The sequence below is a fragment of the Mustela lutreola genome, chromosome 2 (genome assembly GCF_030435805.1).
Source record: "Mustela lutreola isolate mMusLut2 chromosome 2, mMusLut2.pri, whole genome shotgun sequence".
Lineage (NCBI taxonomy): Eukaryota > Metazoa > Chordata > Mammalia > Carnivora > Mustelidae > Mustela > Mustela lutreola.
The window spans coordinates 144282723-144426901 of record NC_081291.1 but is presented as its reverse complement, the minus strand read 5'-3'; the positions used below and the strand labels follow the sequence as shown (position 1 = coordinate 144426901).

The following is a 144179-nucleotide window of genomic DNA, read 5'->3' as shown; positions in this document are numbered from 1 at the left end:
ATGAATGGGCAGGCGGTATTGAATATAGAGGCAGTGAAGTCTTTAAACTTGATTCCAGAGTAAAGGTCTTACAAAGCCAAACACCTGGCAAAGGTCGGTGTCTTTGGTTTCTTGACTACTTCTCTTGCAGAGAATTTCCAGAAGGGATTACATGGAAGGGTAGCAGAAGGCTATGTTGCACTTACAACACAAAACTGTTTTATATATTAAAAAAGAGCCATTAATTTAGTTTTCAGAGAAAAGAAGGATTTTGCCATGAGAGAAATAAAACTAATAAGGGAAAGTAATCAAGACCAGCAACCATGACTTTTCCTTTGAAATGGTGGCGCAGATCATCTTGTAGAGTATGTAAGGCATATGAACCTACCCCGAGCCCTTTTGGAAGTTGTCTTCAAAGTACAGGGTCTCTATTTAAATAGAAGTGTCTAGTGTGGTATCTTAGAGAAATGAATGAAAACAATGAAGAGGGAGTTCAATTTTAATAGAAGACAAAGAGCTAAAGAAAATGAAAAAAATTAAATTCTCAAGTACCACATCTTAAATGCCAAAGACCCAAAGGCCAAGTATCAAGTTACTAAAAGGTACAGTCATTCAAAATCAGAGAGAAAAAAAGATGGTCAGTAGCATCGTACTGTCTCAATCTGGGATAAGGAAAGAGATAAACACTCTAAATGTTTCTAAACTTTTATTGAACCACTTCTTTTAATCTTCTTGAAATTGAATTTTGTCATTTTACAAGAACTCTATTTAGCTCAAAAAGATTATTTTAACAAAAGAGTATTTCAATTCAGGAGTTTAGAGAAATTAGTCAGATGGAGTTGGCTGTCTTAATGACCAGGCTGGCTTTCATCTTCACTGAGATAATGTGCGCACTCAGGAACGGAGAGTTTTTCCCAACTGCTCTTTCAAATGCTTCTGTTAGAGAAGCTCAGAGAAAAGGATGCAGTCTGGCTGCTGAGAATTTCTGTAATGGAATTCCTTCCATCAGACCGGTCATCTTTTGTGAGGGTGTGAAGGGTAGGGGCCTGGTTAATTTCCTTTTATTTTAAGATATAGACAAACTGAGGGCTGCTAGAGGGGAGGTGGGGAGGGAGGGATTACTGGGTGAAGGACATCAAGGAGAGCAATGATATGATGAGCACTGGGTGTTATATGCAACTGATGAATCACTAAAGTCCACCTCTGAAACTAATAATATACTATATGTTAAGTTGAATTTAAATTTAAAAAAAATTAAGATTTTGTTTATTCATTTGACAGACAGAGAATACAAGGCAGAGAAAAAAAAATAACAAAAACAAGTGGGCAGAGAGGCAGGTGGTGGGGGGGAGAAGGCTCCCTGCTGAGCAGAAAGCCCGATGTGGGGCTCAACCCCAGGACCCTGAGATCATGACCTGAGCTGAAGGCAGAGGCTTAACCTACTGAGCCACCCAGGTGCCCAATAAAAAATTTTTTAAAAGATATAGAGCTATGGTCTAAAAAGAAAAAGAAAAATCTGTAAACAAATCTGTGTATGATATAAAGAGTATGTCTCTCTTCCCATTTCATGCACAGTCCTTCTCTCCAAAGGTAACTTGATGAGAACAGTTTCTTACAGATCCTTCAGGGAGAAGGAGAAAGATACACACACACCCAAATTTATACACATATATGTGTTTAATGTTTTACACAAATTACATTATATACCAAAAAGAGTTTGAAACTTCACATTTTTTAACTGTTGCCAAATTACCTTTCAAAGAGGTGGTATATTTTGTTTTCCCACTAGTAGTGTATGAATGCGTCTATTTCTTCATACCCTCCCCAACATTGGATAGCAAACCTTTTTAATTTTGTCGATCTGAAAGGTGAAAAAGATCACCATTTTTGGCTTTTGTTGACTTTAATTAGGAATGAAAGTGAGTATGTTTTCATGTTTTTGGCTATTTACATTTCTTTTACCATTAAGTATTTATCACCTTCACATGTTTTTCTACATATATTTGTATGTTTTTCTGCATTCATTTCATGTAGCCATTTGCATAAACCATTTGGAAAATCACCATCATTTGTAAATTTATCTGTTATAAATACTTTCCCAAATTAGTCTTTTTAAATTTTTTTTTTTTTTTACAAAATTATGCTTAGAATTTTCTTGTAAGTATAATTTTTTTTAACTTTTATAGCTTTGGTGTTTGGTGTCCTGCTGGAAAGCTTCCCCATAACAAGATGGTATATAAATTTATTCAACTTTTCTTTTAGTAATTTTATTATGTTTTAAAATCTTTGATGTACTTAGAAAAAATTTTGTATTTTTTATTCCAAATTTATTCATATTATTTTTTCCAAACTGTTAGCAAATTTTTCTAGTGTTATTTATGAATCTTTCCCCCTCCACTGATATGATATGGCACCTTCATAATATGCTAATTTCCCATAAATAGTTGCACCAATCACTGGGTCCTTTATTATGTTTCCTAGGTGTATTTCTTTGCTGGTACTAAACTCTTTTAGGTTTTTTTTTTTTTTAAGATTTTATTTATTTATTTGGCAGACAGAGATCACAAGTAAGCAGAGAGGCAGGCAGAGAGGGAGAGGGAAGCAGGCTCCCTGCTGAGCAGAGAACCTGATGCAGGCCTCAATCCCAGGACCCTGGGATCATGACCTGAGCCGAAGGCAGAGGCTTTAACCCACTGAGCCACCCAGGTGCCCCATTCTTTTAGGTATTTTAACTTAATTACACATTTTATTATCTGGTAGACCAGTTTTCTTTTATTACTTTCCTTTTCCAGGATTGTCCTTTTTCTACTTATATGTTTACTTTCACAAGTTTACTCTGGTAACATTTTGTCTAATCCTGCCACCAACCTTTCTGTGTTTTAATGAGACTGAATGGCTTAAACTAGTAAATTGAATTAACATTAATTAATCATTTTTCTTATCTACCCATAAATGAGGTATCATTTTCTTTATCAATGTCAATAGTTTCAAAAATGTACTCATAAAAGTCTTAAAAATTCTATACATTTCTCATTTTGTATTGGTCTTTTTGTAACCATTGTGATGGGATCTTTTCTTTCTTTTTATCTAACATGTTACTGTTTACTGTTAGAAAATGTCCTGATTTTTATATATTAATTTGAAATCAAACATCTTGCTAAAATTTATTAATTCTAAGAAGGTTCTTTTTATGTGGTTCTTTTTTTATTTTAAGATTTTTTATTTATTCATTTGAGAGAGAGAGAGAGACAGAGGGAGCACAAGCAGGGGCAGAGGCAGAGGGAGAGGGAGAGGCAGAGGCAGAGGGAGAAGCGGACTCCCCACTGAACTGGGAACCCGATGTGGGGCTCCGTTCCAGGACCTGGAGATCAGGACCTGAGCTGAAAGCAGATGCTTAAACATCTGAGCCACCCAGGCACCCCTTGTGTGTGGCTCTTTAAAATTTGCAAGGTAGACAATCATCTCACCTACAAATGATAGGTTTTTTTTCCCTGTTTTCTCTTTTCTTTTTTCCTTCCAGTGTTTATGCTTCTTATTTGTTTCTCTTGTTTAATTTGTATTCACTATTACTTCCTGAAAAATATTAATAATATTGTTAACCCTGGGAATCCTTGGGCTTCATCCTGATTTTATTTTGAATGTTTATAGGGTTTCTCCATTAAGTACTTTAGTTATGCTGGGTGTTTTTCAAGTATCTTTGTTTGAATAGGATAAAATTGATAATCAATTCTCCTCTTTTTAGGCCAATGAGTAATTATATTAATTAATTTTCTAATGTGTAAACATCTTTGCGTTCTTGGGATGAACCTCACCAGGTCAAGAAGTAAGTATTCCTTAATCGACTACTTAATGATATTTGCAAAATTTTAGAAGATATTTGTATCTTGTATTTTAGGGAAGGGGGTGCATTTTGATATCATTTTTCTCCTGAATTCATCCTGAAAATTTTTTCTTTCTTTCACTATTCACTGAATTTTTTTTTTTTTAATTTTACTTAAGTAAGCTCCACACCCAATGCAGGGTTTGAACTCACAACCCTGAGATCAAGAGTTACATGCTCTAACAACTGAACCAGCCAAGCACCTGCCACTGAAATACTTTTAAATCAGGTTGGAATTATCTATGACACTATTTGAACTGATTTTTCAGAGTGTACTGCTGTTATGTTTAGCACAAATTTAGTGTGACATTTTATTTACCAGAAGATCTCAGTAAAAGTGTAAATTTTCAGGAAGCTGTAGTTTGAGATTTTTAAAAAATCATCATTTTAATATCTGTGGGCTCTGTGTTAATCTCTTTGTCATTCTTTTTTTTTTTTTTTTTTTTAAGAGTTTATTTATTTGAGAGAGAGAGTGAGAAAGAGGGAGCATGAGCTGGGTGAGGGGCAGGAGAAGCAGACTCCCCACTGAGCAGAACTCAGGCAGCTTGCCATGGGGCTTGATCCTAGGACCCTGAGATCATGACCTGAGCCGAAGGCAGAAGTTTAACCAACTAAGCCACCAAAGTGCCCCTCTTTTTCATTCCCAGTCATGACAATTTAACTTCTTTTTCCTTTTTCTTGGTTACTTTACTTAAGAATGTGTTCATTTTTTGGTCTTTTCCATGAATCAACTTTTGATTTTGTTAATTTTCTTTATTTCCTCTCTTCTATGGGATCTATTTTGCTTTTCCTTTAGGTTCTTAATGCGGAATATTAGGCATTGATTCCAGATTTCTTCTTTTCTAATATCAAGCATTTGAAAGTGTAAGTTTTCTTCTTAGCACAGCTTTTTCTCATAAATTCTGCTTTGTTGTCTTTTAAATATAATTCATTCTATCGTTCCAATTTTTGTATCTGTGCTGCTGAAGCGAGCAAATATAATTCATTCTAAAGTGTTTTCTTATTTCCCTTATTTTCCCTAGTATTCTTTGAGTTTATCCTGTTTGGGATTTGCTGATCTTGAATCTATAAATTTATGACTTTCAACACATTGGAGAAGTTTCAGCCATTTTTTCCTCAGCCACTTTTTTCGTGCCTCTTTATCTCTTGTACTGACTCTCTGGGACTCTACTTAGGGGCTAGGTCTTTCGCTATTGTCTCACTCATTCATGAGAGCTGAAACGATTGGTTTGTTTTTCCTCCCCAGTCTTTTTTCTCTCTATTCTCCAGGTTGGATAATTGCTATTGATTTACGTCCAAGTTTATGGAATTGCTCCTCTGTCTTCTCAATTCAACTTGTGAGACTATCAGTAAGTTTCCTTTTTAATTAATTTATTATATTTATCATTTCAAATTTTCCTTTTATTTCCTTTTTATAGATTCTACTTATCTGATGAGACTTCCTCTCATTCTATTCTTTTTAGGAGTGTGTCTCTACATCACGTTGCATAGTTAGAATATATAATAGTTGCATGAAAGACCCTGAGTGTTTCACTACCTAGGAACATCTTGAAGATGACAGCGGTTCATTCTCTTTTCCCCTGAGAGTTAGACACATACTCTTGGTTCTGTGTATATGGAATAATTCTCTATTGCATCCTGGTCATTGCGAAAGTTATGTTGTATAGACTATAGGCCCTGTTGTAATTCTCCAGAGAAAGATATATATGACTTAAACAGTAAGTTCGGTCTCATTTCTGTGAGTGGGGAATTCCAATCTCAGTTTAGTATTTTGAGATTTTGCTAATCATTTTAAGGTCTGGCCCATGCATTCATGGGTTGGTATGAGAATTTTTCGAGTGGTCCAGTTTTCAGATCAGATCTTTTAAAGCCTTTGTTTGGGTCTTTCCTGTGTAGACATTGTTCCAGGGAGGCATTATTCCAGGGTGAAGGTGAGACTTGTGCATATGGCTCAAAGCTCAGCTCCATTCTTGAAGGCTTTGCTATGTGCAGGTTGATCAGCAGGGAGGCTGATACCTGCGTAGGATCGTGAACCCAGGCAGAAAAACTCTTCTCCTTGCCAGGACTTGCCTTCAGACGACACCCTTCAGCTTGTGGTGGCCTTTCCCCTGATTTCTGTGGGGCCTACTCTTAGAGCAGGGACACAAAGGAAAGATAAGTTCATAAATAAATGAGAAACTCATGCCCGGTGGCACATTTCACTCAGTTTTTGCTCTTTGACCACATATCTGCTTCTGTTTCTTTTGTTCTTCAGAGTTTTTTCATTGTGATAGGTGGGGGAGATGGGCTATAGTGAGATTATTTCTTGAGATTTTTGCATTTGTTTAAAGATAACCTTTGCCTCAGTGGCTCCTGGCTGGCTCAGTCGGTAGAGCCTAGGATTCTTGATCTCAGTGTTGTGAAGTAAGCCCCACATTGAGTATAAAGCTTAGTTAAAAAAAAAAAAAAAAAAGAAAGATACCTTTACCTTTGTGTTTACATAACAAGGCTTGCATAAAATTTTTTATTAACTCTTCCTTCAGAACTCAGTAAAGATTGTGTCACTGTAAAATCTGAGGAAATCTGAAATTTCCTGAATATAGCCTTAAAAAAAATTATTTTATTTATTTATTTGAGAGAGAGAGCACAAGCATAGGGAGCAGCAGGCAGAGGGAAAGGCAGGCTCTCCCAGGACTCTGGGATCATGACCTGAGCTGAAGGCAGATGCCTAATTGACTGACTCTATCATCTTAGAGAATACATCTATCACCATGAACAGAATATTGGAAAGAAACATGAACATCGAAGTTGCTTCTGGTGAGGTCCCAGGAGGAAATGAGGGATATGTAATTGTCAAATGGGAGAAAGATCATTCTTGTTATGGAACACCAGAAACTTTGGTTGAGTTATGTTCTAGAGTTTGCTGAAAATTAGAATTTATAAGTGATGAACTTAGATATTTAGCTGAGGATAATTCTAGGCAAAGTGTGTTAGGTTCACCCTAGTGTCTCCTTGCTCAAGCTGATAGTCAAATGTGAAAGGAAAGAGATAAATCGAGAAAGAAGCTATTCAGCAAAAAAAGGACCAGAATTTGAGGATTTGGAAAATTCTCAGGCTACCTAGAGAGTATACTCTAAAGGCAGGAGCAAGGATTCTGGAAAACCTGTTTTTGAATGGATTAGGTGTGTAACTCATGGGTCAAATCTCATCCCAATCATAATGAGAAAGATCGGTGGAGGACTTTCTGGTATGATGGCATAGACTGCTGTGAACTATGTGGGAGACTAACAAGGCTTCTGAGAATGTTATACCTGCAGAAACACTACCAGCCTTGACTAAAAAGGGACAGAGATGGGGCAAAAATGAAGGAAGGAAGGCTCTCATAACTGATAAGCAGCTTGGCTGCAAATATACGCTAACCTTCAAGAAAACAAACTGGTTCCAAGGGCAGAGCTACAGATACAAAGAAAGAGGCCAGAGAGGCTAAGGCCACTGCTCTAGGCCCAGAAGGCAGAGCATCAAGACTTAGATGATTATTCCCAGGCCTTGAATCTAATGGAATTTGCTCTCTTGGGTTTCAGACTTGCTTAGAACTACTGGCCTGTTTTTTTTTTTTCTTTTTTCCTTCCAATTTCTTCCTTGGGAATGGTAATGTCTATCCCATGCTTGACCTATCATTATATTTTGAAAGCAGGTAACTTGTCTGGTTTCCTAGGTTCACAGATAGAAAAGATGGCCCAGGATTGCCAGCAATCACCAGAAGTTCATTCTCACTGTGAGAGATTAAATTTCTGTTGTTTCAAATGTCCCAGTTTCTGGCAATTTGTTATGGCAGCCCTAGAATAGCCCTAATGCAGTGTGCAATTTACTGTTATATCCTTGGCCTTGGTGTTTTTTTTTTTTAAATGATGTTATTTCATTCATTAGAATTTTTTATACTAATTCCTTTTTAACTGATTATTATTTTGTGTTCCTGAACAATGTTGGTATGTTCTTCTAGTCTTCCTCCCATGTTACAAAGACCAAATTTTTATCCCATAACGTTTTGGTACAAATACCCTCAATTCCCTCATTATGCACAAATGGGAAGAATGAAGTCCAGCTATGAACAATCGCAGGTAGATGACCTTGCCTATGTGCTCTCTTATATCAGTTAGAAATCCACTACACATGAAAATGGGCTAAAGGCTTCAGTGAGTATTTTTTGGCTGATAAACAGATGGCTAAAATAAAAATGACTAAGTTGGCAAGGATCTAAAATAATCAGAAATCTCATAAATTGCTAATATAAACTAGTTCAACCATCTTGCAAAATTGTTTAGCAGTATCCACCCGCCAAACCTGAATCATGTATATACTCCATGACCGAGCAAGTCAACTTCTAGATATATACCCAACAAGGGTATTATATTTGTGTGCTCTCCAAATGTATTCAGGTGTTCATTAAAAGACATATATAGGGATGCCTGGGTGGCTCAGTTGGTTAAGCGGCTGCCTTCGGCTCAGGTCATGACCCCAGTATCCTGGGATCAAGTCCTACATCAGGCTCCTTGCTTGGCAGGGAGCCTGCTTCTCTGCTCAGCAAGGAGCCTGCTTCCTCCTCTCTCTCTCTGCCTCTCTGCCTACTTGTGATCTGTCAAATAAATAAATAAAATATTTAAAAATAAATAAATAAAAATAAAATGGGGGAAAATGTGATATGCTAGCATAATGAAATATAGTATAGTAAAAAGAATGAACAAACTGAAACTACAAACAATGTTGAGCAAAAAATAGATAATCTGTTATGGACTAAATGTGTTCACCCAAAATTCATACATTGAAGTCCTAACTCCCATTGTGACTGAATTTTGGTCTTCCGAGTCAATTAACTTTAGAAGAGGTTATAAGCCTGGAACCACAACCAGACAGGATCAGTGTCCTCTACGAGGACACACTAGAGAACTTGCTTTCTCTCTGCCATGTGAGAACACAGCAAGAAGACAGCCATCTGCAAGCCCAGAAGAGAGCTTCCCCCAGAAACTGAGTTGGCTGGAACCCTGGTCTAGGACTGCCAGCCTCCAGCACTGTAAGAAAGTACATTTCTCATTTCTGTTGTTTAAGCCAGCAAGTCTACTGTACTTTTTTTTTTTTCCTGGCAGCCCAAACAGATTAACAGAGAATCAACTGCTTGAATTCTCCATTTATATGAAGTTCAAAAACAGGCAAAACTAATCTACGGAATTTGAAGTTAGAATAATGATGCTTCTGGGATGAGTAGGACATGACTAGAAGGGGCTCCCTGGGAGACCTCAGAGGCACTAGCAACATTCCATTTCTTGACGCAATTGTGCAGATGTCTTAACTTTGCGAAAATTCGTTGAGATGAACACTTACAACTTACAAATTTTTCTAAATGTGTGTTACATAAAAAATACTAGAAAAAGTTGGTTTGCCTTTTTTTTTTTTTAAGCCTTCAAGGCCTTAGTTCACTCCCAGTCAGGACACAGAGTTGGGGGTTTTGTTTCTTGTTGCTTTTTTTCTTTTTTAACATGGAACTACTCTTAGATACAGTTTATTCTTCCCCACTCAGCAACTTCAAATAGAGATTCCGAGACCTTCAATTCCCTTACCCTATTTTACCAGCTGTAATTCGCAGTCTCCTCCCACTCAGGTTTTTTGTTTGTTTGTTTGTGTTTAACTGTAAGGCATTGGTTCATAGTGAAGAAAACTGATTGGTTTCACCTGCAGTTCTCCAAGTGTCTCTTCCCTCAGAAGATTTTATCTCATTTTCTCATTCAGCATCCTTGATACTAGGTCCCTAAACACTTTCAAGAGACCAATTAGTTTGGATGATTATTATAAATTTTTCGGACTTCACCCAGCTCACCTCCCGGGGTGAGCCCTGGGGAACTTGCCTGACTCTGGCATGCTGGGGCATAGCAGTTCAGATTTCAGATTCTCAAAGGATTCACGAGCTGCCATTTTTTTTCATTCATTTTTCTTCAAATTGTAATGACTATGTATGTAGGAAGGGAGGAGGGAGGGAAGAGTTGAAGATCAGTGATATTTTTTAGGGTAGAATTCATCTTCTCTTCCCCTGTGGCTCATGAGATGCATGGAGGAAGGAATCTTCACCACGCCTGTTACATTCTACCTCTATTTCTCTGGCTTGGTTATGTATCTATTTATTTGACTCCTGCTGCCATACTGAAATGTTCTTTCATTCCTGTTTGCAGTTGCTGTTTCAAACTTATTTTTAATTTTTTAATTAATTAAAAAATTAGATTCATTGTTTATGCACCACATCCAGTGCTCCATACAGTTCATGCCCTCCTTAATACCACAACCACTTTGTCAAAGTTGTCGAAATTTTTAATAAAGACTCCTGATCAGAATTGACCCCAAGTGCTAGGTAGCGGAATTCTACCAGTTCGGATCCAAGAAAGAGGAAGAGTGTCTCCCTTTCCTCAAAGCTCATTTAACCACTGCATTTTAAATTCTTGAAGACAATGCCCTTTTCATTTCGTCTTCATTGCCCTATACCCACTGCCAGCACCCTGGACAATGTCTAGTTCTAAATAAACATTTGTAAATGAATAAAGTAATTAATTAATGATAATGGAATCATAACAAATAACATGTAAATAGAGTGTGTTCCTGTTAGACAAAGAGAAAGAGAAGAAATATCTCTCAACCATTTCTTCACACTTTGAAATTGTACCAAAGAGCAAACTAAAGCATTTAATGCAAGTTAGAAAAACCCAAGAAGAGAAAACAATTTTAAAGGATGACACCAGAGGGGTGCCTGCGTGGCTCACTAGGTTAAGCCTCTGCCTTCAGCCCAGGTCATGGTCTCAGGGTCCTGGGATTGAGCCCCACATTGGGCTCTCTGCTCAGCAGGGAGCCTGCTTCCCTCTGCACCTCTGCCTGCCTCTCTGCCTACTTGTGATCTCTCTCTCTGTGTCAATTAAATAAATAAAATCTTAAAAAAAAAAAAAAAGGATGACACCAGAATTAAATGGAAAAGGACAAATAAAGAATAAGTTGATAAAAAAAAAAATAATAACCTGACTCTTTAAAAAGGCCACAAATGAAAAAATACATTTATGCCTCATTAGGAGAAGATTAAAAACAATAACCCTATATTAATACATTTTTAAAAATCTTAGTACTTTTCAAATATGAGGATACTTTTCCAGTAAATCACCCATGTCCACAACTACTCCAGGAAGATAAAGAAAACATGAACTTGTCACTCTATCCCCACCCCCTGCCGAAGGATGTAGATTTCAGGTGATTTCATAACTGAGTTATTTCAAATCCTCAAGGAATAAATAATTGTTCTGCCTTTTAAGTGTTTCCAAATCATAGAAAAAGAAGGATCATTTCCAAGTGTATTTTATGAGGTTAGCATATTGATACCAAAACTTGGCCAGAAAGACATTAAAATAGCTAATGCTTATAAAGAGCTTTTTGTATAATGAGAACAATTGCAAGTATTTTATGAATATACATTCATTGGATTGTCACAAAAATGCTTATGAAATAGATACTATTATTATCGCTTTTTACAGGTAAGAAAACTTACACACAGATAGGTTAAGTAACTTCCCCAAGATCCTGCAATTAGTAAATGGTGGAACTGCCATGGAACCCAAGCGAGTTGGTTCTAGAAGGCAAGTTATTGACTATACGCCTGCCTCTCATAGTGAACAGAAACTACAGGTCTTACCTCACTTATGAATGAAGATGCCACCATCTGAGATAAATTACCAGTATGTTAAATGATAAAATGTAGGATTTATTCAATAAAATCAAAGCTAGGGTGCCTGGGTGACTTAGTCAGTTAAGTGTCTGCCTTTGGTTCAGGTCAAGATCCCAGGGTTCTGGGATCGAGTCCTGCATCAGGCTCCCTGCTCAGCTGGGAGCCTTCTTCTCCCTCTCCCTCTGCCTGCTGCTCTGCCTACTTGTGATCTCTCTCTCTTTCTCTCTATCAAATAAATAAATAAAATACTTAAGAAAAAAAATCAAAACTAGATCAATAGTGTAAAAATTCTTCAATTCTTAAATTCTAGGTAAATGAAAATGTATAGGCAGTAAATTCAATTAAAAAAGGACAAAAAATCATGCATATACATATGTAGGAAAGAAGCAAAAATTCTCCTTACTCATAGTATAGTACACACAAGAAAATAAAATGAAAAAAAAGAGTAAGAATTTAGTAAAAAGGTCATTGAATAGATTTGGGTCCTGGGGACATGAGACCCAGGGTCTCAAAGCAGGAGTCCTTAATCTGTTGACTGCTCTCTTGAGTGATAAGGATAAGGGCAGAATGTGGCCACAGATACTTTCTGTGCCACCTAAAATTACACTGGGCCATGAGATCATAGGTTACTGACTCCAAGAATAGACCTTTATACCTGCCCTTTGGGAGGCTGGGGACAAAAATGATGTTCTGAGAAGTTGCAACAAAATTATATAATTTCATCTATGTGAGACAGCCTCTTTGATCTGCAAATGTCCCTTTGGCTGGCTAGAAGCTAAATCCCATTATTAAAGGTCCTTTCCTTTTGTTAGAAGCTTCCTTAAGGTGTTAAGTGAAATACTTACGGTTATGATAGTTTACTAATTCTCAACAGGCATTTCTACCTTAGTGCAAGTAATTTAGGGCAAGTATGTTGGCTTCTCTGGTCCTTAGTGTACTTTTTTATAAAAAAAAATATATATATAATGTACTTTTATATATATATTATATTTTTATATTTATATTTATATTTTATATACACATATGTATGTATATATATACATATATAAAATGTACTTTTTTATAAATGAGGAGGTCTGAATAAGAGAATCTAATATTTTCTTCCAGCTCTAATGTCTCATTATTCTAGATCCTCAGATCCTTCCCAGAGAGCCAGCACCAGTGGCTGCTCTGGAGGGGAGGTCCTAAGGAGCAAAATGGTGGTGGGTTGGGGAGGAGACCTGACGTAGGGAGAGCTTAAGACAATCTACAAATCTTTCACAACTTTGAGATATGCCTTATAAAAGTATCTTTGCATATAATATATGAAACATACGTGCCAAGGTGGAAAACAGCTATATAAATAAAAAGTATGGGATGCCTGAGTGGCTCAGTCAGTTGGGCATCTGCCTTTGGCCAGGTCATGATCCCAGGATACTGGGATCGAGTCCCACACTGGGTTCCTTGCTCAGCAGGGCATCTGCTTCTCCCACTACCTGCTGCTCCCCCTACTTGTGTACTCTCTCTCTCTCCCTGACAGATAAATAATACCTCAAAAAAAAAAAAAAAAACTATGCTAGAAGGCACTGATGGTCTTCAGTAAACCCTACTCCTTAAGGTATATCCTTTCGGTGTTCCAACCCAAAGCACTGAGGAATTTACTAGTTTCCTTCTTTTGGTAAACTCTAGCCACTTCTATTCTTTTCTTGCTGTAGTAATTGTGGAAACACTGCCCATCTCAGGCTTTCAGACCTCATCAAGAACTGATACGTGATCCTAGGGGGAAAGTGCCCCACACTGAGGGCTCCTTTCCTAAGTTACCTTTCTCCTGGATCTTGGCCCCATGGTTCTTCACCATTTTATCACATTCTCTTCCTTTGTTTTTCTGTTGTCACGGTGAAAATTTTGTTCCAAATTATACAGAATGCTTTTTGATGGCTACTTTTTAATTCAAACTCCTAAGGTCCCTCTGTCATTTAAAAAAAAAAAAAAATTTCTCACCAATGATATAGGTGGATAAAATCTGCTGAGTGATCACAGAAGTCCCTTATAAATTTTATCTTAAAAGAGGTAAAAGGATTTTAAAATTACATTTCTAGTTCTCCCAGGTATAAATCAGGCAGAAACATTTATTTTTCAGTCAGGATAACATGATTCTGTGTTCATTGTATGATTGATTTTGTTCTGCCAACTAAAATTGATCTCCATAAATTTTATACCACACCATTGTCTTATAAAGGATACAATAGTTATTGTCAGGCAAAGGCAACCAGCATAAAATAATCCTTAACAGAAAGTTATTTAGAATCCCATTTTATCATGTGATGACCTTCCTGTCAGTGAGATAGTTAGAATGTACTGTTAAAAGTAAACCCTTTAGCAACAAATACCTGTGTTTGAGTTTTAGCCTTGCCACTGTCTGAGGCAAATTAATCTCTCCCTTTTAGTTTCCTCATTGGTTAGATGAGAATTACTATGTACTCAATCAGGGATATTTCCAGGGTAAATAAAACACTGCTTAGGAATAATTATTTCTTAGCATAGTAGTAATCATATTCATTATTAGTCATTAGGCTTGATCACAATTTTCTAACCCTGGTTCTACTGACATTTTGGACTAGATAACTCTTTTTCCGAAGGGATGTCCTGCATATTGTAAGATGTTCAGATCTTAGCCTCTGTCCACCAGATGCCACCTGTACCCCTTCACATAAAATGTCTTCAGACATTGTCAAATGTTGCCTGGAAAGCAAAATTTTCCCTGAAGAGGAACTCTGTGCTGGCAAATCACATATATATAGGCAGTCATCATACTCAAGTTGGAAAAATGCTAAATTCGAAGTTAGAATATATGAATTCATATCCTGGTTTTCCCTTTATTAGTTCTATGACTTCAGAGAATTCCTTGATTTCTCCTTATCTCAGTTTCCCCACTGTAAGTATACAGACACACACACACACACAGGCACATGTTATATGATATGAGTGAATATATGTAGCTATTTAATATATGTGACAGTTCTTTTTATACTTAAAAGTACCATACATGAATAAACTGTTAAAGGGGAAAAAAAAAAAGCTCTGTTAAGCTGTATCAGAATTACACTGGCATGGTAAAAAAATAAAAATTGCTGGTCTGTTGATGACCTATACCCTCCCCTCCGTCTTTGAGGCCTTTTTTTTTTTAATTCCATACATCACCCAGTGTTCATCACAGCAAGAACCCTCCTTAATCCCCGTCACCTAATTCACCCATCCCTCTCCCACCTCCCCTCTACAGTTAAGGTTACAGTTGTTCTCTGCAGTGAAAAACCTGGTTTCTCTCTCCCTCTCTTTTTTCCTCTTTGCTCATTTGTTTTGTTTCTTAAATTCCACAATGAGTCGAATGATATGTTATTTGTCTTTCTCTGACTAATTCTTTTTCATTTAACATTATACTCTGTTCCATCCCTGTTGTTGCAAACGGCAAGATTTCATTAATTTTTATGGATAAATAATATCTTGTAGTATATACATACAATATGTATGTATGTATATACTACCTGTTCTTTACCATTCATTACCGATGGATACCTTGGCTGCTTTCATAATTTGGCTATTATAAATAATGTTGCAATAAATATAAATTAATTAACTATATATAATTATAATATATTAATTAATAAGTATATAAATTAATGATAATTTGGTTAATAAATTAAATAAATTAAAATATATGCAGTGTTTTGTCCATATTGGAATAGATTCGTTTCTTTTTTTTTTTAATATTTTATTTATTTATTTGACAGACAGAGATCACAAGTGGGCAGAGAAGCAGGCAGAGAGAGAGGAGGAAGCAGGCTCCCCACTGAGCAGAGAGACTGATGCAGGGCTCAATCCCAGGACCCTGAGATCATGACCTGAGCTGAAGGCAGAGGCTTTAACCCACTGAGCCACTCAGGTGCCCCTAGATTCCTGTTTCTTTAGTTGAGAACCAGATAAGGTGTTCAGTTCATGTATAGAGGCTATGTTGTTTTTTGTTGGGTTGTTTTTTTTTTTGAAAGTACTCTCCACAACTGTATTAACCGTTGACAAAACACTCAATGAAGAGAGGCTCAGGAAAAATAAGAAAGAGGCTAAGCTTTGTGTTTCATTTCTTTTGTTCATTCTCAGGCACATACTCATTGTGTGGAACAATAAGGAACAGCACACACATCGCTTCTCGGCCTTTTGGCTAAGATCAAGTGTAGGAACAGCACACACTGTTTGTTTGTGTATTTATTATTCATTGACCTACACAGATCCTGTAAGCAACTCAATTGCTTTGATAAGATGCCTCTGGGTACTTCTCCACTTCCCTATGCCTTTGAACATACTGCTACCTATATCTGGATGATTTTTCCCCCCAATGTACTTAATGAGCTCCTAGATATCAGTATTAGTTTCCTAGGACTGCTTTAACAAAATACCACCTCTGGTCCCTTAAAACAACAGAAATTTTTTGTCCCACAGCTCCAGGCCTGAAGTCCAAAAGCAAGGTGTCAGAAAGGCCATGCTTCTTCTTAAATTTGTAGGGGAGAATTCTTCCTTGCTTCATGGTGATCAACCAGGGACAATAGTAAACAATGAACTGATACAATAAAAAGACGAAATTGTGGGGGTTTTTTGGTAAGGATAATAGTTAAAATATTGATATAATAATCCTGGAAAAATAAGAGAAAAGAGTTCATGCTGGTTAATGTTGGCTTTGGGAATGAAATGTAGGGAAAGAATGCAAGAGATCCTATACAGAAAAAAACGTTACAACGTGAGAACTTACTATATGGACAGTAATAAAGAAGTCATTAAAGACCATTTGGATGTGGCAAGCCTAGATGAACTTGGGCAACGCGGATTCCATAAAATTTGTTGGGTCCCAGTAGCATGAGTATGTGAAGTGTCCCACAAATGGAGGGAAAAGTGGGTCTGCCACTGAAGATATGCACTGGACTAATTGATGAAGATTTGTTAGTTGTGTGCCATGAGACCAGAAGCCTCATGAAATTATAAAGTAGGATGGGGAAGCACAATCAAGGAAGAAATGGTAAGGGAGATGAAGAGGAGTAAAGATGCTTTGTTCGGTAGATACACGGAGGGAAGAAAGGATAGGAGAGATTAGTATTAGCACAGTGCTGTGGAACTGAGAAGGGAAAGTTCAGGAAATACACGTATTAGGGATTTTTTAAAAATCACAGGGCTAGAAATAATGGCTAAAATTCAAGAGGGTTTTCCGTAACAAGGGGAGAGGATTAGAGCAGGGCAGCTCAGAGGGGAGAGGCTTGTCCACGCCCAGGAGAAGGCTGAACAGGCAAGTGAGTGATCTGGATGGCCTGTGAGCATCCTTGTCATTGAGGAGTACTCATCTGACCCTTTTTCTTTGAGACTTTAGCGTAATATTAATCACTCCCTGCTAGATGTGAAATTGTGCCTTAGCAATTTATCCGAGCTGTTAAAGGGGGAGAAAAATTGTACTTTATGGAGAAACCTTTTTTAATTTTATTAACACCTACTTCAAAGAGTTACTGGAGAAATTAATCTGACCCTGAATTCCTTAGCAGAAAGAAATTCATTGAGTTTCAAATGAGTAAAAAGCTATACTGTCCGTTTAACAGACTAGGGATAGGCTCCATTACCTTTAGCTATTTTAATACCCTGATAGTGGCTCAGTTTACAAAGAATGTGACTAAACCTATCCCTTATCTTTGTGATGTCAGCCAGTCCCCACAGAAATACCTTATTGGGACCTGCCTCCCTCCCTAGCTCCAGAAGCAGCAGGAAATGGGCATAACCAGAGAGAACAGGAAGAGATAAGTTTCCCCCGGGAGTGTAATTGCCTCCTCCACCAATAACCATAGATATCACAGGTGGGCTAGGGGAACGGACAATAACCCTCCTGTAATAATACAACTAGTTTGATAGCAGCACAAACAAGACTGAGCACACTGTTCAATATTTTTGGAGCTTTCAATGACATAAATTTTGCTCTAGTCAAATGGATCCTATTAATACTTTCATTTCTTTCATTTTTCTGGCCTAATTTCGAAAGTTAAAACGTATCAATGCCCACTGAACAAACTTGTAAAATAGTATCCCCAAAGCACTTTACTGGAAAAGATTTTATAACAATTACTGACAGCAGTGAGTTTTGCGTAGGCTTTCGCATTCAGTTATTTTAAACATTATACTAAAAATGGACACTAAAAGCCACTCTGTGCATACATCTGCCTGTACAGATCAGGGTGAATTTAAAAAAAAACACTTTTCATTTGGACTTAAAGAATGTAGGTAAATGCGATAATCTGGGCTGGTAAGAATGGCTGACTGTCGGCCGGTAAGGATTAAGAATGACAGCGTTAAAGATAAACTTTATCTTTGCAAATGAATTGCTAGGGGGCATAAAGTAGAAACCGTCAAAGTCTAAAATCAAGATACTTCTATTTCATTTGGCCGTTTTCCTGGAAACTACGGATCTAAGAGCAGTTGGGAATTGATCACGTTTACCATGTAATTATATCAAGGTAAGATGCAAACCTTTCCACTCAGAGGTTGCTTGGAAGCCACATCTCTTTTCTTCATCTTGCTTGTCCTAGTTTCCACTATTTGTAATCAGCAACACCCCCCCCCACACACAACACACAGACACCCGTTCAAGGTCAGAGTCAGAAAGAACCAGAAATTTAAAGGTAGACCGTGCCAAGGATGAACAGCTGTCCCCAATCTGGGTTCTTCCTGTTGCCGCTGTTGTGTAGTACTCAACTCCTTGCTCTTGCCACAGATGTCCACAGGAAATGCATGAGAGAGGTCTAATGGGAGGGAATCAGACGCACATGTTCCTTAGTATGTGGAGATGGGCATCCTCAAAGTGCCCGCCACAGACAACCCTCCCTCCCAGCTAGAACTGGTTCCAGGTTTGAGAAATGCTGAGCCTGTCCACACAAGCCGTGCTGCCAAATCCGCACTCTTGCCCTTTCTCTATACCTTGTCAGTAAAGGAATTCCAGAGCTGCTTGGGAATGTGGGGGGATGAACGCGCTCTGCGGCTCTGGGCTCTGTCGTTGAGCTTAGTCACGTCCTCATGTGAGGGGAAAGTGCAACGTGTCCCCGGAGGGACTTTCCTGCCCTGCAGAATCCGAGCACATGGAACAGTTTAGGCAGGGAATAGGCTCAATTCCACGTTTTGAAATTTAATTTTCAGTCCATCAGTTATGACCAATCAGAAAACTGTTTGGTGACTGAGACTCGAAGTTACAATGTTTCTGGGTCCCATCGTCACAGTTAATTATTGCATTCGGCCCATAACAAATATTCAGACATTTTGCTGACCTGCCAGAAGCAATGAACATCCCGTTGTTATGTCCTAGCACTTGAGAGAAGTTCTACGATTTCAACAAGATGTCTGACATCCTGTCACTGCTCACTACTCACTGTTCCCTATCACAGGACATGGCAGGTTCACCTCACGGCCCCAAACTGCAGGACTCAATCCAGATTCCTGCTTCTTTACCTTCAATATTAAAAAAAAAAAAAAAAAAAACCACGAATCCTGTGGATTCCACCTCCTTGAAAATCTTTCATCGCCTTAGATCATTCAGTTATCATAAAAACATTTCTTTTTTTTTTAATTTTTATTTATTTATCTGAGAAAGACTGAGAGATCATGAGGGGGAGTGGTACAGGGAGAGGGAGGAGAGGCAGACTCCCTGCGGAGCAGGGAGGAGGGGCCCCTCTCCCCTCAAATGAGAGATTCCATTCCAGGACCCTGGGATCATGACCCTAGTCGAAGGCAGACACTTGACCATCTGAGCCACCCAGGTGCCTTCAAAAACATTTTATATAACAATCATTGCACTAGCTTTTTAATAGATGTCTCTGCCTACATTTTTGCTTCCTATGTCCATGTTTTCCATGCCCAGCAATGCAGCCTGGGCGTTCTCATGTACAATTTTGACCTTCCTGATCCCTCGCTCAAATTCCACTATGGTTTTCTATCATCTGCAACAAAGTGTACACAGTTTGCAGCACGTACAAATTTCTTCATTATCTGGTCCCTACCTCTTCAGCCTTCTCTCTAGATACACCCCCGCCCCCAATCTGTTCTCCCTCCCCATGCCTTTTGTGTTTCAGCAATACTAAACCATCTGAAATCATCAAAAAACTACAATGTATCTCACATAATATTCAAGACAAAGAGAATGTTCTCTATGTTCCCTCTGTCTTGAATGTGTTTATCCTCTCTTCTATCTAGCAAATTCCTCAAATCAAATAAAAAATATGTTAAGTGATGAAGTATTCTGATATGCCCAGTGGTAAAAGGTTGCCTATCACGTATCAGATGAACTTTGTATGTAACTCAATTATGAAAATTGCCATGTTCTGTTGTAAACGCTTGTTTGCATTTCTCTTGCTCACTAATCCGTGGCTTCCCTGATGACAAAATCTTCATATCTTTTGTTTTCTTTGTATCTATACAATCCTGCGCGAGATTCGCTTGCTTTTTCACTCAACATGATTTTTCTGAACCATCCGTACTGATTTGTTTGGCTGCCGTTGCTCATTTCGCATTCTGTGTAATATCCTAGTATTCCATTTTATGAATGTATTACAATATTTTACCCACTCTTCCATCAATGGACTTTTGTGTTGTTTCTAGGGGTTTTCATTATTATTATTATTATAGATGATGCTATGATGAAGTCTTGCTCATATCTCCAGGTGCACATGTGCAAGCTTTTTTCTGGAATATGTATCTGCAGGTAGAATTGCTGGATTGTAAATCATGTGCTTTTTTGACTTTCCAGATAATGCGAATGTTTTCCAAAATTCTTTGCTAAAGTGTGTTGGTTTTTTTTTTTCCCCCAAATCTATATTGGCCTGTCAAACATTTATTGGCCTAAGCCAATAAAATGATATGTTTGGGGTTATCTTTTCAATGGAAATCATTAGTGTCTTTGCCAGAAAATATTTATTGGCATTGTTTTAAACAAGAATCATTTCCATTGCTATCATTTTCCTACAAATTCCCAAACAAATGCATTTGTGTTACTATTGGTTTCCACTAAAGGCCACCTTTTTACAGTTGCAAAATAGCAAGGTCAGTAGAAAGCCACCCAAGGTATACACCCCAATAAATCAGATTTATCCTGGGGGATCTGTTAGCTAGGGATACCTAAACTGTAGCTGCCTGGCCAGATCCAATAATGGTCAGTAGCCTGTTTTTATGGAGTCCACAAACTATGATACTTTTTTTTTTTTTTTTTTTTTTACATTTTTAAGGAGTTCTAAAGGGGGAAAAAAAGGATATGCTACAGAAATGTATGTGGACAAAGTCTAAAACATTAACTATCTGGCCCTTTACAGAGTAAGTTTTCCTACTTCTGTGCTAGGCAATGCCCCAAATCCCATTGAAAAGACAGCCAATAATATCATTTGCTTTTTATAAGAACAAATTTTTTTTTTTTTTAAGATTTTATGTATTTATTTGAGCGAGAGAGAATGAGCAGGAGGGTTAGAGGGAAAGGGAGAGAGAGAGTCTTTAGCAGACTCCACATTCAGCATGGAGGCCCAATGTGGGGCAGGATCCCAGAATCCTGACATCACAGCCTGAGTTGAAACCAAGAGTCAGATGCTTAACCAACTGTGCCCCCCAGGTGCCTCAAGGACAACTTTACATTTTTTTTTTTCCTTCTGGCAGATTGTACAAAGTAATACTCTTCCCAGTGATGTGTAAGAAGTCAGGTTGAATAAAACTTGGGTTTATTTTGGAGTTTTAATTGATTTTTGCCCATTAATGAGATTGTGTACCTTCTTATAGGCTATGGTCATTTTTACTTAGCTTTTGTTTTCATGTCTGTGTTTTATCCATTTGGGGGGATTGTCTGGCTTTAATATTCCAATAATTTTCCACTTGAATATGTTGTAGATCTTTCCTGAGTGCACTGTTTTTTATTTTCTTTACAAAGTTTTTTGGCAAACAGAAAGAATTTAATTTGTAATTAAACATATCCAACTCTTTATGTTTTGAGCCTTTTGGGGTTTGAAATGATTCCTAATTGCAAGGTCATTCTCTTATACATACTGCTAAAAAAAAAGAAGAAATAGGTCCCCAAATCGAGTCACTTGTGCTAAGCCCCACTTCAGCAAACCAAGACTTAATATCTAATGTAACTACAACCTCCCCCAGGTATGTAATCTTAAACCAGTCAATCTGGTTTAAGCAGTCATGAAGTAATCCACCTGATAGATCCTTCCAGTCCCCAAAGGAAGATGTCATAACCCACTCTTCCATTGTCCCTGCCCCCTTTGCCTATAAAGATATTCCATTTTGTACTGCTCTTTGAAGCTCCTCTTCCTTTGCTAGCTGGGATGCTGCCTGATTCATGACTCATCTAATAAAGCCAGTTAGATCTTCAACTTTCCACAGTTGACTTTTTAAAAACAGATTTGGTGGCAGCAGTGGCAAACATCAGAGCAAACTCCTGATAGCTTCAGAGACAACAAGAAAAACAGGAGTGGTAACCTGAGAGCCCTTTGAGTTCAGTTTTTCTAACCATTTCTGTGGTTTCTGAGGCCTGTGGGTAAGTTCCTTTCAGTTCTGGGCTCCACTCTCTTTATGTGAAACTACCTATCTGATTAACTTTCCAGTTAGTTCCCTATTTGACTAGAAACCCCAACCCTTGATTCTGTCCCCAGATTCTACATTGGGAACTGCTGGTGGCTTAGTTGGCAGTTCTACATTTGTTTGGAATCCTGCCCCAGATGCCATATTGGGAACTGCTAGTGGCAGCTAGATTTCCCCATTTGTTTGCAATCAGTCTGAAATCCCCATTCTTTGGGGTCCATTGGTTCAGTCCCCTCCCCAACCCCTAGATTCCACATTGGGAAATCCTGGTAGTTGGACTGCGTTCAACTTAAACACTGGACTGGGTCCAACTTAAGAACTGGACTGGATCTGTGATCAGATTGGGTCCACTAAGTAAAGACTAGTGTTCATGGGACTCTTGGAAGATAAAAAGGCACAAATTTGATGGGCATGGGTTGAGCACTTAAAAGCTGTTAAAGTGGTTGCCCCTTAACGCTAAAGACTCCCAGGTTAGGATAAGCGGTCCCAGGACAGGTTAGAGTGACCCTAGGTCATCTGCCAACCTTAAGAAAATCTCTGAGCAATGAGGCTTATTCTGAAACACCACCCAATCTCCATCCCAGTGGCACATCCTTATTAACGTTAGTTTGGCTCCAAGAGATCCAAAGGCTTAGCCAAAGAAGAATGGAAGTCATATAGCCTAAGGAGGTTAAGCGTGCCACCTTCCAGCACACCTGCTTATTTGATGTTTAATTGCTGTGGTCCTGGAACTTAGAAATATCTACAATAATGACAGAATCTTGCCAAAAAACCTTTTGTCTCCTGAGAACATAGTAACTTGTCAGGTTGGGATTTCCAAAATATGGCTGGACAAAAGTAGGGGTTTAATTCCATTTGTGGTCAGGGTCCTACAAACTTGTGGCCAGCCCTCAGGGAGGGACATTACATTGGCCATTATGAGAAGTATTCCCATTAGATAAGATCATTTAAGAAGCGCACTTAAAAATAGTGTTCCCAAATTAAACAAACAGAATGAGATACCTATTTTAATTGGTATGCAGAAGGCTTCAAAAGGCTTCGAGATTCCAAAATAGCTGCGTTGAAAAAAAAAAAAATCACCCACACAAAAATGACACAAGAAGTACCTAAAACGAAAGACGGACTTCACTCCTTCTGCTCCCCTCCTTCCTCCTGTATAGCACTCTCTCTATCATTTATCCTCTAAGTCGTTCTTCCACTCTAAAGAGACTCTCAGTCTATAAACGGAAGTTCACCAAGTCAGAGGTCTCACGGATGCCCCTGCGCGTACTGTCAAAGGAGGACCTCCATACGGACCCCTCCCCGAGCTGATGACACTCTTTCGAATTATCCAGTAAACTGCTACGTTATCCCCTTAAACAGCTCAGGAAAACTAAAATTAAATTAAAGAAAACCTTGCCAAATTCTGGTAGATACCAGAGCTACACCCTCTGCTTTAAACCCCACATGTAGCCTGCAGATGAAATCCTAGGAAAACTGGCAGAAGCCCGCTAAGGGTGAGGATTCTCACCAGAGTTAGCTCTCCCCCATCACTATCACTACCTGAAAAAGAGAAAAATAAAATAGCTTTTGCACTCAATTTGTGGATGTTTCTGAAGTCCAAGGTGCTGTTTAGTACTGCCAGAAATACTTACTGTTTCCCAGCTGAAACTGAAGGATATTTAAAACGATTTTTTTGATGGCACACCTGGGTGGCTCAGTCGGTTAAGCCAATGCCTTCTGCTCAGGTTATGATCCCAGGGTCCTGGGAAGGAGTCCCTCATCAGGCTCCTTGCTCTGCAGGGAGTCTGCTTCTCTCTCTGCCCCTGCCTGCTTGTGTGCACTCTCTCTCTCTCTGACAAATAAGTAAATAAAATTTAAAAAAACAAACAAACAACGATTTTTTTGAATTGTTGATCAAACTAGAAGTTGTTATTCAGAACCTGATAGGATTTTTTTTTTTTTTGTCTTCTCCCCTAAGCTAAACTAACTCTAACCTTCTTATCTAGGCCATCTCCTTGAAACGCGAACTTTAGGGAGGTAATTCTCAACAGAAAAAAAAGGGAAAGAGGCCTTAAGATACAAACTGCTGTAGAAACTCCCTCGCCCAAAATCTAGCCCACAGCTTCCATAAGATTAATTATCAAGGACAAGTGGGTATTCTCCAATTCTTGGGTGAAATGATCAAAGCATTTCTATTAGACACGTTGTTAGTATTGTTATTCAGATCTTCTATGTCCTTTCTGATTTGTGCATGTGATTTATCAAATATTGAGAAACGAATATTAAAATCATCCTTATCCTGGTGAATAACTAGTTTTAATTTGTAGTTCTGTAATTTTTGTTTTTTTTTTTTTTAAATGCATGCTCCCCGATGTAATCAAGTTTAGAGTTGTACTACCCTACTCAACTGATTATTCTTTTTTTGGGGGGGTCAAATTTAAGTCTATTTTGTCTGATTACAATATTTCTACACTAGTTCTCATTTGGTTAATATTTGTTTGATGTATCTTTACCCATCATTTTGCTTTTAACCATTCTATAGTCTTAGGTTTCTTTTTTTTTTTTTTTTTTAAGATTTCATTTATTTGAGAGAGAAAGAGAGCATGAGAGGAGAGAGGTCAGTGGGAGAACCAGACTCCCTGCTGAGCTGGGAACCCGTTGTGGGACTCCATCCCAGGATTCCAGGATCATGACCTGAGCCGAAGGCAGATGCTTAACCAACTGAGCCACCCAGGCACCCCTTTAGGTATCTCTTTCTTTTTGATGGCTGAGTAATTTTCCATTATATACATATATCACATCTTCTTTATTCATTCATCATTCGATGGACATTTGGGTTCTTTTCATATTGGGATAATGCTGCTATAAACATTGGGGTGCATAAATCCCTTTGAATTAGTATTTTTTGTAGTCTTCAGGTAAATACCTAGTAGTGAAATGGCTGAATTAGAGGGTAGTTCTATTTTTAACTTTTTGAGGAAAAACTCCATACTTTTCCCCAGAGTATGGCTCTGCATCAGTTTTCAATCCCCCAACAGCGCACTATTGTTCCTTTTTCTCCTCATCCTCGCCAACACTTGTAGTTTCTTGTGTTGTTGATTTTAGCCATTCTGACAGGTCTGAGGTGATATCTCACCATAGAGTTTTTTTTCCTTTTTTTAAAATTTAAATTCAATTAATTAATATATAATGTATTATTTGTTTCAGGGGTACAGCTCTGTGATTCACCAGTCTTATATAATACTCAATGCTCATTACAACACATACCCTGCCCACTGTCCATCACCCAGTTCCCCTGTATGGCTCTCTGGTTTCATTTTGTTTCATTTTCTCTCTCTTCCCCTATGATCCTATGCTTTGTTTCTCAAATTCCACATATCAGTGAGGCCATATGATAATTGTCTTTCTCTGATTGACTTACTTCACATAGCATAACACCCTCTAGTTCCATCCATGTCATTGCAATTGCCAAGATTTCATTTTTGATGGCTGCATAGTATTCCTGTGTGTGTGTGTGTGTGTGTGTGTGTGTGTGTGTGTGTGTACTATACCTTCTTTATCCATTCATCTGTCAATGGACATCTGGGCTCTTTCCATAGTGTGGCTATTGTGGACATTGCTGCTACAAACACTGGGGTGCAGGTGCCCCTTCAGATCACTACCTTTGTATCTTTGGGAGCAAATACCCCAAGAGGGAGCTCTCCTACACTCTTGGTGGGAATGCAAGCTGGTGCAGCCACTCTGGAAAACAATTATGGAGGTTCCTCAAAAAGTTGAAAATAGAGTTCCCTTTGACCCAGCAATTGCATTACTGGGTATTTATTTCATTGTAGTTTTGATTTGTATTTCCCTGATCATCATCAGGGATGCTGAGCATCTTTTCATGTGTCTGTTGACCATCTGTGTGCCCAGATATTTTGTTAGTCAAATGTTTGCTTAGATTTATCTATGTTGCTACTATATTCTTTGCTTACCACTCCTTCTTTAATATCTGATCTATCTAGTATTAACTCAGGTAGGCTGAGTCAACAAACCCGGGGGAGGGTCCCACAGGACCTATCAAGAAGGTTCTCGACTTCACACAGAATAGAAATCAAATGTGCACCCGAGAAAGTGAAAACAGTTTACTGAATAGGGTGACTGCCAGAGAATAGCAGATGGAACACCCCGGAGACTCAGAAAGGAAAAGAGAATGAATCTCATCACTGCTTGGGACTAGGGGTTTATATTGGAAAAGAGTCTAGGGTACATAGGAATCTGTGGTTGGCTCCCATCAAAGGTGAGTGTCAGGTGAACAGTAGGTGTCATTCAATGAATTACCGAAGATAGGGGTATTGATGCCAGCGCGAGCTGAGATTTGTTTGGAAAATGTTTGGGATCTGGCTCCTCTTAGGTGTTATCAGGTGTTTGGGGCCTAGGACAAAATTCAGAGAACGGTTCACATTCTTGCTTCCCCCTTGAAGTGGGAATACAGCTTCTTTGCCTGATTCAGAGGCAAAATATGGAACATGAGTAAATGGGGCCTGGTAGACCAACAGCAGAGACGGATGGGGCCGTTCTAAAATGCAGACCCTTCAGCTTCCCTACTTCAGCATCATTTTGTTTTATAAACTCATTCTCAGTAAGTTCCTTTAGAGAAGTTAAGTAATAATAATTCTCTCAGTTTTTGTTTGGCATAGACTCACATAAAGCCACTTTATTATAGATTTTTAACTTGGGAATTTTCAAGCCACATACTTAGTTTAAATCCTAGCCCTACTGTCCGTCTGAAGTCTGGTTATGAATTTGCACCAGAAGTTTTGGGCCTAAATACACCTACCTAAGTCAAGCTGCAAAAAGCAAACATTTATATTTGGCGTGGGGAGGCAAGGGAGGAAGTGGGAGTGGAGTTTGAGTTCTGTTTTTTCTGTTTTCTAGTTCACCTTTGCACTACCGATGTTTCTTTTCAGTGGGCTCAGCTTTATGTAGGAGTTCTAACCTGACTTTTCACCCGCTCCCTACGAAGTCCCTGGCACTTCTAAGTCCTGTTAATACTGCAGCTCTAGGTTTGGTGAGGCCTACAGAGGTAGGTTGATGCCCCCGGGCAGGGCCATTTTTAGTGCTTATAAGCCGTGCTGAATTCCTGGCTGAATTCTATGATTTTGGCTTTTCCTTCACTTTCTTGCTGGCTCAGTGGTGCATTTAGAGGGCCTTTAAAAGAAAGACTTTTATCAAGCATTTGTAAGTGTTGCATATAAGATCAGCTTTTAAGGATCTATTCTGCAACTTGCCTGAACCAAAGCATTCCATGCTTAATAACTTAGGCATGGTAGCCGGGCTGACTTTTTTCTCCTCCATTTTTATAACCCCCCAAATTGCATGATCTTGAACAACCTCTGTAAATCTCAGTTTTCTGAGTTTCATCAAACCTGGGGGCTTTTCATTAGATTCCTTACAAGAGAAATCTTCTCAGACTTGTATAACCTCCTTCTGGGAAGGGATTTAGCATATTTGATAAAACCCTTAAATTTCTGGTAAACTTTAATGAGATTAGATTTCTTGTGGGAAACACAACTTGACTATCAGCTGAAAGACAGTCTAAAGATAACTAACCATGCCATCTTTCCTTTGCTGTGTACTCTGTAACCACTCTTTTTTTCTTGTAAAATATTCTTACCAAGAGTGGATCTTTGAATTGGCTTCCTATAGGGTTTTTCTTCGAGCCACAAGACAGGACTAAAACTATGATATATGATATATGCTATAACAGAACAGTCTGAAAAGTTCTCATTAACAAATCTTTAATTTTTAAAAGAATTTAAGTGAATCACCTTTATTTCCAACTTTCAGCTATAAGTTTAGAGGCACTATACACTAATCAGACTGCCTTATTTTCTACTGGTAATAAGATATTCATGAACTACAAGGATATTCTATTACTTTACAAAAGAACTTTTCCTGTTTAAAATTTTTGTGCAAATTGGAAAACAAAATGTGGCCTGAAAAGTTTAAATAGACATCTTAAGATCGGGCATGAGTTCGACTTGCATTTCCTGTTGATATGCAAATTTAGGGATTATTCTGGCCATGGCACCCCCCCAACATTCATTATTATGTTAATCAGAAGAAATGTATTACATTTTTAATACATGGGGATCCCTATGAAGGAACTGAGGACTGGCTACCTGGGAAAAAAAAAAGAGAGGACTTTTTTGAACTCCTTTTAGTTCACTGTTGATTATGTAAGGTTGAAATAACATTTTGGTAATTATACTGAAGAGTAATAAAAATTAAGCACTGGAGTGTTAGAAGATCTAGGTTTTCACACAGTGAATTTTAGTAGCTCACCTATCTATGCTTCAGGACTTTCTGTATAATGAGGATATCAGTAACTCAGCATTTGAATCAAAATAAACAAGGTTTAGGGGTACGTGGCTGGCTCAGTGGGTAGAACACGGAACTCTTGATCTTGGGATTTGTAAATTCAAGCCCCACATTGGGTATAGAGATTACTTAAAAATAAAATCTTAAAAAAAAAAAAATGAGGGGCATCTGGATGACTCAGTAGGTTAAGCCTCTGCCTTCAGCTCAGGTCATGATCTCAGGGTCCTCGGATTGAGCCCCGTATTGGGCTCTCTGCTCAGCAGGGAGCCTGCTTCCCCCTTTCTCTCCCTGCTTCTCTGTCTACTTGTGATCTCTGCCTGTCAAATAAATAACTAAAATCTTAAAAAAAAAAAAAAAAAGAATGAACTGGGTTCACATTTCCAGTTGAAACAGTTCTAGATGGTTTTTACTTAGCCAAGCTCCTTATGCTCATTTGTAGGTCAATTGTATCTGTATTTTAGGATTGCATGTGGATTAAGTGGCATCTAACACGTGCACCAAGAAAGAGTAAAGCATAGAGATACGCTTTCAAGAGTACTCTTGAAGCCTATATATTAGATTAACCTATATTAATCCAATTATTTAATGATTGTTTTAACTTTTTGAAAAAATGTCTCTCCATTGTATTCCATTTACTATTATCAAGTACCGCTTTTTCTCCCTGCCTTTCAGCTCTACCACGTAAAAAATGTAAAATCTGACAGTCGCTTGATGTTAAAAACAGATAATTGCAAGTTCACGAAAAGTCACCTGTATTTCAGTAGGACCTTCCCAGGGGTGTGTGTGTGTGTGTGTGTGTTTCTCTGTGTTTGCAATTAGACATGATTCGAAAAAGGAAAGAGATCACTGTTAAAGCTACTCATACGTGTTTGGCATTGAATAACTGAACTAAAAATCACGTAAGCACAACAACAAAACCAATAGGGGAGGTCTAGTTCTTCTGAGCTCTTGACACTTAAAACTGCTAAAGGCAGCTTTTATAAAGGAATCGCCTCTGTGCAAAAAGTATTCTCTTTTTCTTAAAACTTCCTTGAGAAGGAATTGCATGTCTTACATGAAAATGGTGTGCTGCTTGACTCCACTAAAATGACAAGGGTCCAGACACATAACTAATTTTAGTAGGTAGAGCAGACACATTGTAGCCCATTTTTCCTTACTCTCCCACTCCCCATCCCCAAGCCTTCAGATATACACATCACTGGATTCCCAAGAGTCAGGAGGTGGGAGTGGGGGGTTTCAGTACATAATATAGCTCTTGACATCATTTTGGGCTGACAAAGAAAGAAAGAAAGAAAGAAAGAAAGAAAGAAAGAAAGAAAGAGAAGGAAAAGGAGAGAAAGCAAATAGAGAAGGAGAAAGAAGAAGGAAAAGGGAGAGGGGGGTAACGAAAGAAAGGGAAGAAAGAAAAAAAAAAAACAAAAAAGAGGAAGGGAGAGAACCTAAAAAATGAGAAAGGAAGGAAGCTTGGATAAGAGGCAGGAGAAGGAGCGAGAAAGATGAGCGAAAGAAGACTGCGTGCGAGAACCGAATCATTTTTGTCTCAGGTTGACTAGGGAGAGCAACAGAACCTTCATCAGCACTACACAATCTCGTAGAGGCAATGTATTGTTTTCTTGAAAGCCCCGAAGCTGAGCAATTCCAAGAATATTTGGCAAAGCCCTTTTGGGAAGGGTGAGGTGTGTGTGTGGGGGGGTGCTTTCTCGCACACTCGCACGCCCGCCCCCCACACAAGATGTGAGAGGGTTCGGGAGACCTAGCGGAAACCTTCAGGTCACCCAGAGAACTGCTCCTCTCGCTCGTCCTGCGGCGGTGAGGCGGAGGGGGGGTGAGAGCGCCGAGACGCGCGGGGCGCGGAGATGTGCAAGTGGCGAAGCTGGACCGAGCGCAGGCGGGAGCAGCCGCCCAACTCCCGGCGCGGGATCTGCTGAGAGGCCACGGTGAGTCTCTCCGGGCGCGGGTCCGAGGGATGCCCGGTTCCCCCTCGCTCCCCCGGGCCCCGGCCGCCGCGGGGCCCGGAACCTCCCGGGAGTCCGGCCTTGGCTCGGCGCCGGCGCCGCCGCCCGCAGTCCGGAGCCCGCGCCGCTCGGGGCGCGCTGGGGCGGACCCACGGACCGACCCGCGCTCGGCGGGGCTCCCCACGCCCGGCCCCGCGCGCTCATTGGTCGGGATGTGTCTGCTCAGCCGCCTCCAACTTCTCCCGAATCCCACTGGTGAGTCCCGGGAGAGCGAGCCAGCACCTGGGAGCTGGGGAGAAGGGTCCGAAGGGCGCGAGAGCGCGCGGGTGGTGGGAGCCGGCGGGACGGGCACGGGGCGGGCCGGGCACGGGGCGGGTACAGCCGACCCAGGGGAGCGGCTGCCCGGGAGGCGCGCGGAGCAGGGTCGGAGGCTCGGGTCGGGTGCCACCGAGCGCCCGGGACCCTGCGGCGTGGGCGAGGGAGGCGTGCCCTGGGAAGGAGCCGCAACTAGGACCTGAAGAGTGAGGCAAAGGGGCAAAGAGGGTGACCTGGGAGGAGGGCTCTGCGAGTGATGTCGGGGCGACTCCTCAGGTTCCTTGCCGTAGCTCCCTGCAGCCTCTGCCTCCGGGGGTTGTGTTCGCTTGTCGAGATCAGCGCTGCCGAATTGCAGGGGGACGGATTTGGGGGCTAGGAATTTGCCATTCGGCTGCAGAGACACTGATTTCTTTTTCTTCTTCTTTTTCTTTTTTCTTTCTCCCCCCCCCCCCCGCCCCTTTGAGGGAAGGTTTGTTTTCATTTTGGTTTCTGTAGGATTCTCTTCTCATTTGTAACTCACTTTTCTATTTTTACTTTTCCTAACCTGAAGATCTCTCGTTATCCTACCTCTTCATCTTGCCTTACATAATTTATGCTGATAGCGTGCTTGTGTCCGCGAGGGTTGGTGGGCGGGAGCAGAGGGGAGTTCTTTTGTAGATGAAAGTTTCCTCACCTGATCGGTCTCTTGCTATTTGTATTTGAAAACGAGGATAATTGCAGCCAAACATTCCTCTTTAGCCACTTGATCGAGCCTGTTCCTCCCCTATAGGTGATGCAAATGGTAATTTTATTAAACTGAAAAGTAGTTAACCTGACTTGCGGTGTCAGCGTTTAGAACCTGCTAATCGGCAGATCGGCTTGGAAAGCTTGCAGCGTCTTCACTCTTGCGTTCTTTCTGGGTTCCAGCGCAGACAGAAATTTGTCCGAGACTTTCTTGAACTCCAAGCTGTGACTTCTTTTGAATAGCTACACTGCATATGGGAGTGATATGCTTGGTACTTGGTGTCCGGAACTCCGTACCCCGGGCCCTGGGAACATCTACAAATTAATGTCCTGGCAAAAAAAAAAAGGAAATGATTTCTCTTGAGCCTGCTCAGCTTCTGCAGCCACAGCCTAAATATGGAACCTGTTTCTACTGCTTCCTGTGCCTCAGTTTCCATCATACAAACTGTTTCAGTAGTGTACTCTCAGGGGCTTGCAGAAATGCTAGCGTGGTAAAGTGCTGTGAAGAGGAAAATCACTTTGGTTTATAGGCTTCCCTTTAACAAAACTATTATCCTGTAGGGTCTTTGATTGGACTCTGTCATGAAGTGATGCCTGTTCTCAATTGATAAAGGAATTGCTGTGTTATATTGCTTTGAAATGCAGTTTCTACTTAAGCAAAATAATCATTTATTCTTTGGGGGATGTTATTAAACTGAAGTTCACAGATTTCTTTTTGGGTTAGATCTCCTAGATCTCTATGCTTTCCTGGAGATGTGTCTACTTTTTGGTTTAAGTTTTTCTGACCATATCACTACATTGAGATGCAGTGTTTTAAACGTGTTAGGTATTTTTTGGCATATCCTACTTTATATGGAACTGTGTCAACTTTATAAATTGTTTTTTGTATTCTTTTGTGCAATTGACCCCAACCCTCCCTCCCCTAAAATGCAGTTGGGTGTGGTTGAGGTGGCTCTTCTGTGACTGGGAGTTGGTGATATCTTCCATCCTGTGTTTGAGATTCTGACCCCTGTTTTCTTACAAGAAAATAATGAATCCACCACAGATATCTGAACATGAGTGACAAGGTTAACTAGGCAGTTACACTGGCCTCATTTCTGTTTTTGCTCAGTGCTGTTCAGAAGTGTTACTTAGGAGCAAAAAACACGTCGCAGAGCGTTTACAAGGGTGGCAGATGGAGAGTTTGCAGGTGATTCAAAGATGATACCTTTTTGATGCCAATAAAAGGACTAGCAGTTTTGGTCACTGCCTCTATTTCCCTATAACAGTTTCTGTGGGCTTAGGTGTACAACCATTGGGAGCCCAGCTGCCTCTTACCCCAATCTCCATGGTAAGGAGGAGATGTGAAGAAAAAGTCACACAGCAGGGAGAAAGACAGACATGCCTACCTACTAGTTTTCTTGCTAGTTGGAAGCCTGGTGGTGCCAAAGAGCAGCTTTAATTTAACCCTGTGGCTGCCCTTGTTCGTAGCCCTAGAGAAACTGATTATTGTTTCTAAGAACCAAACGGAGAAGTGGATCGTATTATTTGAGAAATACTCTTCCGTAGATTGTCTCTGAAATACTAGAACAGGAAGATACATGCTCCAGAAAGGGAAATGTGATTAATATTCAGATGCTCTTTGGGTTGCTCTTGAATTCTTCTGGGGAAACTGGGAAAATTATTCTTTTTATTATGAATCTCTCTGTATGGTGTCCAAGTACTAAATTTGGTCCCATCTTTTCTTTCCCCAGTCACCATCCCTATTAAAACTCCAAGGACCACGATCAATGCAATTCCATATCATAACCCCAGGCGCTGTGAGACTAAGCCAACATGAGTTACATAACCATTAAGTAAGACATTTTAACATTCAGGTACATTACATTCCACTCTTATTGAGCAGACACAGTTTTCATGATCTAATAAAATATTTTTATTTGATAGTCTGTCCTTGGTTATAGCCTCGTGTAATCAAGAGAACAGCATGCTTAAGACTTTGTATCCAGAACTCTAAAGTCCATTTGTTGTTCACTTATTAATAACTCACTGGAGAGATTAAATTCCTAGTTATCAGCGAGATCTTCCAGGCCACACTTCAAATATAGACTCTATTTCAACTTTATCCTGTGCCTCAGTTTCCACAAAACACACTCACAGGAGATTATGGGTATTCAACAAAGCTCTTTAACTCTAGGGGTATTTCTGAGCAGTCACTTCATCTAGGAACTAAATTATATGCTTAATTTGTATCAAACTATAAACAGCTAGTCTGTCAGTTTATGATGCTCTTTTCTACAGTCATGCAGAAAAATTGAAGTCTGGGCTTTGGTGGATGGTCAGTAAAAAAATCACAAGGCCTCTAAGAGAAACATAATGAAATTTAGTATTTCGGCTTACATGCCTTTGATTTCCCTTCCCCCCCCTCTCAAAACTTCTGGCACTAAGATCTAAAATAGCTTTTATTGTTTGATGATATATTTCTATTTCAAGCAGTGACCAAATGTGTTGTATGTAAAGGACATTTACTAGTTGTGTAGTTGGACAAATTACCTGAATTTTCTGTGCTTCAGTTTCCTAAGTACAAAATTGGAATATTAGTGGCCACCTTACAAAGATGAAATCAGTTAGTATAAAGCACTAAGAACTGACACATGGGACGTACTCAATAAATGTCAGCTCTTAGTAGAAGTATTCATATTAATTTAAATACAAATTAAATAAGTATCTTAAATAAATACAATTAAATTAATTAATTTAAATACAAATTAAATAATAATTAAATAAGTAGAATTTTTTAAAATTATATATATATTTTTCTTCTTCCATCGCATAAAGAAACATTGATTAAGGGTAACATCTTTCATCCCTGAGTGTAAACCGCTGACTTTGGGCTTAACAAGTAACCATTTTTAGAATGTTGCCTAACCAGTTAATAGATACCCACATCAGCAGTAGCTATAATTTTGTACTGTAAAATAAAAGTTGTTTTTAAGACTAAAAATTAACTCTCACAAGTGTTTGTTCCTTTTTTGTTTTTATCTGTATTCATGTTTCAAATTATTGCTTAGTCAAAACCTCAAAGTATTAGTCATTGATTTCCATGCTTATAAAGAAGCCACTGGCGCAAGATACAAAATTCACCTTTGATGTTGTCCAAAGTTCAGAAGGGTGAGTTTAAAACTTTGCTTTATGATGGTGCAGCAGTTATTTGCTTATGAACTGCCAAAGGAGTCCTATGTGAGTATTTAGCTGAGACTTCTTGTCTAATTTTGCTTGGATCATCAGTGATACATATATATATATTTAAAAAAAAGAAAAAGAAAGAGAGAAAGATGGATTGATTATGACCTGTCATGTCTGATTCATTGGCTCTGTACTCTTTGTTTTCAGAATCAAAATTCTGACTTTCAACAACAATTTATTTCTATTTAAAATGAATTAACTCTTTACTTTTATTTAGCCACATTAAACCTATGGAAAATTGTATATACATTTCCTCTTCTTTTTCTCTATTTATTAATTTGTTATTAGTGGTATTCAAAGACCTTTTTCTTTTTTTTTATTTACAGATTTTAGGTGATGGGCAGATCAGAAAGTCAGATGGATATAACGGATATCAGTACTCCAAGGCCAAAGAAACAACGATGGACCTCCCTGGAGATCAGTCTCTCGGTCCTTGTCCTGCTCCTTACTGTCATTGCTGCAACGATGATCGCACTCTATGCAACCTATGATGGTGAGTTACTACCACACTTGTGTGCACATACCTGCACACAAGAGTGGGGTCTTCATCTGATGCTTTTTTCATCTGCCAAATGAATGTGTTAAAGAGAGGGACGCTGAAGGATGGTGGTCTAAAGATTCCTTTATAAAATGTCACATCGCTATGTCTAAACAATGAACTCGGACTAAAGTACAATGTCTGTCATGTTTGAGCTAAGTTATTAATTGCCGAGTATATTTAGTGTACTCATGCTTATGTTAGAAGGATTCTAATGTGTAATTTTATTTAATTAAGGTGTGCACAATTTTATGGCCAACTTCAATTAGTGCAATTTGTTGTGTCATTGAAAATGTAAAGGAGCTCACAGGGATCTAAGAGGTCTAATTTGAGTCTTAGAAGTTTTTCACAATAAGGGTTAGAAAAGATTGGTTCCTTAATAGGAAGAAAAAAAAGATTATCAGACTAAAAGGGCTGATTATTTCAATCTGATAGACCTAGGTCTTAGTGGGTAGAGATGATACAATTAATGCACTGTTTTCATCATTATCAAAATTTTAAATTTAGGATTTGCCAATTTTATTTCTGTATATTTATTTCTAGCTATTGACAATGATATAAATACTCGGGTTTCTTAGCTCTTGCTTGATGGAATTGATTATTTAGTTGGCAGTTTTTAAAAGAACAAAAGGTAGTGAGAAATTAGAAAACCATATTGGAAATATTTATGCATGTTTCCTTCTTTTTCTAGATGGTATTTGTAAGTCATCAGACTGCATAAAATCAGGTAAGAAGATGGCTTTTAAATTTAAAAGTTTTGCAAATAATGGATGGCATTTAAAAATCAAATGCTAATAGGCAAGCATCCCTACATTTTCTTTGTTTATACTTTTATTCCTTATACCTCATTTATTTATAGTCAAGGAGAATCTAAATATAAGTAGTAGATTAATTAGCTAGTTTATTCCAAAAAAGAACTTACTTTTTTCATACCTGGAGTGTTTGGTAGGATGATAGAGAACTATATCTCTAGCTTAATGGAGCTTGCCCCGTGGTTGGAGAAAGAAAATCAACCCATTGAACTGGTGAGCGTGGCCGTATCGTTAATGTTGATTTCTCGATGCAGGTCGTGAGCAGGTGAGAACCAAGAAGGGAGTGAAATGTAGTCTGTAAAGTCAGAGAAGGGAACAGAGAAAGCATGTGGAGTTCTGAGATAGCACATCGGTTAGACTGTGGTGCATAAAAGAAAAACATGTTGACAAGGAGAAGAAAGGTCGCAGCTGAGCACCACACCCTGGGATATGAACACGGCATTTACCTCTTGTCTCCTTTGGCAGGAGAGTCTAAACCTCCTTTCTAATGTTTACATTTCCTCCGAGAAATAACCTGTCCCAAATGATTTTGAACCATTTGCTGTTAGATGGTTTTATCTGGGTTTTTGATCTTCATTGTCCTTTGCAAAATAATGATGAGAAACTGTCTCGGGATTTTAGGTGGTAGTCTTGTGTTCTGAATATTTGCCCTTTGCTTTTCTGTATTGTTTTTTGAGATTTTCATTGCTGTAGTCGTTCTGGAACTCATGTGTGCTGGCAGGACACCTAAGATGTGGTTGCATGACTGGAGGGAGGCCTGATTGGGACATTAGCCACTGGCTGCTCAACATACTAATAGGGACTTGCCCATCCAAAGGCTTTCCCAGAAACCAAAGAAGTTTATTTATTCCCCAGGAAATGGCTGCACAGATACCCTGGCTGGGAGATGTCCAGGGTCACTGTTCCAGAGTTGGTGTGTGCTTAACTTGTCAATCTTACCTTTTGCTCCTCCTCCAAACCCTGCCCCACTTTTCTCTTTACCAGCTGCTTTTACTATAAGCTCATTACCTTCCTGTTTCGAGAACCTCCTGCTTACCTGTCACCCTCTGTCTCCTGTGAACCTCTGACTGTCTCCAAGTTTCTCTGTCCTTAATACACTTGACATGTCTTTTAAGTTTCTTAAGCTATAGATTCTCTCACACTTTCTCTCTTTCTTACTCCATTTTCTCTTTCTTTTTTATTTTGTTTTTGAAGAAATGGAGTCCTTTCACTAGGGAGGCATAGAGATCTGGGCAGATTCCCCTCGGGGTACCTACCACAATTAGCAATGTGATACCTGGAATCTGGACTCTTAGATGTGACTTACTGCTTAGGGGTGGGCCTTCAGCTTTTTAAAATAGTGTTTAACAAACCTCCATTCATTAAGACATATTTGACATGTATCCTTTAATGGGAGGTTAGAAATCATTCCAGATGTAAAACAGTTCCAAAACTGTTCCTTGGCAGAGAAACGTATACAGTAGACATAGCGTCAGTTGCTGAATAACTCTGTTTTTATTCAGCTCTGTTTACAAACTGTTAGAATACTTCCAGGTTTATAGTTACTATTATTCCTGAGAGATGAAATGAAGATGAAACACACACTCGTGGATACAGTATTCACACTCGTGCCTGCTCACACGCCCACAGTCCCCTGCTAGTTAGTAAACCTTTTCCGCCATAGAAGATACAACTGCTATTTTTAGAAGTTGCTGCAAATTAACAAAATTCTACAGGAATTCTTGGGCAGAAGAGAGTATTAAAGAAAGGCAAAGGGCAGAGTCCAGTGGACGGAAGGGAAGAGAAAGATGGGAGGAAAAAGATGTTGAAAAGAGTATAAAGTCTCCTCTTGACAGTTCTAGATGACTTTAAAAGACTGGGGGAATTCAGACACAAGCATGGAATTCTAGAGAAGTGGAAAAGTAGGTATTTCTAGGCAAAGTGCTCACTTTCAGTGAAAGTTGGTTCTAGCTTAAATCGTTCTCCGGATGGATGAGGGTGTCAGGGCAAGTGATGAGTGTGCTGCACAGGCTCCCAGAGCCCCCACTGCCCTCAAAGAGCTGATGCGGCCCTAATTGGAAACATTGGTTATGAGGCCCAGGCTCTGACTGAAATGTCGCATTTGAGAGAAACATGCATAGACTCAGATATGACCAGACATCTTTAAAGGAGCTAAGGTTGACTTTATGAAGCCAATAAAGCTCTTGGAAGACAGCTGATACTTTGCTTATAAGATTCGTGACAGGCTAACCAGCTCTGTAAACTGAATAGGAATGACCTGATGGGACATCACTACAACAGCTCACAAGTAGACAGTGGCTGTGACTGTTGCTCTCTGGGTCACTCAGAAGGATCACTGGACACTTTTCAATTACAACCAGGGGGTGCCTGGCTGGCTCAGTCGGTAGGGCGTGCGACTCTTGATCTCAGGGTTGTTTGAACTCCACAGTGGGCATAGAGTTGACTTAAAAAAAATTAATAAATAAATGACAAGCCAGGGGGAAAACAAAACAAAAAAACCAAACTCTTCGATCCTTTGAAGTCAATACATAGAAATCAAGTCATACTAAGGCAAAAATGAAATTTTGCAGGCCATGGATATCTTGAAGTGTATTTGGTATTAGGTATGTTAAATCTGAGCATCTGTAAATTTAAATATCTATAATAGACTCAAATGATGTTTATAACACATACCTAAAGATAATTTGTGTGTGTATGAAATGTATCAGTATGAAAGATTACACCAAACCCAAAATAAAACAAACACTACTTAACAAATAACAAGTTAAGGCAGTGTTCAAAACCCTACTATTAAAGCATGAGTAATATTATTCATCTCTTATTTACCATCTAAGATGGTCAAAAACATGGAGTTATGAGTTTACTTGTGATCTCTCAAACTTCTCCATGTGATTCTAAGTCCTGAAACTGGCTTCCTTTGTGCTGAAGCCTTACTGACTCAGAAGATTTCAAGGAATCACATGCTTTAAATCAAGGCTTCTCAGCTTCATCACTGTTGACATTTTGGCCTGGATAATTCTTTTTGGGGGAGGGGGCTGTCCCGTACATTATAGGATGTTTAGCAGCACCCCTGGCCTTTTATTCACTAGATGTCTCGTACCATTGCCCTCTCAGCCAAAAATTTGAGACAGCCAAAAATTGTCTCCAGACATTGCCATGGTCCCCTTGGGATGGTAGAGTCACCTCCGAGTAGGTTCCATTGGCTTGAAGATCTCCAGAGATATCCAGTGCTTTTCCCTTTGTGGTAGGTGGAGTAATGCCTCCCTAAAGATAGCCACTTCCTGTCCCCAGATCCTGTGAATATGTTACCTTATTTGGAAAAAAGGGACTTTGCAGATTGGATTCAGGATCTCAAAGGAGGGAGATTAACCTGAATTATTTGGGTGGCCTTGTGTAATCACAAGCATTCTTTTAAGGGGAAGGGAGCAGGAGGAGCATTAGAAACAAAGAAAGAGATAGAAGCCCAGAAGTGCAGGAAGCAGAGGTTGGAGTGAAGCAGCCATAAGCCAAAGGATGTGTGCCACCTTGAGAAGCTGGAAAGGGAAAGGAATGATTCTCTCTTACAGCATCCAGAAGGAATGCTGCATTGATACCCCTTTTTAGAACTGCAGGATAGTAAATTTGTGTTGTTTTAAGCCATTAGGTTTGTGGTAATTTGTTATAGCGGTCAGAGGGAACCAAGACATCCTCCGTAGCTACTTACTGGAAGGCTATCTCTGAAGAATTCAGACTTGCGCCCACCTACACACATGGATGTTTCCCACCAAGCTGCCTCTTCATTACTAAATTGAGGAATGTAGAGGCGCCTGGGTGGCTCAATGGGTTAAACCTCTGCCTTCGGCTCAGGTCATAGTCTCAGGGTCCTGGGATCAACCCCTGCATCAGGCTCTCTGCTAAGCAGGGAGCCTGCTTCCCCCTCTCCCTCTGCCTGCCTCTCTGCCTACTTGTGATTTCTCTCTCTGTCAAATAAATTAATAAAATCTTTAAAAAATAAAAAAAAAAATAAATTGAGGAATGTATTATAGAGATGTAGGGAAGGAATGTTATGTTACATGGATTTGTAGAGGAATATAATAATAGAATACAGACGAATAATACTAGAATATAATACAATAAAATAATAATAACTACCACTGATTATTTATGTGTCTAGCACTACTGTAAGCGGTTTTTACATATTAACACCCTTGATTCTCATAATGACCCTGGGAGATAGGTACCATTACATCTTATTTTTACAGATGATTGAACCTGGGCTAGGATTCTAACCCAGGCACCTGGTTCCAGAACTCATACTCATGACCAATTCTCCATGTTGTCTCAAAGGAGACTAGGAGTCTCTCCAACATTTAATACCCTATGTCTGTACATATGAAAGCAGATTGCCTCCTCTCCTGCTAGAACCTAATGCTCAGAGGCATAAGAAGACTCTCTGAGCGTTGAAATAATTAAATCCACACTGAGAAGGAGGAGAATAAATAAATCTCTCTTCAATCCAGAAACCAACTATTTTACTGAGAACATTGAACATCTTCATCAGTGATTTTTAGCACAGCAAATACAACCTGGAATTGAGGGGTCTAAAGAAGCAAATTTTTTTTTTTTTTTAATTTTTTTTTTTTAATTTTTTATTTTTTATAAACATATATTTTTTATATACATATATTTTTATCCCCAGGTCTGTGAATCACCGGGTTTACACACTTCACAGCACTCACCAAATCACATACCCTCCCCAATGTCCATAATCCCACCCCCTTCTCCCCAACCCCTTCCCCCCGGCAACCCTCAGTTTGTTTTGTGAGATTAAGAGTCACTTATGGTTTGTCTCCCTCCCAATCCCATCTTGTTTCATTTATTCTTCTACCCACTTAAGCCTCCATGTTGCATCACCACTTCCTCATATCAGGGAGATCATATGATAGTTGTCTTTCTCTGCTTGACTTATTTCGCTAAGCATGATACGCTCTAGTTCCATCCACGTTGTCGCAAATGGCAAGATTTCATTTCTTTTGATGGTTGCATAGTATTCCATTGTGTATATATACCACATCTTCTTGATCCATTCATCTGTTGATGGACATCTAGGTTCTTTCCATAGTTTGGCTATTGTGGACATTGCTGCTATAAACATTCGGGTGCATGTGTCCCTTTGGATCACTACATTTGTATCTTTAGGGTAAATACCCAATAGTGCAATTGCTGGGTCAATATTAACAGTGTTGTCTTAGACTCTCCAGGGGATAGAGAAGCTAAGTTAAGATACATGAGCAATATGATGCACAAGAGAGAGAAAAAGACTGTCCGTACAGTTGTGTAGGTTGTATGCTGCATAATTATGGTAGACCCGAGAGATTGGTTCACAGAGCATGGAGACCTGGATGAAACCTCTCAGAATTGTTCATTTCCTTTCCTCTTTAATTCTCTACTCACCAGGCAAATTTTTTTTTTTTCCTACCAAGCAAACTTTTGATGAGTGTTTAATTATTAATAGAAAGAAAAGAGGCATTCTGTTCACTTGAAAGATAGATTCAGCATGGTGAGATAATGGGTTCATATTCTGAATATGAACCTTCAAATTCCTGATCATTTTTGCAAGGATCAGATTCTGGTAATGCCCTAGGTGAGGTGTCTTGGTGTCAGCTGACCTTTTCCTGGAAGCAACAGGGAATCCCTGGCTCGCCATTGGCCATGGTCTCTCTCCTTTCTTGCCTGTTAACAGCCCGGAAGTCTCCATGAAGGAACATAGCACAACTAGATCAGTCCAGGAAAGACATCAGACGGACTCTGGAGGGCTACCTGGTGCGTGGCAGCCTTTCAGAGTAGGAGATGAGGCTATTTCATTATGTAATTAAGGTGGAAACAAATCCTCTGGGCAGTAAGAACACAGCAGGTTTCCACAGCAGGTATCTTATTGGAAAGCCAGCTGAAGCTGCCTTGTTAATTTAAATGTGGCATGTGACAGTTTGCTTTGGGCAGCTTTCCTGACACCATTCTCCTGACAATTGTGTAGCAATACTCTCTTTAAAAATTCTCTGGTTATAATTAGCGTCTGTCAATCAAATCCTTTCCAAGAAGGGAATCAGTTATGTGATAAATACAAACATATGTAACATATTTTTCTTTTTTTTTTTTTTTTAAAGATTTTATTTATTTATTTGAGAGAGAGACAGTGAGAGAGAGCATGAGCAAGGAGAAGGTCAGAGAGAGAAGCAGACTCTCCATGGAGCTGGGAGCCCGATGCGGGACTCGATCCCGGGACTCCAGGATCATGACCTGAGCCGAAGGCAGTCGTCCAACCAACTGAGCCACCCAGGCGTCCCTGTAACATATTTTTCTTACCTGCTGGGTAGAATTTAAGCAGGAGGGCACTGCCATTGTTCCCCCCTTAATGCATGGCCAAGGCATGGAAAACATCGGTAAGTTGAATGAAATGGCTGCAGGGGAAGAAAATTAGCAATGCCTGGTAAGCTTATTTGGAATCCTAAGGTTTGTTTTGCAGCTATGAAAATTACCTCTATGGGAAGGAAAGTGTCTGTAAACTGTAGCTTGGGCTGGGATGAGGACCCTAGCTATACACTTAACATGGTAGAGTGAGAGGTGTGGCAAGACCCCTTGTGGCCCGAGGGTCTTCCTTTGCTCTGTTCATCACCAAATCCATAGGCTAAAGCAAGGTGCTTTCCAGTAACCCTTTGATGTAATAGGAAGATCAAATTGGTGATATTCATAGATTATTGAAGGGAAATTTAAAAATAGAGAATTAAAAAATCATGAGGGGAGAATTCCCAAACCTTTGAATCCTGAAAGACTTCATTTCCTCTGAGCATTTAGGAGAGGAGATACAGTGTAGTGGTGGAGTGGAGGAGGCTGCTCTTGAGCCTGTTTCTGACTGACTGAAAACTGGAATATAGTCTCTCAATTCAATGCAACCTCACCTCATACCCACTAGAAAGGCTTAATAAAAACAAACAAACAAATCAGTATGAAGTGTTAGTGAGGATGGAGAGAGAGACTGGAGCCATCATATATGTTGGTGTGAGTGGAAAATACCTCAGGACATCACAACTGAATATGTAAAAATCATTTTGGAAAACATTTGGTGATTTTCATAAAAACTTAAACACACTCTTTGTATACGACCTAGCAATTCCACACCTAGGTGTTTACCTAAGAGAAATGAAAACACATGTCCTCACAAGAACTTTTATGTGATTGTTCATTATGGTGTTATTCATAATAGCCCAAACTGGAAACGACCCAAATGGCTATCAACAGGTGAATAAACAAAATATGGTACAGCCATAAACGGGAATACCACACAACAATAAAAAGTTGACACATACAACAGCACGTGTGAACCTCAGTCATTATATTAAGAGAAATAAGTCAGACACAGAAGCTGGCATATTATACACTTCCTTTTATATGAAATTTCCAGAGAAGGCAAAATTACAAAAGGCACAAGGCAAGGATAGTTATTGCTTGGGGCTGGGAGTGGGGCAGGGATTGCTGCAAATGGGTCAAGGGAGTCTTTTGGGAGGTGGAAGTGTTCTAAAGTTGGATTGTGGTGATGGTTTTGTTCAACTGTATAAATTTATTAAAAAGTCTTGGTCAAATTTTATGGTATGCAAGTTGTAACTTAATATAATCATTAAGAAACAAAACCAAGGGTGCCTGGGTGGCTCAGTGGGTTAAAGCCTCTGCCTTCAGCTCAGGTCATGATCTCAGGGTCCTGGGATTGAGCCCCACATCAGGCTCCCTGCTGACCGGAGAGCCTGCTTTCTTCTCTCTCTCTCTCTCTGCCTGCTGCTCTGCCTACTTGTCATCTCTCTGTCAAATAAATAAATAAAATCTTAAAAAAAAAAAAAAAAAAGGAAACAAAACCAAACTACCCTCATCCCTTTTTGTCATCTCCCCAGTGTCCGTCTATAGGTAATTTTATTTTGATCTCCTGATTGCTATTAAATATTTAGTCCCATTTCTGCAATTCAGAATGGTTATGGGTCATTTTCAGGGGCTACCAAATTTTTCCAAATAACCTCACTCAAGCATCTCTGTTTGAGCGAGTATCTATTCTTGGATTTTATGAGCGTAATGTTGATGAAAGTCTTGGGAAACAGAAAATCAAGTAGGAAATTAAAATTACTTCAGCATCGGACTTTGGAAGCGTTGTTTGCATGAGCCGGGGTTTTGCTTTCAGAGGGAGTCAGGGATGCAGGTGGGATCAGAGGGCTTGGTGGACCAGCCATTTCTGAATCAAGGTCAGAATACGGGGTCTGCCGTGGAGCAGTTACCCTGGAGAGTCCTGCTTTAAAATGTGTTGGTTTCACATACAGGGTTCTCCAAAATGTTTCCATTTTCCCCCAGACTGCTACTAAAAGTCAAATTTTTTTTTTACCCTGTAATTATAGGACTTCTTTGTATGCCGTCTGATACATTAGCATTATTCTTACCCTCCTTGTTCTTTGTCATCTGTTGTATAGGAATTAATTTATGTGGCCTTCTAAGGCCACTTTGTATTCATTTCAATATGTTAATAATTAGATGAATAGAAAATAGACAAATTCCAGCCATAGATATGTATAGAAGAAAGGCTGTTAAATAGTAAGCTATATTTCAAAGAGATGCAAGTGTTATGAATAATTAAGGCACAATCTCTTTTTCCATTAAAGCCAACGTAGCATGGGGGAACTAGGATGCAAGTTTTGGCCACATCCTGTGTTGTTAGCATGTGATCTTAATTAAGTAAGTTTAGCTTTCTGAGTTTTATTTTCCTTATCTACAAAATTGGAATTATAGTGTCTCATTTCACAGAGAAACAGCAAAGACTAATGACAGCCCATTTCACATTACACATCCTTTGGGGAGGTGCCCCTTAGGTATAAGGCACAGATATATTCAATTTAATGTGCTTTTTTTCATGCAAGTTACAGATACACTGTTTAAAGCTACTTATTGAGAGTCAAAAAGCAGTCAGTATTTTTTTTAAAGATTTTATTTATTTGTCAGAGATCACAAGTAAGCAGGGAGGCAGGCGGGGTGGGGGGGAGCAGCAGACTCCCCACTCAGCAGAGAGCCCTACATGGGGCTTGATCCCAGGACCCTGAGATCATGACCTGAGCCGAAGGCAGAGACTTAACCCACTGAGCCACCCAGGTGCCCCTACAGTCAATGTATTTTTAAAGATGAAAGTGTGGTCAAGAGAGAGGGAAGGAGAGGGAGACAAAGAAAAGAGTAGTACACTCTAGATATTCTCAGGTAAAATTTGTCATCCCTTATTAACACTTTCCTTGATTTCTGTGCTCTATCTTAGCTCAGTGGTTGACAGGTCAGCCTGTAAAGAAGTTAAAACGAGCACCGTCAGAAAAATGGGAGCTTAGATCCAAATTTCCTATAAAGCAGGACCTACCTACAGGTACACTGATTTGAATACATAGTTACTCTACGCTTGCCTTGGCACACTCTCACCATTAGCCCTTCCCTTGCCATGGATCGACCCCCTAAAAGTAAATAAGCCAGAGACATGCTGCAGTAGGAGAGTAACCAGATCCTTGCTCTTCAAAGTCTGGTCCGTAGACCATCAGCATCATCATCAGCCGGGAAACTTGCAAAAGGGCACATTCTCAGTCCCCACCTCAGACCTACTGAGTCTGCAGCTTCAATTTTAATATATGTGGCAAAGTTAGGGTTGGATATGAGGATTCAGGAACCATCAGCAACCAGCAGAAGAGTGTGTGCAATAAAGTCTGAGGCATGCTGAAAAATACAAATTCTCAACTCAGGGTGCTTATTAGGATAATTTGGGAAAATTTTTAAAAATAATACTCAGGCCAAGTTCCTGTTCCTTCAATGGAGTGGTCTCTGTTAGGTGTCAGGAAGAAAAGCACTTTAACATTTTAAATCAGTTGATATTAAGGTACATAAGAATTACACAAATGTTCGTGTTTTTAAAAGGAGGGGTATATTAACCAACGAATTCCTTTAACAGGTGCTTTTCAATCTGTGCCACCCTGTGAAAATTAAATTAGAGTGGCTGAGGCACTGGGCCTATTCACTAGTAATGTTGAAGTTGAACCAGCACATCCTTCCAAGTGTCCTGGGAATGATGTGGGTGGGAATGTTTTCACAGAGACATCAGAACCACATCTTTCCTCATCTGCTCATTCATTTACTCATTCATCTGTCCATTCGTTTGTTGATTTTTTTTCCCCAAAACATTAAGCGAGCACCTTCTAAATGTTGCACCCTTTTCTAGACACCCAGGAACGTGAACTCAGATACACCTTGTCCTTAGAAAAGTGGTCGTCCACTCAGTATGACAGACCAAGAAACAAAATGACCCAATGGTTTGGATAAGCTCTATGGCAGAGGCAAGCAGAGAGGGGAGCACCTGAACCAGATTAGTCATGGGAGTGGGCAGCTACAGTGATTGTAATGGGCCAGGAAAGCGTTCTCAAGAGGAAATGGCACCCACTAAGGGCTGAAGGATAGTCAGAGACTGGCAGACCCGTGGAGCACGAACACAGGCTAGATGCAGCACACCAGGGAAGAAGGCTTGGTGAGTTTAGGTCCTGAATGTGGTTCATGATGGCTGGAAGGATGCACTAGGCTAGCAAGTCATGGTACTAGAAAAGTAAATGGGAGCCTGATCATGTACCACATGGGTTGTGATTCCTCCTAAAGTCTACAGAAAACAGAGAAATATCTTACAGGGATAATCTGGAGGATTTTAAGTGGAGGTGTAGCATTCTCAAGCTTGCCTGCTGGCTAGCTCATACCTGCGAAAGTGGAGGCGAAGACTTACCCATATGAGGGAATATCATTTCCGTGTCCCAAGTGTGAGGGGGAGACTGGCAAGATGGAGGAACCGAAGGAATAGCTGTAGGGCTATGTCATAGAGGGTGTGTATAGGGATGTGAACGTGGGGATGGGAAGGGGGAGTGTTGGGTATTGGCACGGAGATGAGCAGGTGTAAGATCTCGTAGTGCATGTTAAAGTGTTTGGACCGTCTACTAATAGCTCTGAGAAGTTACAGAAGGAAGGGTTTTAAATGAAGCATGCTTGATCATGTTGGGAAGGATCACTGACTATAAGTCAGGAATGTCTGTGAGCAGGAAATTATTCCATTGCCCACTTTTTGGGATGAGAGCTAATCGTTGCCTGGGGTTGAATGGTAACAGGGTGGAGAAAATGGACAGATTTTAACATGCAGTAAAAAGTCTCTTTTGAGCCAGTGTAGACTTGAGATACTAGCCTTCCATGGCAAAGTTAGGATTGGATATGAGGATTCAGGAACCATCAGCATATGCATGATGTGGTTGAGATTTGCTGGTAAGGGAATGAAGATTTCCAAAAAGGATAGAGGGAGAGGAGTCAGGCTGGAGGGGGAGGAGTCAAAATGGAGGGGAGAAGTCAGGGTGGTAGGAGGAAAAACAGTGAAGCGTAAAATCACCAAGGCAAAAGGAAGAGAGCATGTTAAAAATCAGATTGCTGGAGTTAAGTGCAGCTGCAAGGTTGATAAGATGAGAAATGAAAGCAGAGAGGAAAAAGTTGAAATTTCAGGCAGAAGGTGGGAAACTTGGTATGTCTTGTTCCTGGGAACATAAGGGAGGACATATCCAGGGGAAAGATGTCAGGACTCCTCTTAGACAGAGGAGGGCCCCCTCTTCCTCTCTTGCCAGGGGGAAAGAGGCAATGGTGGTCTGAATGCAAATGCATCTGAAAGCTGGGAAGGTTAGAAAGGCATGTCACCCACCATCCCGTTACTTCACTTTCCGCTGCGAAGTAAGAAGCAAAAGCTGGCGGAGAAAGTGGGAGTATTGAAAGCTGGAAAGGGGCAGTGTGTAGAGGGGAAGGGAAGGCTAACCAGGGCCAAGTATGTAGGAAGGCTGTGCACAAGACTGATAACCCTATTGAAACTGAAGGCCATTATTTGAAATGGCATGAAACCAGGCAGTTAAGGGATTTTCACTGATAATATCTCCAACAGATATTTATTGGGCACTGCTCTAGTTGCTGAGGATGTGGAAGTGAATAACACAAAGTCCCTGCTCACAAGACGCTCACAATAAAAAAGGAGACAGTCAATCCATCAATATATAAAATACATTATTAAATATCTCAGCCTAGAGTTGGAAGGGTAAGGAGGGCAGCTGGATGGATTCCGGGTAGGCTTCCCTGCAGAGGGCAGGGGAATGGAATACTTTGATGAGATGATGGTTTAAATGATGGCACTACAGGATGTGGGCTGGATGGAAGATGAAGGCAAAGGGAAAATAGAGTGGGATGTGAGTTCTCAGTGAAGTTCAAGGGCAGGTGTAGAGGGAATAAAGAAAGGGAAACAGTTCTGCAGATCAGAAGGTCAGAGCATAGGTTACTCGAGTTGAAGATCTCAAAGGCAGAACTATTCTGGGTGATGGCAGCATCAGACCATAAAAAATGCATGTACTGATGTGGAGTGGAGGGGAAGGTCATGGCAGTTGAGAAGTTTAAGAAGTTCTCTAGCTGAGGAGGAATGGAGGTGGTCTCCATAGGCCTGATGTTACCTGGGAAGATGGCCGAACTTTCATGGAGGGAGAGACTCAGTGAGGTGTCCGTCTTTCTAATGTTTAGAAAGTTAAAGAAATACGGTAGCTGAGGCTGGAATGGTCCAACTGGCCAAAGCCTAAATAAAGCCCGTGAAGAGTGATGATTTGGATGCTACTCGGAGTGACAGGAGAAAGCTCGTTGTGCCATTCCGGGTCTTGAAATGCTGGAGGGCCTGGGAGCTTCAGGAGGAGGGGTTTTGGTTAAAGCAGAGAGTTGGTGGCAGTACTCAGCGAGTGGGCTTAAAGCTGAATACTTAAATTCTTCATTTAATACTTATTTATTACTTAAACACTTAAAATGCTCCTTTAATCCCGTTTCCCCTCACAGAGATGAGTTTTCAGGAGATTTCCTTTTGAATGGAGGTAAATATTTGCTGACAAGAGGAAGATTCTTGAGTCTTAGGACGGGCCAGGTGATCTAGAAGTTAGTTCGCACAGGTTAGGGCTTTGGGCTTACGTGTTGTCATATGTAATTACGTAATTCAAGTGTCTTAGTAGCAACCAGTGAGAGGAAATGCTGGAGGCCACCTGTCTGGCCTGATGCTGTTGAGCTCCACTTGACAGAATTATTAATGAATTCATGTTTACTTATCTTTTCACTCCAAGTGAATCTGTGAGTTCTTAAGACAAAGTGTTTGTTTAAACATTTCTCACAGGCACGGTCTTCCTTCCAAATTAAAAAAAAAAAAAAAATGAAAACAACCCAAAACAGATTTGTCACATTTTAGAAATCAAAATATCTTTTAAAAATCTTGTTTATTTTACTTTATTTTTAAAGATTTAACTTACTTATTTATTTGAAGGAGAACACAAGCAGAGGGAGTGGCAGAGTGAAAAGTGGGTTCTCCTTTGAGCAAGGAGTCTGACATGGGACTCAATCTCAGGACCCTGGAATCCTAAGATCATGACCTGAGCCAAATACAGATGCTGAACTGACTAAACCACCTAGATACCCTGTATCTACTTATTAAAATTTTATATTTAAGTAATCTCTACACCCAGTGTGGGGCTCAAGCTTGCAACCTTGAGTTCAAGAGTCACATTTTCTACCAAATGAGCCAAACAGGCACCCCAAAAATATCTTTTTTAAAAAAACTTTAGTCCTGGGGTGCCTGGGTGGTTCAATTGGTTAAGCACCTGCCTTTGGCTCAGGTCATGATCCCAGGGTCCTGGGATGGATTCCCACATCAGGCTCCCTGCTCAGCGGGAAGCCTGCTTCTCCCTCTTCTTGCTGCTCCCCCTGCTTGTGCGCTCGCTCGCGCGTTCTCTCTCTCTCTCTGACAAATAAATGAATAAAACAAAAACAAAAACGAAGACCCTACTTTAGTCCAGAGGAGTCTAACAGTAGTAGGACCTTAGCTGTGAAGCTAAAAAAAAAATGGGGAGGAGGTTTAGTCCACAGGACAGAGTAGATCATTGTTCAGTCAAATTGAAATCAATAAGCAGGCATCCAATGGCCAGCCCTGCATCCGTTTCTTTGTGCTTGATTTTTAAAGCAGAAACAAGCAAGTCAACTATAAAATGATGGATATGGCCCAACCCGTATCTTTAAATAGTTTCTTGGGTTAATCAAGGCTTTCCTGAACTTCAAAGAAATTCTTATTTAAAGAACTCCCAAATCGTTATAGACTTATAATAAGATGTGCTTGAGGATCCAGTAGTTACTTAAAAATACTTCCTGAAAAGAAAGCTTTTGTTAAATCCATGGACTTAATTTTCTGGTATAATGAAATTACCGGACTGAAATTAGGTTGTTTTGATACCTCTGCTAGTCTGAAGCCAGATGAATTCATTATGCCTAAACATATGTATATAGCAATTAATGGTCTCACTAACTTGGAAGCCAAGGAGCAAAATATTAATAGTTGTATTTGTTCAGAGAAATAATATTTAATTATATTTGAGTGGATCAAGTAAAGGAAGTCATATATAAAAAGTCATTAACTGAACAGAAAATTTCTCAGAGCACTATCTATATTATTCTGTAGCAAGGATATAACAATATGTTGAGAAGAAATGGCACACGTGGTACCTTGAAAGCCCCCATAAACTCCTATCCATGCAAATATGAATCTTTTAAAAGGGACTATAAGATAGTAGAAATGGACACTATGAAACTTGACCCGATCTATTTTAGCTCTGGTAGTAAAATTAAAACCAAGAAAAGAAGTGAGAACATTTGCAAGATTTACCAACTGGTTGTGTTCCACGCAGGGCCCGTGGGGTGGGGTCAGACCCATTTCAGGCCCAAGCACTCACTAAGGTTACAGTCAGTGGCTCTGACTCCAAATTTGCTCTGTCTCATGCCTCCTGAGCTGCCTCTGACCCCAGCTCCAGTTACATGGGTTCTTAACCTTGTCCCTTGGGACCTCACTTCTGGTCATTCCCCAGTTTCTGCTTTTCCTTCCCTGTCTTCTGGGACTGAAACATAGCTTAGCTCTTAACCTCATTACCTTTTGCCAGAACTTCGCGGACTTTCTTGGATCACACGGCTGGTTATGGCTCCTTTGTCACAACTGGCTATGGGTTTCCATCCCTCCGTTGCACTTTGCTGGGAATTCCCTCTGTTGCTGACCCTTGTAATCTACCTAAAATAAGACTCAGACTGGCCCAGACTTCTCTACCTGAGTCCAGTTATGTACATGACTAACAGTTTACATGGAAGAAAATGTTTCTTCATTTACCGAGGGAGGAACAGCTCACCAATCTTGGTTGTCAGCGCAGAAAGCCAAGGATCCTCCTTTTCCCTCAGCCATCAACTACCACACCTATTAATTTTAAAACCTTGATGGAATCAGGTTTTTATCTTGTTTTATTTAATATAAGAAAATCACACAATTTATGTGTGAAAAGTTAAAAATTTTTTTCAGATATTGCCTATCTGACTTTAAATGAACAATAAAAGTCATTTTTACTTCCAGCTTAGTAACAGAAAAAAGAAGCCATATCAAAATGTTTTAAGATGCTGATAGAGTACATGTGTGCTTTTCAAAGCTTTTAAATAACAGATGGATAATTTACTATGAGAAGACTTACTTAACTGAGAAGGAAGGATTCTTTTGGAACGTCCATTATCTACTCATCATGCAAAGTATTGGGATTAGATTCCTTGCTTTGGGTGGGGAGCGTACCTACAATTATTATTGCTTTTATATTCTGTGAAATATACTTTGAGTTATCTTGCCTCGTTGATGATCTGAGGCTCCCTCTCTCACCTCACCATGTGTCATACAAATGATGTCGTGATGTATGAAACACAGAGGAGGCCAGCCAGCAGCCTAATGTCTGTGGTCCACAAGATCTCTGGATTCATGGAGAAGATCCATCCAAGCGAGAGCTCAGAGAAGCATGAGCTGATTTGGCAGGGCATGTGTCCAAGAGATGCTTTAGAACTTTGTGACCAGCCATGGAGATTGAAAATAAAAGGAAAGCTCTCTCCATGACATGCCCATGATGAGGACTTACAGGACAAGGCTGGCCATTTCCTGCAGGCTCCACACAAGTCAATGCTTTCTCGCAATCACATCCCTCCCCCTCACAGGACAAGGTGACAAAGGCCAAGCTCCTGCTTATTAGTTCCCATCCCTTTGCTTCCACTAGTCAAAGATAGGCAGCACTCCGGGGGTGCTGAAGCTCTTCGTCTTTATCCATCCTGCACCCTTTTTTCAGAAGTTGACCTACCTTTCCACACCCATAGCCTCTACACTCCAGCCCTCATGTCAAGGCCATCACCCACCTTTTCAACCTGGAGAACAGCTTGGTACCTGACTCAGGTATTTGTTGAATGACCAATGAATGAATGAATGAATGAAATGCCCTTCTCTCCTCCTTTGCCCAGCCAATCCTTCCTTCACTCCCAGCACTCCCTAAACACCCGTAGCTCACATCTCACTTGTAGTTAGTTGACCAATGTCTAGTTTTGCCCACTGCAATAAAAGCTTTGACTCCAACTTACTTATCATTCTGTTTACAGCACCTAGCATGGTGTGGGGCACATAGTAAGTTATCCATACATATTGGTTGAATAAATAAATAAATAATTTATTTATTTTCTTATACTTATTCTCAGATTCCTTATCTTGAAGGCACAAAACCGCTGTTCTCCAGTCAAAGTGATTTGTCAGGGAACCCGATACACCAATATGGCGGCAAAGGTGTGTCCTTATTCAGGCTTTGTCCTGCTGACAGAAGTCGGATTTCTTGGCTCTGTGTTTTCTCTGCCAAGGGTCCTGAGTTCAGCCCTTCTCTGCTCATCTGTCTCCTCTGCTGGCAGCAAAGACAGTTACTCTCTTCCCCGTTGTTTCAGTTACCTTGCTAAATCTAGAATCAGGTCAGCACAGAAACAGTTTCTGGAGGTATTTCCCTTTCCCACTCTTTTCCTGTTTCTGGGAGAATTTCCACCTCGATTCCTACTAAGGGAAGCATTTCCAGCTCTCTAGGACCCACATTACCACTAGCCCGGCTCTCCTTGTCCACCTCTAGTCTGGCATGGCTAGATACAGTTCCACTAGAGGAGTTCATGTACATTATGAAAGAAACAGTGTTGTTTCAGAAGAAAATCTACAAGCTCTGAGGGTGGGGATTACTACCTGCTTATTCACTGTGGTGTATTTAGTTCCGAATAGTGTTCGGTGTATAGGGGGACTCAAAAATATTTGTCAAGATGAAATGAAGAGTCTTTCATGCTCCACGAGGAGAATTTTTTTTTTTTTTGAGAAGGCAAATGATTGAGCATAATCCTCTGTGTCTTTTATAATATAAAAGGGCTATTTATTCATTAAAAAACAGAAGTGGAGCCAAACACAACCTGATGTCACCTGAGCGCTGTTTGTTACATGTACTGAATTGAATAGTGCTTACTAGAGAAGAAACTTCATAACTGATTTTGACTTCAGTATTTTTTTTTTAATTTTATTTATTTGGCAGAGAAAAACACAGCCAGAGAAGGAACACAAGCAGGGGGAGTGGGAGAGGGAGAAACAGGCTTCCCACTGAGCAGGGAGACTGATGCGGGACTCGATCCCAAGATCATGACCTGAGCTGAAGGCAGAGTCTTACTTAATAACTGAGCCACTCAGGCACCCCTGACTTCATTATTCTAAAAGCACTGATGACCCAGCTTATCCTGCTGCTGCGAGTTTTTGCACCACTGTCTAATCAAATTTGGTGGCAAAGGCAGAATGTTTTGTGTTGTTCTTAGTAATTACCTATTAGTGAAGTTGCTCTGATCATTCTTGTTCAATAACATGACCTGAAATAACAAAATGCTTACATGGGAGAAACTCGGGTGTGTAAACTCCCTGCTTCCTCTTCGGACAAACCTGCCAATGTCCAGGGAGCTATCTGCCTGTCGGGAGTTGCTGAGGAAACAGCTTAGCCTTTCTCATCACCTTCAGTATCTTTCTTCAAAAAGGAGCATTTTTTATTCATTAGCATTATAATCAACATGCAGCCCTGATAACTTATTTTAAGTGATATATTGTATTTAAATTGCAGTAGAATCGCTAATAGCTTTTTGCTAGCAAAGAATCTTTTAGGATTCAAAATGCAAATTGGACCTGGAAAAGAAAAATTATTTTTAGACATATGGCACTTTAACTTAACTGTAACACAGTTTCAGGGCTTTCTGTTATTAACAGAATATGTTTTGGGTTGTGAATTTTGGAGGAATCCCTATTGGCAAATTGTTGACTGTCATCTCTTGGCTGTGAGCCATTCATTGAAATGGGCTATAAGATAAGGCTGAAGAATTTCACTAATTTGAGAAGAGCCAAAAAAGGATTATTATTGTGGGTCCATTAGACTTGAGATTTCTGTGATTATCTCAACAAATTCTAAAATTCAGGGCCAAATGAGGTGAAAAGAATTCATGTAGCTATACTCATGTTATAGAGCAACTAAAGCCTTAATTGTTCATCAGACCCCACCCCCCAAAACTGGTTGCCATATAATTTAATTTGGCTTCTCTTCTGCTCTCTGTGTAGCTTCTGAAATTTCTTTAATGTTATTTGGACATGAAAGAATGATACTGCATTAAAAATGTCAGCTTAAGTTTAGACCTATGCTCTATCTAAAGTCATATCGGTGATCTTGAACACGTAACCACTCTGTGCCTAGATTTCCTTGAAACAGGGGTAATTACATCTTACTGTGCAGAGAAATTAATAAGGAAAAACAATTTAAAGCCAGAGAGACAATTTAACATCACAGAAGAACTCAGACTCTGTCCACCACTGCTTGAGGTCAAAACCTTGGTTTTGTTGCTCAACAACAGTCCTCAATTACTACAGCTCTAAAATGGGAACAAAATATACAGTTTAAGGAAAACAAATTTTAAGGATTTTAGAAAAGTGCCTCCAGAGCAGGAAGTGCTTGGTGCCTAACACATGTCAATCATTGACTATTATTAGTAATAGTAGTAGTAGTATTACCTGAGCCTCTTTGGCTGAACCCAAAAGAAGATCCTATATTTTACACTCTATGTATGAATCCGATAGTGAGGTTGTCCCTGTAAATCTGATACAGATGGATTCCAGGTTAACCGTTTAGAAGTGTGCACATGCACACATGTGTGTTTTTGTCTATATATTTAAGGTAAATCAGTCACATGCATACATAAAATAGTTATAAACTAATTATTCCTCAAGCTAAAACACAAAATAATATGTCTCCTTTCTTTTCTTTTGTCTTTTTAAAGTAATCTCTCCACCCAACATGGGGCTTGAACTCACAACCCTGAGATCAAGAGTTGTATGCTCTATCAGCTGAACCAGCCATGTGCCCCAGTTGGTCTCCTTTCTTGAGAGTTGCAGCTCTCAGTAAATTCACTGTGATTCCCTCTACCTGTATAAATCCACAGACAGTTGCTGAACAAATGTATAGTGAGGGCTTTTCTTGGTGCTGACCGTTTAGACTGGTGTAAGACTTGACCTTGGCTTAGCTGGAACTCAGCTAGTGGTTGATAGGAAGTGGTTGATTAAATGATAAACTAGCAGTCAAGAACATTGAGCGTGAAGTACTCACCCCACCCCCAACCTTTCTTTAACCAAGGTATCACAAAAGCAATTTGGGGACAAGGATTTCATTTAAAAGTGAGGAGTGGACCGTGGAAGAATCCAGAATGTTTGTAATGAAAACCATTTGGTTTTTATTAGCGTTACTCTGTGTGCTTGCTAATTTTCAGTCATTTTCCCTTCAGGAATGGTCCCCTAGATTCTAGTTTCCACATTACTGCCTTTTGAATGGAGTCCTTTGTGACCCGTTGTGATTACATTGCATTTTCCTTGTGTTCTTTCAAAACGTTCTGACTTTGCCTTAATTTTGGCTGGGGGATGGCGAGAGGAGGGTATTAGCAGGGGAATGAGGTCAGCAATATGTTCAGCATGTTGTCAAAAAAGATTTTTAACTTGTCAAATTTGCCTAGTAAGTAATATCAGGCATAGTGTCTATTAATAAAGCAAACATTTAGGACAGAAGGTTGGGTCAGAAATGGGTGTCCTAAGGTCTTTATAAGAGCATTTGTTCCTGGGTACCCCAACATTTCTCTGACCTCTTCTGGACACTTCCAGGACAGTTATAATCCAGGCTGATTATAGTCATTTTAAGGTAATGAAATGAAAATGTTAATGTGGTTGGAGTCAAAAAGCCAAGAGTTTGGGCTGATTTGGAGAGAAGAAGCTGAAAACAGTTTTGTTCATGTACCATTTCCTAAACCTTAGCCCCACGCAGAGTAAGAGGGTCATGAAAGAAATCTTTTCGTAGAATCAGATGTGTCACTTACATTGTACATAGATGCCTAACCTATTTAAAATGTTTGACCCTAAAACATAACTTTAATAATTGAGGATGAAGTTCACTGAATCCATTCCCACTTAATATTGTTGCCTGTTTTGTACATTTCCTGGATAGTTCAAAAGCCTCAAAGAAAAAACAGAAGTATAGCTGGTCCTAATTTTTTGCAAATCCCCTGTTTGCTTACTCACCTACTGGCTAAAATTTATTTGTAACCCCAGAATCAATACTTGTGGTGATTTTGAGGTCATTTGCAGACCTGAGCAGTTGGTGAAAGATGTGAGTCATCTTCCACGCGTGTCCCCAACAAGGACTATAAGCAAAGGTCCTTCTCTCAGTCTGTTTAGTGCCGTATTTTTCATATTTTTTGTGCTTTTTGTTGGTAATTTCCTGGTTTAAAATGGCTCCCAGACATAGTGGTGAAGGGCTGTTAGTGTTTCCAAGTACGAGAAAGATGTGTTATGCCTTACAAGGAAAAAAACCTGTGTTAGATAAGCTTTGTTCCATCATGAGTTATAGCGCTGTCAGCTGGGAGTTCAGTATTAATAGCCAATGACATATATCAAATAACATGTCTTTCAATTAAATAAAAACACACATAAAATAAGATTATGTTTTGATCAGTTGATGAAAATGCTGTATAATCCAAGGCTCTTAAGAACCTAACCCTGTATTTCCCCAAGACTCTCTACTTGCTAATTCAGTGTTGGTTGTGACTTTACAACAAACTGCATTAAATAAAAAGAATTGACCATATTCATAATTCCCACGAATTCATTCTCATGGAAAAGCATCTGTGATCTATTAAGTAGGAACCAACATTAAATAAGGTTAAGTCCATAATAAAGTTTCATAGCACAAAGCTTTATGTTATCCAATTTATTTATTTGCTACTTGTGACAATTGTACTTATTTTAGATTTCCTTTATTTTACTGACAGTTTCCCCAGGAGCACCTGACACATGCAGAAATTTCTTTAAAACACACACACATTAAAAAGGAAAATAAAATAAAACACACACACAGGACCAGAAAACTAGCCTTTAGGGTATGTATATGTATAAACATTGAAATATTTCTTGTGCATAGTGCCAAAAATCCTGTTTTCAGTTAGCAAACTATTGATGTTGTTGGAAAGCAAGGTTTTGGGCACTGGGCAGCTCAGTCAGTTAAACGTCTGCCTTCTGCTCAGGTCATGTTCTCAGGGCCTGCTTCTCCATTTCCTTCTGCCCCTTCCTGCCCTGCCCCCCATGTGTGCATGGGCATGTTCTCGCTCTCTCATAAATAAATAAATAAATAAATAAATAAATAAATAAATAAAATCTTTAAATTAAAAAAAACAAAACAGGGTATATAGGTCGGAAAGGGGGACCATATGGCACGGACGCCACTGGCATCCAAAGGCAGACCAAGGATCTCCTCTTCTTGAGGTAACAGGTAGAGAAATTCCAGTGTAACTGGCATTTCATCATTTCTTTTTTTTTTTTTTTTAAGATTTTATTTATTTATTTGACAGACAGAGATCACAAGTAGGCAGAGAGGCAGGCAGAGAGAGAGAGGAGGAAGCAGACTCTCCGCTGAGCAGAGAGCCTGATGTGGGGCTCGATCCCAGGACTCTGAGATCATGACCTGAGCTGAAGGCAGAGGCTTTAACCCACTGAGCCACCCAGGTGCCCCCATTTCATCATTTCTAATCATGTCTGGCCATTGGTGGGGTGATTGTGCCCAGGTCTGTCACCTGAAAGGCCCAGGAGCATTCTGAGATAAGCGAGAACTCATCCGTAGAGGAGTAAAGTCAAACTCAGCTAAAAGGTCCCTTAAACAAAGCCTTGTCCATCAGCAAAGAGAAATAGTTCTGAATGGAATGCAGGCTTTGCTAATATAGTCTCCTCTAAGCCAGGCCCATCGGTCCTTGTGGTTCTTGGGAGCGGGCATCATGGAGGTAAAATATAAGTCAGCTATTTACCTGGAGGCACCAGGAGTCTCTTTGGGACTCCTCCAGGACAATGACAGATGGAGGGCAGTTTCACAGAGTCCCTACACCCTGAGCTCCGTCAAGGATCTGGTCTGGGGTGAAAGGTCGTGCAGGCCAAAGGCAATAGAGTAGAGTGGAGGCCTGGAGGGCAGGAGTGGGCTTGTACACAGGAGACTCCTGTGTGGCTTCCTGCACTACTGGGCCAGGGATTTATAAGGGACTGAAGTGCACTTAGAATAGGTTGTCATGATGGGAGCCCGTTCACACAGACTGGAAAAGCAAGCCGAGATATGCCTGGTTCATCCAAGTATGAGACCATCTTTACTTTCAGATGTTGGATTGGATACTGGATTGGGTATTGAATCCAATTGGATATTGGATTCTCTTGTCCTCATTTTCCATGTGTTTCTGTTCTCTAATCTGATGATTTCCCCCTGGCTGCTTATTAGAACCACTCGGGAAGCCTTTAAAAAAATGCCTAGACCACCCAGATGATTCTGATTTAATTGATCAGGGTGAATCCTGGGCATTTGAATGCTGGTGACTCACATGATTAGCCAGGGTTGAAACGAACTGCTCTGACACGTACATCCCGGAGAATTTTCACTCTCCAGAGTCCGGTGGATTATATGCAAACCTAAGTAAGGCAGGAATCCTGCTACATGCCCACTTCAAGAAGATGTACAAATGGGCTCCACACCACTCGCCTATCTGCTTGCCCTGCTGTGAAGAATTCATCTGTTGTTGTTGTTATTGTTTTAACCTCTTCCGTCTTCCTGGGTACTACAGACCCTCCCAGTCCTGATGCTTTCTCCTACCTTAGACCCAGGGCTAGGTGCTGGTGATAAGGCTGACATTAGGGAAAGAGGGAAGCCATGCTTACTGAGTGTCAGGGAGGGGAGGAAATCGAGGGCAAGGGGAAAATAAAGGGCAACTGAGAAAGAGTGGAAAAGAAGAAAGGGAGAGAATGCAAATCACTGCTTCTCACACAGCCCCATCTGGTCTACCCAAAATATGGAGGGAAGTAGGTGGGGCACTCAGAGCGGTGGGAGCCTAAGTACAAGGCCTGGGGCTCCATCATTTACTGGCTTCTTGACCTTCGGGAAATTACTTAATCTTGTACAACTAAAAAGCGGTGAAGCTCGGGGAGTCAAAACAGGTCTGCCTGATTTAAGGACCCCAAACATTTTCCCAGCTTGTACAGCATCTTCTAATCCATACCCACACAATGGACTCTTGGTAATGAATACAGTAATTAATAACTTCCCAGATGGTAGTTGAGCTGGTTTTAAAAATTCTATAGTCAAGGAAGTTGGGAGAATGTAACAAGAAGATTAGTTAGGAAAAAAAAAAAAATGGTATGCCATATATTATCAGCCTAGAACATTTGGAATTGTCATTCATAAGAAATAAGCTCATTATTAATAGAAGATTACTTCTCTTGTCTTTATGTGACTATTTTCTTAAATTAAAAAATGCTTTTTTTTTCTTATTGCAAAAGCAATGCATGTTAATCTAATACAAATTGGAAAATAAAGATAAGCAACTAAGACAAAATTAAACACATGCATAATCCGCCAACCCAGATATAACTGCTGCAAATGTCTCTTAGACTTTTCTGTGCTTTTATACAGACATCTGGTCAGCACCATTCCGTGTCCATACGTTTACCTTTACTACATCATTTTCTGTGTCTGATGAGGAAGGTGAATAATTTTATTTGTTTTTAAACCCCATTTGTTTACTCAGAAGCCAGAAACACACAGATAAGGAAACATCTGAAGAGCCCAGGTGTGGCTCTGGGGAGAGGCTGAGTAATTCAAAACAAAGTGCAAAATCTAGAAACAATTACAACCAGTTTGACAGTTGTGTGTCTGTTTCCTACAGCCCTTCTACCCACAGGTCTGCCGCTGACTTCAAAGAAAAGTCAGCCCAGAGGAGGTCCGGAGGATACGGTGCAAACTGAGAATCAAACCCACGATAAGAGATTAAAGGAAGCTTGATCAAAGCCGCGGCATAAAAGTGCTAGCCCATGACTTGCCTTGGCCCACGGCCCCCAAATATTCGCCAGAACAGAGAGCATTCTTTGAAGTGATTGGAAGCACCCATGCCCAGATGAGCTCTCTGGTCAAAGGGAGATTTAAAAAGTGCCACAGGAAGGAGTTGGCAAAGTTGCCCCTTCCTACCTCTGGCCTGCACCAGCCCTCACAAATTGTCGGAACGCTGCTTCTTTGGTTTGTTTTCCAGATATGAGTCGTTTCACTGGGTGTCAAGGACGAATTCCCCCTAAGCGCGGAAGGAGCACTTGTTTCCCTTGTGGGAGACGGGAGATGTGTAGAGGCTTTTCATAGGGCAGCGGGTCAGGCTCAGGAGCCCAGGGCAGCCACGGCTCTTCCTATTAAACACCTTCAGGGTGTTTAAAAGAGCGTGAGGTATTTCCAAACAGGCAGGAAGACTTGCCCGTTGCTGTCCGTGTTCACTGGGCTCGCTCAGTACGCGTTCACGGCTCTCCTGCCCTTCCAGTTCGTTGCTCCTGGAGGTGTTAGGACACAAACCAGCCATTTCCCTGGCGGGGAAGAGATGGAAGTGCTCACAATATGGCACTTGCCTCTCCGACATTCAGTTTAAGTACTTAAAGGTATTTTAAAAGATAAGAGTTACATAAAATTGCTAAAAATGTATGCTTAGAACATACTTCTTTCAGGCTCCAGTTTTCTGGTTTTTTTCCCTTTTTAACAGGGTAATTCGCCCAGTGTTGAGGGCCTTTATTTTCACTCCCCCAGTTGTCATCTCTTCATTTCCTTCAACGTTTAAGGGAATTACTTTTTCTACCTTTTTAACGTCGATTTTCTAATCTCTACTTGACGTTTCAGGTGAGAGTTTTTTTTTATCGACAGGTCTTGACTGAATGCGACCTGAAGCTCTGTAAGAGACCTGGAAAGTGCTTTCCCTTCTTTCCCAGAACCACACAGTCTAGGGGAGGGGATCGTGGTTTTTCGAACAACAAAAATGAGTACTATGGCAGCTGATACAGATTTTGTAAGGACAGTCCTTGGTGAGGAAGGACAGTTTGAATTGAGCCTTGAAAACGCCTCAAATCTCTAAACATGAAAAAATGAAAAAGGATGTTTTAATAGGGGTGGAAGCACCATGGTCAAAGTTACAAAAGCCGAAAACTGTAAGGTGTTCACAGCAGAAACCGAACAGGGTCATTTAATTGGGGCAGGTGGCGCATGTGAGGAAGTGGGGAGAGAGACGCCTCACTGGACGGGTCAGAGTGACAATATGCTGTGGGATCTGGATTTTTTTCTTTTATAAAATTTCTCTGAGTCATTTATTCCATCTGTGATTTTGCTTGTTTTCTTTTTATTCATGTGTAATTAACATACAGTGTTACCTTAGTTTCAGGTGTGGATTTTATTATATATTTGTATATATTTATATGTTTCTCTGGATTTTATTATAAATGCAGACAGGACATATTGAAAACCTCAGAGTGGAAATGGCATGCGAAAATCTTACGGCAATAATCGGACTGGCACAGGAGCCAGTCCGATTGGATGGATTGGAGTGGGGAGAGGCCTGGGGCTGTAACTTGGTTGAAAGGGCCTGGGCAGAGCCTAAGAGAAAGAGGGCCCGAAACAGAGCAGAAACAGTGGACATTGATTGCAAGGATGGGGCGGACTGGAGGCCATGAGATGAGAACTGGTCTGACCCGCAGGGGCAGAGGAAGAGGTGTGTAGGAGGAGGGAGTGGGGCTCACGGTGACTCAGTAGGGTGGTCACAGACAACCATTTATGCACGCCTTTTATGAGGTGCCAGGTGATGGGAATACAAAGAGGCTAAGTTCATCAACTTGGTCAGGAAGACGGAGTAGGTGTCCACAGTGAGAAACCTCATCTGAGCACTCAGGACTGAGTGAGGCCATGAGCTTTCAGGAGTCCTGAGAGAGAAATAATCCCTCAAGTGTGGAGTCATGGGAACTCTGGGGAAAAGATGGGACATACGCTGAACCCTGAATAGTGGGTAGCGTTTGGGAAGAAAGGGAAGAGAAGTTAGAGGGGGGCAGTGCGGGAGAAACAGCAGCACCAGGTGGAGAAACACAGGAGTGTTTGTGGCACACGCAGCAAGCCTGTCTGGCTGGAGCAGAGAGTTTGTGTGAAAACACAGAGAGGGGGGAGGAAAAGAGAGAAGGCGGAGAGAGACTTTTGATGAGTCTCTGAAAGATTTAGAGGTCAACTTAAAGAGTTTCGTAATTTAACCTGGACAGTCTCAAGCCACTGACATTTTCCAGTGAGAGAGTGACTAGTGAAAGTGTTATTTGGGGAAGTTTCATCTGTGAAGGGCGTGGGGAATATATTCAAGAAGGGACAGGGTACTAGCACCCTGAGTAGTTGGGGGACTTTGAGTGAAAATAGAAACTGATCATGGCAAGAGTACAGAAAAGAGGCAGAGGGGTTACCAAGAAGCCCAAAGGGCAGGGGGAAAAAGCAGAGTTTTACCCAAGGCTCCAGCCTGGGAGGCCACGATGGGGGTCATGTTGTACAGCAGAGCACAGGAGTCCAGGAGAGGACTGGTCTGGAGATGACCCAGGGCTTGGCGTCAGAGACATGGAGCCCGAAGGGGCCGCCAAGCAAACACACCCAGAAGGTGGTGAGAACGGGAGCGGGGTGGGCTTGACGTTCAGCTGGAAGATAAACTGAACCATTCCCAGTTGGAAAGAATCCGCACACCTCAGCGATTGTTGGAGGTTTTTAATTAATTAATTAATTTCTTCAGGAAGCACAGTATTTTCAAAAGCTCCTTGGAGAACTTAACACTCTCTCGATACCACTGTGTTCTCAATTGCTCTTTTGTTTTCACCGCAGAACAGTTCAACTTGTAGGAGAAGGAATGTGGGGAGGACCGTGGGAAGATTTTCTCACTATTCAGGTGTTAGAAACTGGGGGCGTTGTACGTAATACCCTCCTTAAGCCGTAATTTGTATTTTATACATCCTTCTAACTGGGGCACCCAGCACAGTCAGTGTTTTGCACACTGTTGATCCTCGCTGTTGGCTCATTTGCATTTTCATCGAGGTTCTCTAGGATGAAAGAGTGGACATAAGAAAAGCTAACAAGCTTAGTTCAAAACCAATTTTATAATGACAGACTCTACATAAACAAATGCAAATCAGATGTCAAATTTGAATTGCAAAAATTTTGTAAGCAAGGTCCAAGAAGTAATAACGGCAGATTTACATCCTCCCTAAAATGATGAAATCCATGAGCAGTCCCACATGGACACCTGACTCCTGCTCTCGGAGTTGTGCCTTCGAGCCCCACGTGGAGTGTTGGTATTACTTAAAAACAAAAAACAATCCCACAGCCCTTGGAGTCTCAGAGACATAGAAACCTGAGGAGTAGAGGCAACAGCTTCAGTTATTAGAGTGAAGAACCACCTTGTGTCAGCCCCAGGCTTGGGTTGGCTAAGGCAGACGGGTATTCTTTTTTTCATCTGAGATAGGAACTAGCAAGAACATCAGTTCTTTGGAGGTGGGGGTGAGATGTAGGACAGGAGGACCGAGACCTCTCACTCAGAAAGAAACCCAAGCAGCTATAATAAAGGAAAAGAGGACTCCACGTAGATAGTCACCATTCCTTTTCAAGTGACAGTTACTAAGTAAGAAAAAGGACCATCAGTCCAGTTGACTTGATGATGAAGGAGAAACAACAGGGCTCTTATTCCCCCTTCCAAAACACTTAAGAAATACACCCTTCATTTTATCTCCTTCTTTCTCTGGTCTTCCAGCCGCTCGACTGATCCAGAACATGGATGCCACTGCTGAGCCTTGTACAGACTTTTTTAAATATGCCTGTGGAGGCTGGTTGAAACGCAACGTCATTCCTGAGACCAGCTCCCGTTACAGTAACTTTGACATTTTAAGAGATGAACTAGAAGTCGTTTTGAAAGGTTAGTGGAGTTTGTGTCTATGCATCAAAGATTTCTCTCTTAATATATCCATATTTTAAAGCTACGGCTCTTAGCCATTACAGAGAATGCCACAGAAGATTAAAGTCGATAATCCCTCCAAGTTTTGTGGCTCACCACTAAGTCGCTCTGAGGGTGGTAACACTGAAATGGATATGTTGGCAGCTCCACATTCCTGCTTTCATGTGTGGGTATGCGTACGATGAAGCTCTGTCATCCCTAGAGATGGTATCTTACGCCATTTCACATTCTAAGAAGTAGATTGCCACTAAACGCCATCTCCATTGTTTTTCCATGCTGGCCCTGGCTGAAGTCAATATTGAGTCATTACTGTGTTGAACTACTGTGTTTGCATCCCAGAGAAGGTATATTTATTCTAACCCAGCTAAGACCTTCTCCCCAGTAAGCTGAGGAAGTCTCATCTGGTCTTCTGCTCTCCTCCATCTCCTGTTCCCCTCTTCTAGATGTTACTCCATAGAAACACAATTCTTGCTATTTTCAAACATGCAAACAAGTAGAATAATTCAGTCGGTTTATTTGGAGCATGAGCAGTACAATCACACAAAGATAATTATTTCCAGCCATCAGGAAGACTATTGTATTAAATTCCATATTCCTCTGTATTATTATTTCTTTTTAATCTCAATTTCAAAAAAAGTAACTTATGTATGGCAGAGCAGTACACATCACTGTTCACAAAAAAAGATAATCTCATCAAAAAGACTTTCATCTAACTTGGCTAATGAAATCAACTCCCAGTTCTGCACTAGGAATAATGATTTAGTAAGGGGTTTAGCTTTTCCTATAGGGTTTAGAATGGGGAAGGAGGGAACATACACAAAAGCAAGCTTCTTTCCTGTACCTTTGCACTGCAAATGTTAATTACAGCTGCAAATGAGAAATTATGTTAATGTAGTTTATTAAATGCTCTATTTTCAGATGTTCTTCAGGAACCCAAAACTGAAGATATAGTAGCAGTACAGAAAGCAAAAACATTGTACAGATCTTGTATAAATGAATGTAAGTGCTCTCCATTTTATCACCTTAACAGTATGCCCCCAAATGCAAAGATTTCATAATGAATTTATTTTCATTGTTTTCAAAAGCTGCCATTGATAGTAGAGGCGGAAAACCTCTACTCAGTCTGTTACCAGATATATATGATTGGCCGGTAGCAACAGAAAACTGGGAACAAACATATGGTAAAGCAATTTTCCTTCTTTTTTAAAAAATAATTTCCATGTCAAATCTGTGTTATTATAGTATCATATTAATGCACTAAAGCTTCTAAAATATACTTCACCTTTCATTGCTTTAGGTACTTCTTGGACAGCTGAGAAAGCTATTGCACAACTAAATTCTAAATATGGGAAAAAAGTCATTCTTAATTTTTTTGTTGGCACTGATGATAAGAACTCTGTGAACCACATAATTCATGTAAGTTTGTGTGGCAGACAGCCAAAGTTATCTCTAAATTGTAACAAAACATCTACATACATTGTTACTGATATTTAGGAATAATGAATATTCTCATTTGATCTGCATGAACAAGATAGTAATAAATTCGTGCTCTGTCCCCAGTACCTGGATTCCCAATTTTGAAAGTATTTTCTCAGTGCTGTGTTTCAGACATTCATCTCTCCCTTCTGCTACTGTAGGTCTAGACACTGCTTTCTTCATAAAATAAAGAGATGAAAGGGGCTCCTACTTAGAAAAAACATCCAATTTCTCTGTGTGTTCACGAAAGGAGCATAGTTTGGTTTACATAAGTAATGCAAGTCTAGAAACCAAAAATTTCTAATTGCTTCCAAAAAGAACATAGAAAAAAGTTTTTGAATACAATTTTAGTTGTTACTAAAGAGTATCTGAACTTTCTTTTGGTGAAGGTAAATAAAATATTCTTTTAAAATGGATTTATTAAATTTTTTTTCTCATGTAAGCCATTCATTTACATTTACTTAAGGTACCACCCAAGATGAAATTGATGCTTAATGAGCATGTTTGGAATGGACTGGAACATTTACAGAATTTTTATTTTATTTCCTTTAAAAGAAAGTACCCCAAAAGTTGCAAGTATGAAAAGATTCATATTTATGTCACTATTGCATAAATCTTTATGACCATTTTTATCAAAATCATAATAGGGATTGAACGTAACTCTCTTCTACAGTGAACCCCTTTCTCCTTCCAGAATTCACTCCTTTGACTCTTAAGTGCCAGCATCCCCCAAGATCACCATGAAGAGAATCCCTAGGGGGAGTTTGGAGTTTGGAAAAGGGGCTGAGCCCTCTCTAGAAGGTTCTTTCCATACCAATCCTCTGGGTTCTGTTTCTTTCGTATTGTCCTGGGCTCTTTCAGCTGCTGGCTTCCTCACTCTAATCCATCCATGCTCTCACTTGCCCCGCCGTCATCTAACCATGTAGTGCTTCGGAAGCAATCCCACAGAACTGCGAGTGTGTTCCAGTGGCTCTTACTGGAAAACAGTGGACCAGGCACACCAGAGACGAGCCTTGTTTTCTCTTTCACACACAGAGCTGCCCGGATTTGAGCAGAGCAGGAGAGAACTGATGAGGAGTCTCCTCTATCCTCCTAGGGTGGGGAGTGTCAAAAAAAAAAAAAAAAAAAAGAAATCTCTGGCAAGATTTGCCCTAGCCAAACCGTTCTAGGGTTACTATAGAGGTTTCCACTCTTTGTTTTTTTTCATCCCCATTAAGGGTGAGAGTAGAAGAGAATGCCCCCTAGGAGAGCATATTAGGATCTCAGGAAGCCAAATGTCCTGTAAATCTGTAATTTAGAAATTGCAAGTCCTAAATTGTAACATTTTTTTGTCCACCTGCCCCATCCGTTTTACATTAAAAAAAAAAATCCTTCCCAGTGTATTTTCATTCAAGTTTTCTTTGGTTTTCCTCAAATACCTGCAACATGATCTTCCAGATGACCTAACTGTCCATCAGAGTAACACTTCCAGGTGGTATTGAAACCATTGCCTAATTTGTAGTCACTCACTGTCTGATTATTACCCCTATTAGCCGCAAGAACACTAGGATCTTGTTCATACATAGATAGACATGCTTATGTTGTCCCAACTGTCCGACATCAACTGAACGGCTTATTTTCTTCCTTGTCTATTTTTTATAGATTGACCAGCCTCGACTTGGCCTCCCCTCCAGAGACTACTATGAGTGCACTGGGATATACGAAGAGGTAAACAAACAAACACAGAAAACTACAGGAACAATTGGTGTAAACTTACAAATAATACAAAGACTTAAGGCCAGATGGGAACTTCACCCCCTGTGTTCCTCACTCCGAACAGACAATATTACACACGATAGCAAGCTTCCTTTGACTGAATGAATGTTCTCAGCAGACTGAATGAACGTCTCTTGAGAAATAAGGAAACTTGCAATTCCAGATTTGTGTCTCGATTCTTGCTATTGAAGTCAGATGACCCATTTTGGAAAGTGAATTTTAAGTGTTTCATTTCCTCTATAAATTGAGTTGTTTGAGAACTAAGCAGATGAATCATGATCTAGGGCAGTGCCAAGCCAGGATCGGGGAGTGGTCCGTGGTGAGACACATTTTGCAACTGAGTACCCGTTCAGATCTCTTGGATGGGATTTTTAGGGAACTGCTTAGATCGGTCACTTTGGGTTCAGACAAAACCTTCGCAGCTTTCTGACTCTAATGCTGGTCAGTGAGTCAATGGGGCTTCCTACACCACAGAAACCTGCTGGACACCTGGGGTATTTCATATTGTCTCCGAGCCTTGCTGTGCTCCCACTACACCCGTGTGCCTATGCTTACTGGTGTAAAAAACAACACAAGATACACTCAGCTATGTGATGCATTATCAGATACTTGCAAAAGATCTTAGTTCTCTAAATGTTTTCCTTGTGATTATTTTGTAACTCAGAGGTAAGGTTAAGTCTGTATTTGATGATCCTGATAGGTTACAATATATGGGTTATGTCTGAACTTACCGCTTAACGAAAACAATTAGCTAAATATGTTTACGCCAAAATTTAGTTTGCCTTATTATTAAGTTCAAGTGGCAGGGACTAAATTCTCTGTAAAGTTTCTTCTTGAGTGGCTAACCAACACTGAAATGAAGAAGAAGGTGTATTATAAAAGGCCACAATTAGTAGCACAGACAGTCAAAGGGAGGTGGGGTCTTAGAGTTTATGATAATCTAGTTACTGTGTGGGTTGCAGCTATTATAGGCTTTTCAAGCTACTTCCTATTCCAGAGTTGAGGGTGATTGAGAAATTTTTGACTCATTATATTACATGATCATCATCATCAACTGGAATGTTTTTCGTATTTAAGATTGTGCCCTAAAAACATTCAGATTTTTCCAGTCCTAAAAATATATTTTTTTTGTACTTTAACTCTGATACCAGTGTGATAAAGTTTCCTACTTCCACGCCCCCCCAAAGAGACAAGCTCTCTCTTGAGATGAGGGATGTCTTTGTGCATTTTATTTATTATAAGATTTTATTTATTTATTTGACAGAGAGAGAGTGAGCACAAGCAGAAGGAGCAGCAGAGAGAGAGGGAGAAGCAGACTCCCTGCTGAGCAGGGAGCCTGATGTGGGCCTCCATCCCAGGACTCTGGGATCATGACAGGGGCTTAACTGACTGAGTCTCCCAGGTGCTCCTGTCTTTATGCATTTTAAATTCAGTGCTATCTCATCGTCTAGAGCAGGTCACACACTGGCCATCAGAGGTTTGAGTCTATATAGAGGCATTTTTATATAACCTGAAGTTTTGTTGCAATTTTTTCTTTTTAAAGTTTTTACTTATTTATTTATTTATTTGGTCAGAGAGAGAGTGCAAAAGCAGGGGAAGCGGCTGGCAGAGGAAGAAGCAGGGTCCCTACTGAGCAGAGAGCCAGATGTGGGGCTAGATCCCAGGACCTTGGCATCATGATCTGAGCTGAAGGCAGATGCTTAACCGCTGAGCCACCCAGGCATCCCTCTTTGTGTTTTTAAATTTTGGATTAGTTGCCAGTTTTTTTAAACTTATAAGATTTTGCTCGAGAATCCAGATTTCTTGATAAATTAGTAAGATTGGAAACCCTCGGCCTGCATTCCCATGTAGTAGCAGTTGGACTAGGCTGTTTGTGTCTTGCCACTGGGCATTTGTTCTCCAGATTTAAGAAGTCTTTATTTAGATGACCACTAACTTGTATTGCCTTTCTGGTCCCTGTATGCCCTTCAGTTTGTAAGTTAGTTGGGTTCTGGCCAACCTACGGTAACAGAGTCCTAAAAATAGTGAAGCTGCAACCAGAGAGAAGCTTATTTCTGTCTCCTCTAGTACAGTAGGAGGCAGGCAGTCAGGTGGGGAAGGAAGCTCTGCTCCATGAGATGGCTGGGCCACAGCTTCCTTGACCATCTTATTGCTTGAACCTTGACCTCTTCTCATGTTTAATAGTCGTCTACTTGTACAGAGTTGGTTCACCAATGCTATGCTCACATTTCATGCCAGAGGAAAGAGAAGAGATTTCTCTTTGTGTAAGTGATGCAGAAGTGCATGCATTCCGTTGCTTAGCACACTGTCATGTGGCTACAACTAAGTGCCAAGGAGGCTGGGAAATGTAGTCTTCAGCTGGGAAGCCCTGTATGTGCCTCTTTAAAATTTGGTCGACGAGGAGTCAAGTTCTGTTACTAAAAGGCAGAAGGGGATCTTGGGCATCAAAGGCATTTAGCAGTCCTGCCACTGTTTGCATCTGCTGGGCCAGGAGATACTATAGTATCTATAGTCAAACAACACATTGGTGATCAAACCTGGAATGAGTCATAAAAATTTATAAAGTTCATGGGAGAGAAATCTGAGGCTCCGAGGTTTGCCCTAGAACACTCAGAAAAACAGTAGTAGAACCAGAGCTAGAACTTTGGTCCCTGTCTATAGCTCCTTCCATTATGTCATTTCAACTTTGTAAATAGTAATTTATGCTTGTAGGGTTCTTTAAATGAACAAGTGGTAAAGAAAACCCAGCAGCACTGGCATTTACAGCCTGGAAGTCATCGGTTCAAATGAGGTGCCCTTTGATGATCTGGACTAGGCTCATAAACACATAGCATGCTTGCTGCCTTGTCCTGCTTCCATAAATAGAGCTATTGGTCACTGTGCCCATTCCTGCTATCCTCAGTCCCTGGAATACTTCTCAACTCGGTGCTCCAGCTCAAGCAACCAGTTGAGGGAAGTTGGCATATTAGGATAAACTCTGTCATCCTGGAAATGGGTAATTACTAGAATATTTTTGGACCCTCCCCTTCCTTGAAAATCTGATATTTTAAAATATCAGCCTGGTTAGTTCAGTGGGTTCAGTCTCTGCCTTTGGCTCAGGTCATGATCTCAGGGTCCTGGAATCAAGCACCCTGTCGGTGGGGGTGGGGGCGGGGGGGTCTCTGATCAGCAGGGAGCCTGCTCCCCCCCACACTCTGCCTACTTGTGATCTCTTTCTCTCTCTCTCTCTGTCAAATAAATAAATAAAATATATATATATATATTTTTTTAAATCTGATATTTGGGGAAGAGGGTTGCAGGGAGAGGGGGGAGAGTATGTGTGGCCATGGAAGAAATTCCACTTTTTTCCTTACTGCCCCCATGATGTTTGCTCCTGTCTCCCAGTCACTTCCACCCATCATCCCTCACTTAGTTTCTGTTCTGCATCCCTAGCCAGCTATCAGGTATAGTTCTCACACTACCTTGCTATCTTTGAAAAAAGTCAGCCCCCATAAGGACTTTTTCCTCAGGGCTGTATTGCTTCATGAAAAAAAAAAAAATGGTGAAAAGGATAGGCTAACGAAATAACTTCTAGTGGGAAAGTCATAAAGCTGGAAGAAGTCTTAATATCATTGTATCAGTGTATCACTGGTCTGCATTGATTTTCTCCCTTACAGGCTTTTATATATGCTGTTTCCCTTTGCCTGGAACATTCCATACACTTCTACCGCTTGCTCAGCCCCCTTCCTTTCTCCTCACCTTTTAAATTGACACTTAAACTGTACTTACTTATGAAGGCCTTCCCTGAAACTTCTAAGTAGAGGAAGATACCTTGATGTTCCCGTACTACATGGGTTTCTGGATACTTCTTTATTTAAAGTCATTTTTTGCCCCTGGGAAATTGTAAAAGTAATGAACAGTAGCATGTCTTGATTATTCTTTGCTTTATTTCTAGTATCCAGGTCAGATTCTGACCCTTAAGAATTATCGAGTGACTACTAAACGAATCAGGGGATGAAAATGGGGATGAACAGTTGAAGGGGAACATGGCAGGGAAGAGAGGAAAGAAAAGGAAGCTAGAAGCACCCAATCCTTCGAGGTCTTGCCTAGTTCTTCACCTTGATTTGGGGGCAGGTGTGAGCTCTAGAACATCAGTAGCTGAGGGACTGTATTTTCTTTTTTTTTTATTTTAAAATTTTTTATTTTTTATAAACATATATTTTTATCCCCAGGGGTACAGGTCCGTGAATCGCCAGGTCCACATACCCCACAGCACTCACCAAAGCATACACCCCCCCCCAATGTCCATAACCCCAACCCCCTTCTCCCAAGCCCCCTCCCCCCAGCAACCCTCAGTTTGTTTTGTGAGATTGAGTTACTTATGGTTTGTCTCCCTCCCAATCCCATCTTGTTTCATTTATTCTTCTCCTACCCATTTAAGGGACTGTATTTTCTAAGCAAGCGTCTTACACGCATCTCATAAACCGTGCATCCCTTTTCCTCAAGTTCTCCATTTTTACTCTCCAGTTCTTTCTCTGCTACATTCAGCTTGCCTGAGATATGTTCACACACTTTGTGGGTCCCATATTTTTGCATACCACGTCATTTTAGTGGCATAACTTTATTGGGCAATAATTTATTTTGGCAATTCATTTTATTGGCAATAATAATTTGAGGATTAATATGAGGTGACCAAACTTTTACCAAGAAAGGTGTTGCATTTTTGACAAGAGAGCCTGGCTTCTTTGCCTGTGCCTCTAGCCAATGATTTTCAAACTCTACTGTGGAGTCTGGCTCTGCAGATGCGCTTCAGGGGCTGGGGATGAGGGAGGGTCACACCCCCTCTGATCAAAAGGACCCTAGTCACAGATTTTGATCAAATCATTACCTAAGCCCATTTCCTCAGGTCCTCCTTGTCCCCTCTTTCAGGGATATCCAGATCCTTCAGGGCATCTGCCTCCATATGAAGCCAAACTTAGTATGAACAATGGAAACAGGACGATTACTAAGAAAGCCCACCCATTCTGTCTCATAGAAGCATGGGTTTTTTTGATTTTTGTTTTTTGGTTTTTTCATGTTTTTGGTGTTTTTTGTTTGTTTGGTTTTGTCTTTTGTTTTTTTGTTAGTTGTTTTTGTTTTTGTTTTGTTTTTCTTACTTTTGATACCCTCCAAATGGAGTTTTTGTTTTGTGATAATTATGTGGCATTGGAAACAGTAAAATGCCTTGTCTTTTTTACACAACTGAGTAATGAAAATAGATGATACATTTTTATTTTCAAGAACTATTTCTTACCTTCTTCCTCAAAGACAAAACCTATTTTTCTCTTGTTAAAAGACCTTCCTGCCTTTCAAACTTACAGTGTTTGTGTGCTTTTATTCTGACAGTTTTAAGTGTTATATCTTGAAAAATGCATATTGTATTTCTCTGGTTGTTTTAAACTTTTAAACACCTCTGTTCCTTTTCATTTTCTGTACTTTCCCTCTCACTTAAAGAGAGAATGTGCTCTCAGGCAATAGAAACCAGCGATATATATTCTTTTATTTTTTACATGACAGGATCATATGTTTTCTTTCTTTCTTTCTTTCTTTTTTTTAAGATTTATTTATTTATTTGAGAGAGAAAGAGAAAGCAGAAGGGAGGAACAAAGGGAAAGAGAAACTCAAGCAGAGTCAGCACTGAGCACAGAGCCTGACACAGGGCTCAGTCTCATGACCTTGAGATCATGACCTGAGCCAAAACCAAGAGTCAGATGCTTAACTGACTGCACTACTCAGGGACCCCAGGATCCTGTATTTTCTTAATAATTAAGGTTACTCATGCACAGACTTGAAGAGGTAAATGGGACATTAGAGGATTTAGTCCAAATCCTTATCTTAGAAATGAGGAAACAGAGACCCAAAGAAGTAAAATGACTTGCTTAAACTCACAGATTAAAAGATCCATGTGTTGGGCACCTGGGTGGCTCAGTGGGTTAAAGCCTCTGCCTTCAGTTCAGGTCATGATCTCAGGGTCCTGGGATCGAGTCCCACATCCAGCTCTCTGCTCAGCAGGGAGCCTGCTTCCTCCTCTCTCTGCCTGCTCCTCTGCCTACTTGTGATCTCTCTCTCTCTCTCTGTTAAATAAATAAATAAAATCTTAAAAAAAGATCCATGCGTCAGTTAAGAATATTAATTGTAAGCAATAGAAGCCTGCTGTGATTAATTTGAATGACACACTACTATGTCAAAGGACAGAAGTAGCAAGATTTGAAACAGTTTGATCCCTTCCAAGGGTATAAATTTCATGCAAGGAAAACAATATGAAAGATACACACTACCTGTAAAAAATAATTATGCCCTCCACGGAATTTTTCAATGAAATCAGCCTTATATGAGAAAGTTCTTTTGTACATTGATTGATTCACTGAAAGGAATGATGGCCTGAATTTTCTTAAGTAATCACACACCTTCAGAAGAGTCTCTGAACTCTGTATTTGGGGATAAATTGGAATTGTTTTCAAAGCTTCCCTTCCATTCCCTCTTTAGATTATCAAGGCTAATTGTTACCTTGTCCTCGTTTGTAAAGAAATCTGTAGGTTAGCAGCCCTAAATATCAGAGTGTAACTAGGCTATAGATACGTTTATGCTCTGTGTTTGTCTCTCTGAGAAAGTAGAATCAGCCAGAGTAGTGGTTTCCTAACCTCTTTATGCGTGTCCATGGCAGGGCTCTTTGGGGCCACACCTTCACGTCTACATACTTCAAGATTATCCACCACAATTTATGTTACTTGCTTGTACATCAGTAAGGTATTTATTTGAACAGAGCATTTCAGGGCTAAAAGATAAGTGAGGGAACCCGTGGTCTAGTGGTTGGGAGCCAGAGAAGGTGGAGCAGGAAGATAGTGCTACGAGGCATGGTGGAAAAGTTGTTCGGAGGCATAAAGAAATTGAACATTCTTAGAAAAACTGAGGGTTTATAAAGAATGGAGGTGTTTGAATGTTAAGGATAGAGGACTTGGAGCATGGCCAGGATGGCTGGAAGCCAGAAAGAGATGATCCAGGGTCTGTGTGTCTGATAAGAGAAAATGCAGAGCAGGAAAGAAGGAAGGAGCACAGGCTGAGGTTTGCAGACTTTTAGATGAGCGGGTGCAAGCCAGAGAGGAGTTTGTTTGCCCGCTCATCCAAAACATGCTGAGAGAAACTGTTCCAGCCCTGGGCTGAGAATCTGATGAGGGAAGTGAGGGAAGCTTACTTAATATACTTAAAATTTAACTTCATTTTTTAAATCGGTAGGTATTTATTGAGCTTCTACTATGTGACAGATAGTTTTCTAGGCAGGAGAGATGCTGAGGAAACAAGGCAGAAAAGGTCCTTGTTCATCTGGAACTCACCTTCTGATGGGAGGAGATAGAAAACAAAGAAGTAAATAATTTAAGGAAATAAGATGAATGCAGATAGTAGTGTGATAAAGGAAAGAGATCAAGGTGATATGATATAAGGTGAATGACTACGGATGGGGTGGGTTGATAATTTAGATGTACTTTGATTTGATTTTTAAAAAGATCACTGGCTGCTACTTGGCTGACTTGATAACACAGATCCTAAAGGGGAAACTGCTGACCTCATTTTGTCCCTTCTGGGCACCAGGTGACTAACAGTCAGGAGGATTTACCTAGCCCAGGTATCTGTATTTAACAAAACATAAAGGAGCTTTTATTTTTATTTTATTTTATTTTATTTCATTTCACCTCATTTCAAAGATTTTATTTATTGATTTGACAGAGAGAGATACAGCAAGAGAGCGAACACAAGCAGGGGGAGTGGGAGATGGGGAAGTGGGATCAAGTTCCCCATCAGGAAGCCCAATGGGGGACTTGATCCCACAACCCCCGGATCATGACCTGAGCTGAAGGCAGACATCTAATGAATGAACTACACAGGCACTCCTATTTTTTATTTTAATACAATTTATTAAATTATAAGTTCATACTCAGTAATTTTTCATAATGATTGTGTTTAGAAGAAAGTATTTTTGTTCTAAGTCACTGAGTTTGGAGTGATTTCATTTTTCTGCAGTAGCAAACTGGAGCAGCAGTAGAAATGAGATGTGAAGCGAGTGCATGGGAGGGATTTCTAGCGCAGACCTGAGTGAGGGAAGATAGTAACTCCTGATTCCCACCAGCTCTGAGTCAGGGCACCCATCCTCTAAGAATGCCCACTACTTCATCATTTGCACAGGCAGCTGAGACTTTTAAAGCTGAGCTTTTAAACTCGAGATTTGGTGGATATGACGAGACTCATTTTGGCTGTGTGGCATTGACGAGAGAATTTTTTGAGATGGATTAAATTGGGTTTATAAAAGGAACTACATGCCTCTTCTCAAGAAGACTTCCTCAGAAGTTACACAATAAGGTTCTCCTCATGAATAATCTGATGAAAGCTCCAAGGAGTCCCTGGGCGGGTCCGTCACAGATCTTCTTGATCCTTTGTTTCTCCTGCTCAGACCAGGGGTTCGTTATGCATTCTGGTCCCCAGAAACGGCTGTGTGATTCTGGATCTCTGCCGTCCCTCTTTGGGGAGCAAGTCTCCACGTGCTGGCCGCTGCGTGCTCCCTGAAAATGATGTTTAAACAGGGAAAAAAAAAAAAAAACAAACAGTAGACCTTTTTGGTAGGAAACCTATTTTTCCTGCTTGATGTCCCCTGTGTGTTCCTTCAGGAAACTTTCTGTGTAACATTTTAAATCCCCGGGTATCAGTGGCTAAGAAGAGCACAGTTCTGTGACTTTTCAGGCACCTTACGCTCCATGTGTCTTCCCTAGAAAGGGGAAAGCAGAAAATCGGGAAGAGCAGGGTGTCCTGGAACAGAATCTTTAGAAGTGAAGCTCCTGGTCCTTAGGTGGTTATCATGCCAAAGCACCCAAATATCAGCCAGTCGAACTGGAAAGCTTTCTGTTCATCCCTGGATCTTGCTGTTATTCATAAACAAAGGTATTGAAGTTTAAAGCACAGGAGTCAAAGATCATTGCTGTCTTTCTCTTTGGCAATCAAAATCCAAGCAGGAGAAGCCCAATTTCTGAACAGAGCCAATTTTTAAATATCAGTGCTTGGTCCTGCAAAGCGAAGATAGTTCTACTTAGAGTGACAGTTCATGGTCTTGGGTATTAGTAAATATCATCTCATTGATAGCGTGTTATTTAAAAAGTCACAAAACTGATATGGATTTTCCCATAAAACCGTGTAAAACCAATGGTCATCTTTGAACGTGCTATTATAGGAATTGGGATTTACAATGTCTTAATTTTTCAAAGGGCCATGTAGGTATTTTGGTGGATTCTTTTTCACCCCAAGGATTCTCCATATGAAGGCTTCAACAAAAACTACCTTATGACTGTCAAGGTGGTTGACTCAGACCTTTTCCTAGTAACTAATTGCTCTCTCAGTGACAAAATAGAAAAATTGAATTTCAGTTTTAAAAATATCCTAGTCAACCCACTATTCAGGTGTTAAAATATATGTTGATTACTTTCTCCCCAAATCATGACAATTACTATCATTTGGCATATCTACAAAGTATCTCAAGGAAGAAAATGAGAACCTTAGGGTAGAGAATCATACCTTGTATGATTAACATATCAATTATATTTATATATTTATATATAAATTATATATTTATATATTTAACAGCAGGAGTAAGCCTGGGTTCTGACAGCTACGAGATAAATTTGGAAGCCAGGAAAGATAATCAAGATACTAAGACACATGTTTTAATCAGTTACATTGGAATAGTTGCCAGGTAATGGAGCTCATTAAAGGAAGTGGTGTGTTCCGTGTAGCTGTATTAAAGAGTCAAGTATCCCAGAAGCTGCTGACAGAGCCTGTGCTTCCAGTTTTCTGAGAAACTGGACCTGCTTGGCAGACGAGAAGCACCATCCGAAGTTCTTGTGCTTGCCTTTGCCAAGTTCCATAGTCTTGAAGTGTATCTATAAAGATAAGATATTGGAGTAGAACCAGTTCACAGGGGCAATGGCATGCAGGAGAGCATTCTTGTTACTGCTTTCTTACCTCGTTAACAAAAATGCAGGCCACAGAAGAGAAAAATCAAAATCTTAGCAGACTGCTATTGGAAAATTCAAATTACCGTTTCCTTCATGGTAGTAATTCCCTGCTGAATGCAGATGAATTCATATAATTTGAAATATAGTTAATTCCAAACACCGCATGCTTATAGTTTGGAATAGTTGGTCCCGGGAGATAAGAACTCAGACGGATTTGTTTACTTCCAAGTGAAAGAAGAATTCTGATTACCTTTTAATAGGAAAAGAATGGACGTGGTGAGAATATGCATAAAAACATCCTTTTATCCCTGCGACCTTTGTAATTGGGTTTTAATACAGGCCCACAGCTGAAAACAGTCAGTTCAGTTGAGCAGCAGGTAGATGCATAGAGATGCTGGCTGGATGTCTGAGAATAAGGAAACCCTCTCCCTGGGGAACTGTTTACTTAGCACTTACTAAAGGTCACTGAAGGTCATGGAGTGCCAGTATCTAAACCTTACCTTAAGCTGTCTTCTTGGTTTTCAAATTGATAATACCTGTACATCTTGCATGATAAAATATTTCCCTATAAGTTTTATGTTTGATCCTCTTGATAGTTGCTATAAATTCAGATGGGCCTTTCATACTCATAGTGAATGTAAGTGTGCCCTTTCACTGATAATCAATATAATCAATATAATAATCAATATAAACCCTCTTGAAACTATAAGGTGTTAAGGACTGTATAACCTTCCTTGGTATTCACCCCGGGAATGAGTATTAGAAGCATAGATGTGCCCGTTAATCCTACACTTGTGTGACATGACTTCCCCAGTTGTGGTTGTCTGTCTTGTCGTTAAGCTGGTGCTAGAAACTTGAATTTTGAGTAAATTTTCACAAGGTGAGATCATAATTTATTTTAACTGCTGATGGATAATAATGGTTGAACAGCAACGATTGAGATTACGGAAGTGGTCTTCAATTTCCTGGTGTTGATGCTACTCTTTTTTTTTTTTTTTTTTTAAAGATTTTATTTATTTGACAGAGATCACAAGTAGACAGAGAGGCAGGCAGAGAGAGAGAGGGAAGCAGGCTCCCCGCTGAGCAGAGAGCCCGATGCGGGCCTCGATCCCAGGACCCCGAGATCATGACCTGAGCCGAAGGCAGCGGCCTAACCCACTGAGCCACCCAGGCGCCCGTTGATGCTACTCTTAGTTTGAGTTAGTCACTTATATATTCTGTAAGAGGTTAATAATATAACTAGATTATCGCTTACCTCACAAAGTTAAAATGCATGTGAAGATAAAATGGAAAGAATTTAGGTCCTTAGGAAAGAGCCAATATCTAAATCTAGAAATTTTACATTAACATATTAAGGTGAGCATCTCTAGTCTTAACTAAAACCTCCAGGTTTGTGGACCTCATGATAACACAGTCTTATTTACAAAGACACACACACACACACAGAACAACAACAACTCAAGACACAAACAAAAACAACTGCTTGGCCAGAAGAGACATAAAGATGTCCTTCCTGTGTGTATGTGAGTTTGTGGCCTTCTCTTCGTGAACAGTTGAAAAAGATATATAAGATATATATAAGCAGAGAAAACTTGGGAGATGGAATTCAGGAAAGGGATTTATTATTATTTAAGAAAAACTACTAGGTTATTACTTATCAAGTGTTTTTGCAACTGTATTCTTAGTAAGGCAATTTTAAATAATGATTAAAAATTGAAAATGACAGAATTCCCCAACCAAATGGTTATGAATTACTTAGTACTTTCAAAGTGATAGTTTTTTGTTCCGCTTTAATTCAGATACATGATGACTTTTTTTTAAACATTCTTTTTTTAAAATTTTATTTATATATTTGACACAGAGAGAGAGATCACAAGTATGCAGAGAGCCAGGCAGAGAGAGAGAGAAGGAAGCAGGCTCCCCGCTGAGCAGAGAGCCCGATGTGGGGCTCAATCCTAGGGCTCTGACATCATGACCTGAGCCAAAGGCAGAGGATTAACACACTGAGCCTCCCAGGTGCCCCACATGTTGACTTTCTAAGAATTTGTGTAGGTCATTTATTTTAGGATTTAGTAAAGGTCTTCTATTTTATTATGCTTTAAGTATTACCAAAAATTATAAATAAATTTTAAGTTAAATTACCATGATAAATATTTAGAATGTTCTCCAGCAATTCACTGCTGTGTATTTTTTGCAGGCTTGTACAGCGTATGTAGATTTTATGATTTCTGTGGCCAGACTGATTCGTAAGGAGAAAGGACTGCCCATCGATGAAAACCAGCTTTCTTTGGAAATGAAGAAAATTATGGAATTGGAAAAAGAAATTGCCAATGTAAAACACATTTTCTCTGATACATTGAATAATGTTACCACTCTTTTTTTTTTTTTTAAGATTTTATTTCTTTATCTGAGAGAGAGAGAGTGGGTGAGAGGTAGTATACAAGCTGGCGGGAGGGAGAAGAAGGCAGAGGGAAAAGCAAGCTCCCCTCTGAGCTGGGAACCTGAGACGTGAGACACGTGGGGCTGGATCCCAGGACCCCCAGATCATGACCTGAGCCACTCAACTGACTGAACCACCCAGGCATCCTGTGTTCCCACTCTTTTCTTTCTTTCTCCTCTCTAACATATTGGAAAGGTAAAAAGGTGCAACTTTTTCAACAACTGGTAAAAATGCATAGCTCAGAAATGAATCATTGACTTTAAGAGAACCTTTGAAACTATAGAATTTTGTAGTAAACTGAGTTCCTGACATCCAGGAGACATAACTAAGTTCGACAAATATTAAACTAGTTACACTTAATTACCTAAGATAAGTGGATTATACCAAAAGCTTAACTATTTGCAGTCAGATGGTTGGTGGGATGTCCTCGAGGTTCAGGGCACATGCGATGGCTAACTATTCCACAAAGCTATTTTAGTTTTGGTGTGTATAGTTCTGCTTTGTTTTATTTTAAAGTTTAAGGTGATCACAGAGATTGACTCTTCCTCTGCTTAATATTAGTCCCTGAACACTACCATGTGACCACACAGTGTGACCAAGTTCCAACTGCCAGGCTGGCTCAGAGGTTCTGACAGGAACAGCAAAGCCCAGAGCGTGTTTTCCTGAGTTGCTTCTGGTCCCGATGAACCCTTGAAGTCTGAATTGGCACCTTTTTGTCCGATGTTCCTCTGACAGAGTCTGCAGTCTCGAGGAGTGAACTCTGTCTAAGCAGCATTAAGGTTACTGATTAAACCCACGGTTGGTTTAGTCTAGAATCTTTAGGGCTCTCCCTGACATTGCAGACAAGTCTGTGCTCCTGAATCCCCCTGGTGTTTGCCACTGCCATCAGAATCTTGAAGACTAAAAATCTTTGAGGGCAATTTTAGCTTTCCCGGAGCTACGTGAAACCCCAAATCTCCAGTCAGAACCAGACTTTGCTTGGAACCATGGTTGGATGAGTGACGGTTGGGTGGGTTACAGGTGTTTCTGTGCTGGAAATGGAAGAGTTAGAGGAAAACAGTGTATTGCCCTGGGTTTCTGCCACTTGCACCTTCCCAGACCATGTTCTCCTTTGATCAGCCTCAGCTCTCTGATAGGCATATCCTACCTCAAAATGATTTGCACCTGTGTTTTTTTCTCCTCTCTTAGACTTAGGTTGTGGTGAGGTCTTAGTCTTCTTTAAATGACCTGTGTATCTCTGGCATTATCCAACTTTTTATTCCATTCATATGTTCAATAAATAATTTTTAAAGTAGTGAATAAATCAATAACCTAAAGGGGCTACTGTAACCCAGAAATAACTCCCATGTTAAGCTACCTTTGGTCTCTCTTGACTTTAAAGTTGCTTTTATTCTATTTCAGCTGCTAGTTGGGGAGTTGTTATTGCATTTTTTTTTTGATTCTGTGAAAAATAAGTAAATAAAACTGTTGAGTCTAATGCTGTAGAGTGTAGAGTATACTGTCTAGGCAGGATAAGAGGACAGTCACAAAGGTAGGAGGTGCTATCACTCTCCTCAGATAACCATGCTTTGTATTAGGAAATTTTTCTCTTACTTGGCTTGAAATTCTTGCAGAAATCGTTATGGTTTTCTTTCTTTTCTTTTTTTTTTTTTTTTTCTTATCTGGATATTAACTGGGATACTGAATGGTAGCAATGAGGAAGTGGGAGAGGATATTTGAGAGATGCATTGCAGGTGATTGTATTTGAGGAAGTTACCATATAAAACAACCACAGAAATGACTGAGCTGACCATGACCCTTAGAAGGAAGGAGGCCTGTGGACACTGCCTGTGTGGTTCAGCAGTTGTCAAAGTATGAAAAGATTTTTGAAGTATCATACTTAACACGGTAGCCAAATCTTGATGATTGTTATTGAATATGCTTAAAATCTCCCAAATTTCACTTTTCTCATTGATATGAGTTTATTTTAACCATAAAACAAGTGTAGAAAATAGAACTTATATTGTACCTATTTCATATTTCTTTTCCCCTCATAGAGAGTTATGTTTTTCTGAAGTATTCTTAGTTGTAAAATAAGAATGGATAATTGTAAAATAAGGATCAAAAATTAAATCCGTAGGCTACAACTAAATCTGAAGATCGAAATGACCCCATGCTTCTTTATAACAAAATGACATTAGCCCAGATCCAGAATAACTTCTCACTAGAGATCGATGGGAAGGTAAGTAGCAAGTTTCGTGCTCTCTGTTATTGTGCCATTTCCAAAATTATAATAGTGAGGTATAGTTTGTTAAAATTCAGTGATAACTTATTTATTGAAATAGATTGAACTTTTTAAAATGAATTTAGATGACACCAACCATTTGATTTCATGACAAGACTGGAAAAAGGAACACAGACCTATTTGAAGTCATTGTATTATATTGAGTTAGAGTGAATATCAAAGGTAAAATTCCTTTCAAGGCAGCTGTGCAATGAAACTGTTGTAGCAAAGGATTTGGAAAACATTAAAATGGAAAATCCTTCTGAGAGACAATCATATAGCCATTGGACTTGGACAGTCAAATAATAAAATCACTAGATTTTTTTTGAAGTCCTAAAAAGGATAATTTATATATAGAACTTGCCATATTCTCATCAAGGCCATGAACCTAGATGTTCAGAGCAATGATGGAAACATAGAACACTAGAAATAAGGAGAAAAATCTGGCTCATAAATTCCATTATGAATAGTAGTAATTCATTAGCTAGGATATAGTAATCTTTTGGGGGGGCTATGTATGTATCTTTGTGTATTAGTTGATGCACGTGATTGGGAACTGAAGCAAGATCCATGGAAAAATCAATAAACTATCACATTCAGTGATAGAATTCTCTCTGGCCCTAATTACAGTAAAAAAAAGGGGGGGAGGTTTGTAAAGACATGACCTATTGTTAGGAATTTGTCACATAGAACTGTTTAATACAATGAGGGCTTCATAAATCTGGTTTTGAAAGATTGGTCCAAACCACCAAAGAAAATTGAGAAAAGCAATTATTAATACTTAATAAGTTATCAATATTTTATATCCTTACAAATGTGTGAACTTTTCAAACACTGAAATGTGGCATTTTAGCAAGATTTGCATAATCGCAAATGTTTGTGTTATTTTTCTTATATCTATTGTTGGTTGAATAACCACGATTCCCATTTAGAGAATAAAATACAAGATTTCATCTTTTAGCAGCTCCAAAGTGTAAAAATTGCATGCCTATCGACCCAATACTGATAGTTTTAGATATGGTGTTCGGCTTCATTGGACCATTTGTGTTGTATCTCTAACATTACTATACCTCCCCTATGACAATAGTATGCTGTTGTTTATAGCTGGATCTCCGCTGAGGTGTATTAACGGTGTTTGAATGGATTGTTATATCCACTATTAAAAGATAAACACTTTATACCCATTTAAATTTTTGTGTAAACCAAGAAAACTTTATTTTTATTTTATTTTTGTCTTTGAAGATTTTTATTTATTTATTTGACAGAGACTGCAAGAGAGGGAACACAAGCAAGGGGAGTGGGAGAGGGAGAACCAGGCTCCCTGCTCAGCAGGAAGCCTCATGTGGGGCTCGATCCCAGGACCCTGGGACCATGACCTGAGCGGAAGGCAGACGCTTAATGACTGAGCCACTCAGGCACTACAGGAAGCTTTATTTTTAAAGCTAAATGTCCTTTCTGTGTGTGTGAGTTAGACCAAGATGGGCAACACTGAGCTAAATTTCTAGCTGTATATTCTCTATCCTTAGAGGCTTTGCTTTTGCTCTTAGGTGGTTGGTTAGTTTAATGCTGCTATCTGAATAATCATGCTACAGAACTAATTTTTTTTAATTCAGAAACTGATTGGAAGTGGTTGGTTAGTTTAATGCTGCTATCTGAATAATCATGCTACAGAACTAATTTTTTTTTAATTCAGAAACTGATTGGAACAATGGAGGAAAAATTCCAAGCAAATATCAGACTGACCATTGTGATATTACAGAATGAGGCGACTGACACCCTAACCATGTCTGACTCCATGACCATAATTGAGTCTTAGAACCAAGAAGGCAAATCCACAATTACTGAATGTTTCATGCCTGCTTTTTTCCAGCCATTCAGCTGGTCAAATTTCACAAATGAAATCATGTCAACTGTGAATATTAATATTGCAAATGAGGAAGATGTGGTGGTTTATGCTCCAGAATATTTAACCAAACTTAAGCTCATTCTTACCAAATATTCTGCCAGGTAGGTATGTCAGAGTGCCTATGTCCTCAAAATTTACATTTAGATCACTCTTTAGAAGCTTTGCAGCCTCATCTTTTCTGTTGCTGGGTGGTGGGTTTTTTTATACAGAGATCTTCAAAATTTAATGTCCTGGCAGTTCATAATGGATCGTGTAAGCAGCCTCAGCCGAACCTACAAGGAGTCCAGAAATGCTTTCCGCAAGGTGAAGAAAAAAATCTCTTTTCTTAAGACTTAAAGCATAAGGAGTACATGGTTATGAAGGCTTGCCATGTACGCTGCTAGAATGTGGCGAACTTTGCCAGGAGTCAACATGCCAAGTGTTGGCTGCTTTGCCCATATTTTGGCTATGTTGCCTAGCAAAGCCAGCTTTCATGGGCTTTGTCCTGCTCTGGCACCAAGATTCAATTTCTCTGGAAGGAGTTGCATTTGGTTATGGGAGCAGTTTGTGGGAGAATACTGGCTTGGTTTTTTGTTGTATTGAAAGTAATTGCAAGGGTATATATTTCAGATAATTTGACTGTCAGGTGCTTATATACAGCACACTAGACATGCAGACAGATGGACTACATTGATGTAGACAATCCACTGATAGTGCGCCTACCTGGGGGCAACCGTAAGGCCTTTCATTAGGCTGTACCTTCACTATTTAAACAATAGTGAGGGGAGATGACAGGAGGGATAGAAGGAGACATTTTGGCAAATGTACTGGTTGGTGTTATGGAAAGGAAATAACTGCTTATTTGAAATTTTTAGCATTTACTCTTTGAAAGAAAATGTGGGCAAATTTTTAAAATTAAAGAATGTTAAAATGGCATCTCGCGCAATTTCCCTTACTTCAGTTAATCCCCTCGTTAGTACTTAAATTTATATATGTACAGCTCTTCTAAGTACTGGAAGTTCAGCTAAAACATTAAAAAACAGGAATGTGTTTCCTTGTATACCAGATTTCTCCCCTGTTACATAAACTGAACATTACTTCATGTTTATGTTTATGCAGTCGGAACTATTATGTTTTTTTGTTTGGTTTTGAGGGGAGGGCATTTTGTTGTTGTTTTCTAAAGCTGTCTAGAAGGATATTCACCTGTAATAGCCGAAAGTTCTACTGGGACATGCTACCGAAAATATACCTTATTTTTGGATTATTTATAAGTAAACAGTCCAATTGGATTACATTTTGTCATGGGTGAGGACAACATGCCTTGTGAGGAGAAGCAATGAACATTTGCAAGAACTTAGGGGACATAAAGAAAAGAGTCCTGTGGAATGTGTGTTCACCTTTGCTGTGGCCATCTATTTGTGGTCAGATGTCATTTCCTTTCTCTTACCCATAGGCCCTTTATGGCACAACATCAGAAACAGCAACATGGAGACGTTGTGCAAACTATGTCAATGGGAATATGGAAAATGCTGTGGGAAGGCTGTATGTGGAAGCAGCATTTGCTGGAGAGAGTAAACATGTGGTAATGTTTTCAGCATGACACTCCTATCAGTTCGTGGCTTGCCTCAATGTGCAGTTACAATAGTTAAAAATTTGGCTCAAGTTTTACTGATTGGCAGAAAAATCTTGGAATCATGATTTATTGTTATTTTTTAGTGACTCCCCCTCACTCTCCCAAGGGTCTGGTTATGTTTCTAATCTTAATATTGTCTGATCCAAAACCAATTGTCCATTTTCTGGAAGCAGTGTATCCCCGGTGCCCACTCATGTTCTGTTGATAGAGACATTTGTAAATTCTTCTATTAGCAAGATTGACCAAGAATCAGTGTTTTCTGAAAAATGTTGAAAGTAAGCCAGGGTTTATTTGAGATACTAAAAAAATATACTTCATTTTTCATTGTTACTGAAATGAAGAGGATGGAATTTAAAGTGAAAGAAACTTATTAAAATACTACTTCTTGCTTAATTGAACTACTAACAGTGATGACTGTTTTATGTGAATTCTTTTATGATCATGGAAACCATTACATTCTAAAGATGACTTTTTAATTAAGGTGTGTGTAAGACTCTGTTTAATCCTTAGTGTTGGTAGTAGCAAGAATCCTTGAAAAATATAATGATCCCCATATATCCATGTGTTTATGTCACAGTTTGTCTATAAATACATGTTATTGAGTTCTGTAAAGACAGCTTATAATCCTATTTTTTAAAATTTGTGTTACCAAAAAAAGTAATTCATGTCCTAAATTTGTCTTCTGTTTCTGTGGTTTAAGGTTGAGGATTTGATTACACAGATCCGTGAGGTTTTTATTCAGACTTTAGATGACCTCACTTGGATGGATGCTGAAACAAAAAAGAAAGCTGAGGAAAAGGTAAATTATTAATTAATTTTAAAAGGCAGCACTAACTATTAAACAATTTCTTTACATGAAAAGATGAACTTTTAAGGAAGTTCAGGGATTCCATAAAATGAAAGCAATCTCCTTCAAGATGTCATTTCCAGGAACAGTTTTCGTGGATAAAGATTTGTTTCTGTGATTTACACCTTTTATTATCTTGAGATAATAAAAACTCCTACTCTCCATATTCAATTCAAAATTTTGAAATATCCCCAATTTTCCTTTTTTTTTTAAAAAGGACTCTTCAGAAAACAAGAAGGAATCTTGTATGAACAATAACTATCTGAAAAATACTATCAGTGATTCATACTATTTCTCTTTTTATACAACATATCCAAAAGGATTCTACCAAAGCCTAAAAATATCCTTCCAATTTTTAATCACAGATTTCCAGCTCAATTTTGAAAACATGCCTTATTTAGATTTTTATATGACCTAGTGAGAAAAATTCTAAATTTCTGTCAAGCAAAGGTAAGGTGATGTATTACTTGAGTATTACATGGTGCTCTACAGGTAGAGAGATATTGAGGGAGCCTTCGTGTAACTATTCCTCTCTACCCCCATTGTGTACCTGTATTGGGACTCCTAATATCTTGCATAAGAACAGAGGTGTCAGATGTTTAAGAAAGTCTTGGGTTTAAACTCACTATGATTATTTGTCTTGATAAGTATAAAACTAAGAGGAACATGTCCAGTGAAAACTGTATATGCTTTGGGAGTAGTATTCACATACAGTCTGATAATTCCACTCCAGTTGGGGTGGCAAGAACAGACCATTCTTCAAACTGATAAAGAAAGATTTTATGAACCTATTATAATATGAAAGCCAAGCTGTAGTCTAGTTGTTTTCCAGGATTAAATCATGTGAAGGGACTGCCATTTTCGGCTATCCCAAAGCTGTGGCTGGGTTAGGTCTGAAATTTATGCACTGCAATATACCTACCTATCCATCACTGACTGGGTCCTGACATTCAGGCTGGATTTACTCCTTTTGTGTTCTGGCTCTCTGTGACATGGTTCTGTTTGATGTGGCCAGCTGGATTGAGCTTGATCATCATTTCCCAAGGTGGTATTATAAGCCATTGGACCCATAAGTAGTTCCATAAAAAAAGAGTCCCTGTCTCAAAGAATTTAGGAAATTACTTCCTGTAGGAAGGCTTCCCTGCCCCCACCTTATACTAGGTTACATGCTCCTAGGGTATGATTTTCAGGCACCGTATCTAATACTTATTACACGTTAGACTGCAGTAAAGAAGTCTGCTTAACATTTTTGTCACAGTATTTACCCAAAGTATTTGACAATAAATCCTTTTTATGTAGACCTGTTTCTATAGAGTTTGTGCCTCTTAGAACACTCATTGGGGAAGTGTCTTCTAGAAAGTAAAAAACCTTCAAGAGGAGGCTGTTTGTAATGGGCAGTGGTGTGGAAATCTACAAGAAATCGGACTTGGCCAAACTGACTTATTGACACATATCCTGTCTGATCTGCTGCGGAAATCCTGTGCTTATGAAACATATTTGTAACATAATTAAATTATTTAAGAACAATATAATATGATAGAATCAAAAGTCAAATATCTTTGAGAAAAATGAGAGAAATAAAAAAATGGAAATAGAAATCATAATAGGAAACAAATAGCAATAATGAAATAACAAAAGTAAACAATTCTAAAATAATAAAAATAAAAGTTAGAAATGTAGTAAGCAAGTGGTCAGTGTGAGCTGGTATAACAAGGAAAATCCTGTTCTCTATTTATTTAAATAATGCCATTCACTTAACTGTGGGAAGGTAGGTACACTGGGTTTGGAGACCAAAAGAGAACATACAGACTCCAGGACTCAATATTCAGAAGGAATATTAGTACTAAAGCTGTAAACCCATATCTGTTTTCTGAGCTAAGTCAGTGAAGTGGAAAGATAATTATAAGTTGCTAGAATGGAAGCTCTAAATATTAGCCCTCCTATAAAATTGAAGAAAAAAAGCCTTTCAGAGAAAAAGTTCATAGAAGTACAATACATGTGGAATGATGCCTTGTCAGTTTTCATTTTGGTTTTTTGGGAAAGCTGGAACCTATGAAAATAGGGTATTAGAAGCAAAATTTTGGAACTGTTTCTCGTTTATTTTGGACTCCAGTGAGAAACCATTTCAAAGATCTCTATCTAAGTGTTGTCAAATACTATTTTTGTAAGCAATATGGATCAAATTATTCGATCGCTAGTCATGGCAAATTATAATGTTTGCATTTGGAAGTTACACAATCACCCTTACATTCAATGTTTTCATTTTTCCTAGGCTCTAGCCATTAAAGAAAGAATTGGCTATCCCGATGACATTATTACAAATGAAAATAAACTGAACAGTGAATACACTGAGGTAGGTCTCTATGAAGACTGTGCTGGTGATACCTAGGGTGGGTGGGAATGTCATTTCTAGCTGTGGGGTGCCAGAAGTGATGTAGAATGGCCTAAACCCGAAGGTCTCGTTATATAAAGCCTTTTACGCTGAAGACAAAACTGCATTTTAGTTTTAGCCTTTTGTTTCATCGGCCTGGTTCATATTTGGGTTTTGTTATTTCGGTTTCCATATAGTCCACTGAAGAGTAGTGGGAAAATCTCGTGTCCTTTGAAATGCATCAAGGGCGGACATCAGAGTGTTGAGCAACAGGCAGCACTCGGTCTCCTTATTTCCTCTCGTATAAGCCCAAAAAGTCAAGTCTTCCATTTTCCTCCACTTTCCAATTATTCCTCCATGGGATAAAAACCAGGTCATGCCTCTGTATTGATAAAATAAAACAAAACAAAAACCTACTGTTTGAAAACCAGAAGCAGTTTTATTCCCCTCTGGTAATGTAACAGTGAAAAGAGAACAGAATCAATTCAAGTCACAACGCTGTTGATTTCAGACCCAGTTGAGGGTCCTGTCGCTCCTTGTGGTCCCTGCAACTCCTTAGAAACCCAGGCGGCAGTAAGGTGATTCTTGCCCAGACCTGGGGATGACAGTGATTACTAATCCATTGATCCCTCCCATGCGGGTTTACAAGCCACAGTGTCCTCTCGTCTCTTTCCATTTGTAGAAAAGCTTGACTGTTTCTTCTTGTAGATGGACGGGCTGCAGCATGTGAGGCCTGGGGGTGGCGGTGTCTTTGTCTCAGGAGTCAGGTGGCTAAGAGCAAAGACTCACAGACAACTATTTGGGTTCAAATCCCAGCTCCTCCACTCACCAACTTGAGCAAGTGACTTAGTTGTCTGCCTTAGTTTCTTCAGCTTTAAAATAGTGCTAATAGCCCATCTTCGTAAGATTATAAGGATTAAAAACGTAATATATATAAAGTGCTAAGAACAGTGCCCAGTACATAGTAGGTGCTAAATTAAGAATGGACTCTTGTCTCACCTATCATGTAAGGGCTAATGTCAATATAGGAAAGCTTGTCAGACACTTGGTTTCATTGATTAGTTCCAGAAGAATAGGCTAAAGTAGTGATTGAGTTAGAGCACCAGTGACCTGGGATAGAGAACTAGGCTAATGAGAATTCAATCCTTCTTTGGTAAGTTTTAATGCTGTCTGTTAACTTCATTAACTGATACGTTTAAGAACATATCCCTATGCTTTTAGCAAAAATTTTGATTACTTTTCCCAAAATCTTTTATGTAATATAGTTGAACTACAAGGAAGATGAATACTTTGAGAACATAATTCAAAACTTGAAGTTCAGCCAAAATAAACAACTAAAGAAGCTCCGAGAAAAGGTGGACAAGGACGAGTATGTATATTCGTTTCTTGTATGTTCATTCAGAAAAGGGCCTTTGTCCCTCTCATTGTTGGGTTAAGAAAAAGAAGTCGATTTAAAATAATGTTTAAAAAGTGCAACGTCTGTCAACGGAGTGAGTACCTCCACATCTAAGACTGTCATACTAGACATGGGTCAAAGATTTAAGAAAATATAAAATTTTTTTATGAAGTTGTCCTCAGGCTACCCTATTTCTTCGTTTTTCTCTCATTTACTGCCTATCTCCTCTACTCTGTCGACAAGTTCCTCAGGAATGCCTTAGCCTGGGTAACCCAGCGCTCCCACAAGCCTTCTGTGACGCTGCACTTGCGGTACTGAGAATGGTCTTAGCCCAGTGCCCACTTGTTTTCCTTGGGTCAGTCATCCACAGCCCCATCCCCTTCCTAGTCTGCTCTGTGTAACACCCTCAGCCTTGTGGCAGCCAAATAGGAGATCATGGGAGTTGCCTCCAAATGCTCTTCATCTCTGCTTATTAGGGGCACTCGTGCTTCATATGAACATTAACATTAGTTCAGCCTCGAGTTTTCAACTAATTAGGTGTGGTTAACATATTTACCCACATGGGTTTCTGCACTTAGATCCCTAGAGCTGCTCATGTTGACTTTTTCTTGCCAGGCTCTTAACTCTTGGAGAACAGGGGCTCTCATTCCTTTTGCCTGTTCAGCACAGTGCTGAACACATAGAAAGTTTTCAGCTGAAACCGAATGAATGAATGAATGAATGAGCAAATGAAAAATAAACATACTAACTTGATTTGTGTGGTAATGAACAAAAATAATGTGCCAGTGAGTTGCTTGGTTTATTCGCATGTTCATTTATTTTTTCACTTATTCATTTATTAAATTAATATTTTAGAACACTCAGTCAAGGTATCATTGGGAACTAGGAGATTGAAGGTGAACTTTGATTATATTATATTACATCATCACAGCAGAGGGTAGGAAAGGCATGATATAATAAGCTCTACCACCAGAAAGGAAATGTGCTGGGAAAGGTACAAAGTGACAGGGGACTGTCTGATGGCAGGCTGTTCTGTTCCCAGTTAAACCAAGTACAGGTTGGACAAAATTCCTAAACGACAACGCCGATACATTTCAATCCCTACAGAGCATTTTGAACCTGTCAGGTACCCCATAAGAGAGTCTGATTTCTTTTGCTGACTTTGGAGTTTATAGTGCAGCAAATGTTGTATTGTCTGGTGCTAAAAATAAGGCTGCAGAGGCTGGAGAATGTCATGCCCTCGCTAGCAAAGAAGGAAGGAGAATGGGTGCATATGGTTTGTGTTATAATCGGTTGTGAAATCCTATTTCTGGAAACCCACAAAAAGTCACCAAAAAGAATATTCATGGGTAAATTGATAATCTGAGAAGTTTCTTACAAGTCTAGAGATTTTCATTTCTTTAAAAATACATATGCTTACAATTAATCATTGCCAGTACTGTATAAAATATCTACAGAGAAATATTGTCAGGTAGTGTTTCTGAAAATAGCGAATATAACCTGCACCCATATGACACCAGAAGGATGCTTCATGATTTTAAAAATGGTTGAATTATTACTTGATATTTTCCTTTTAAGTTAATAGAGTCCAAAGTTCTGTAATCGTTTGGTAATACAGTTTGCATTTTTCATTCCCTTTCATCATATGTGTTGGTTTTCTCCCGAGTCCTCTTACCCTACAATAATCACAAGTAAAATCCCTGTACAATATATTTTTTAAAAGATTTTACTTATTGGGGCACCTGGGTGGCTCAGTGGGTTAAAGCCTCTGCTTTCAGCTCGGGTCATGATCCCAGGGTCCTGGGATCGAGCCCCACATCGGGTTCTCTGCTCAGCAGAGAGCCTGCTTCCCTCTCGCTCTCTGCCTGCCTCTCTGCCTACTTGTGATCTCTGTCTGTTAAATAAATAAATAAAATCTTAAAAAAAAAAATTTTACTTATTTATTTGGGAGAGAGAGAGCATGAGCAGGGGTGCAGCAGAGGAAGAGGGAGAAGCAGACTCCCTGCTGAATGGGGAGCCTGATGCAGGGCTTGATCCAAGGACCCAGAGATCACGACCTGACCTGAAGGCAGATGTTTAACTGAGTGAGCCTCCCAGGTGCCCTTACACTATTTCAATGAATGTTGCATCTGCAGAATGCATAGCTCAGTAGAACCTTTTGGGTCCTTCCCTTGGTTGTTTCTTTTTTGTGGTGTACATAATACTAAAGTTATAGTTCCATGTCTTTGTTTGAATTTATACATGCAGGTAACTGCCATCCTAATTACAACATGTAACATCCCCATTCCCGTAAGTTTTGTTTGGTACCTCTTTCCACTCGGTTCCACCACGTGGGTCCTTTTGTGTCTTTTTTCTTTCACAGAGATGATTTTGAAATGCATCCATGTTATGTAGATCTTATGTCTGTCTCTTGTATGGGAACCATTGCAAATCATTACAATATGTGATGTTTTGTGTCTAGCTTCTCTCATGAAGTTCTTTTTGGAGACGAAGAACCAATAAAATTAGCAGTGAAGCTTCTGGAAAGAATTTGAGATTCCATAATGGGACAAAGGGAGGAGATGTTAGGATCTTGGCAGCAGCCAAAATGGACTATTTTGTTGCCAACAGAATGGTCTGGGAGAGCGTTAAAATTGGAGCATGTGCTGAGTTGGTAGGAAGGAATTGGTGATCTGTGGAAAGCAGGGAAGCAGGGTAGACACCACTGGGGGATACCGGAGGTGCATCCATATTTCTCTTGGAAGAGCTGGTCTTGACTTCCGCCCCAGCTAATTGCTGTTGTTTGGCTTTCTTGAGTTTTGCTCTGTGGGTCTTGAACCAAACCTGCAATACCATGGAATCGTTCTCCAGTTTTGAGGCCATTTCTTTCTGAAGACTGGGAGTGGGGTATGGGTTCTTGCTGGACAAGAATTCCAGATCTGCGCAGTTACTCAGTGAACATTGTTCGTTTCCTTTGGGAATGCTTCTGGAGCTTTCCTTTAGAAGGGTCCCCTGAGCCTGACATCAGAGATCTGGATGTGTTCCCATGCTCTGGTCCTGTGTCAAGCCTAGAGAATTTTTTTAAAGACACAGATCGAGTCCTATTATTTCCTGATGAAAACCTTTCAGTATATACCTGTTGCCTGTCTTACAAAACAGGTACAAGGCTCTGCATTCCTCTCACTAGTTCTCTAGAATTCCTTGAGATTCTCCCCCTAACCCCGCCCAGTGTTGCCCAAAGCTCCAGCCATAGGAATTACTTTCAGTCATTGCTGCATGTTTTCTTCCTCCTTGTTCATTACCTGGGACCACCCTTTCAGCCTTTGTTCATCTCACAGAAACCTACACATTGTTGGACTCAACTGGAACATTCCTTCCTTATTCATAGTACCCCCTTGCATTTTTCTCTTCACCTCGTGCCTGTGCTAGCCCTTATTGAAAGCAGAAACCATATATTTGTGTCTCTAGAGTTGGAACACTAGAATATAGACCTTTCCTCGGTATTTGTGGGGTTCATAAATGATATGATAGCCAGTTTGTGATCGTGCTGATGAAGTTGACTCAGCCGCTAAGATAAAGATTGTCACATCCCACCGTTTCACCATCATAGTTAGTGAAGTTAAACAACAGCTTTCTGCTGTTATCACTGTTTAACAGATTCAAAAAAATTGAGAAAGTCAGGAAGTGTGTCCGTGAAATACCTGATTTAATCATTTCGCTAAAATAGCCTTCTGCCCATTTGAGCAGCTGATAACTGCGAAGGGCATGGATTTAAATTTTTAAAAAGCTTGGTTCATGCGGTTTCTGAGTGCCTAGTATTTCCAAACTTATCTGAAACATTATGTTCTCTGGGTTTTTGGTGCCAGTTTGTAAAGAATTTCAAATATGTCATATTATCAGATAGTAATAGTGCTCAATGGAGAATATAATATCTACTGGCAAAGTTAATTAGATATGATCTCTAATGATTTACTTCCAGTAACATGATTATTCAATTAGAGTCAATAGAGCTAGCAAAACTCAAAAAAGAAAACAAAATGCACAACAACAAAAAAAGAACTCCCTTTCTTGTTTTTAGACTTGATGTTATTTTATTCATTTCCTAGGATAGAACTTTCTGTGATATCATTGTTCTGTGGCAGTGTTTGTAAATCATGACCACTGAACCATGGAGTTACTTACCATAAACTAATAAGACTTATTTCATTGCTGTATCTTTCCCGCTGTTATGCATCAAAATAAAAACACAGAGACATTGACAGGAACCAGTTCAATAGGCATTTTATTGAGCAGCTGCCGTGTGCAAAGCACTGTGCTACGCACTATAAAGGATACAGAGGAATAAAATGTGGCCCTGCATCTCGGACCTCACCATCTAGGGAAAGAAGCAACTGAGTAACAGTTAAATCTGATAAAAGGCAGAGTTTTGTTGGTGCTGTTGCAGAGAAACAAAGTGCTAGGAGAGCACTTTTTTTTTTTTTTAAGATTTTATTTATTTATTTGACGGAGAGAGGTCACAAGCAGGCAGAGAGGCAGGCAGGGGGCGGGGGCGGGGGGGAAGCAGGCTCCCTGCTGATCAGAGACCCTGACGCAGGGCTTGATCCCAGGACCCTGGGCCAAAGGCAGAGCCAAAGACAGAGGCTTAATCCACTGAGCCACCCAGGCGCCCCAGCACCTTTTTTAAAATGACAATTAAACCTTCAAGTATTAATGAAACATTCTCTGGAAGGGACATGTCAGCACTTACTTATTTACTTTTTTTAAAGATTTTACTTATTTATTTGAGAGAGAAAGTGAGAGACAGAGCAGGAGCAGAGGGAGAGGGGCAGATGGAGAGGGAGATGCAGACTCACCGCTGACCGGGCAGCTTGATCCCAGGACCCTGAGATTATGACTTGAGTCAAAGGCAGATGCTTAGCTGACTGAACCGCCCAGGCCCCCCAACATGTCAGCTTTTAAATTAATAAGGAAGAGAACAGAGGAGTCACAGGAAGCAAAACAAAACAAAACAAAACAGTTGGTTCATTTGTCTTCATCTTTATTTCTTCAAGCCTGCTGTTGTTTTCTAGTCTGTACTAGTTGGGTGGCGTCAGTCCCTAAAACAAGCGGTTGGTCCTCCTGAGGCTGGCTGCCCAACAGCTGTGTCTGTCTGTGGTTTTTCCTGAAAGGCCAATCCCACCAAACATGGCGGGGAGGTTGGCACCCTGTGAAGTGACATCGTCGTTTTGGCACTACAGTGAGTCATGAACTCTCTCAGTGTCCTGGAGCTGCCATTTACTACCTGTGGCCCTTTAAAAGGCATGTAGTTACCTGATTTATAAAACAAGTGGGTTGATTTAGACTGTATAACATTTCTAAGGTTCTTCCTAGCATTAAAATTCTATGGCCCTAACTGTGAAGGTTTGATAAGAGCCAAGAAGTTTTCCTCCTTGGCTTCTGTACATCAAGACACTCAGGAGAAAAGGAACATAGTCACCAGAGGTAGGGAAGTACCTCACTTCTTTCTAAAATAACCCTTCTGGGTACGCGTAGGTGGCTCAATCAGTTTAGCATCGGCCTTTTGCTCAGGTCATGATCCCAGGGTCCTGGTATCAAGTCCGGCATTGGGCTCCCTGCTCAGCGGGAAGCCTGCTTCCCCCTCTGCCTGCCATTCCCCCTGTGTGTGCTCTCTCTTTTGCAAAAATAAATAAATAAAGCCTTTTAAAAAATACAAAATAAATAAATTAATATATTTTTTTAAAAAAACTCTATTCTGATGTTTCCCCTTCACTAATTATTTCTAGAGTCAGACTTCTTTTCATGAAGTCCTGTATCAGTGAGCTTGGTTATCCAAAGAAAAAGAGCATGCAAGGCTATTATATTATGTATGTGTGCATTATATATATTATGTAAATTATATATGGGTAAATGAGGTGGTACAGAGGGAGTTGGTAGGAACTGTCTGGGGTGGGGGTGCAGAGTGACAGATTCTTGAGACACAAATAAATCTCCATGAGTGTAGGTATGTGGGGAAGGTTTACAAAAAGGATTATTTGGCTCATCAAGTATTACTGAGCCAAAAAGACAGAATAACTAAGCTAGACCAAACTTGAACAAATCATTCTCCTTCCCTACGGCAATATCTGCCTTGAGATGCTTGTGTTCTACGCATGTTGTAATAGATTAAAATTTTAGTTTTCCATCTTGTATGTTCCCATTAAACTGACAGGCTTTATGCTTTTCCAGTCTGCCTTAGGACCATAAGCAAAACACATTTTATCAGTAAAAACACTTCTGTTTTTTTTTTTTCCAACATTTTATTCATTTATTTGACAGAGAGAGAGAAAAAAAGAGAACACAAGTAGGGTAAGAGGCAGAAGCAGGATCCCCCTCAACACCAAGCAGAGAGCCAAATGTGGGGCTGGATCCAGAACCCAGGATGGTGAACTGAGCTGAAGGCAGACGTTTAACCTCCTGAGCCATTCAGGAGCTCCTTGTGTCATGTCTCTAAACTCTTCAGTGACCCAAGGTGTTGAATATAGGCTTTTCCTTATGTTTTATTTATTTTTTTTTAATTTAATTTTTTTTATTAATTTTTTATTTTTTATAAACATATATTTTTATCCCCAGGGGTACAGGTCTGTGAATCACCAGGTTTACACACTTCACAGCACTCACCAAAGCACATACCCTCCCCAATGTCCATAATCCCACCCCCTTCTCCCTAACCCCCTCCCCCCAGCAAACCTCAGTTTGTTTTGTGAGATTAAGAGTCACTTATGGTTTGTCTCCCTCCCAATCCCATCTTGTTTCATTGATTCTTCTCCTACCCACTTAAGCCCCCATGTTGCATCACCACTTCCTCATATCAGGGAGATCATATGATAGTTGTCTTTCTCTGCTTGACTTATTTCGCTAAGCATGATACGCTCTAGTTCCATCCATGTTGTCGCAAATGGCAAGATTTCATTTCTTTTGATGGCTGCATAGTATTCCATTGTGTATATATACCACATCTTCTTGATCCATTCATCTGTTGATGGACATCTAGGTTCTTTCCATAGTTTGGCTATTGTAGACATTGCTGCTATAAACATTCGGGTGCATGTGCCCCTTTGGATCACTACATTTGTATCTTTAGGGTAAATACCCAATAGTGCAATTGCTGGGTCATAGGGCAGTTCTATTTTCAACATTTTGAGGAACCTCCATGCTGTTTTCCAGAGTGGTTGCACCAGCTTGCATTCCCACCAACAGTGTAGGAGGGTTCCCCTTTCTCCGCATCCTCGCCAGCATCTGTCATTTCCTGACTTGTTGATTTTAGCCATTCTGACTGGTGTGAGGTGATATCTCATTGTGGTTTTGATTTGTATTTCCCTGATGCCGAGTGATATGGAGCACTTTTTCATGTGTCTGTTGGCCATCTGGATGTCTTCTTTGCAGAAATGTCTGTTCATGTCCTCTGCCCATTTCTCGATTGGATTATTTGTTCTTTGGGTGTTGAGTTTGCTAAGTTCTTTATAGATTCTGGACACTAGTCCTTTATCTGATATGTCGTTTGCAAATATCTTCTCCCATTCTGTCAGTTGTCTTTTGATTTTGTTAACTGTTTCCTTTGCTGTGCAAAAGCTTTTGATCTTGATGAAATCCCAATAGTTCATTTTTTCCTTTGCTTCCCTTGCCTTTTGCGTTGTTCCTAGGAAGATGTTGCTGCGGCAGAGGTCGAAGAGGTTGCTGCCCGTGTTCTCCTCAAGGATTTTGATAGATTCCTTTCGCACATTGAGGTCCTTCATCCATTTTGAGTCTATTTTTGTGTGTGGTGTAAGGAAATGGTCCAATTTCATTTTTCTGCATGTGGCTGTCCAATTTTCCCAGCACCATTTATTGAAGAGGCTGTCTTTTTTCCATTGGACATTCTTTCCTGCTTTGTCAAAGATTAGTTGACCATAGATTTGAGGGTCTATTTCTGGGCTCTCTATTCTGTTCCATTGATCTATGTGTCTGTTTTTGTGCCAGTACCATGCTGTCTTGATGATGACAGCTTTGTAATAGAGCTTGAAATCCGGAATTGTGATGCCACCAACGTTGGCTTTCTTTTTCAATATCCCTTTGGCTATTCGAGGTCTTTTCTGGTTCCATATAAATTTTAGCATTATTTGTTCCATTTCTTTGAAAAAGATGGATGGTACTTTGATAGGAATTGCATTAAATGTGTAGATTGCTTTAGGTAGCATAGACATTTTCACAATATTTATTCTTCCAATCCAGGAGCATGGAACATTTTTCCATTTCTTTGTGTCTTCCTCAATTTCTTTCATGAGTACTTTATAGTTTTCTGAGTATAGATTCTGTGTCTCTTTGGTTAGGTTTATTCCTAGGTATCTTATGGTTTTGGATGCAATTGTAAATGGGATTGACTCCTTAATATCTCTTTCTTCTGTCTTGCTGTTGGTGTAGAGAAATGCAACTGATTTCTGTGCATTGATTTTATATCCTGACACTTTACTGAATTCCTGTATAAGTTCTAGCAGTTTTGGAGTGGAGTCTTTTGGGTTTTCCACATATAGTATCATATCATCTGCGAAGAGTGATAATTTGACTTCTGCTTTTTTAAAATAAAGTTTTTAAATTTGAATTCCAGTAGAGTTAACATACAGTGTTCTATTCGTTTCAAGTTGTGTAGTGATTCAGCCATTTTGTACATTACTCGGTGCTCACTGTGATAGGGGTAAAACATTTCTGCTTTTTAATTAGCATCCCAGGAAAGTTTGGTTTGGTTTGGTTTTTAGAGGGGAGGGGAAATAAGGGAATTCAACAATTTAAAGGTTGACGTTTTAAACTAGGAGAATTTTGCAAAAGAATTCTGGAACTTTTATACTAGTTTGCTGTCTTGAGGGGATGATGTTCCATTGGTCATAGTTCTTAGTGGTCATGGCTGTCTACAGCCTGCATAGCCCCAGTGCCTCACCTAGGCCTAGTGCTTCCCCCCACCCCCAGCATCTCAGGAAGAGAGGCTCTTCTCTCTTGGAGGACGCATTGAGTGCCTCTCATGTTCCCAATACTATTCTAAGCCCTAGAGATAGAGTTGCAAGCAAGTAAGACTATATTAAACTAAAAAGTTTCGGCATAGCAAAGGAGATAATCAACAGAATGAAAAAAACAACCTATGAAGTGGGAGAAAATATGGACAAATCATATCCCTAAAAAGATGTTAATCTCAAAAGTATATAAGGAACTTCTAAAACTCTCTAACAAAAGAACTAATAAGCCAATTTAATAATGGGCTAAGGGCTTGAATAGTCATTTCTCTGAAGAAGACATACAAACAGCCAACAGACAAATGAAAAGATGCTCAACATTTCTGAGTAGGGATGGAATGTGGATCAAAACCACAGTGAGCTCACACATCACTGCTGTCAGGATGATTATGACAAAACAGACAAAAAAGACAACAAGTGTTGGTAAAGGATGTGGAGAAATTGGAGCCATTGCACATCTTTGGTAGGCATGCAAAATGGTGTAGCTGCTATGGAAAACTGTATGGAGGTTCCTCAGAAAAATAGAAATAGAACTACTGTATGACCCAGCAAGCCCACTTCTAAATGTATATCCAAAAGACTTGAAATCAGGATCTTTAAGGGATATTTGCCTTCCCGTTTTTATTGCAGTACCATTCACAACAGCTTAGACATGGAAACAACCTGTTTCCATTGACAGATAAATGAATAAAGAAAAGATGGTATATGCGAACAATGGAACACCAGTTAGAGAAGGAGATTCTGCGATATACAACAACATGGATGAGTGAATAAGCCAGACAGAGAAAAACAAATACTACATGATTCCACTTACATGAGGTATCTAAAGTAGGAAAATTCATAAAATCAAAGAATGGAATTGTGATTACCAGGGACTAGAGAAGAGAGCGGTTTCCAATCAGCAGGTATAAAGTTTAGGTTAAACACGATCAATAACCTCTAGAGATCTTCTGTACAGCGTTGTATCTACAGTTTACAGTAATGTATTGTCAACTTCAGTGTGGTAAAATGTGTTAAAAAGATAAATCTTCTGGTAAGTGTTCTTACTACAATTAAAAAAAAAAAACATCACTGCCTTCATGGAGTTACTGTGTAATGAGCTAGACAGACAATAATGTCAAATTATAGCGTTGCTAAGGGTTATATGGGAAGGAAGAAGTTTCAGTTCTTTCCTGAAAGATCCCAAGATTATTCTAAATTAGGAAAATCATCACCAAAAGAAAATTCTGACAAAAATGATCCATCCACCCATGTATTTCTCAATTTGGGAATTTCTCTGAATTTGGTATATCACAAAGTGGAGGTAGCACGCATCTGTACATATACACACATACAGTTATTGAAGACTAAAAAGAGTGTGCCTTGTTGCCAAACTTAGAAACACATGCAATTGGTTGACTTCCCGGAAGAAAACCAGGTTAGTGATTTCTATGGCCTTGGGTTGAAAGAGGAGTGAAGAATTCTCCCAGTGTCATGTCAGAATAGGAGTCCTGGCTCTCACCTCTCTGATAATCAGATGAGTACTAAAGTTAACAACTCTTATGCAGCAACAGTGAATAGTTTAAAGGGGTTCTTTGGTCCTATTGTGCTTTTACCTTTGGGTAAAAAAATATTGCCCTTTACGGAACAGTGGAAAGAGCTTGTACTTTGTAGTCAGGTGAGGGAAGGGGGACTGTGGGTTAAGATTCTTGCTCTGCCACTTACTGTGTAAATTTAGACAACCTGCATACTATCTCTGAGCATCAATGATTCCTTTATAAACTGAGGAAAATAACATCTATTTTTGCCTTATGGGGTTATTCTATTATATATTATATAATGTGCCTGGCATATAAGTTAGATGCTCATTAAAAAGTAGCTGTTGTTATAGTGTGGTCATGATGGTCTTCTAGAATGACTTCATGTGGTGTAGGGGTTGCATCCTGAAGTGCATTAGGGTAAGGGGGAAACCTAAATTTGAAGCAGTTTTAAAAGGAGCACTTTCAAAGGGGCGGTCCAAGATGGTGGCACAGTAAGATCCTACTGAACTCCTCTCTTTCCATAGACACACTGAATCTACAGCTACATGTGGAAGACCTAGAAACTAGCTGGACAGCTTCTTCATGACAAACAGTAAAAGGCCCAAACTGAGAAGGATGGGAGAGGGAGATAGGTGATCTTGCCAGAAACCCATCCCGGGTACGGTGACCCCCAATCAGGAGGGATCTCATAAATCCAGAGCTTCTTCCTGAGGCATGAGGGGTTTGTTACCCACATCAGGCAGCCCAGCCCGTGAGACCTGCAGTGGAAAGATGTTGGCTATGAAAACTAACGGAATTCAAATCCAAGAGGTGCAAAGGGCTGGAGGGAATGGAGGTAACACCCTTAAAGGGCTCACCTGCAGACTCAGTTCTCTCCAGGGATCAGCACAATAGTAGAAGTTTGAAAAGGGCCTAGACTCTATGTGAAGGAAATTCATTTGCTAATCTTACCACATCTATCAGAGGGCATGGGCCTGTTGGGACTCTGTAGTGACAGAGGCGTGGGTTGGTGCCAGTTTTGCTCTCTTTCTACCTTGATAGCATACACTAGGGGCCTCAGCTATGCCTTGTTAGCCTACCTCAGAGTGCCATTCTACTGCTTTGCCGAAGCCAGATACAGTATACACAGAGGTGTTTCTTAATTAGCTGGCTCTGGTGGCCAAGGGCCTGTGTTCCTGGATTCCCCAGGACTTTAACAGTTTGAGAAATGGTTTTTGGTAGGCAACCACCCCAGGGCACTACATAGACCAAAGATTGAAACACACCTCCAGTATTCCTATGGAAAAAGACCCATTTTGTTATCCTGGAGCTTCAGTCTAAAGGGCAGACTTCAAGTTTGCCACAAATCTAGAGGCTGTGGAGGTGCTCGCAGAGAATGTAGGCTGGGGGACGCCATCTTTGTGCTCTCCCTCGGCCTCTACCACATCTCCCCAGTACTTCCCCAAAAGGAGCTTACACACTTTTCTGGAGTCCCAGTTTTTGTAACTGTAGCCCAAAGACACCTGCAGATCATTTGGTCTGGGGGCCAGCAGGATTTATGATTATTTGTCCTTCAAAGCTGTATATACGTGCACACTTTAGAAATTGCTGCCTGAGGGTCTTCCCATCAACCTGAAACTGGGTACTAAATAAGATTCCTCCCTTTGAAGCACGGACAGGTCTTGGCACACCATCAACAACTGGGATCTATGAAAATAAATCAAGTTGCTTTGATAATTACAAAGGTTGGAAGACAACAAAGACCTAGGGCAAAGCTGAACAATAAGGTTCCTCTCCTACACAAAGCCACTCCTTCAACAGTTTTTTGCCTAATACATAGAAACAAACAGTGTAGAACAAAATGAGAAATTAGAAAAATATGTTCCAAGTGAAAGAACAAGTTAAAACCTCAGGAAAAAAGTCTCAGTTGAAATGGAGTTAAGTAACCTATCTAATAAAGAGTTAAAAGTAGTGGTCATAAAGACATTCACCAAACTCAAGAGAGAAATGGAGGTGAAAGGCCTGTATACTGAAAAGACATGGATGTCAGAAATTGAAGATGACACAAGTAAGTGGAAAGATATTCCATGCTCCTGGATTGGAAGAATTAATGGTGTTAAGATGCCTATATTACTAAAGCAATTGACAGGTTCAGTGCAATCCTTATCAAAAAGCCTAGGCAGTAGGCTCTTTGACATTGGTCTTGGGAATGATTTTCTTGGCTCTGACTCCAAAAGCAAAGACAATATCAAACTAAAACCTTCTGCAAAGGAAACCATTAAAACAACAAAAAGTCACCTACTGAATGGGAGAATATATTCAAAATCATTTATCCAATAAGAGGTTAACATCCAAAATACATACATAATTATTTATATGTGTGTGTGTATGTGTATGTATATACACATAATCCAATAAAAAATAACATAAACATTTTCCCAAACAAGACCTACAAGATGGCTAACATGCTCAATGTTACTAACCAGGGAAATGCAAATCAATCCTAATGAGATATTACCTCATACCTGTTAGAATGATGATTAAAACAGTAAGTTGTTGATGTTGAAATGACGGAAATGAAATGATGAAAAAACAGCAAGTGCTGGCAGGGGAACTCTCATGCACTAGTAGTGGAATTAGTAGAAGTGTAAATTGGTATAGCGACTATGGAAGACAGTATGGAGCTTCCTAAAAATACAAATGGAACTCTACTATATGACACAGAAATTTCAATTTTGGTATTTATTCAAAGAAAATAATAACACTAGTATAGACAGATATATGCACCTGTGTATGGATGGGAGCTTTATTTAGAAGAGCTAAGATGTGGAAGCAACTTAAGTGTTCATTGATGGGTGAGTGGATACAGAAGATGTGGTACATATATGTGTATGAATGTGTATATTTATACATATACATCATCTACACACATGCACACACACAGTGGAAAATTACTCAGCCATAAAAACGAGCAAAATCTTGCCATTTCTGGCAACATGGATGGAATTTGATGGTATTACACTAAGGGAAATGAGGTAGACAGAGAGAAGCAAATACTGTTTGATTTCTCTGATATGCAGCATCTAAAAAACAAAAGCACAAACAAAGCTCATGGATACATAGAACAGAACGGAGCTTGCCCGTACAGAGGAAGGCTGGAGATGGGTAATAGACAGAAAGGGATTAAGAGGTACAAATGTCTAGTTATAAGATAATTAATTAGTCACAGGGAAAATGTACAGCATGCTGATTATAGTCAATAGTGTGTGGTGCATACTTGAAAGTTGCCAAGAGCGTAAAAATCACCACAAGAAAAAGGGGGGAAAATGTTCATGACTTTGTATGGTGACTGGCAACTGGATTTATTGTAATGGTCATTTTGCAGTGTATACACATATCAAAGCATTCTATTATATACCTGAAACTAATATAACGTTATATGTTAATGTTTCCTCAATTAAAAAAAATTAAGGTTTCTGACCCATGAAAGCCGTATATCGTTTCCACGTTTTTAAATCTTAATTTCTTTCCATGGTGTTTTGTAGTTTCCAGCATCCACTTCTTGCACGTCTTTTGTAGAATTTATGCTAAAGTGTTTTAGTCTTCTTAGTAGTACTGTAGATAGGATTGTTTTCTTAATTCCTTTTTGGATTGTTCATTGCTAGTGTACATAAATAAAAGTGAGTTGTGCATATCGAAGATAAGTAAATGAAAAGCACTTACATTTTTAAAAACTTTGGTAATGGCGTTCATCATGGTCCTGAAATTTTATATATTGCACAGATTAACGGCTCAGAAGTAGGGGGTTGTAATGGAAGATGAGAAGCTCCCCTTTCCCTTTAGTTTACATACTCCTTTCCGAGTAGAGTCACTTCGCGTATAAGTGTATTAGATAAAAGTCAAAAAAGCATGCTGTGCCTCAGTTTCTATACCTGAAAACTGGAAGTGTCATCTGTCTTCTGTGACTGCTTTGAAAGATGAATGATAGTATCCGGGACGCTCCGAAGGCTGGGTCAGAGACAATGAATAAATGTGAAGGGTTACAGTGGTTACTGCGGCTTCAAAATGAGAATTCTCCTTTCCAGGAGCACTTGAGGAAAATAGAGGCTGACTTTGAAGGAGTTGCTCTGGGACCACTAGATGCTGGGAAACCGAACACTTTCAGGGAAAGGGGCATTAACCGTTTTGTTGTTTTAAGTCTGAAAGTTACACATGAGCGGGTGAAAGAGGAGTTTCACTCCAGGTGCTTTTGCAATCCGGTGGGTTTGTTACATTCAAAAGGCTGGAGGATCAGCCTGTCCACGTCTGCCTTTCCTCCTTGCTATAAAAATGATGTCTTTGTGCTTTCCTTTCCTCACCGCCTGACTTCTTCAGGGTAATAAGAGTTAGAAGAGAAACACCTGGTCCCCCTCTCAAGGATATTTCGGTCATGTTTCCTATCCACACTTTTCGGCTTTGAGAGCCATGCTGCTCTTTGTTCGGTGGAGTGCTCCCAAACAAGCATCAGGTCACCTGACAAAATTACGGCTCCAAAATTAAAACTTAAGTTTTCCTCTTTCTTGCTTTCCTGCTCTGCACTGAATACCCCACATATCCAAACCCCTATACACAGAGATTTGGAAGAAAAATCAAAGAACAGGGTACTACTTCGTCTCTCCGGTCCAGTTCCTGTTCCGGGACGCTGCTAGTGTCTGGGTCTGGTCTGGACTTTGAAAGGTATTTTCAGGTGACCTGCAGTGTCCGGTATTTTCAGGCAAGAAGCGCCACCATTTTGTTTTCTCTTCTGTTGAGCATTTTCTCTTTTCTGTGCTGCTATTCCCCATCAAATTTCTATGTCCCATAAATGGAAGCTTTTCCTGAAACTTTGAGGCTGCATCCACATCAGAGTAACTGGCAGTTTTTGTTACATCACCATTTAACTTGAAAAGTATTTTCTTTGCTCTGGTTTAGCTTTCACTTTAACATAGTGAGATATTTCACAACTGGCTGGATGTATTAGACATTGAACCTCTAGCTGTCATCATCATTTTATTTAAGATGTGGTGATCCAGGGGCACCTGGATGGATCAGTCCATTAAGCATCTGACTCTTGGTCTTGGCTCAGGTCATGAGCTCAGGGTCCTGGGATTGAGCCCTGTGTCCTGGCTCCCCACTCAGGGAGTCTGCTTAAGGATTCTCTCTCTCCCTCCCCTCACTCACATGCATGCTCAGTCTCTCCCTCTCAAATAAATAAATAAATCTTAAAAAAAAAAAAAAAGATATAGTGGTCTGAACACAGTATTCAGGCTCCTATCATTCCCAGAACAGTATGCCCTGTGCTTTTGAATCTGGGTAATCACCCGGGGGTGGTCTGACGGTGCATTGTGTAAGTTCTCAAGGAAGAAATGACAAACACTACACAATAGTGCTCCATGAAACTAACTGTCGTAATTCTAATTTTATTTGAGAACTCTGTGATCATAAATAGCTATGTATTTTCTTAAAATATAATTCACCATGGACATTTTAATATGTAAAACACTCCCTCCTGCAAAGTTATAAACGTGAATCAAAATGCAATCTTAAACCCCTCGCAGTAATGTAACAGAAGAGCAGAAAAGTGCTAAAACAAAGGTATGGCATTTATTTTTACAAAAGGAATAAACATGAGAAGGGTATATAAACGTTATTGTGCCCTGCTTTTGAGTTCTGCCGCTGTCTGAAACATTAGTTTTATATATCTAACTCCTTCCCTCTGCAGTCTACTTAGTTTGAGAAAACATTTTGGAATGGCACATTTTGTCTTTCGTTTTTAGCATGTGCCTGAGTTCAGAACAAAACAGTTGGCATATTACTTGTGATTACCGCAAAAGTCCATGCAGAGTATATTGCTACTAAATCAGTTCATAATTGGGAAACTGAGCCTTAAAACAACTGAGACCTGGAAACACATTAAATCAATTTTATAACAATTAAAGTTAATTTTAAGCTATTTACGCATCAGATCTACTGCCATATTTGCTATCAGGATTTTTGAGGACAGTCAGAAATACCTTTCTAAGGAGTCCCTGTAAGGAATGCTCTTTGTCCTCAGGGGTAGCCTGAGCCCATTGTCCATTTTGTCCCCTTGCCAGACAATTTAGAACCCTACTTGAACCTGATTTGTGATACTTGTGTGAATATAGGTAAACATAGTTCCGAAAAATCAATTTTCCTTAGCATGATTTTACTTATATAAGTATTTCCTTTTGTAATACTCTTTGGTCACACAAACAAAATCTACTTGTTCTGTTTAGTTCCAGATCTCTTGATTTTAGTCTTAACACCCCCGGGTTTGCATGTTTTTATTGTGAGTCGTCCCAAATCATATGGAAATCGAGTGGAGTTGAATTAAAATAAATACAGCTATATGCTTGTAATCCTCAACCTGCAAGGAATTAAAATACTGATGACTCAGCTGTGATGAAATTGGAACAACTGATACATCGGTCACACCATCCTGTTCGAAAATGTTTTTCTCTATTTAGAATGACGGTGACATCAAACTAAAGAAACGGCATTGATCGACCATCTACCCTGTTGTCAAACTTACTTTCTTTCAGAAGAAGAATTTACAGAAATGCTGCCTGGGTATTTTTTAATTCCCCAATTTTTAAAAAAAGATTTTATTTATTTATTTGACAGACAGAGATCACAAGTCAGCAGAGAGGCAGGCAGAGTGGGGATGGGGAGCAGGTTCCCTGCTGAGCAGAGAGCCCAATGCAGTACCTGATCCCAGGACCCTGGGATCTTGACCTGAGCCAAAGGCAGAGGCTTTAACCCACTGAGCCACCCAGGCACCCCATTAATTCCCCAATTTTTTTATATGGACATCTTCATCATGTTATTAGAGATAAAGCCCATGCTTAATTAGAATTTATCAGACAGTTGTTATATATGGCTCTCTCGGTTCTTTTTAAGAGATCAAAATAGGACTCAAATCTGACATCCTGCAATAGTTACAGAAATTGTAGCTAAAGTACTGACTTGGGCAGCTGACTTTGTCTTGCTTACCTTGCAAAGCAGGGTCTGGAAAGTGTTCTAATTTAATCTCATTGTACTGATTACTCTAAACTCCTTCCATAAATAGGACAATAATTGCCCATTAATTGTTGTCCTGAAAGTGATGTAAGTACAATGAAGCCATTAGCTAATAATATAGGATTGTTTTAAGTGTATGCATGTGTGCTGCCATGTAAGAGGTTATCTGAAGTCGCGTATTGTCCATTTTTCAATGACTGTATAGAGATATATGTAAGATGGGGGTATTACTCCTGTTGCAAAAAAAGGGCTTAACAATGATTTCATTTTTTATTTTATTGAAGTACAGTTGACATACAATGTTACATTAGTTTCAGGTGTACACCATAGTGATTTCGCAACTCCGTCTATCCACATCACAAGTGTGGTCATTATATAACCCTATTATAATAGCACTGACTACATCCCCTATGCTCTACCTTTCATCCCAGTGACTTATTCATTCCATAACTGGAAGTCTGTACCTCTCACTCTCTTTCACTCATTTTGCTCATGCCCCCACGCGCCTCCTCTCTGACAATCACCAGTTTGTTCTCTGTATTTATGTCTGCTTTGCTTTTTTTTTTTTTTTTTTTTTTTTTTTTTTTTTATATTTTTTATTTTTTATAAACATATATTTTTTATATACATATATTTTTATCCCCAGGTCTGTGAATCACCAGGTTTACACACTTCACAGCACTCACCAAATCACATACCCTCCCCAATGTCCATAATCCCACCCCCTTCTCCCCAACCCCCTCCCCCCGGCAACCCTCAGTTTGTTTTGTGAGATTAAGAGTCACTTATGGTTTGGTCTGCTTTGCTTTTTGATTGTTCATTTGTTTTGTTTTTTAGATTCCACATGGAAGTGAAATCATGTGACATCTGAACTTTCTCTGCCTGACATCTTTCACCTAGCATAATACTCTCTAGGTTCATCCATATTGCCACAAACATCACGATCTAACTCTTTTTTAAGGCTGAGTAATATTCCAACAATGATTCTTGTTATCCAGTCATCATAACATCTGAGCAGAAAGACATGGGAACATTGGCACCTACACAGACAAACAGGCAGACAAACCTACTTCAGAACCACCTGGATTTCATTTTGCAGTCATCGTACAAATGCATGCCTTTGCTTAATTAGCTGGAACGCTGCATTAAAAGAAAATAATTTAACATGGCAGTAGTCAGAGGCAGATTACCTGCAATTAAATACCTTATTTAGACACTATCTCAGTGTCTAAATAAACTAGGAAATTAAAAAAAAAAATTACACTTGAATCTAAAATTTTAACAACTTGTAGTTCAATATCCTGTCAAATACTCCAGAATGGTTGGTATAGTTACCTAGTATTAGAAACATAAAGGTAAACATGTTTCAATATTATGTCAGTCCATTTGCAGTTTCCAAAAAGGTACATCTGAATGGGTTTTGTACTATGAGGTACCTCCAGAAAAATTCATACAAGTGAGGTAATGGACTGCAGACATGGATACATACTGATTTTTCAAGAAGTAGAAATACTTTTGAACAAGATGGCTCACCTAGTGAGCTAATTTTAACTTGTTGATCATATTTCAAACAGAAAGTTAATATTGGTCTTGGAATAGTAATAATGCTTTTTTGGTGGTGAGCCCATTGAATCGGATACTAATAGTACAATTTGTAACGAGTTCTTATGTTTTCCATAGGTGGATAAGTGGAGCAGCTGTAGTCAATGCATTTTATTCTTCAGGCAGAAATCAGATAGGTAAGGCCTATTCCTAAATAACTCTTTAATATTTCTCTGTTGTTACCAAGTTGTAGTGCATTGATTGCATGACCAGTTTTTGGTGCTCCCCATAAAAGCACAGTTGAGGCTGAGTGATTGCTTTATTGAATGTACTACTTGAAAGTAAATGCATCCATGTACCTCTTTCCACTATAATAGCAAATTTTAAGTCAGTACAAATTACATAAGTGGTTTTCTTTCTTTTGCAGTGTTCTCATTTGTGGCTAAGTGGTTTATCTGATGTCTAAGTGCTTTTATTTTATTTCTAAAAACTTTTTAAACATCTCTTATAGCTCCATAAAGTTATATTGACTGTAGGACTCTCTAAGCATCCGAATCTTAAAGAAGTTTAAGGTTCCAAGAACCAGCTTTGCAGAGATCCGGTTCTCCTGGCAATTTTGTACACTGGCTCTGCTGGGGATGGTCCCTATCTGTATCACCTGTTTCTCTAGACAACTCCAAATTTCTCAGAAATCTGAAAAGTTGGTTATATTAAGTTGAACCATGTGAAATTACATTTACTTGATTACTTTTAATCAAAAAAGAAAAAAAATGTTCAGTAAGAGTAGTATTGTAGGAATCTGTGTAGAAACTATTAAGTGAGTGAGTGATATAACTAAATGGCTTATTATAACAAAAGTATATTGATTCTCTTCCTAGGAAGACCTTGAGATTTTTAAATTCTTTCTTAAGTATTACATAGATGGACCCATTTTCCCCCCAAGGATTTTAAATACATAGAAAGGCACCAAACAGATTCAGTACTACCAAAGTTGTACTAAACAGAAGTTGGTTAGTCAATTTCTCCAGTTACACGAAGTCTAGCCCTTCATTTCTAAGTGTGGTCAAGAATCAAAAGGGAAGATAATTTCAGCATTATTCTAAAATAAACATCTCAGAGTTCATTTTAGAGTCTGCCCTGAGCCTTGTTTTTCTTGAGCTCTGTTACTAATTAGATTAGAAATGATGAAAAATCCTGAAAGATTTTTTATCATTGGCTAAAAACAAATTTTATGAAATTATAACCTTATTTTATTTTAAAGATTGATTATAGCTTTCCCCATTGCTTTTAAACCTAGGAAGAGTTAAAGTAAGAAACTATCTACATTTTCTTCTAGTATTTTTATGGTCTTTATTTTTGGAGTAACTCTTTAATCCATCTGGAATTTATTTTGGTAGATAACATGAAAATGAATAATCAGAAAAGTTTCTTTATATAATGTATAAATACGAAAGAAGGCATGTGCACCTCTTAAAATCAATTAGCTCAAAGTCTAGGCTAATACATTTCCTAGTTAGTACAATGATAACCTAAACTCCTACCAGAGCCTATTTAATGATCAACTCAGAACCATGCAGTCTATCCTTTGGGAGGTATTCCTAGAAACCATTCAGACCCTTTCTTAGAAGTGCCTTTCTCTCTGAAGAGGCTTTTGTTTTTTGTTTTGTTTTTTGAGAAAGAGAGAGCATGCACACATGTTCATGCACGTGTATGGGGCGGTGAGGGGGACGGTAACAGAGAGAATCTTAAGCAGAATGACCTTTTAGTGAAATTCCAAGGCAAAGTGAGACAGCCTGGCCTTTGTCTGTATTAGGATAGACTAAGGGATGTAGCTTCATTTTAATCCAGTTCAGGAAGGACCCTGGATCCTATCAGACCTGATGATGATTCATTCCAACAAGAAGGCCCTCTGTAGGACCACCCTGGCATGTTCATCCCTTCAGCCCCTCTCTAGAGCAGATCCACACACTTCAGGTCAAGACAGTACCTTGTTTGGCTCTGAATGATCCCATATCCCTGGAGCCAGCTTGAAATTGGTTTGCCTTGGAGATTCCCTGATCAGAGAAGACAGAATGTTCTCAATTTGAAATGAACACCCTCAAACCAAAGACGCACACAGCAAAAGCAAAAAGAAGATAAAAGTGGCCTAGCATTTCACACAATAGATAGTTATCCTCTGAATAATCAAGAATTGGCTACAATAAACATTCTTAGTAAGAAAGACCTTTTAAAGACTCTCAAGATAAATCATCAGATAGAAACTTGAAATCTGAAAAACTATGTGTGCTAATAACAGCAGTTCAGAAGAAGGGAAAGTGTCATGCAAGAGGAGAAATCTTTGACATGTGTACGTTTTCTCTCTGACAATTCATTTAAATCTTCAAGGTGGGGATAGTCTTAACTAAAAGATAATTAAAGATCCTGACCTCCATCTTTCTTCTTGATAAAAGTGAGTTTGTAGCTCTGTGTGTGTGTGTGTGTGTATGCTTGCCTGTCTGTTTATATACATAGATACACAACTTTTTAATCTTGATATTGTGCATTACAGAATTAGAACTGGTATAGACTAGCATATGTCTCAGGGTACCTGGGTGGGTCAGCTGGTTAAGCATCTGCGCTTGGCGCAGGTCATGATCCTGGAGTCAGGGGATCGAGCCCCACATCAGGCTCCCTGCTCGAGTGGGGAGTCTGTTTCTCCCTCTCCCCAGCTTGTGCTCTTTCTTTCCCTCTCTGTCTCAAATAAATAAACAAAATCTTTTTTTAAAAAATTAGCATATGTCTCATAAATGACCCTTCCATCTGCACACAAATAGTTTAAATTAGATCACATACAATTTCTCATGGGCTTGGCCTTTCTATGCTATGGTTAAAAAAAAAAAAAAAAAAAAGAACTTGTTTTATTGCCATATAGGGATTTATTCATATTAATAATTTCTTCTTTTTAATTCAATTCCAATGACTTTTTGTTACAACTCACACAAGTAGACTATTTTCTAAGCTTTATGCACCCCTGCCATTTCATGTCAATTAAAAAAATCAGAGGCACCTGAGTGGCTCAATCTGTTCAGTGGCTGCCTTTGGCTCAAGTCATGATACCAGGGTCCTGGGATCGAGCCCCGCATCAGCTCCCTGCTCGGGGAGTCTGCTTCCCCCTCCTCCTTTGTCTTCCCTGGCTCATGTGCATGCTCGCTCTCTCTCTCTCTCTCAAATAAATAAATAAAATCTTTAAAAAAAAAATTTATCTTAAAAACAAAAAACAAACAAACAAAAACCTTCCCGTATGGAAAGGCATACCGAAAGTGATGAATTCACTGTCTCTCATTCCCCACACATTTGCCCCATCGACTCCAGAAACCTTCCGTGGATCATTTAGTGTATTCAGCCTATTGGTGTTTGACTACCTTGAAATAACAACTTTTTCTAAAGGTACCTTCCTCGTTCTTAGAAGTCTTATTTTCAGACTTTAAAATCAAGAGCAAATGTTTCAAAACATATTGCTATTCCATTTAACGTAAAAATTAATATTTAACTTTCTTCACCCAATATTGATCTTACCTAATGTCTTCAACCTTTATATCAAAGATTCTGAAATTGAATTGCTTGCAGCCTTAACAAACCAAACCAGGGAATTGAGGGCACGGGAGGGAGGGAGGAACAGAATTTTTTGTGGCATGGATCAATGACTTATTCAGTTAACTTACTTGTTGACAATCGTGAACATAAAAAATGTACAACTAAGCAGCTGGTTGTTATCAACAGTTGTGAAGTCTACTAGTAACAGCAGTAGGCTATGGGGAAGTCCTCATCACTGAGATTTAGCTGACAGTGTAAAAGGGGAAGACATAATTTGCAAAGCTGAACTTGAAGACTAGTAATTAATATGAGCCATAAAAATCTTATCACTTGCCTGAAGAGTGACATATCAGGATATAATTTAAGCAGCAGGATCTTTACAGTTAATGTTTAGTCTTGATAGCACGTTTCATAAGAACATTTTATATAAAGGGTGGATTTTAATCAAAGTACATAGTGTGGGAGATAGTATTCACTTTAAGTTAATAAAGTACTGCACATAATTTTAATACTTTAAGCTAAAAATAATTTCTTTGGCACTGTTGATAACTCAAGCAGCTACATGTGAGGTATAACTTTCATCAAAATTCTCCAAGGACAGCAATATTTATTTTCTAACTATTTTGTCATTTTGGATGTTGTGGCAACTTTCCAGATTCTTTTTTTAAGTTTCTGGAGAGCACTTAAATTGTCCAGCATGTTTTTTAAAGTCTCTTCTATAAATATCTAATATTTATCTTTTGAAATCCATTCGAGGTGCTGCCATATTCTCCTCACTGGAAAGACAAAGAAACAACATTTGCTACTATTTGAACTAGATCTTAGATTTCTTAAGGTCAGGGACTTCTCTTGTGTTCTTGGAATCCCAAATAGTGATCGCTTAGGGCTTTACATGGATGGGTGTTGATACTGAAGATTTTTTTTTTTTTTTTTTTTTTGCTAAGAACATAATTCAGTAGACACTAGGATTTTGAAACATGAAAGATGAAATTGCTATGTATGAGTATTAAGAGGGGAGGAGGGGGCATAAGAGAGATGAAGTAGGAGAAGACCGTGGAATCAAAGGCCAGAAAGAAGATGCTGTATTTAATTAGAAAGCACCAAACCGATCCTTTGGAAGGTTTTTTTTTTTTTTTTTTTTTTTTTTTTTTTTTTTTTTAAATCAGGGGAGTGATAATGACCAGAGTTACACTTTTTTTTTTCTTTAAAGATTTTATTTATTTATTTGACAGACAGAGATCACAAGTAGGCAGAGAGGCAGGCAGAAAGAGAGGAAGGGAAGCAAGCTCCCTGCTGAGCAGAGAGCCCAATGTGGGGCTCCATCCCAGAACCCTGGGATCATGACCTGAGCTGAAGGCAGAGGCTTTAACCCACTGAGCCACCCAGGCACCCCTGACCAGAGTTAGACTTTAATCTGGATGTGGATGGATTAGATTTAAGATAGGTTATAGTTGGGTGAGACAGGAAGTGGAAAGATCATGTAGGAAATCAAGTAATTCTTTTTTTTTTTTTAAAGATATTATTTATTTATTTTTTTGACAGAGAGATCACAAGTAGGCAGAGAGGCAGGCAGAGAGAGAGGGGAAAGCAGCAGCTCCCTGCTGAGCAGAGAGCCCGATGTGGGGCTCGATCCCAGGACCCTGCGATCATGACCTGAGCCTAAGGCAGAGGCCCAACCTTCTGAGCTACCCAGGCGCCCCTCAAGTAATTCTTAAGACAAGGAATGATAATATGAAGTGGGATGATGGTAATAAGGCTGATAGGAGGAAATAAGCAGAAGATGATGCTCCTGGAAGGAAGATGCATGACCTCGTCTTTTCCTAAGTAGACTGTGTTAAGACTTGGTAAAAATAAATAAATAAACAAACAAACAAATATTTAAAAAATTAAAAAAAAATAGATGTCTAAGATAAGTAGAAAATGTTGTGCCAGGTGGTTGAGACCCTTCAAATGCCACTAGCAGACATAAAGTCAAAAGAGTGATGGCTTAGAAGAAAACGAGTTTGATATTTGACACATGAAATTTAAAGTTTGTGAGACATCTAAGTGTAGAAGGCTAGCCAAGATAAGGCAGATGTCAAGGTGGACATAAAAAAAAAAAAAAAGTGTGATTTATTTATTTAGTCGTCTCTGGGACACCACGGTAAATTCATTGGCTCACTCACTTATCATTGATAATTCACCTATTCAACATATTTCCTAAGTGCCTGTTTTGTTCCGGGCACCATTCTAGATTTAGGTGCTGGAGATAATGAGTGAAAAAAAAAAGAAAATGGACTCAGCAAGTAAAGAAGTGTACTTACAGGTGCACACGTGTCTGTTCTCAAAGGACTGGTATTTGAGGTGCTGGAGCAGGTGAGGATGATAAGAAAAAGAAAGACAACAACTGAGAAGAAGGAAATAAATAGCCATAGATGCCTTGTGGGAAATAACGTAGGTCAATGTGGTTGGGAGAAGCCTTCGATCGAGTAGTTCTGTTTATTTAACAAGATAATATAGATGGATAAAATGTTAGAGATGACATTAAAAGTAATACTTGTGATTTTTTTTTAAAAAAGCAGTATTTGTGTTATTAAATAACTGTTCCTTCCAAATATTTGCAGTGGGAAAAGTTCTTCTGAATGAAGATGGTAATTTCTCCTAGCTCTAAACTCCTCAGAGCAAACAACAATCTTAGCAGAGCTCATATCGTGATTATACGGTATCACTTATACAAGTGAATCATGATTACAAATCATAGATCCTGGTGCTGCTTTGGGATGAACTCTTTGTTGTTATCAATCATAAAAGACCTACTCTTGTTTCATCACAAGAAGACTTTTGTATACAATTAAGTGAAACTGATGAACTGGAAAGTAGCTTAGCAGGCAGAAAGCCCAGCCCAGCCCTGCCGTCGGAGAAGAATGCCACAAATCATTTTTAACCATCTTCTTTCCTTGTAGTCTTCCCAGCAGGCATTCTCCAGCCTCCCTTCTTCAGTGCCCATCAGTCTAACTCATTGAACTATGGGGGTATCGGCATGGTCATAGGACATGAAATCACCCATGGCTTCGATGACAATGGTAAAGTACCATGGACACTTTCCTTTGGCTGGGACACACCCTGATAAACTTGAACAGTGTTATTGTCCTTGATCAGTATGAGAACACATTTAATCAAAAGGGTACCATTGACTAATAATCATACTTTCAGTGTCCCTTCTAAATTGTTGCTTAGGAAGATCAGAAATATCTAGTAGTGAGATAAGCAGTGTGCGCTTTGCACTCTGACAAAGTAACACAAATATTCACATTTAGAAGATAAGTGTGTTTGTTAACACCAACGATAATGTTTGCTCTTATTTCATGATTACATATTATCTATCTGGACTTCTAGAGGACAGGGTCCATGTTTTAAACCAGATGTAAAATAATGAAAAAGTAAAAGAAAGGTGCCTGTAAGACATAAACTGCTCACAGACGGGAAGAACTTTTTTTTTTCATCCTTTACCTAGTTCAGGACTTTGCAAATCATGGGCACTTAAATGTTTATATGCTGCCTCAAATGGCAAAAATAGATTTAGAGTTTCATTGAAATTTGAGAGGCATAGAAGTAGAAAAAAGCACGAGATAAATAGAGAAGTGATAGTTGAAGCTATGGCAAAAATTGGTTTGCAAGTGGAGAGACAATAGGAAGAAAATAACAGAAAGAAAATAATTAAGCCTTAACTAGACTTAACTTTAGAGCCATAAAAAGAAAAGATGACAGGAACGGTACAGTTTTGGAAAGGACTTACTACATGCCTGTTAATTCAAGCATATAATAATATTCATGGGTAGGTACTAATACCACTTCCATTTTTTTTTTTAATGGAAAAAAGTAGAGGCACATGAAAGACTTGCTCAAAGTTACAAACCTAGGAATTTGTGGAATCAGGATGTGAGGCCAAGTAGTTTTCCTTTGTAGCCTTCTTTTCATTCACTATATCGTAAGTAACTATTTAAAAGGATGATAAAATGAAGTGTTAAAACGTGGCAGATAATGTTCAGAAAAAGGAAAGATCGAGGAGGGTTAGCAGGAAAGCTCCAGGAGAAAAAGTGACTCTTTCTTTGTGCTTGAAGTAGAGGGAAATTCTGAGTCCGCAGTGTCTCATGAGGGGTTTGAGACATGAAATGAATGCAGAATAAAAATAGTATTTTTCAGTCTCAAAATATCAAATTAAACAGACTTGGTCCATATGAAAACCATCCAAGAGAAACAAGGCACGATTTCAGGAGTGACTTAACTGGTGGCCTCGGCTGAGGTCTCAGGAACCACGTGGGTACAAAGCCTGGATTAATACGAAGGCCCACAAGCAAAGCAGGCCCTCACAGTTCACGTTTCATCAGCACGGGATGTGAAAGGGGAACAGTTCTTCTCATTACCTGCCCACTTGAGTGGGATCCTATGGGATTTCTGTTTTTAACTTTTTAAAGAATGGACATATCCAATCTTAAGTCCGTACCTTTTGAATTAAAGATATCTTAACCACAATTCTTGATGTAATGAGTTCCCCTTTTACTTAAATCATTTTATTACAGGCAGGAATTTTAACAAGGATGGAGACCTCGTTGATTGGTGGACTCAACAGTCAGCAAATAATTTTAAAGCCCAATCCCAGTGCATGGTGTACCAGTATGGAAACTTCTCCTGGGACCTAGCAGGTGGACAGCACGTACGTTGGAATTCTCTTAAAAAGTTTCAGATATATTCAGTCTTTGTTACCACTTTTGCTTTCTTTTCTGGAGTATAGATGACATATAATGTTACATTAGTTTCAGGTGTACAATTTAATGATTTGACAAGTTTATACATGGTGCTATGTTCACAAGAGTAGCTCCCATCTTTCCTGATACATTGCTATTACTGTATCGTTGACTGCATTCCTTATGCTCTGCTTTTATTCCGGGGACCTACACATTCCATAACTGGAAGCCTGTATCTGCCTCTGCTCTTCACCCATTTTGCCCCTCCCCATAGTCCCTTCCCCTCTGGCAGCCATCAGTTTATTCTCTGTATTTATAGTTCTGATTCTGCTTTTTGTTTGCTTATTCATTTTTTTTTAAGATTCCATTTATGGGTGGAGCTATATGGTATTGGTCTTTCTCAGTCTAAATTATTTCACTTAGCATAATACCATCTAGGTCCATCCACGTTGTCTCAAACGGCACGATCTCCTTTTTATGGCTGAGTAACATTCCATTGTGCATATGTGTACACGTGTTTCACTTCCTCCTTATCCATTTGTCTATCCAAAGACACTTAGGTTGCTTCCATAACTTAGCTAAGGTAAAGCTGCAGTAAATAAATATATCTTCTCAAGTCAGTAGTTTTATTTCCCCTGGGTAATTACCTAGTAGTGAAATTATTGGATCATATGGGATTTCTGTTTTTAACTTTTTAAAGAATGGACAAATCCAGTCTTAAGTGCATTATTGATGCCTTCTTAACAATCCGAATACAGGTAAGGATTTTTAAGCATCTTTTGTTTCTTAACAGCTCAACGGAATTAATACGCTGGGAGAAAATATTGCTGATAATGGAGGTATTGGCCAAGCATACAGAGTGAGTAATAACACTTTCTCCCATTTTAGTGGTTGGAGTGATAATATCCTATTTAATCATTCATTTAAAGCCTTTTGCAAAAGGCACATATAATGTAGGCAGTAAACAACGAATAGAAAGTAGAAAATACACGTGGGAAAAGGGGATTGTAAGTGTGCTAGCCAGAAAAAGCAGTATGGTTATGACTGAGCTGAACAGTCTAGGCTTCTGAGAAGCTGAGAAGAGGAAACCTGGAATGTTATATCAGCAGAAATGAGGAGGCATGCAAGTTCCACAGAGGAAGCAACGTTTTTCTAAGAAATGAGCTCTAAAATATTATTTTTTTTTTATAAAAGGGGCCTCCTCGAAAGGATTTTTCAGTCATTGACCAATGTATTAAATAGGACCTTCAGTTTTACAGCAGGTGATGCAATCTTTGGGACGATAACCACAGTCCAGTTACAATGACCCAGTGAGAGACTGAAGTGATACAGCTCCAACACACGGCCTTCTGGTCATCCAAACTGTTACACCCAACGGAGTGTATCGATGGAACATCCCTTAGAAGCTCATTTAGCCTTTCATTCATTCTTGGATTCAACAAATACTTGTTGAGGACTTTACTGTGTGTTTGGCACTATTCTCAGTGTTAGAGACACAGCTGTGAACCCTCCATAAAATATGTCATTATTTGATAATTGGAGCAGAGATTAAAAGATGGTCTAGTTGATGCCATGTGCACAAAAAAAGTAGGGATTTTCACAAATGAGTAGAGGAATAATGGTGTTGGAAGCAACAAGGAGTGAGGGTAGTTTTGAGTGTTTCTTCCAATGCTGAGGTAGTTGACATTTGGAATAATGAACACCATCTGCTTTGGAATAATGAACACCATCTGCTTGAGAAGGTACAGGGGACACGTGCCCCAGGAAAAACCAGGCTTCTCTAAGACAAGGACGGATGGAGTATTCTGTGCAGTGGATGAGGTTATAAGATTACTTGCCCACCATAGAAGTGTATGGATTAGAGGGGAGGAGGCAGTGGTTGGGCCAGGAAAGGGTAAGCTTCAGAGCATTGTGGGAGAGATGACAGGTAGAGCCCATAACTTGGCAGTGACCATGGATGATCAAAGTGTGAGTTTGGGAAGATTCAACTGCCTACAAAGTTGACAAAAGAGTGAGTCCCAGCAGAATCCTGGTAGAGTGATGCTCCTTTGAATGGTTGGCAATACTTTGACTAAATGCCAGGCAATGTGCATTTTACCTCGTTGGATGCTAGGTACTTTTATTTTCCTACAGATATTCTTGAGCTTTATACTTGGACATGATTAAATTCCTCAGAAATGGTTTGATCCTTCTGGACCTTGCTTTTATAACTTGTTAGAGGGGCTAGGGTAGTGCTCAGTCTAGGGACAATTATTCTCCACTGCTGAGGCAAGACCTACTGGGTGAATCTTGAGGTGCCCATCTGATCTCTAGAGATTTTGTCCTGTACAGCTTTCTCCTCTTTAGGACCCTCTCCTTGGTGTCCTCGAACTCTCAGCTCCTTCTCAACTCAGGCAGTCCCTTGGGCTCCAGTTGAGTTTCCCTTCCCTGTGTTGTAGCCTGGAAATGCTTAAGGCAATAAGCTGGGACATTTATAGGGCTTAAATTATTTGTTTACCATCTCAGAGCAATCACTCTCTTTTATGCCTGATGTCCAGTGTCATGCACATATATTTTGCCCATCATTTGTTGTTGCAGCAGGAAGGTGAATCCAGTCCCTCTCACTCATCTTGCCTGGAAGTGGAAGGCATGGGCACTGTTCATTCTCCCGCAGTTATTTCTAAAATTCAGACGGATTAAAAATCATTGCTGTAAAAATGCTATAAAAAAATGCATTGATGGTACTTCCATGACGATCTTCACCTAAAACAAGTACAGACTTACTATAATGACGAAAATTATCATTTTTTAAAGATTTTCTTTATTTATTTGACAGAGAGAGACACAGCAAGAGAGGGAACACAAGCAGGGGAAGTGGGAGAGGGAGAAGCAGGCTCCCCACTGAGCAGGGAGTCTTATGTGGGGCTCCATCCCAGGACCCTGGGATCATGACCTGAGCCAAAGGCAGATGCTTAATGACTAAGCAACCCCAGTGCCCGGCAAATTATAATTTTTTATACATGAAATCATAGCATCTAATACCCTGTCCCCTTTGCTAGATTGTGAGCTCCCAGGAGGGAGCAGGCTCAAGTCTTCCCCATGTTCCTAGTATCTTTACATAATAGAGACTCAATTAATCTGTGTTAATGGCAAGGAGGAGGACATGAAATATATCTTCTGCTTATCTAATTGATCACTTTCCTTTGTATTAAATTGGAAGTAACACATCCCAGAAAGTTTATTGTAAATTCCTTAAATATGTTTAGTAGAAGAAAACTGCATTTTTCAATAGTATTCATAGAGCCTTAAGAATTAAAGACACTTTCTGACATCCAAGTGACCTAAATTCTTTCTTCCTAATGTAACTGAGGTTTAGTCCATTTGCCTTGTCTTCTGGGGTGCCACCACGATTACTCATCTTCATGCTTAGAATCATAGGATACTAATTTTTAAGAGATCTTAAGGAATCCCTTGATTTTTGGCATGAATCATTCAAATTCAGGAGTAAATCTTTTTTGCTAAGAGTAGTAACTGAGCTAAATATGGCAATTACAGAATGACTTCCTTGGCAATTCATTCTTCCACCTGGCAAGACTTATCCATCTATCTACAGAATGACGTTTAGATAAGTTTTTTTATCATTTACATAAGTCATCCATTCATTCAACTGACACTTTCTGATCATTGACATTTTCAAAGCATTTGTAAATAAATTCTGGTTTTCTTTCTAATCCATGAACCAGTTGTAGGTTGCCATATGCAAATAGATTATTACAGGGGGTGGGATGGTCTTTTGCACATATTTATACATGAATTTAGAAAATTATAATCATCATGTTTCCATTTCATTAACTGCCTAGGCCTATCAGAATTATGTTAAAAAGAATGGTGAAGAAAAATTACTTCCTGGACTTTACCTAAACCACAAACAATTATTCTTCTTGAACTTTGCCCAGGTATTGTATCTTTCTTGATTGATAGATACGAAAATCATTTTGAGTTACAATTTCATAGTTAGTTAGATATTGCATGCTGAGTTTTCTTGTTTTAATCAGTTGTGGCAGAGCATTTGACGTGACTGACTTTTACTGTTTATAAAACACTATCAGCTCATATTAATGGTAATTATGTTCCTGGTTGCCTATCACTGAACATTATTTGAAGAGTAAATGGTTGAGAAATGCAGAATTCCAATTTAATTTTCGTACACAAATACTCTTTGACGGAACCCAAGCACACTAAGTTCCTTTTTCTGTTCCTATCCCTAGGTGTGGTGTGGCACCTACAGGCCAGAGTATGCTGTCAACTCCATTAAAACAGATGTTCACAGTCCAGGGAATTTCAGGTGCGTGGATTTGAGCAGCAGTCCAACTGTTCCGACATTTGATTCCATTACTTCCACATTCCGAAATTAGCTTTTTGTAACTCTGACTGTAAAATTTGGAAAACCAGGGGTTTTTTTTTGTTTGTTTGTTTGTTTTTCCTTTTGAGGGTCACGGATAGGATCAACAGAACACAGCAGGATAAATGTCTTGTTTACATAAGCAGAGCCTTGACTGCTCTTAGCCTCAGAATGTACGTGACCTATGCTTCGTGCTTGATGGATTCCAACAAAGATGTTGCCTGAGAATAGTGGCCCTATTTAAAGCTAGCACAAAGACATTTTTAAGAGCCTATGAAAAGTTGAGGCCTAGCACCAATGAGTAGCCTTTCCAAAGAAAGATTTCCGTTCAATGTATAAAGAGAAACATGGTTTATTTTTTTTTAAGATTTTTTATTTATTTATTTGACAGACAGAGATCACAAATAGGCAGAGAGGCAGGCAGAGAGAGAGGAGGAAGCAGGCTCCCTGCTGAGCAGAGAGCCCGGGGGCTCGATTGCAGGACCCAGGGATCATGACCAGGGCTGAAGGCAGAGGCTTTAACCCACTGAGCCACCAGGTGTCCCAAGAGAAATGTGGTTTAATTAGAGGTTGTCCAACATAACATAGTTATCCCCAGAACTCCAAAAGAGAGTACGTTGAAGCAGAGAGGTCAGAGGACAGCCCATCAAGGATGCTGGAGAGAAATGCTCTGTAGAGTGAAAGGTTGAGTTTGAAGAGATCTGAAGTCCTTTGGAGATGAGAAAATCTAAGAGAGCATTGTATCAAAAGAGAATCACTCTAACCATTGTTCCAGTGTTAAATCCTGGATCCCCGTGTATCCAATTTAGGACTGAATTATTAATGCTCCCCCTTCCCACATAATATTAACATTTCATCACTGATTTACTGATCAACAATACTTCTCAGGCAGGAACTCTAAAAAAACAAACTTAAAATTTCGTAGAGTGGTTTGGAAAACAGTTTGAGAATAAAAGAGAATTAATGGGCTGAGTTTTAAAAGCCCTTCCTAAAATGAATGTACACATACTGCCTGGATCATTCACTCCTGGGGAAAAACCACATTCAATTATGAAACAATAAAAGAGCACATTTACAAATTAAAGAGTTTACTCAGCCTGTTTCTAGTATCACCATCGTAATCACCATCATTTAGAATTTGCCTTAACCGTTCTTTCAAATTTCATTCACTCAACAACTGCTTATTGTACGCCCATTAAGTATGTGATCCAAGGTAAATTCAGTCTTGCTAGAAAAGTCAAATTAACTTCTTTTTAGATAATGAGCAGCAAAAGTCACTGGATTAATTCCCATTGCATTTTATCTAAGTAACTTTTTGTTTTCATTTTTAGAAGTTGTCTTTTTCCTTACTGAAGTCTTCAGATGAGAAAATAGGGGAATCTCATTCTGAAGCACAGAGGGCAATTTTTATAAGCTCACATAAACCATGATCACAGTCTAATTGGTCAGAGCTCTTCCCTTTATAGCCTCATGAGCTAAAGCATATATATGTGCAAAAACCTAATGAGTGTAAGTAATATTATTATAATACCTGGTACATCCTGAGAGAATGGGGCTTGTAGATTGGAAGTTTTTGATAACTAAAACTTGTCCCTTGAGTATTAACATTTTTACCTTAACCGCTGGATTAAAATTTCTCTGTTTAAAATACATTTTCTGCCTTATTGCCTTATTAACACTGTATCCTGACCAAAACCTACCATTTTTTTCTTAAGTGACACAGATTATTGCTATGACTATTAGTTGGCATTTTAGCATTTATTAGCTTAGAGAGATCCTCAAAAGCTAGACTGTGGAGAGCTATTTATTTCTACACTAAAGAGCCACCAGTAGGGATATGGTGATGCTTTTTTGACTTTTCATTTTGGCTTTTTATTAGGGTTTTCCTGTTTGTTTCTTCCCTCGTTCTCTTTTCTGTTACTATATAGCCTGCCTTTTGCCATCCTATTCCTTCATTCTGATTAGCTCAGGAGGCAGATCCTTATAATTGAATGGTGGAAGAAAAATGAATGCAAGCTTTGAAGTAAGAAACACTTGAGTTCCACCCATGGCTCTGCCATTTATAAGTTGTTATTTAACCTCTGTGTCTCACTTTCTAGATATTTTACATTAGGATTATCCTGCAAGTTAAGAGTGTTAGTGTTAATATAGAAAAAATATTTATTATATATATATTATATATATATATAAGTTTGAAAATTAGAGCTAGGATTGTTTTTAGATAAGAAAGGTCTGAACAGGGGCACGTGGGTAGCTCAGTGGCTTAAAGCCTCTGCCTTCGGCTCAGGTCATGATCTCAGGGTCCTGGGATGGAGCCCCACATTGGGCTCTCTGCTTAGTGGGGAGCCTGCTTCCTCCTCTCTCTCTGCCTGCCTCTGCCTACTTGTGATCTCTGTCTGTCAAATAAATAAATAAAATCTTAAAAAAAAAAAAAAAAAAGGTCTGAACAGAATAAGAATCCCCAGGAGTAAACATATGGAGTTTGCAACAGTTTTTATTACCTGAGAGTCAGGGGATTTTTGTGCCCATTTCTTACGTCTGGATAATTCAGAATGTCAGTAACTGATCACTGATTAAATGATATATAGGTAAATATGTAACTGTTTTCTACCCTCAGTTTTAAACTGAAAACAACTATATTATAAATACATAAAATTTGCTCTCTGTAAAAATACCTATTATTTTATTATAAAATATGTAAAATTATTCGCGGCTTTATTTGTAACGTTCTTTGTTCTGGTGCAAGAGATGCCTCTGATTATTTTTTGTTTATTGTATGAAAAGTATGTGTTGTTTTTTAAAAAGGGTAAATGGAATGCCAACCTTTTGTCAAGGAAATTATTATTTTCTCTGGAGGTAAAGGGATTTCCTTGGCAAAAGGTTGAGGTTACATTTAGTTTTGGAAACAGGCTGCTTCCTGGCTGTACAAAGTAAAACATATTTTTTAAAGAGCCTTAAAATCTAATAGACGCTGAATTGCTATTGAGAAATTGTGCATAGTGGCTTGTGTAGAAACATTTCTGAAGTAGAGAGAGATTTTGTAACCTTGTGCCTGAATACCACAGTATGAAAACAGAGGGCAAATTATACTTGACATAAAGCTGAATCTCTAAAACCACTTGTTAGGTCTGAGCTGTAATTGTTTTATTCCTCCTAAAGTCTTATGTACTTCAGATAAACTTCTAAAACTTTAGTGTTTAAAATAAAAACATTTCTCCTTGATGTGCTAGAAATTGAACTCACAATTTAAATGACTTCTTTTTGGAAATTCAGTTTCTGTTCGCCGTCCCCACTTGGAATGGTTGTTGTGCTCATATGGGCCATCTAATCTACAGATGTGTCTCTAAAGTTATCCAGATGTAATACTTCTCAACAGTATATAAGGGTCTGATACATTTTTTAAAGCATGTCCAAAGGGACAAAGTGATACCAATGTATACTAAATAGTAAAAGTAGTGCTCATTTAGATGCTTAAGTTGCTCAATATTATCTTCCATTCAGAATAAAAGGGGACTTCATAGAACTAACACCACTAATAAAACAAGATATTTTTTCCACAGCTTAAGTTCTAGTACTTGTAAGATATTCTTTCTGGTGTGTTATGTAGACATATTCTGGTAATATGGTGATTCTGTTCCCTTTTATTCCATTAGTTAGTATGTGTATGCTAAATCTTCTCTTTGAAATACTAATGTTTCCTCTATTTGCCTTAAATATTAACATTGTCTCGGATATTTTGTAAATGTTAATCTTCAGATCACATCTGGGAATCCACTCAGGCATTTGTTTCTTTGTGAATTTATAGTGGAGCATGTGCTGATCAATGGGACCTTCCTTTAACAAAATCATGAAAAACAGGGATAAAGATTGGATAGTATATTTATGAATGCAGCTAGTTAACCTTGTAACCAAGTCATTCATTTAAAAGAAGTAACAAAGGGTTGTCAGAAGACCAATTAATTGCAAAAAGCTCCTTCAGTAATTTAAAAATCCAGTTAAGTATAATCAGGAGTAGCTGAAGTTCAGCTCCATATCCCTTAGATGTTTTTAAAACAAGTGATTATTTGCCAAGGGAATAAACAACAACAGTACAATAAAACATTTTATATAATAAAGTCAAAATTTCAAGTAAATCACTTTAAGAAATAACCAATAAAAGTCATTTATCTTTTGTTATTATAAACACAAACACTGTACAGTTTTCATATAGCATGAAATTCATGGAAGTCTTTTATGTAATATTAATGAAATATGACCCCACTCTTAAGATAAGGGATTCATTTGATTAATAATGTATCCACTTTCTGAAATAGATTATTTATGTCATCCACCCAAAGAATTAATGTAAACAATAAGACATTAATCAGAATCCTAGGAAGGTCAGTGAAGTCCTGGTACATGGTTGACCTAATTATTCAGCACCAAGTGATCTTAGGTGAAGCCTTTGGATGGAAAGAGAAGAGCTGGAACGGAAATGGAGAGGTCAGTGTGCATTAGGTTGAGTGTTGCTACATGGCTAACAGCCGTGGGTGCTTTGTGAAGACATCCCTTCTTAGAGGTGTGTGGGTTGTTTTGTTTTTTTCCATTCCCCTCATTTTTTTTTAACAAATGTAGAATTAAATCATGGGTTTGGACATTTTACTGCAGTACTTATCCCCATATGATTATATCTAAGATACAATCCTTTAAAAAAAAAAAAAGTTTAATAAAATGAAAACAGAAAAGAGCTTTTCTTCCAGTATGTAGATCCCAGATGCTTTCCCTGTCCATCAGGGAGCTTATTGCTCCATTTGAGGAACAAGTCAGACTGCCGTGATGATTGTCACTCAGCCAGCACATAGGGCTTCCTGAAGTGGGAAGGGGATTGAATTAAAAGAAACAAGGTTTCTCTCTGTCTCAGAGTCCATGAGTCTAGAAACTTAACAGACTAAAGACCAATACAAATTCCTGATATTTAAAAATCTTTTTATTCCTTGGGGTGCCTGGCTGGCTCAGTTGGTAGTACGTGGGACTCTTGATCTTGGGGTTGTGAGTTCAAGCCCCATGTTGGGTTTAGAGATTACTAAAAATAAAAAAGTCTTTTTGTTCCTACATATATGACCACTTTTGACCAAGCATCAAGTGAATTTGTTCTTGGGCTTTCAGATATAAGAAATGACACATCATCATCATCATCATCATCATCATCATCATCATCATTATTATAGCAAATTAATTCAATCTCCAAGCTCCCACCCTAAGCTTGGAGGTAAGACATTTCAGTAGTTTTCAGTGTGTTCCTTTTTAGGGTTGTGTGGGAATCCGAAGACCCAGAAACTAGGGAATTAGCCTCCAGTTATCTCCAGCCTGCCATGGCCCTGCTGATATCTCTGCAGTTCAAGGGCTTCATCTGAAGTCAGGCAGCTTCATTTCCTTCTGGTGGTCATGGGCAAGGGCCTCAGGAACCACTGCCCTTGAAGTTCAGTCTGCCCCATATTACTCGCCATCCTCTCAGAGGTCTTCTCAGGGCCCTGCTCACAGTGGGAAGCATGTCTTTGTCATTCATACAACCCACCATTCTGGGCCCCTCCTCACCTTTGGGGGGGTCTGTCTTCTCCATCTCAGGGGGATTAAGAGATCTGGCCCCCACCCCACCTCAACACTCCCGTACCAGGAAGACTCCTGTTAATCTTTAGGACTCCTATAGGAGTACTAAAAAAATAAAATAAAATAATAAATAAATAAATAACCATGCAACCAAAAAGTTTACATTCTCCCTGAAGGATAGGGGAGTTGTGATATTGGGAATGGAGAGATGGTTGATGTGGTGAAGTCTGACTTTTAGAAATTAGATACAGATCGGTCTTTCCTGGAATGGGGATAAAGAAAAGAAATGTTTGCTTTTTCTCATGGTTGGTCCATAGTAGCAAATAAACACAAAAATGCTAAGCAGTGTTTTTCTTCGTAATGTCCTATTCCTCCTATATCTGTAATCACCATGACCAGCTGACAGGCTCGTTTCTTCAGGAAGTATGTGCTGAGTCCTACAATACACAAAGCACTGTGTGAGGCTTTGCGTGGAGGGCAGCAGGGAGCCAGAGATGCACAGGATTTTGCTCTCCGATTACAGTGTAAGCTGATGTCACAAAGTCAAGAAGGAGAACAAATCACTGTGAACTGATAGGGCTACTGCTGGTGAGAGGAACTAATTAGGACATTCTTTGAAGAAAGCCTTTGCGAAGAGGCAAGAAAGCTGAGAAGGAGTAGATCATGGAGTCATTTGGCAGTAATTTCCAGGGTATTGGTCCGTAGGAACAGAAGACCCTGAAGAGGGAAAGAAATGGCAGGTTTGATGGCTGGAAAGTAGGTCCGTGTAGTTTGAGCCTGATGAGAAACAGGAAGAGAAACATACTATGAGGAGGCCGAGAAGGTAGGCTGGAACCATCAGAACATTGGAGACCATAGAGAGGAGTTGAATTTCATTCAAGCCCTTAGAAATTTTTAAGTAAGGGAATTAGGGAATCTGACCTAAACTTTAGAGATCATTCTGCTGTGTGGAGAATGGGTCAGAGGGGTAAGATTGCCAAGATTTATACTTAGCACACCTGCCATGTATGGAGAGCTCAGTAATTAGAACATACTCTCCTGTCCCTTGCCCAAGGTCTTCCCACCACTCTCGTCTATTTGCCTCCCTGTCCTTCCTCTCAACCCAAGGTGGGTGTGGTGGGATGGTCCCAGCTGAAAGAGAAGGAAAGGAGCTGGTTGGGGTTTATGGGAAAACATGACTTCTGCATCATTGTACTGACCTCTCTCTCCTCTCAAATGCTGCTTGGTGCCGACAGTGGGTCAGTCAGTGTTGTTTTTGCCCATTGAGGTCAGAGATAAGAATATGTTGACTTTTTGCCAGCCCTTTCCAGTTAACTCAGGCTGAATCCAGTTTCTGGTACCTATGAAGTTCTTTTGGAAAAAAAAAAAGAAAAGAATGATCTTCCTTACTAGATCAGATCAACAAGTATCTATTTAAAGTCTATTATATTTATCATGTGAGCCCTCCAAGATGTACTGAAAAATCGTGATGTTATTTTTGACCAAACTCCTCTTCTAATAACTGCAATTCTGAATATCAACTATTCACTTATTTTACAACATGCATAGGGTGTTTCTAAATTAACTCCCCCATGACAACAGTAAGATGCAGGTTACTATTATATGCATCCTACAGGAAAGGAAACTGAAGCACAGAGGCACTAAATAAATACAACTCATAACCAGGCTTCAAGCCACACAGTCTTCAAAATCTGTGCTCCTGTACGTTGTTGCCTGTCCATTTAAAAATTCTATTAATGAGTAGAATGGTTTTTTTTTCCTCTCAGGCTGTAAATTCCAAATTCCCTTGATAGGCCTACATGAAGAAATTCTGTAGAGCTCCTACATGGCATAGGCCTAAGTATCAAATGCTGACAATGACTTTTTTTTGTTTCACAGGATTATTGGGACTTTGCAGAACTCCCCCGAGTTTTCAGAGGCCTTCCACTGCCGCAAGAATTCATACATGAATCCAGAAAAGAAATGCCGAGTTTGGTGATCTTCAGAAAAAGCGGTGTGGCCCTTGGCTAGATTCTGTGGCCAACACCACAGAAATGGGGAACTCTATCCACAGAGGTCATTGTAATTACATGGGGTTAGTTCACAGAGATGACAGAGCATCATATTAGAAATGAAGTTAGGTTATTCTGGAAAAGGTGTGGAGAGAGGAGGGGGGGTCCAGTGTCTATCAAATCAATCACTTTTCACTGTGTAAATAATGCTTGATCTCTGAAGATATTACCATTCATTTCTGTTTTTCATATGATCTGCCAGTTTGAAAACAGTGTTTAACACTCGATGTAGACTGGGATTTCTAATCAAAGGGAAATTAAAGAGATTGAAGCATACAGTTGGCTCCAACAGCACAGTTGTGACATGAGGGTTAAAAGCACATTGCCTAACTACTTATCTTTACTTTTATTTGCCATATTTCGCTCCTACAGAACTCTTCCAAAGAATTCTTATACATCTTGGGGCCTTGGGACTTAAAGTAATTTTTAAACCAATTTTGCCAATCATCAGTTATTCATTCTGAGATCATTTTATTTTAAGCTACTCTTAGGGCTAAAATGAATGTCTGAAACTGGTTTTCATTGTACCTGCTTTCACCAATACTGAGATTCTTGGGGCTCCCTGCAATTTTCTAAGCAATTTCTTGTTCTCTCTAGCTCTCTCTCTCTCAAAACTTGATCTTTTTAAGAGATTTGTAGTAATGTATAAATAATAATTTTTATATTTAATTATTAACTACATTTATGACTAAGTAATTATTATTATAAGTAATCATGGAATACTGACGTTTCAGACAGGTGAATAGTTATGGACCAAGATCTGTAAAGTGATGTACACAGGAAGATATGGGACTTTTTAAACTTATCAATCATATTGATCAAAAGCTTTAAGCACAAACTCTGGGTTAAAAATTGTCATTGGACAGTTGTCTAAAGCGGGATTTTCAAAATAAACTCTGTTCCTGAGGGCTATGATAAAAGGACAACACTGCGTCTGTGGAGCTCTGCATCTTCTTATCTTTTCAGGTGTGTCATCTGATGGAAATATTTTGATAATAAATTGAAATTATAAGCCCATTACTCACCAAGCCTGTTGTGCCAGCTGTCTAGCTTTGGAAAGTGCATTTCTTAATATAGATGGGAGGCTTCCCCACCTCACACAGACTGCTTCTGAAACCCTAACTCACATAGAGTTCGGGGAGGACACTGTCTAGTCCCTGACAGGAATTTATCTCTTGAGGCTTTTATCTCCTTCTCTTTCCCTGTCCTTTTGTCTCGTTTGGTTAATTTCATTACTTGATTAATAGTTTACAAAAGAGGCATTTTCCCCTTTTTTCCTAAAAAAATGAAAATGAGGGAACTACTCTTCAAAATATGTTTTGTGTTTTTGCTTCTTGAAAAATGCCCATTTACCTTTTTTAAAAGTTATGAAAATATAGTGTATCCACAAAAGTTTCATTAAACATGAGTTACAGCTCAGTGAACTTTCTCTGGCTGAACACAGCCCTGCAACCAGCACCTTTAAGAAACAAAACATTACTAGTGCCTTAGTCCTTAGTACTTCCAACCACCACTTCCTTCCTCCAAGGACAACTACTGTCCTGACTCCTAATTTCATACATTAGTTTTAATCGATGAGCATGTGTTCTTTTGTATCTGGCTTCTTTCACTCAGTGTTACATTTTGAGATTCATCTGTATTGTTGCATTCGACTATGGGTTTCTCAGTGTCATTACTCAATACTATCCTATTGTGTGGTTATAGGACCGTTCGTCCATTCCGTTGTTGATAGGCATGTGAGAAGCTTCTGGTTTGGGGCTGTTACAAATGGTGCAGTTATGAGCCTACATACTTGCACTTACCTATCTTTCTTAACTTGAGATTTTAATGAGCTCATTTCCACAAATATTTCATCAACTTATTATAAATATTGAAAATACAGTTTTAAACTAGACATGGATAGCTTTATCTTTTTCTTATATCACTGCTACCATTATTATGGATAATTCAGATTCTACTTATGGATATATTTCCTTAAAGAAACTGAAAACACAAGTAAGATTGGTGGTTAGAGCAATAGGAGTGTCCAGTTCTGAAATAAACAACTGTCTTTGAATCATTTAGTTTCTATCCTGTCAGAGCAGCTGAAGAACAACTAGTATAAATTACGAAAAGATACTAAGTTCCCCCACTCTTTAAAACGTCTGTCTCCCATCCTTTATGGAAGGACTTGAGTGAAATTTTCTGGGGAAAAAAGAAAGAAAAGGCCTTTCTAATGCCTGGATCTCCTGTGTCTAGAAATGTCAGATTTCCTGGGACTAAGGGGTACACCCAAGTGAAAAGACCAATACCTACCCCCTCCCTCACACGTGAGGATATTACTAACTGTATATGGCATCGTTGTTGAGTTGTGTGGGTCTCTCAATGAGTTCCAATCACCTGGAGTTGTTCCACTACGTGAGGCCTATTTGTAATCTCACACATAAATCTAGTTCATCGTGGCTGAATTCTGGTCAAGAAGAGAGTTGAGAAGCTGAGACACAAAGGGTTGCGAGCCAATATAACTCAGGAATGAGCAGAGAAAGAAGTTCTCATTGGTAAGGAATCTGCCTCCATGCTGCAGTGTCCATGTGGGTTCTGGATGTGAGGTGGAAACGATGCCATCCTGGGAGAAGAGTCTTCTAGTATTAGCTGCCATTAATGACAAAGTGACCTTGGGCATTTGATCCCTTCTCTTGGGCCTTTGCTTTTCCCACATGAAATAAAAGAAGATTCTATCAGTAGTTCTCAAAAGAGGAGAATGTGTACAGTACTTCCTTGCTCGTAACCTGTCCCCCAGTGAAGAACCAATGTATAAGATAATTTCAGAACTGTCGTGTAATTGCCTGAGTCTAGTTAGACCACATTGTATCTCAAAGACAAGTACTAAAGTGTGATCTCATTTGGGTCCATGCTGTTCTTACTAGTTTTCTCTAAAGCCTTTATTATTCCTGTTGTCACAGAGGGAATTCTCAAAGTAGAAAATACCTGTTAGTTTGGAAAGAAGACTCCCCACCCCCGACCCCGTCAAAGATGGAAAATCTGAAAGTTTATCAGTTCCAGTCTCAAAAATACAAAATAAAAACAAACATTTTTCATAGTATTGCTTTTCTGCCTATTCCAGCCTTCCCTTGAAAAATGTTATGGCCAAAATGGAGCTTTTGTCCCTGCCATCTTACGCTTCCTGCAGGCTTCATTTAAAAATGAAGGATATAAACTATTTCACCAATGTTCTCTTGCATATACCACTGCATTTTTCCAAACATACCATGCTTTTCTGGTCTGATTTCTTTGCAAAAGTTCAGTGAAAAGGTTTCCAAGTGTTACAGAGTCAGAGGCATAACCAGATGATGACTTAGGTAGAAACACAAGTTGTCTTTGTGTACCATCCCTGGGCTGAATGAAGGATTGGACTTGATTAATCAGGTGAAGAGAGGAGCCACCTGTGACTGTTGTCAAAGTGGCACGTGTATATTGCATTCTAATCTCTTCTTTAACAATGTCTTAATTTTAACTCCTTTGTATTTTGCATTTCCTCTAAAACGTGAGAAATACTACTGTTATTTTCCACTTTGTAGCCAAACAACTGTGCTTCTATTTTGTTGTTCAACAAAGCAGATCCTCTAGACTGTGCAGGAGAAGCCTGGCAGAAAAATGAGCATAGACTCTTGCCAGAAATAATGATGGGCTCTCGGCTTGAACAGTGCGGGAAGACTGGAAGTCTAGCAATTGTGACCAAGTTTTATATTTCTGAATTTCCTTCCTCCCGAGAAACTAATGATACTTTTTTCAGGTGTCAGACGTGTTAACGTCTGTTAACTCCTATAAATGCACTTGGTTGTCATCTCTGCTCTGATCATATCAAATTATAATGCAACTGAAAAGTTTTCTCTGTATGCAGGAAGACAAAAATGGGACCAAGTACAGTATCCAGATTATCTATTTACCTTGGTGTAAATCTTTCAAAACACATGCTATCAATGCTCTGTGTCTCCTGAAATTCGGCATCAAAGAGGCGATGCTAAGATGTTTATGGCAGCTCTACCTTTAATATCAAAGCAATAGGAAGGAAAAAGTGAAATAGGAGAAAATGTTTAGATTTGTTCAAAGAAAACATGAAGAGGATGCAATGTTAGAAATACATTATCATTTCAATTATGTTAAAATATTGTTGCATAGAAAAGAGTTGGAAGAATATGTGCCAGAAATTAATAGGGAATATCTTAGTGGTAGTATTATAGGTGATTCTTATTTCCTTTTTCCTCTGTATTTTACATATTTCTCTAAGGTAAAAACCTTACACCTTAAAAGTCACCTAAAAAAAAAATGTTACTTGGAAGATAAGAAGAAATAAGGGAGAGAAGTTGGAAGGGAGAGGAAAAAAGAAACCAAATTCCTTTGAATTTAAGATGTGTTCATTTATTTAAGAAACTATCCAGTTTGGTACTCAGGCAACTTAGACCCAAGGAATGCAGTGAAGTAGATTTTGGTCAGGAGCCTCCTTCCCCCACAATAAGCCAGATCTGTTTCCCAAGGTGGCTTTGATACACACCGCTTGACACAGAGCAAGGGAATTTTCAGACCTTCCACTGACTGTGCTCAGAATGGCTCCCTGAGAACAAACCATGTGCTTCAGAGATTTTTGGGTCTTTACTCCCCCTGAGGATGCTAATGTTGGCATTCTCTCCCACTGGGTCTGCCGCCATACAACACCCTACCATCTACCAAATCATGGCCAAGGTTAAGGTTATAGCCTATGACTGAAACAGTATCCATTAAATTACATAGGGACTGGACCTAAATGTTACCTGAGAGGCACCATGATTTACTTGGGGGTCAGATAATAAAATTTAAAGGTTGAATAGGGAGGAGACAGCAGGATACAATGAATCCGAGGTAACTCCCTGCTTCCATGTGTTTCTTTTTGACTTTGGCCATAGATGAAGATCACGCTCATGCTAGTTTAGCCAAATCTAGAGATTTTCTTGATCCACAGTACCAAACAGGGGGCATGTCTGAGTAATTGGGCCTTCTTTCATGTGCCTACCTTATTGTTGCCAGCTGCCTTTCTCCAAAAGAAAGACGTGATGGTCAACCATGCCCAGGCTCAGCTGCTTCCTTCACAGAGGAAGCACGGGATCTAACTATAGTCCACATTTAATATCCTAGAGAAAACCCAATGAAAATCCTAGAGAAAAAGCCCATTTTGAAAACATGTCTACTTCACTAGAGAGGGCGTGGGGAAGTGGTGATGTTGTAGAAATTATGATCATTGATCCCCTTACCCTATCCTCAGAGAAGAGTAACTTTCCAAAAGAAAAGAAATCACCATTCCTAAGAGAGAAAGCTAAAGAAGCAGATGTCCAGAACACTGGTAACACTAGATGCTTCTTAAATGCTTTATAAGACATCTCAGTTTGGATCAGATTGTACATATTAAATTTTGAATAAGTGCCAACTTTAATTCTGTGTGATCAAAATGAAGACATGCATTTTAGTTAGATTTACTATTTAAGCAGACTTAAAGTCAATAATAGAAGGGTAGAAAGGAAGAGAAATAATACAATTATTATACCATATGTATTATTATACGTACATTACTATAAATGGTATAAATAATACCATTATTATACCATACGTACGCAACGTATGTATAGAGTTTCCACTTAATATAACTAACTTGTGAGGTAATGTTGGTACCCCTGCTTTACAGATGGTGAATTTGAGTTTCACAGAAGTTTAATTAATTTGCCCAAATTCACACAGGTGGTAAATGATAAGACCAGGGACCAAACCAGGGTATATATAAGTCCAAAATCTACATAAATTTAATATCAAAACTCTCTATATCAGTATAAAATGCATTTCAGCCCATCCAAATAAACTCATTTGTAGCTAATAATTCCCAAAACACACCCTTTAAGAAAAATAAATAAAAAATAATGTGTTTTTTTTTTCCAATTACTTCTATGGCTTTACAAAAGCCATTGTGATTTTTAAAAGGACATTAAGTATTTTAAAGTTATATCTATAGATACTTTTAGAACATCTGCTGTTCAACGTACTGTGTTAGAAGCAAAAATAAAAATAATTGGAAAAGAAGAACAAGACGAAGTGATAGTCTTTGGCTGTCCCTACACTTGTTCACTGTATCCATTCACTTCTTCTTTGATGAAGCATCACGCACCTTTTCACACATAAAAAGGCCTATTTATCTTTTGCTGGGCCCACTAGAAGATAAAAATAAATAAGACAGCTGGCCTTTTAATATAGTAGAGACATCAAAACTGTACACAAACAAATGCAGCTGAATGTGGGATGTGCCAAGAGATAATAAGAAAACAAACTCGGAGAATTCAGAAAAATTTTCTTTCCTAGCATGCCAGGCATTCTGGAAGAAGTAACACTTAAATGTTACACTTGATAAGATGGATGGGACTTTGTCAGTTGGAGAAGAAGGCAAGGAAGTATAGTGGCTAAGTGTATCTCTTACAGAAAATTAGCTAACCAACGAATAAGGAGTCCACATTGACACCAGCGAAGACAGACACTGCTAAGGGGACTGTGCCCTGTGAGACTGTTGACACAGCTATCCCGTGTTCACCGTTAGCTTTTTTACATGTCTTGTAAGCATTTCTTGAAAGAAAAGCTTCCCTTATTTCTTCAGATATCCGACACTATTTTCAAACTTTTCTCATTATCACTCCACTTTGAAAGGAATCCTGTGCGTTTCTTGTGTTTGCTAGAAGTTGTATGATAAGGATATTACTCCCACTCCTGGAAACTTGGAATTCTACTCTGATTCCAGTCCTGTTGCTAAATCACATTTAGCAAATAACGATTTCTCTGAATTTCCATTGTCTAAGAGTCAAAATCAGAGTTAAGATCAAAGCCTTTTCAAAACCAGAAGGCAGGCAGATGGAATATTTTGCAAACCAAACTCCTTGGAGATGATGAAAGAGATCATCGTGCAGAGGAACTAGGGCACAGTGTTATGGAAAAAATCTGAATCCAGAGAGAGCCAGAGAGACCTAGGGACACACAAGGTCGAAGCAAAGACCAGCCCAATGGCTACACAGCAAGCTTTTGGCTCCCCAATACCTTGATGGTCTACCTCTGACTTCTTGACACTGATAAAGCCGGTAGGTCTTTAAAAATATGAGGGCTTTTAGCTAAAAGACTAGAATTTTGTCTTTTCCTCGTCCTGTGCTGTCTTTCATGTTGCTCTAGGTGAGTCATTTACTTGATCCCTTTTAAACCATTTTCCTCACTAGACATTCCTGAAACAGAAAAAGCACAAAACCTGCAAACTTTAAATAGCAGAGGAGTTCTTCAAAAGTAAAGAGTGAAAGCAAGAACACACTCAAAACAAAATTGAAGATTTGAGTAAGACGGTTATTCCAGGGGAAAAAATTTGGGCAAGTCCTCTTCACTTTGCTCAGAAAATGGCGTCGGGCCAGAGACCTTGGGGAAGCTGTCGAACTCCTTCGAAACTTCGTTTGCTCCGAAGTAAACATGAAAATGTAAATGAATGTGTGTCCCCAAAGGTGTCTACTTCCTCATCCCCAGAACCTGTGAATATGTCAGGGCAAAGGAGAATTCATAGTTACCGGACCTTCGGAGGGCGAGATCATCCCGGATTACCCAGGGGCCTTTAAAAACGAAAACAGGCAGCCAAGGCCAGAGTGAAGCGATGGGAGTTCCACCAGTTGTGGCTGACTGTGAAGGTGGAGGAAGGTCACAAACGAAAGGATGCAGTCAGCTTCTAGAAAGTGGAAAAGGCAGGGGAACAGGCTCCCCTCTAGAGCCTTCAGAAGGAACACAGCCCTGTTGACACATTTATTTTGGCCCCAGGAGACCCCTATTCGATTTCTGACCTACAGAAATGTAAAATAATAGATTTGTGTTGTTTTCAACCACAAACAGATTGTAATTTGTTATAGCAGCTGTAGAAAATACGGTAGGAATAAATATTGCAAGTTACATAATACTTCAGAATAATTTAAACGTTTTTGAATATTGTGCTACACTCAGATATTATCTTCTAATGGCAAATACACACGACTTTATGAAATCAAAGAATACTTAAACTATTATCTGTTACTAGGTAGTGAAGTATATGGTATGACGTCAGTTTGAAATAACTGGATACAAATTTTCATTATTCTCCACTAATACGATGTCATACCTGATTCACTCATGCAAAGACTGAAACACTGGCCTTTATAAAATAAACATAATTCACCTTTCAGAGATTAGGTGTTTGATACTTAACAAGCCTTGCCTATCACCCACGTTTCATCTCCGCATGCAAACTAATTATCTACCAACAGGGCCTTCCCTGTATAAGCACTAATATGTCAGGAAAATATTTATGGCTTTATCCACTAAAGTAACTAAAATAGAAGTTGTTTAGGCAAAGCTTTGAGAAAATAGAAACCCAGGACCGTGGAAGTGCTAATCATAAAACAGCCTTGAGATTTTAGTGCACTTGGCATATTGGTTTTCCTGAAAGGTTATTTACAGGTATTATTTCTACCTTAGGGCAAGCTAATGAATTGCTGTGTTCTCAGAAACTTTTACACTTCAGCTATGTCATAAAAAAGACATATTGCCCCAGTACTCAAACATTAAAAATAAAGAGGAGATAGTCACACTGGCAAGTGCGTGCTGTTCTTGGTAGCAACACCAAGAATGTTCCTTATTTCTCAACATCCAATACCCACAAGTCCCATATGTGCATTGCTCATGACTTCCTCATTCTTGCTGAGTTCTGTAGAAAGAAATATCGATGAACAAAGCCCAGCCTGTGGTATGCGGGAGCCAGCTATGACCAGCTGATAAGAGCTGATTCTTACATTTTTATGAACTTTGTGAGCCAGTAGATACCACTTTGGAAGTTTCAGATCAGCCAACATTGCAAGTCAGGATTGGCTGTTCGGTTGATGGGTTGGTTGATGGGTTCTTCCCAGAGATCCAGCTGTTTATCATTTACCAGCACCCACTGGCCATGACCAAAGGCAACGTGAAATCTAATAAGTGAAACCAGGGGGGTCTTCTGAAGTAACACAATCTAGGGGACTTCTTATTTGTCTTAGATATAACAGATTTGTGTTTTGTAACTTTTCTCACTGATGGCTCTAATATTCTCAGTACTCTAACATGTCACAGTTTTCCAATCTATGAATGTAAGGTGTGTTGAGAAAGAGGTGCCTTCCTCTGATTTATGCAATGGCAACATGTGGACTAATGCTAACTTGAGGAGGTTAACTGACATCAGACTAACTATGATATAGGGTCTAGTCATGGCAGAAATGATAAAGGAGTTTGAATGAGACTATATTCGGTAAGATGCATCATTAAACCAGGTTTTAAAGATGGATAGGTTTCTTTAAGATTTTCTTTATTCATTTGAGAGGGAAAGAAAACGCATGAGTGGGGCGGGTGGGGGACAGGGAGAGGCGGAGGCAGAGGGAGAAGCAGACTCTCTGCTGAGCAGAAAGCCCCTTGTGGGGCTGATACCAGGACCTGGAGATCACAACCCGAGCTGTAGGCAGATGTTTAACGAACGAGCAGATGTTTAACCTGAGCCATCCAGGTGCCCCAAGACAGATTTTTAAAGAGAAAATATCAAGACAAGAATTCCAAGAGACAAGAACAACTTGAGTCAAAGTTGATAAATGGGACAATCCTTCAAAGAGCCGAAGGGGGTGTCTACAATTAACCAGAGGAAAATTTACTTCTCAAGTAGTTTGGGGCCCAATTGTGGGGACCTAGAATTCCAGACTAAAAAGCTTACACATTGTAAGTGCATTTGAAATTTAAAGCCTGATTCTCTGTCAAAAAAGGGGATTGTGCTAATGTGACACCAGCCACCTAGGAACCAACACGAGAGTTCATGTCTGTTTTCTTCACCATAGTACCTTTTGGGCTTGGTGCAGTATCCAGACAGTGCAGCAATCAAGTTCTTTCCGGTTTGGAGACCATGAGTTGAGTGTATGTCATTGTACCCAATCCTTCTACTACCAAACACTCCTGTCAAAATATTTCCAATATATTCCAACTAAGCCAATCTTAAACCCTTTTTTGAATCATTTTATAAAGTGACTTATGTAACATTTTGCCAGATTAACATTATTCAGGCATGTGATATGATGGGCAGTGCGTGTTATATGTGACTAACTAATGAATCATTGAATGCTACATCGAAAACTAATGATGTGTTGAATAACTGAATTTAAATGAAAAGGTTAAAGTTAAGAGGCAAGGCTAGTGCTAAGCAGACATCATTAGAATAGAAAATTTTAATAGGGGCACCTGGGTGGCTCAGTGGGTTAAAGCCTCTGCCTTTGGCTCAGGTCATGATCCCAGGGTCCTGGGGTCAAGCCCTGCATCAGGCTCTCTGCTCAGCAGGGAGCCTGCTTCCCTTCCTCTCTCTCTGCCTGCCTCTCTGCCTACTTGTGATCTCTGTCTCTGAAATAAATAAATAAAATCTTTTTTAAAAATCATTTAAAAAAAAAGAAAGAAAATTGTAACAAAAGACTAGAACAAGGGAGACTTGCTTATAGTGTGGTTCTAGGTCTGTTGTGGAGCTTTGAATCAGAAGTAGCCAATGGTACTCAAAGGGAGGTCAAGGAAACAGAAAAGAAACAGAGTTGAAGAGAAAAGCGAGGAGGATATTTTAGGGAAGAGTTTCATTTAATTTCAACTTCAGCATCCCTTGCTCCTTGAAGAGAAAGGATGCTGTGTGGGAGCCCCTCCCTCTTCTGGGAATCAGGGCAAATCAATGACAAGTCCAAGAGCAGTGAGGCAGCAGGCTTGGAGCTCTGTTAGATAAGGCCGCAAACACTGTACACAACAGATTAAGAACAGACAGTGCAGCAAAATTAACCATTTATAAAGCGGGGGGGGGGGGGCAGAAAGTCTCACCAGTTTCCCTCTGTCTTAACTTCCATTCATTATGTAGGAACAAATTCCAGATCTCAACTTCCTCCCAAATGTATTCTGTGGTCCTCTGAGGACCACACTCATGTTCCTTGTCACACCAAGGCAAGCACACTCAACCACTCAAGAACTCTCTCCTCTCTGGCCCCAGGTTTCTCCGAAAACTTTTTCTGTTCATGCCAATTCCTAATGTACAAAGGGGGCTACTGCTCTGCTAATCCCCATGAAAGGGACAGACATGGCCACTTTTTCCCAGTAATAAGGCTCCCAGAGCGCTGACGCTGGACACCGAGGTCATGGGGATCCCAGCTGCGGGCTCTCTTACTTGTTACTGCCAGAGATTCCAGCGCGGAATCTTTCCGCTGCAGCAACTACCATGTGATTGATACCTTACGTTCCCACCTCCCACAAAGATTTTTATTTTTAAGGGGGAAAATATAAATAAAAAATACATGCTTTCATTATACAACAAATAAAGATATATTGACAGTGTTTACTTGCCTTGTTATTGCAGACCTCTTGACATAAGACTCAAATCAGAACTAGTGGCAACATGCTCGGTGATAATGTACTGAAAGGATCTCCTTTCTCCTAAACCAAACTTTTTAAAAATTTTATTTTGTTTTAAATTCCAGCGTAGTTAACACACATTGTACAATATAGTGTACAATATAGTGATTCAGTTGTACTATATAGTGATTGTACAATATAGTGTACAATTGTACAATATAGTGATTCAGCAGTTCCATGCAATACCCTGTGCTCATCACAGCAAGTGCCCTCCTTAATCCCCTTCCCCTATTTTACCCATCCCCCACCCACCTTCCCTCTGATGACCAGCAGTTTGTTCTCTATGGCTAAGGGTCTGTTTCTTGGTTTGTCTCCCTCTCTCTCTCTCTCTCTCTCTCTCTCTCTCTCTCTCTTTTCTTCCCTTTGTTTTATGTTTTATCTTATTTTTGCCAAAAAACTTTAAAATCTCATCTCTCACTTCCCTTAGGATAATTACCTTTCATTAGGCTCTTCATTTCACTCTAAACAACTTCTTGATGAGCCTGCCCCGCCCCTAGACAGGGCTAATACTGAGCTGGTTGACGCCTGAATATGTGTGCCATCTGTTTACCACTGGGACCGCTCTGATTGGTTGGTAGAAATTATTTTAGACTCCCCAGATCCTAGGGTAAATACAATGGAGGCTCACAAAAGGGCACTTGAAACATATTGCAGGAAAGGGCATTATCCGTGCATTCGTTGCTTAATATAAATGAGAAAAATATAAGGTTGCTGTATGATAACAAATGTATTGATTATTATTTCAAGGAATGTCCGTGCTTTTCCTCTGCAAAGATACTTACTATACAGTAGTACAGAATATAACAATCAGATCCCTTTTGGACACTGAAATGTAGCCTAATGTCCCAGTGTGATTTGTCAGGTAAAAACTGCTGTGTTCCAGTGCCCATTCTCCTTTTTTTCTTCCTTTTTATGACAGAATTTTTGAGTTTTGTGAGCACATGGCTACACAGCTAGAGACTGTATTTTCTGGTCAGGAGTGGTTGGACATGTCATAATGTTACAGCAAATAGAATGTGAACAGAAGCGAAGTACTCAGCTTCCCGATCTTATTATCTAAAGAGATTGCTTGCACTCCATAGTACATCCAGGAACATACAGATGTGTCGATGAGCTAGTTTCAATCTGGGCAGGTAAAGTCACAAGACAGATAGACTCTGGGTCCCTGGGAAGGCTCACTCTGGGCCTATTCTGGACTGTTAAATGAGAAAGAAACTTCTATCTGGCTTGAGTCTGAGTGCATTTTATTAGGAGGATGGGGTCTGCTTGTTACAACAGCTCAGCCTGTGTACTAACAAATAGGAGGAGCCATTAGAAAGTCATCCATCTCTGGAAGGAAGAAACAAAATTTAAATATTTGTATATGAGTGCCCAGAGAAACTATATAATACAATGTCAGGGACCCTGCAGCCACTGAGAGATTAACATATATCAAGAAGGAAACTGTGGGCTTAAACTTGAGATGTCATACACTACAAATCATATGACAGTATGGAAATTGGTCTATTCAGGATTTAATATGACAAAAGAGAATTAGAGTAAAATAAAGAAATTTGCTGTTGTCCTTGGCAGCCATTTCTCTCATATTAACTCCCAGAGCTCATACTCAGATGAATAAACAAATAAAATTCCAAGGACAGTTGAACATGTTCTGGTAAGCAATGCTAGCCCCTATAATGAAGATTCTCCCAAACTGGAAAGCGCAATCCAAGTTTTGTTCTTCTTCACCTGATATCTGGTGCAGCTGGACATTTTCCCTGGGTGTTCTCCTTTGACTCTTGACTGTTTTCTGGCTCCTTCTGACATTTTTATCCACCATCTTGGAATTCTTTGCTTCACACCAGATGGACTAGGTGGGGGGACATAGAGAGAGCTCCTGGGGAAATCACACAGAGCACCCAAGGCTAGAAGTGAAAGCCAAAATTTTCACTCACATTTTATTGACCAGAACTAGTCACAAGACTGAGAAGTGTAGAGAGCTCATTCCTAGTCATGAGTATTCGCAGTCTCTTCCACGGCAGTCATTTTGAGAGCTTTGGAAGCCAACAGCCCTAAACATATCAGTTATAATCTGGTGTCCACTGAAACTCCCAGTCCCCTGCAATCGTGTGGAAGATGCCATGAAGTATCAACTGTAGCATATGCCAGATAGGAAGGATTCAGGATAGCCCCCCGTTCTACGATATTGGCCCTAATTTTATGAAAGTTAAGAGGTTAAAATTTCTTTTCTCTTGAACCCCTTCATCCATTTTTGCCCACCCCTCTACCCCACTCCCCTCTGGCAACCACTGGTTGTCTTTATCTATGAGTTTTGTTTTGTTTATTTTTATTTGTTTTTTAGATTCCACATTTAAGTGAAATCATATGTTATTTGTCATTCCCTGTTTAACTTAATGCCCTTAGCGTAATACCATCAAGGTCTATCTATGTTGTCTCCAATAGCAAGATTTCATTCTGTGTATGGCTGAATAGTATTCTGTTGTATGTATGTACACCACATCTTCTTTATCCTTCATCCATTGATGGGCACTTTGGTTGTTTCCATATCTTGGTTATTATGAATAATGCTGCAACAGGTATAGGGGTGCAGACATTTTTCTTGAATTAGTGTTTTCATTTGGGGGGGGGGAGATAAATTCCTGGAAGTGGAATTGCAAGGGCATATGGCAGTTCTCTTTTTAATTCTTTGAGGAACCTCCACATTTTCTACAGTGCCTGCACCAATTTACATTCTCACCAA

General features: G+C 39.4%; 1 protein-coding gene across 3 annotated transcripts; it reads left to right on the top strand.

Moving 5' to 3' along the window:
- The first annotated feature begins 30340 nt into the window (after positions 1 to 30340).
- MME (membrane metalloendopeptidase) lies at positions 30341 to 130966 on the top strand. Of its 3 annotated transcripts, none has more exons than XM_059163704.1 (23): positions 30341 to 30481; positions 35089 to 35255; positions 35992 to 36027; positions 64256 to 64417; positions 65375 to 65455; positions 65542 to 65637; positions 65754 to 65872; positions 67574 to 67639; positions 79898 to 80032; positions 82260 to 82361; positions 84274 to 84410; positions 84519 to 84612; positions 85742 to 85870; positions 86622 to 86720; positions 89041 to 89121; positions 90405 to 90508; positions 109770 to 109828; positions 116147 to 116266; positions 117764 to 117897; positions 118722 to 118787; positions 121768 to 121863; positions 122176 to 122252; positions 129774 to 130966. In XM_059163704.1, the coding sequence occupies exons 2-23, from the start codon at positions 35099 to 35101 to the stop codon at positions 129871 to 129873; spliced, it is 2250 nt and encodes a 749-aa protein (XP_059019687.1). In that variant the 5' UTR covers positions 30341 to 30481; positions 35089 to 35098; the 3' UTR covers positions 129874 to 130966. The 3 variants fall into 3 exon arrangements, with proteins under 3 accessions (XP_059019687.1, XP_059019689.1, XP_059019688.1); XM_059163706.1 differs by lacking the exon at positions 30341 to 30481 and adding an exon at positions 30620 to 30754; XM_059163705.1 differs by lacking the exon at positions 30341 to 30481 and adding an exon at positions 30888 to 31020.
- Positions 130967 to 144179: the final 13213 nt, after the last annotated feature.

Excerpts from the sequence above, each read along its gene's own strand:
- MME (XM_059163704.1), top strand. The coding sequence starts at position 35,099 with ATGGGCAGATCAGAAAGTCAGATGGATATAACGGATATCAGTACTCCA. Across the intron at positions 65,638-65,753 it reads AAACTGGGAACAAACATATG|GTACTTCTTGGACAGCTGAG; the intron begins GTAAAGCAATTT and ends TCATTGCTTTAG. Across the intron at positions 109,829-116,146 it reads TTCAGGCAGAAATCAGATAG|TCTTCCCAGCAGGCATTCTC; the intron begins GTAAGGCCTATT and ends CTTTCCTTGTAG.